Consider the following 144,179-nt stretch of genomic DNA (forward strand, 5'->3'; position numbering starts at 1 on the left):
CAGGCTATATGCCTTTCTTTCTTTTGCATGGCAGAGAAGCTCGAACGCCTACTGACCTTCTATTTTCATCAGGTTCAACAACCACTACAATTGCTTCCGGGACCCCTGTGGACTATGTCAACCAACTGAGAAATAAATTCCAAGTGGCTTTCCAGACTGTTGCTAGGAATAACCAGCTGGCTCACAAACAACAGAAATATTTTTATGATCGCCTTGTCAGACTCCCCAGGAGATCTTGTTTGGCTGCAAGACCCGCCTTCTACACGTCAGAAACTGTCCCCTCACTGGAAAGGACCACTTGAAATTGTGGAGAGCATGGGTTCTTCTGGGGATGCCTCGGGTGTAACTTATCGTATAAGGTGCCCTTTTTAACCTACCAAGTTACAAGTTGTCCATTATAATAGTCTGAAGAGATATACTTCTCCAATCCCAACTGCCTCTCCAACTATGCCACTCATTCCAAGACCTCCTCATGGAAAGTTACCTAAACTGACTGCACTATCTGGCTCGCACCCCTTTGTACCAGCTACTCAGAGGCAACAGGAAACTGTGATTCAGTTGGGTAAAGAGAACTTGACTCAGTTTGGACACAACACAAACACTAATCCTGCTGTTCACCTGGAATCTGGGACAAATCAGGAAGCACTTTCTCCTGTTGAAGATGTTCCACATGAGTCAACTCAGCAATGACTTTGTCACCCTACCATCCTACCAAAATATTTTAAAGACTTTGTAATGGGTCAAAATATTACATTGTTAACTTCCAGCCATCCATCCATTATCCAACCTGCAACATCCTAACTACAGGGTCACGGGGGTCTGCTGGAGCCAATCCCAGCCAACACAGGGCACAAGGCAGGAAACAAACCCGGGCAGAGCAGCAGCCCACCACAACATTATTAACTTGTTGATGTATTTTCTAAGTTGTAGATTTACAAGGCTAGAAATGTGGATGTTTCTTTCCAGAGGGAGGGAGTAATGTAAAGTTATGTTGTCACTTAAGCATTAAATTAGAGAAGTAAATGTTCATTATATTAGAATGAGAATATGAATATACCTACATTTAGATCTGCAATGTTAATTTCTCTGTTAAGCTGTAATGTGTTAGAAAGTAGTGTTTATAAAGTTAAGCATTCAAGATCTGGGAGGATATGTGAGAGGAAGTAAGATTGTTCTGTTTTTTGTTTTGGCCTGACCATGTGCTAGCAGATGCAGAGAATACAGCTTGTATTTGGAACAGAAATCTGCCTCCATCCAGTTCTTTTTGTTCCCAAAAAGGATTCCATCCACCTTAGAAGACAAAACTTGTTACACTAACAAGAATATGTTTTTTTACATTTTAGCTGTAAACGTCATTTGACAACAAAATTATTAATCTGGTCATTTCTTTCCTTATATTTATTTTGATGCATGCACACATTTTCATCATATAATTGAAACATTTAAAAGTCGTTTTAACAGTTGGTCTTGTCACGTCCGGACTACTGCAACTCACTTCTGGCAGGAGTTCTCGCATGTCCTATCAACCCACTGCTTTTGATCCGGAATGCAGCGACACGTCTTGTATTTCACCAGCTGAGACGTGCGCTGCATTGTCTCCCTGTAGCAGCACACCTTAAGTTCAAATCCCTGACCCTTGCCTATAGTTCAGCACCTGAATATGTGGAGACACTTGAGAAGTCCTATACTATTCACCCACAGTGGCGTAGCTAGGGGCGGGTGGAGGGGGCGGTCCACCCGGCAGCACAATTGGCCAAAAGGCTCAGTACAATTCGTGTGTAAGCAGCAGGGTTCGGAAAAACATCACTCATGAATGAAAAAAGTAAAATTCTCTGATTTTTTTTATCCACAACTACTTCAAAAATAATTTTCATATTGTCATTCTGTGACGACATCAGACACAGTAGTTAAAACTTATGAGGCAATAACAAAATAAACATAAACATTACACTGATAATAATTTCTAAGAAGATAAAGAATTAATTTACAATTTATCATTTCGTTTCGTTATCAATCCGAATGCGTTCTTGCTCTGCGCAGAAAACATCCCCACCTATCACTTGTACACTATCCGGTTCTGGTTTTCGCAGCGTTATTATATTAAACTATAGAACACGGCTTATCAGTGCGTCTATACTATATACTTGCCTAGCCGATGCTAATAAATAATTATATGTGAAAATTATTACTGTTTCTCTATATATGAATAAATCTATGCAAACTGTATCTTCGTTTTTCTCTATACAGTACGTCATTTAAATTTTCTATTTAAACAGGTTAACATATTCAGATATGTTGGAGGGCGGCAAAGTGAAGCTCAGCCGTGGCACAAGCGGCACGAACTCTAACTACGCCACTGCTCGCCCTTTCAGGTCTGCCAGGTAATAGCGTCTGGTGATGCTGTGGTATCAAGTCTCAATCCAAACTGTTTTCGTAGTTCGTAGTTGGTGGAACGAGTTGCCAACCTCCATCCGCACTCTTGACTCCCTCAGTGTCCGCGTATTTAAGAGGAAATTGAAAACCTACCTGTTCTGTGAAATTAAGTAAATGTATTAGTTATTACTTCTACCCGCTTATGGCAATCCACTTTTAGCTGTCCTATTGCACTTGCTGAACAAAAAGGCCCTACCCTAATATTACTCGATTATGTTTACTCTTGTGTAAGTCGCTTTGGATAAATGCGTCTGCCCAGCAAATAAATGTAAATGTTAACAATATTCATGAAAGTAAAACTTACCAGAGAAGCAGCTTTGGATACACTGGATGATAACGAATGCAAACTTAAACGTAAATGCCATTGTTTGTAAACTATGCAAAAGGTATATACAAGAAACTTTACGATTGCATGGTAACTGACCTAAATAACAATATCTAAGACGAGACTGTGGCAGAGGATCGCTTCTAAACTGATCGGCACCCTGTCTGGCTGGAAGGCGTATCTTAATGTGTGGCAAACCCCTGAAATCTGGACGAGCGAGTTTAAGGTAGTCGGATTATTTACAGCATCAGTTTACATTTTGCAAGTTACTTTTGTGTACCGTCGCCGCTTCGCCTTGATCTTCCTGCTATTTTGAATTTACACATTCTCACCGTGTGTTCCTGGATCATTTTATTGAGGTTTCCCTCAAAAATTCAAAGACTGATGAAACGATCACTTTTATTGGTCCCAATATGCCTAAAGTGTGTACTACAATGGACAAGCGCCCAGACCTGATGCGTATGGTTCGGGTGTACTCCATAACGTATTTTTTTAATGAATCCTCATTGTGTAAATAAAGAGACACTTAATAAACCTTCATATTATCTAAAGATGTAGATACACAAATAACAAGGACTGCTTACTCGGTTACTCGTGCTCAAAACCGGCTCTAAATACTTTTCAGGTCTTACACAAAATTAAATGCCTCTGTTGTCGTTTAAGCCTACTCAACTCATCATGTAAAATACAAACTTCATTCAGCTTGTATTCATGTAGATTACAAACTGGGTAAAGGTGGTTTGGAAGAGAATCACTAATTGATGGTGACAGACGGTTTATGTTCATCTCTATATTTTATTTTGTTTTATTTTATTGTACCCTACTGTCGGATATCTACAGCTTGCACCGTTCAATAGACTGACGTGTCAGGGAGACGAGGTGTAAAAACAAGCTTTTGCATTGCGTTTAAACTATGATGTGTCTGTGGAATGTTATCCAACTGCAGTATCAGAACATACTCTTGTAGACAAATGATACTTATAAATGATTGTGTCCAAAACTGTCAAAAGGAACAGTGATAGAAAACGCATTTCAATTTCTATTTCTCCTTCAATTTCTCAATTTCAATTTCTGTTTCAACATGGTGATCTGCGGAAAAACAGGTGTTCGGAAGGGAGGTGCATTCTCGATTAAAGCTGAAGAAAAAACAACCGTCTGTACTATATATATATATATATATATATATATATATATATATATATATATATATATATATATATATATATATATACACACATATATTAATTATTTAGCTCAACGCAGCAGCAGCAGCAAAGACCTCTTTACTGTTTATAATAAAATTAATACAACAAACCATTAAAATGGTTACTTTAAACCTCATTAAAGACCAGAATATTGTTAAACTGATAGTATGTTTTAACTATTCAACTAAATATGAAATATCAATTAATTAATTAATATTTTACAAATATATCAGACTGTTTGGTGTTAGGATTGTTCATTTTTTAATGAAACATGAGAAAAGAATTAAATGAGGTGGATCTGACATTTTAGATAAAATGTTGTTTCTCTACAATATTATCATAATATATACAATAGTTTTACAATCATTCTATGACAATACAATAATTATCCATTAAATAATCTTGCATATTGAAACAATTGATATTGGCAGGGAAAGACTGCTTATTGTAAATTTGCCTACATTTATGTTTAAAAACATTAACAATTAATGGTATTACATTTTTACTGTCAAACTATACAGTTAATTTAATGTATTTGTATGGAAATTTTTACAATTTGTGTTCTACATAATGAGTCGAGTAGGCTTAAAAGACAACAGAGGCATTTCATTTTGTGTAAGACCTGCAAAGTAATATAAGGGATACTTAATTTTGAAAAAAAAGTATTTGAGTAAGCAGTCCCTGTTATGTGTGTGACAATATGATTATTAATTAAGTGTCTCTTTATTTACATAATGAGCATTCATTAAAAAAAAAAAACACCATCCCAGTACTACATTTAAAATTTAGCATTCAAATATCAACACTGACAGGTACTCAAACATACAAGACACTAGTCCCCATTATTTAAAAATAAGTAGAAACTTCAAACACTAAAATATACAATTAAGTTAAAAAGGCAAGGAACTGTAATGAAACATTTAACAAATACACTAGCATACAATAACATCTAGAATGATTAATATTGTCCCTGAATAGACTGAGTATAAAATTGCTACTAATAAAAACAACATAAACAAATTAAATTCTGAGAGGGTCTATCTTCTTTGCTATGGAATACACAAGGGGAACAGTCTCATTTTATAGTCAATACAATATTTGCATGAGATATTTTATGTTATGAAGTATAGAGTACCCAAGCCCAGAAGTCCCAAAAATACTCAAAATGCATACTAGAGCAGGAATAACCATCAAACCCTGGTTAGTCACACAAAGGGAAATAAAAATATATACAGTATATATATTTGAAAAGGCTCTGTTTAATAAAAAATAGCTTCAAGGAGTGCAAGGGCACAGGTAGGAAAGCCTTAAAAATAGGCAATCACAATTGCAAACACAGTTCCAATACACAAAATTCCAGAGTGGTGAAATGGCAGAGTGAGAGGTCACAGAAATCAGTAATTTACAATAATGAACAAGAGCAAGAAAAACACAGGAAAACTCATCACACATGCATTTGGAGTGAACTGCAAAAGAGTGTGGGTTTTTCTTTAGCTTTTGTAGGGCTGAAGGCAGTCTCTGGCAGCCATGGGCATGTCTCCTGGCCGCTTGATGTAGATGCTTTTACAAATAACATGACAACTACGGGTACATTGAGTTCTCTCTTTGTCAATGGCTTTCCTTTTCTTCTTGAAATTTAGATGATACTTTTTTAGGTTAGTTTAATTTTTTAGCTCTAGGATCTTTATCTTTCTTTTTTATTTTATTTTATTGTAATCATTCCATACAAATAAATACATTTTACAAAAACTTAACCCCACCCCTAATAAAGAGAGCATGGCCAACGGAGTAAAACTTAAAGCTTGTAAACATACCTAAATTGATTAGTTTAAAAAGGCAATAGAGATGAATGGAGAAGAAAAAGAAATGCAGAAAGAATTGCTTCCTTGGTGCTTTAAGAGCTTATTCTAAAATATTATTGATTAGATCCTGCCAGGTTTTGAAAAAATTCTGTACCGATCCTCTACCTGAGAATTAGATTTTTACAATTTCAAAGAGTATAAAACATCAGTTTCCACTGACTTAAAAAAGGAGAGTTAGGATTCTTCCAGTTTAGCAAAATAAGTCTGCGTGCCAATAATGTAGTGAATACAATCACAGTTTGTTTGTCCTTCTCCACTTTAAGCCCATCTGGAAGAACCCCAAACACAGCTGTTAATGGGTTAGGAGGGATTGTGAGTCAAGGCTGTCTGAAAGGCACTAACCCTAACCCTAAAGATTTTGGTCCAAAATGATGTTAATTTGCTGCAGGCCCAAAACATGTGACCCAGTGAGGCTGGGACTTGATTGCAGCGTTCGTAGGTTGGATCTTGACCTGGGAACATTTTGGACAGTTTTAAGCAAGACAGATGTGCTCGATATATAATTTTGAGTTGAATAATTGTATGCTTTGTACATATGGAGCTCGAGTGAATTCTTTGCTACCTTCCACTCCTTTTCTGATACAGTATATTAATTGAGAGATCTTTTTCCCATTGTTCTCTTGGATCTTTAAAAGGGAGGGACTGTAAAATAATTTTATATATTGCAGAGATGGTGTCTAAGTACTCAAAACTGATCAATATTTTTTCCAGCGTGGAGGAGGTGCAAGATGAAGAAAATCGGCGGGTTCTGTTTAACAAAGTTCCTAATTTGAAGATAGTGAAAGAAATGTGTAGCTGGAAAGTTAAATTTGGATTGTAATTGTTCATAGGATGCAAAGATGTTATCTATATAAAGATCTCTAAGCAATCTAATCCCAAATCTTTTCCAGATATTAAAACTGCTTATGTTTGCAAGGGTTGAAAGACGTGGTTCTCTTGCAGAGGTGCCACAGATAAAAGATTCTCCATCCTAAAATGCTTTCTGCATTGGTTCCATATTCTGAGTGAGTGAAGCACTAATGAATTATTAGTAAAATGGCGATAACTTACATTTTTGGGGCACAGAGCAGAGAATATAAAGAAGCACTGCAGGGTTTTATTTCTAATGTGGACGAAGCCTGTGTATGTTCATTTATTTGTGTCCCTGTTTTATAGCTTGTATGTTTGCTGTCCAGTAATAAAACTAAAAGTTAGGTAGAGCCATGCCACCTTCTGCCTTAGGTCTTTGTAGGGTTACTCTTTGGATGCGTGGATGTTTTGAGTTCCAAATCAATGAGGTTATTGTTGAATCTAATTGCTTAAAAAATGATTTATTAATGTATACTGGAATGTTTTGAAATAAAAAGAAGCTTAGGAAGAATACTCATCTTAACAGTGTTAATTCTTCCAGCTAGAGTGAGATGAAGGGTTGACCATCTATGCAAGTCTTGCTTAATTTTTCCATTCAGATGGAAAAATTTTATTGAGTTGTGTTTACTTGTGATGTTAACCCTAGGTATTTAAACTGTTCTGTAATGATAAAAGGTAGGGTATCTAATCTAATATTATATGCTTGAGAATTCACTGGAAAGAGTACACTTTTATTCAGATTAATTCTGAGACCAGAGATCTTTTAAAATTCTGTGAGTGCTGTTAAGACTGTGGGTCTGATATATACAGTACCATATCATCTGCATATAGAGAAATTTTCTGTTCCAGTCCCTCTCTGATAATCCCCTTTATCTGATAAGTGTTTCGACAGTGAACCGCCAGTGGTTCAATGGCGATTGCAAATAGCAGTGGTAACAAGGGGCATCCTTGTCTGGTACCACGTTCTAGTTTAAAGTAGTCTGAGCCAATGTTGTTAATACAGACTGAAGCTTCTGGATTGGAATACAGTAGTTTGATCCATGCACAAATGTTCAGGCCAAACCCAAATTTCTCTAATGTAGTGAAAAGGTATTTCCATTAAATCATGTCAAATGCTTCTTCTGCAATCAATGGTAATAATATTTCTGGTGTGTTTGACTTTACTGGTGAGCATATTACATTAAACAGGCATTGAAGATTTGAAGATAAGTGTCAACCCTTGTTAATCCAGTTTGATCTTGTGATATTATCGAAGGCAGTACTTTCTCCATCCTTCTAGCTATGATTTTTGAGAGTATTTTAACATCATTATTCAAAAGTGAAATTGGTCTGTATGATGCACATTGTAATAAGTCCTTATTTTGTTTAGGAAAGACGGTGATTAATGCTTGGCGAAAAGTTTGAGGTAAAATTTGATTGTCTCTAGCTTCTGTAAATGTTGCTAATAAAAGGGGAGCTAGCTGAGTGGAGAATTTCTTATAAAATTCTACAGGGTAGCCATCAGGGCCTGCTGCTTTCCCGCCTTGAAGTGACTTTATAGCGTCTAGTATTTCTGATAGCGCCAAAGGTTTATCGAGTTCCTCCGCACTAAAAGTGTCTATTTGTGGTATCTGTAATGTATCCAGAAATGCATTAGATTGTGTGTTGTCTTCTTTAAACTTCTTACTTAAAGATTTGTTGAGCTAAAAGCTTATTAGCTTTCTCTCCGTGTTCACAGCAGTGATGTCTTGATTTATAAATTAGTTGTTCAGTTTCTTTAGTTGTCAGGAGGTTGAGTTCTGAATGCAGAGTCTGCCTTTTCCTATGTAGTGCCTCACTTGGACGCCTGGCATGTTCTTCATCTATTTTAGTAATTTAAGCCTCTTAGCACGATACTTTCTTGGTTTCTAACTTATTCCTGTGGGAAAGATATGAAATAATCTGTCCTCTTAAGAAGGCCTTGAGAGTTTTCAGAGTATTCCTGTAGACACCACTGAGCATATATTTGTCTCTAGGAAAAAATTGATTTGTTTGGATATAAATGCTGTACAATTCTTGTCTGCTAATAGAAGCGGTTAAGATGCCATCTGCGAGGTGAGAGTGTTGGGCATAATGACTTTAGCTCCAAGATCAGAGGTGCATGGTTGGAGGTAACAATAGTGTTGTATTTGCAAGATTTAATCATAGGCAAAGAAATTATTATCTATAAAGAAATAATTAATTCTTGAGTAGCAATGATGTACTGGTGAGTAGAACGAATATGTTCTTGAGTTTGGGTTTAGAAACCTCCAGGGGTCTGATAAGTTGTGGTCAGTTGCAAACTGTGTAATTGTCTTAGCTGTGTTAGATGTCATCCCTCCTGTGACAGGAGTCCTATCTAAAAGGGGGTTTAAAACACAATTAAAGTACCCAGCCATTATAATTTTATGAGTGTTCACATTGAGAATGGATGCAAATACATTTTGCATTAATTCCTTATCATCAATATTAGGTGCATAAACATTTATCAAGATCATTTTACAGTTAGATAAGTCTCCATGACCATTACATATCTCCCTTCAGGATCAGATACTACATATGATGCTACAAATGAGATTGTTCTATGTATGAAAATTCCCACACCTCTAGTTTTCTTTGTAAAGCTAGAATGGAACATTTAGCCAGTCCAGTCTTTTTGCAGGGGAACTGATCCTTGCTTAGTAAGTGGGTCTCCTACTATTTTAGCTTTTAAACCTGTTAGGTGAGAGAGTACTTTCTTTCTCTTTAATTTGTGATTCAGACCTTTAACATTTCAGCTCACAAAGTTAACTGTCCATCATGGAGACATTGATTCTGAATTTTTGATGTCATTTTATAGTCTTAACTGGAAGTGAGACAGCTTTAACCTTAGTTTCCTATTTCCCCCACGAGCTATCGCCATGTAGCCTATTGTTACGTTGATAGTCATAATTATAAGGGTTAAAAGGATAGATTAGGTATAGCCTGCTCTCTTTCTCTTCCTCCTTTAGCCTACCCCCATTTTGCCTCCCCACGTGAGGCTGGACCCCACTTCACAAAATCCCAGTCCTCTGTGACATACCTAGAGACAGAGTACGTCCAAAGCAAAACAAGCCCCCGCAGCAGCATTTTAGGATTGAAAAGTATAGATATATATTGCCAATATAGTCTAAATACTATATGCCTAAATATAATCATTAACAAACTATAAGCATAAAATATAATCTTCAGCAATCTTAAAGTATTAAGATAATAAAAACCCAGGGAATGGTGTTAGAAAGTGGCCCAGTATAAGCATTGTAAATCCAAATGCAATAATAACAGTAACAATAAACCAAGGGTATGATGTTAAACAGTATTCTTTAGGGCAGTAAAAAAAAAAAAACAGATTATTAATTTCTTCCACACACTGTCTATAACTGTAAGTAAAACATAAACCGAAAGCGTCTGAGTAATGAAAAGAATGTATAATTATAATATCTGTATCATTACAAGTGGATCAGACAGCAGGTGATATCTACAGTACTTGCCATGCGACAACAGGATGTGACTCACTATTGTATTTCAAATAAGTGTCGGGATCAGCTTCCTTAATTCCTTTTCTGTTTCTTCTTTGCGGAAGACATAGAATTGACCTTGCAATACCACTTTCAGTTTGGCAGGATACAAGAGGCTGTATTTGATATCGGCTTGACATAACCGCTGTTTAATGTTGTAGAAGGCTGTATGCTTTAGTAGCTGTTGCCAGAGAGAAATCCGGGAAGATACGAATGTGGTTATTTTCAAATATAATCTCTTGCTTGTGTTTGAGACGTGCTATCACATCTATCTTAAATAATAATCTCTCGAAGCGGACAATAAAAAGACATAGGTCTAAAGGTATTAGATCCCGTATGTGATAAGCTGCTGCTATCTCGGTATCTGATTTAAGTTCTTCTCCAATTATTTTAGAGAAAAGTTCAACTGCGAATTTCACTGGGTTTGGACCTTCGATTCTAATATTATTCCTTCTGCATCCATCTTCCAGAGCAGCAAGTCTGTCTCAGAGTTTCTTGCATTCAGAATTCGCAGCTGTAGCTTTTCCATCGCCATTAGATGCCAGTTGTTCTGCTGTTTGAATTCGGGCTATGAATGACTGCTTAACGTCATCCAACTGATCAGCAAGTTTCTTCAATGTATACGTATTTTCTTGGATGTGATCCTCCATACCTTTAAAGGTCGTGTCAAAATAGATTGTATAGACGCATTTCCAGTTCTTTAATATCTTTCTTCATATTTTTCTGAATGTCTTTCTTAAGCTCACTTATGGCCGTGGCTGATGTTGTGATCATTTCCTACAGTTCGGAGAAATTGTTTCAGCTTTAGTGCTCCACAGGTGGAGTGGCAACCTCGGTTATAGCCTATGTTTCAGGCTCGCGAGGAATGAATGAAAGCACGGACAGCAAGGCCATTTCTGGCTTCATGTGATCTACTGGAATCGGCAAGCTCTCGTGACCTGCATCACTTTCACCTTCGCTCCCATTTTCGCTCTCGACTGGAGAATTTGCAGTGGAGCGGGGTCCTGGGAAATCTGTGCATTCGCCTGCCAGTTCCAGGTCAGTCTTTGAAAGGCCGTACCTCACACTTAGGCTTGGGCTTGATGTCTGTCTCTTAGATGTAGCTTTAAGTTGCTTGTCCAGTTCCTTCTGACCCCCTTTCTTGTTACTCATGTTTATATATTGTAGTGGAAACCCCGGTCGGGTAAATACAAAATACCTCAAAAATTAAGAAATAAGTGAAAAAATAAAGCTGCTGCTAACGGAGCTCCGCTTCAGACGTCTATCTCCCGTAACGGACGAGACCAACTCCGGATCTTTATCTTTCATATTGCATGGCCCTTAAGTATTGTTTGGTCAATAGAATTTTGGCCTTAAGTCTTTCTTGGCCCTTTTATATTACTTTGTTTTTGTATGTACTGTATTTAGTCTGGCTTTTCTTCATTAGAGTATTTTGACCTTTTGCATTTTTTTATTAGGCCTTTTTATCATTATAGTATTTTTGGTAATTTATCTTTTGTATTTCTTGGACTTTTCTTCATTGTCATACTTTTGCATTTTGGCTTTTTGTTTAGCTTTGACTTAATTCATTAGTACAGTATACAGTAGTGTATTATATAACTTAAGCATAAACTCCCTTGATTTGTGCTCGACGCATTGTAATATATAACCTAACATCCTATTAGCCTTCATCACTTCTATAAACTGTCTATATATGGATACTGACAAATTCAATACTACTCCCAGGGCCTTCTCATTAGGTGTACCTTCAAGTTTCAGACCTCCTATTTTGTATTCAAATATAGGACCTTTACTTACTACATGTAATACTTTACATTTACTTACATTAAATTTCATCTGCCACAAATCTGCTAAGCCTGCATGCTATACATATACATCTATGTTGTTAAAAATACAACATAAACACAAAACAGAGAAGCCTCCTACTAGAAATGAATTCACACTAGTCTCTGTCAAGTTTGTTTATGGTTGTGACTCTTACTGATACCTACTGCAATTGATTTCTAATCTAGTTATATAAAATCAGTTCAGTGCTAACCTGAATAGTGTCATTTTAAACTACATGATAAATAATACATTCAAAGTGTCTGTTTATAATGTATTCATTACCTATGAATTTCAGCTTTAACAATATTTTGTCCAAATTAACATTTATTTTACATTGAAGCAGACTGTTTTTTCTTTTTCCTTTTAATTTTTGCAACCAATATATATATATAAAAACATTTAAGATTTAAGACACTGTTTGTAAGTATTATGTGTGTTGCACTTATAAAGCAACATTTTCAGTGCTAAGATGGGAGAGAGGAAGAGAAAAGCCGATTACATCCCATGCACAAAGAAGTATGTTTCACACATGCCTAAAATGAAATTAATGTATTGCATTATTATCATTGAATTCTCAAATCAACAAACAATCTTTGACTACATTTGAAATTGTGATTTTCATTATCTCATTTTTAGGAATAGCATATGTTCATAAAATTGCCAGAAAAGATCACATGCAGGGATTCTTAGATTTCGAATGAAAATGAGAGACCTTTGTCATTTCTGTTATGTAAGCCATATTGTTTTAGAATTATGACAGTTAATCAGTTGCTAAATTATTTAACACATACATTTTAACACTTGTATAAACATTTTAATTAAATATGTTTTAGATAAATTGATTTATTTATTGACATAACAAGCAGTTCAATTAATGCACTCTGTGTTGCACAAACACCCAGTGTTTCTGGCAAAATATATTTAAAACTCTGTTAAGGAAGTATATGTACTACTAATATACCTGGAACTGCTGAGTGAGGGTACTGCACCATATACTGCTTGATTGTGAGCACCAATATAGTGTTTATTAAACAAGAGGCTGGCATGCTGCTTTTTAACATTTCACTCTTTCCTTTCTTTAAAAATCATGACTGGTGAGTTAAACCAGCTTTTATGAATGAAACAACTTTTTATTAATGAAAATTACAACTTATGGTTCAAAGAATTCTTATTTATAAGCTGAACAACAGATCTAGCAGGAGAAACGTTTGAATACAATTATAGCAGTATTTAAGGCAAAGATTGCTTAATGTGCTGCTTAATTTTCACATTGTACCAGGAAACAGCATAACAAGAAAAGCCTGGACTTTAAGGTCTCACAATTACGCATAAAACATAAATAACAATTCCATTTTTGGCACTTAATCAAGACTGAATCATCGGATAAAAAGTATAACTGGTATATTAAAATAACTGGTTTAACCTGCTGTAAAACAGAAAATGGTGAGGACTGGGTGTTAACTCCTGCTTAAGGATAAAATTAAAAATCAATTCCAAAACATCTTCAGTTGTTAAATTAAACTGCTAAATATTTAAAGAAATCTTATTTTCATTTTGCCTTTCTAATACTATTTAGCACTATAATATGAATCAAATGTGCTTTCAGAATATTTTAAATATTATCAAATAAAAAGTATATCTTTACTTTATAGAGTATGATGTGCAATATACAATCGAAAACATGAACTGTAAAGCACACCACTGTGTCTATCCTAAAAGCATAACTTAATCTACTGCTGCTCCAACTATTAAACAATTACCCTTGTTACACTGGTGAAACATCATGGTGTTTATTTTATAAAGACTATAAAATTGTTTGTGATGTTAAAGTAAAGTTAAAGTATGAACTTTGATTTTCACAAACATTAACATCTTCTAAAATGGAAAATCTACCGTATATACATGTCTAGTTAGAGTATGTATCTTTTGTAAGCAATGGCATTTTTGCCATTAAAATTCTGGAGTCACACTTGAAAGAGAGATGCTGAGAGAAGAGGAGAAGCCATCCTGTGTGTGTGTGCCATCCTGTGTGTGCGTGTGTGTGAGAGAGAGAAAGGCACAGAAAGAGAGATAATGAATCAGTTAAAGAACAGCACTTACAAAACCTGCTCCAGTGCTTAAATCCATTAGCCTGGCCTGCATGGTCAGAGGAAGTCAGGGTCATGGAGTTGTGGCAAATAAGTACAAAAGGGGCTGCCTCTGACTCAAAGTAAGCATTTTGAGACACAGCCAATGCCATGGAGGTGATGTGGCTGTGACAGAGAAAGCATTATTGGAGCTGCATGGAAGGAGCCATAGAAGCTGGGAGTGGTGACAGCAGTGGGGGGAGGTGGGATTGTCCAAACAATGAGAAGACCTCCAGTAAAGCTTGTGTTAGAGAGTAAGGGAGCAACTGCCTTTCACAATGTATTCATCTACCAGCACCAGTGATAATAAAATGCTAGCCAAATAATGGCATAAAATATTATACAAAATAAATATCGAGCACCGTTTTTTTTTTCATGAAGTACAACCATAAAGAGCAGTGATAAATTATATCTCAACATCACATAATTATCACCAAAAGTAGAAATGCAAATGAAATACATTTCTGATTTGTTTCAATGGGCAATGTGCTCAATCATATTGTATATAAGAAATCAATGTGATTTATGATAGATATGAAGACTACTACAAAATATCAGGATGTACAAACTCATGCATTATTTAAATTGTATCATAAAACCATTTAATAGTTCACTTATAAGGTCTAAGTAGAACTGAAAAGGTCAGGCTGCACATAGATGAGCAAAGGAGACCTACAACAATTCACAGTCAAAGCATCTGCCCAGATATGCTATAAAAATTTTTTGCCCCACCTGCTAGTAACACAGAGACATAACTGGTAGTGAGAGGTTGCCCAGTTAGGAAGAGGGTATGTGGGGCACAAATCAGAGCCTAGGTTCCACATGAAGTACAGCAGCTGCTAGCAGATGATATTCCCAGTAATGTGTGCTGCATATCCTGGAAAGATGTTAGACATGTGTGCCAGCACAAGATGGAGGAAAAATGGCCTGCTGACCAAAAAAAGAACAAGGATGTCTTGCTGTCTAACCAAACATATTAAGGCCAGGGAGACATCACAACAATACTATATATGAAACAATGTTGTTCCTCTGATACAGAAGACAGTGGGGAGCTGCTTTGGACACTGCCCCAGAGACAAGCCGTGCCCACCCTGCGAAATGCTCTGTCTGTTCATTGAAAATTCTGAAGAAGAATAACATTTAATTTTCAAAACTTAGTTGCTTTCGATTAGACAGGCACCGTGCTGCTCACAGTTTACTTCAGCGGCACATTTTGCAGCACGTTTGAACCTGTTGACGCATTCTTTAATTAAAACAGCGTATACGTTCCATTCTTCTTTTATTTTCTGGTTGGTAACACCAAAGGCTATGCATAGGTGGCTTATTACAAAGCAGACACGCAGCACAGCGCACCCACGTCGGTAACTGAAACTCCAAAAGATGTAGATAAGCCTACACAATCCTCCAGCTCTGCGCCCGTGTCGGGTACTCCAAACCTCTGCCTTCAACAAAATATGCAGTCGGACTTAATATGGACTTAAATATGGATAGCCCATCCTAGCTCATTTTAATTAATTATCCCAAGCGGCGCATTCAGAAAGACACTCGGATGTTTTAGTGCAAGCTGGTATCAGTCTCGACCATGGCTTGAATATTCTGTTGTCCGTGATGCCAGCTTTTGCTTTGCCTGCCGCAAATTTAGTGTTTCCAGTTCGGACCGCGAGGACATATTCACCAAACACTACACTAATTGGAAAAAGCTCTAGAAAAGGCGGTGGCGGCTAGACACGCGTCTAGTATCCCGCACGTCAGATCCCTGAAGAACAAATGATTGGCTTAATTGAACTGAATTAGCTTGATGCTGAATATATTTGTAACCAAATTCTGTCACATCTGTCTGAGCTAGGTTACAACCCAGACAATTTAGTGTGTCAGTGTTTTGATGGTGCTTCTGTCATGTCTGGGGCAAGGTGTGGTGTCCAGGCCTTGTTACAAGTACATTCCATATTGTAGCGACCGGCAGCAGCGCTGGCGGCGTGTTATTTTGGGTAATTTATGTAAATAGCATTGTGGGTAATTTATGTAAAAGCTGATTGTTGCGTTAAATTAACCAAGTAATATAATTGTGTTTCCTGTTGTAATTATTGTATGTGTCTGTGCTCAACTGGTGGGGTGGGTTGGGATGTTGCCGTCCGGGTTATTTGAATGTAAATAGTCACCATCGATAAGAAAGATGGATTCATTAATGACCTTGGCAATGGCTAAGCAAATGAGTTGAGCTTTGGTTTTGCTGACTATCTGCTCTAATAAAGAGATACAACAGGACAGAGCTGTGTATTGCTAAGATTTCTATCGAAGCAATTATTACAGAGACACTTCGAGTCGTGTGGTGTATGGGACACGAGTGCTCGCTACCTAAAGAGCTGGGTGCAGCTGCGTGCATAACGCTGGCAGTCCACTAGCCTACGGCTTGGGAGAGGTGCACGGCAGAGTACGGCTCTAAAACTTTAAGACTCAACCACGGGTCGCTACAATATGTACCCTGCTACAACCACCAGCTCCATTTAGCAGTGATACATGCAATGGAATCAGAACCTCTGGCTAAGAAGTTCTTTGACTGGTCAAATTCATTGAACACATTTTGTCACAGACATTATGTTTCACACACATACAATACACCCACACTGAAAAGACTTCTAGAAATACGATGGACCAGTCATTATGATGTCACAAAGTCAACAATGAGGAAGCTATAAGGGGGCTTCTCTCAGAGGTAGCAGAGGCTGGCACTGCCCCTTTTGACATTTGCATAGAGGCATGTGGTCTTTTGACCCAATTAAAAAGCAGAATTTCTTCAATACAGGAAAATTCCTCTTCATGTGCTTGGTGTGTTGAAACCAGCCAATGCAATTCTACAGGCACATGCAGTGGACTTGTGTACGGCTGGGAGGTGGTGACAGCTTCACTGGCCACACTGATGGAGATGAGATGCGACTCATTCTGGGAGGAGCATTTCTCTCAGTGTGAAAGTAGGCCTACCAATTCGCTCAAAAGAAATGGAAAGTTAATTCAGAGCTTGATGATAGTATTGTCGTGTCTACGCTTGGGCATGGTGACTCTGATGAACAAATTGCTCGTAATCAGACTTTTAAAAGGGCTATGTTCAGCATTCTTAATAGAGCTCTTGTGGAAATGGAGACAAGATTCTGTCAGAGAAATGTTGAATTATTAAGGGGCCACATCGCTTCTCCTGCCAAAATCAGATTTGTTTCTTGATCATTCTCTCCTGAAACCACTTCAGGTACTTGCAGGCACAGAGCAAAACAGCATGAGCTTGCAAAATGAAATTGCTGTGGCAAAAGCAATGTTGATCAATAAACTGCCAGCTGATGCTAATCTCTCTGAAGCATGCAAATGCATTCAGCAGTACAAAGAGACCTTCCCTATGTTGCATTCGCTATATGTCACAGCACTCATCATTGGTGTGTCTTCAGCGCATGCGAAAGCTCTTTCTCTACTTTGAACCACATTCTCACTCCACTCCACCCGAACAATGCTGCATTCAAGGAAGAGAAATTAAGTCATTCTGGCACATGAGAAAAACGTCACAGAAAATCGACATGAATGAATTTATTTCAGAGTTTGCCAAGAGTAACCGTAGACTCGTCCTGTAGATAATATCCAGGTTAAATACTGGAAACTGATATCCTATAGCCTCCCTAATGACTACAATGAGCCACGTTTCTGTTCTTGCCCTCATATGTTGTATACATTTGACTTGATATTTACCTTGTAGATGTAGTTTCTGTATTTGTTCACAAAAGATAATAATTCAAGTTCCATTGCCTCTGTTAATTTTATTGAACAATAGGTTATGATTTATGCCACAATTTTTACTTTTATATGTTATATAAAACTATGTTGTTATTATTATTTGACCCCTACAAAATGGGGATGGATGGATATTTTTGCCCCCACCCCTGACAAGCCAAATGCCCACCCACACATGATGCTCTAGTCACATCTCTGTCCGTCCGTGAGAATCCTAAATACAAAGAGGACTGTTTCATTTATGTTAGGTAGAATGCCCAGAGGGAACCCCTGCAGGTTTATTTTTTCTCTCCAGCCGTCTGTAGTTTTTTTTTTGTTTTTTCTGTCCTTCCTGGCCATCAGACCTTACTCTTATTCTATGTTAATTAATGTTGTCTTATTTTAATTTCTTATTTTGTCTTTTATTTTTCTTCATTATGTAAAGCACTTTGAGCTACTTTTTTGTATGAAAATGTGCTATATAAATAAATGTTGTTGTTGTTTAAACAGGGGCCTAAACATTACCATAAGACCCAACAGGACAGCTAGAGATTTGACCTCTTTATGCAAAATGTTAATGGCCTTCTACTAAATCAACCCTTCTCTTGACTTTATTATTATTAATATTATTTTAATTATCATTAACTACTTGGCTCAAATTTTCCACCTCTCAATAAAAGTCATACAGTTCAAATTTTAAATAAAAATAAATCCACTATGTACAAATTAGAATTACAAAAAATCCAATTTAGATTTTTAAGTAAATTAAATGCAACTTTAATCATTGTTCAGGTAGAGCTTAGATAATTCACATAGAATCTTTACTAAATTATATCCGTATTATATAAGCCACTTGGGCTTAGGATGTGCCTTAAGTGTATGGGAATGGTCAACATGTGGGGAAGAATTTGAATGTAACACCTGCTCTAACTTGACTTCCATTTGCCTTAGAGTGGAGTAGGACTAATTTGACAGATGCTGATGTCTCTCCTGTCTATCATCCTGCCTCTTCCACCTCCGCTTCTATAAAACCCTTCTGACCCTGGAGGAGGACCTCAGTCAATACCTTAAGTTCAAACAGGATGGAAGTCTATAAAGAGCTGCTTTTCTCTCATTGGAAACAACACCAAATAATAATAATTTTAAAAAACACATTTTTCCTCTCAACTATCTTTTTTTCCCAGACATAAAATGAGGATTACTTTGGTGCCCCGATGCTTTGTGCATTGTTTACAGTACATCATTTACAACAACAACAACAACATTTATTTATATAGCACATTTTCATACAAAAAATGTAGCTCAAAGTGCTTTACAAAATGAAGAATAGAAAAATAGAAGACACAATAAAAATAAAATAAGTCAACATTAATTAACATAGAATAAGTAAGGTCCGATGGCCAGGGTGGACAGAAAAAAAAAAACTCCAGGCGGCTGGAGAAAAAATAAAATCTGTAGGGATTCCAGACCATGAGACCCCCAGTCCCTCTGGGCATTCTACCTAATATAAATGAAATAGTCCTCTTTGGATTTAGGGTTCTCATGGAAGGACTCGATGATGATGGTCACGTAGACTTCTGGCTTTCAGTCCATCAATGTTGGAGCATCATGATGCTTTGAGTAGGTGGTGGTGGTGCAGGCGCCACCACAAAGAAACCGGAAAAAGAAACAGAAGAGAGAGTGGGGTCAGTACAGATTTTAGAGCCACCATGAATAGTTATTATGATGAATTGAACATACAGAGTATCAGTATTAAGTTAAAGTGAAGTTATAAAAGGCCATGTTAAAGTAATGTGTTTTCAGCAGTGTTTTAAAGTGTTCCACTATATCAACCTGGCGAATTCCTATTGGCAGGCTATTCCAGATTTTAGGTGCATAACAGCAGAAGGCCGCCTCACCACTTCTTTTAAGTTTAGCTTTTGGAATTATAAGGAGACACTCATTTGAGGATCTAAGGTTACGATTTGGAATATAACGTGTCAGGCATTCCGATATATAAGATGGAGCGAGATTATTTAAGGCTTTATAAACCATAAGCAGAGTTAAAGTCAATTCTGAATGACACAGGCAACCAGTGTAGTGACATCAAAACTGGAGAAATGTGTTCGGATTTTCTTTTCCCAGTTAGGATTCTAGCAGCTGCATTCTGCACTCGTTGCAAATGATTTATGTCTTTTTGGGTAGTCCTGAGAGGAGTGCGTTACAGTAATCTAGTCTACTGAAAACAAAAGCGTGAATTAATTTCTCAGCATCTTTCAATGATATAAGAGGTCTAACTTTAGCTATGTTTCTTAAGTGAAAAAATGCTGTCCTAGTGGTCTGATGAATATGTGATTTAAAATTCAGATTACAGTCAACGGTTACCCCTAAATTTTTTACTTCCGTCTTAACTTTTAATCCTAATGCATCAAGTTTATTTCTGATAACCTCATTGAATCCATTATTGCCAATTACTAAAATTTCAGTTTTCTCTTTATTTAGTTTGAGAAAATTACTATTCATCCATTCAGAAATACCAGTAAGACATTGTGTTAGTGTATCGAAAGAGTCGGAGTCATCAGGTGCTATTGATAAGTACAGCTGTGTGTCATCAGCATAGCTGTGGTAACTCACGTTGTAACCTGAGATAATCTGACCTAACGGAAGCATGTAGATTGAGAATAACAGCGACCCAGGATAGAGCCTTGTGGAACACCATATGGATATCATGTGTCTTTGAGATTTGATTACCACAACTCACAAAGAATTTTCTCCCTGTCAGGTAGGATTCAAACCAATTTAAGACACTGCCAGAGAGGCCCACCCATTGACTAAGGCGATTTCTAAGAATATTGATCAATGGTGTCAAATGCAGCACTCAGATCTAAGAGGATGAGAACAGATAAATGGCCTCTGTCTGCATTTACCCGCAAGTCATTTACTACTTTAACAAGTGCAGTTTCTGTACTGTGATTTGTTCTGAAACCTGACTGAAATTTATCAAGAATAGCATGTTTATTTAGGTGGTCATTTAACTGCATAATGACTGCCTTCTCTAGAATTTTACTTAAGAAGGGCAGGTTAGAGATGGGTCTAAAATTTTCAAAGGCAGAGGGGTCAAGATTATGTTTCTTAAGAAGGGGTTTAACTACAGCAGTCTTAAGACAGTCTGGAAAGACCCCCGTATCTAATGATGAATTTACTATGTCCAGAATATTGTCAATTAGCACGCCTGATACTTCTTTGAAAAACCTGGTTGGTATTGGGTCAAGGACGCAGGTGGAGGGTTTCAGTTGAGAGATTATACTATGTAATTCAGGTAAATCTATCCTGGTGAAAGCATTTAATTTGTTTATAATGGAGTACCGGGGCTTTGGAGGTTCTGCAGTGTTGGGGAGATATACTATGTTATCTCTAATATCATTAATTTTTTGATTGAAAAATACAGCAATGTTCTCACAGGTTTCACTGGAAGTATTCTGGGGCATTCCTTTGTGTTACCTGGGTTTAGGAGACGATCAATTGTAGAAAATAAGACTCTGGGATTACTAGCATTGTTATTTATAATATTAGAGAAATAGCAGCGCCTCTCAAGGCGGACTGTGTTATTGTATTCTGTTATTTTAACCTTCAATATCTCATAATGGATAGTTAGTTTAGTTTTCCTCCATTTACACTCAGCTCTACGACATGTTCTTTTTAAATCAGACACTCTTTGGGTCTTCCATGGAATAACAATACTAGAGGATTTTTTAACTGTCTTTTCAGGTGCAACTATGTCAACAGCAGCTCTCACTTTGGAATTAAATCTTTCCACTTTACTATTTACATTATCCTCGCTATTATAGTTGGCACTATAAATGGACTGATTGCTTAGAATGTTTGTAAGTTTTAAAGCTGCTGATGAGTCAAAGAAGCGTTTTTTAACAATATGCTTCTCATGAGTGTTTTCTATCATTATTTCTATATTAAATAGTAGAAGAAAATGGTCTGATAGACCGATATCAGTGACCTGCTTTATATCAACTTTAAGTCCTTTAGTAATCACTAAGTCTAACGTATGACCTGCTTTATGTGTAGGCTGATTTACGAGCTGTCTCAAATCAAAAGAGTCCAGGAGGTTCATGAATTCTTTTACTTTTGGTCACACTGATTATCGATATGAAAGTTAAACTCGCCGACTATTAAGAGTGTGTCATAGTTCGTAGTTAAAATTAGTATCATCTTATTTTGGATCTTAACAATAAGAAGCATTCATAATTAGGTTTTAAGTAGAAAAAACTAGAAGATTTGTATGGCAACCACATTTATCCTTATGTAAACATACACTTTAATGTAGGAGCTTTGAAAAAAAAATTTGCAACATGAAACAATACAGTCATTTCAGTATAAATCACCCAAAAAAACAGTGATAGAACAGAGGAAAAAACCCAAGGGGATTACTATACCGGTCATATCACAGTTCCACTATTTTCTGGCAATTTATACAAAAACGGCTGCATCATTTCAAGCTGCAATCTTTTTAATTCTCTCATATGAATGACTGCTTTAAGAGAGAAAAATGGGGCCGTCCCTCTTGAACATTCATGGGACAGAATTGAGTTTGATAATGTGGCAGGGATACAACTTTAGATTAGCCCTAGACTCACTATGTGCTTATGATGTCAGTACTCTATCACACATACGTAAAGGCACAGTGTCCCAGGGTTTCATTATACACTTGAATATGCAGAAGCATAACCAGTTTGAACTGCACAGAGGTCTGTCAATACTTGTTTAACAGGTTTGGAGAATCCCAGTGTAAGTTCAGTTTTGTAGACTAAATCAGTATATGAAAAGCATTCACCTGGTGGAAGTACTACTTCTTCTATTGACCCCCCCTTTTTTTTGTAAAAGGAAAAAATAACTGCAGTGAAGCAAGTGAGAGGATAATATGTGATGTTTATTTAGGAATAAAAGCATTTCAAAATATATAAGACTGGTAACAAAACAAAATCTATAGTATTTTAATTATACTACTTCTTGGCAAAATATCACTAGACAAATGAATCAAAGGGTCTGTATTCTGTGCAGTTCTGGTCACCACAGTACAAGAAAGACATAGCAAAACTTGAAGCTATGCAGAGGAGAGCAATCAAGGGAATCCCAGGACTTAAGGACATGTCCTACTTTAACAGAATCAAAAAATTAAATCTGTTTAGTCTCTAGCAGAGGAAACTGTGTGGAGAACTAATGCAGGTATTTTAAATCCTCCTATGCATTGATAAACTAGATCTAGCAACATTCTTTCAACTTAAAGGTGAATCACGTACGCAAGGACATCAGTGGAAATTAAGAGGAAGTGCATTTAAAACTGAATCTGTAAAACACTTCTTTACACAAAGAGTTGTGGGATTCTGGAGCAAAGCAGAAACCTTGACAACCTTAAAAAAGAATCTGGATGAGTTATTGGGAAAGTTTAGATATTAGCTAAACAAACAGGCTTGATGGACTGAATGGTCTCCTCTCATTCATCACATTTCTTATGGTCCTATGTTGGACAAGGTCTCTTTGAAGGTAAACTATGTGAAAAAATAACCAATATAATTTCAAGTGCTGCCAGATTAGATGTCTTCATGTCCATTGTATTATTTCAAAGAATCAGTAGAAATAACACAAATATTTGATGATGTCTCTCCAGGACCTGTTTGAAAAAACACAAAAGAGAACTAAAAGAATCTATACAAGTAAACATATGAAACTGACCAAGACTGAATTTAAAATTACATGAATTCTTCATCTAATCATTTTGAAAATAATACATCATTTCTGCTGTCAGTTCTTACCTGTTCTTTAACTGTATGGTGGATGAAGCAGTGATCTCACAATTAGATATTGTGGATGTTAAATTAAATGTCCACTAAAAGCAGGTAGTTTACAAACTGTAAGTCTCTTTTATAAGAAGTGCCATATGGTCCTGAATAGTACAATGTGAAGCTTCCCAGCTTTAGCAAAACCTCCCCATGAAATCTGACATCTTACAATTTTATCTTTTGAAACATAATGATGAACTCAAAATGTAATGATAGATAGATAGATAGATAGATAGATAGATAGATAGATAGATTATCATCCTATGGACTAAATATTTGTACTGGCAATGAAAACAGAAGATAAAACAAATGAAAATTGTGTTAATTATATTATTTGATGTACTGTATGGAGTATACAGAAAACTGTTACATTTGCTTTAATCAAAGCTAGATAAACAGCAACTGCACTGCTGAACTACACTTAGTGGTATCAGCACATATTAGGAGTATATTTGGTCAACATTTTTGTGAAGGAACCATTACACATGAACAAGCTTTCTGGACTATAACCAAATGTATTGACCTTCCCTATCTGATTAATGGAAATGATGATGCCGAGGATAATCATTGGAGATGGTGCAGTACTAATTCTCTAGTGCTTTCTTGTTTCTAGTCAGGTTTTGTTCATTCATTTAGCTACAAATACTGAAGGCAGTTTAGATTGTTGGTTCACATTGTTGTAGGGAAAGGGGGCAAAGCGGTCTGTGGTCTGACAGAACAGACTGATGATTCCCATTTTTATAAATGATAACTAAAGGTTGTATAACAAGGTGATGGAGAATAGGTGTTGTTCAATGCTCAAGCCACAGATCCAGAGGCAAAGCAATTTCAACCCTGACTGTAGAACAATTAAAAAATTTTAATCCTTTCTGGATTCATCAGGGTTTGACAGTTCTGCCAAAAAATTAAATTAATATTAAAATAATATTGTGAAGTAACTACAGCTAAATTATCAATGTTAGAATAAAGTCAGGCTGGCAAAATTTGGAATGGGGCTTGCAACGGAGTTTCTTGGTTGTGATTTTCATTAATGTGGGTTGGTTCTGCTTTTTGTTCCAACCAATTTCATAATCAGTGAGCTATTCTCTCTCTCATTGATTTTATTTAATTAGCTGTTTTTTTTATCTTTTCTTATTCTGCTTTCATAAAAGTAGAGCAGTGATTTTTACAGTTGTGAGACATTTAGAAATATTTGTACTTTTGCAATACCTTTAAATGCTTAAATCCCTTTTTGTTTCAATATTTGTCTTTTTTTCTATGTAGTTCACTCCCTTAATTGTGTCTAATAATGGCAACTGACAATGGGCTGAGCAGACACCAAGGTAAATGACACTGGATGCTGCAAGGTAGGAACTATTTCAGCATGAGACCCACTGATGTCCTTATTAGTAAGGAATGGATTAACTAACCAGAACACTAGGAAAAGCAGAATGAAAATCAGGGTGATGAAAATCTTAAAAATCAAGTTAAAAAACACACATTCACTCAGTGGTTCTCAATCTGTGGGTGGGCCTCCCTAGGGGGCAAAGTAACAAAAAGGGAATGCAAAGATGTGAAAAAAGAAAACAAGAATCAAAAATATGAAAAATACATCTATTGAAACCAAAACAAATTAACTACATTCTGATACTAGAAAAATAAATATAGAGTTAGAAAAATGTAGATAAAAGTTAAGTAAGTATAATAAAATATGCATCTATGATATATCATTAATTAAAAAAGAATAAATTGGTATTAGTGGGCTCCTTTCAAAAAACATTAAGGGGCACGATTAAAACTGTTATGAAAACTCGGGTCGCAAATATGTAAAGGTTGAGAAACGCTGCATTAACTTATCCTCAAGTAAGATACATACATTTTTTTAATGTGCCAAGCATTTACCAAATGTAGTTTTGTTTTTTCTACCTTGACTCCAAAACAGAAACTGTGCAAAGGCAGCTTGTTTAATTAGGCTGGGAGTCCAATTAAACAGGGAAGTTAGTTGGAATAAAAATCTGCTGTCACATGGGTCCCCGGGACTGAATTTGAAATCCACTGGCCTAAGAGTTACTGGATTACTAGACCCAATCATTTCTGTCACATGAAGTGGACTCCAAAATGTTTTGAATGACATCAGATGTAACAGTTCAGACAATGCTGCAGCTATCAGCAATGGCAACAATCTCTGCCATCCTCTACAGTTATGTATAGCCCAAGCCATGCCATACCACTACTCCTCTACCCATCTTCTGGCACACTGATTTAATCCCAACAAATTCTTTTCTTTTTACATAACTCCATCCAGAAACAATCTGGCACTTAGAGGGAGGTATCCAGCAATGAATGCATAAGTGAGAGTAATATCTGCATCAACTTTACACACTACTTACCCTGCACCCTCCAATTTCTCTTACTGCTTGAACTTTATAAAATAAATAATAATGTGCTCTAGAGCTACTGTTCCTGTTACAACAGCATGTTAATTAATTACATTTCTTCTGATTATAGTTTTTGATTTTTCATTAAGGGGTACATACTTAGACACTAATTGACATTTCCATCTTTCTGTAAGTATATTTACCTTCTTGATTTTGAAAGCTTCTTGAGGGAAATAAATTAGGAAGCCTGCAAGGTAAGTTCCTTATATATGTTACAGTGTCTTCTTCAACTGAAAAGACATTAAGCAATTTATTAGGTTTAATTTATTTAGTAGTTTAAGAGCCAATCATAATCTAATATATGATGTGTTAATAAAAAATATTAGCATGCCTTTAAATGCAAGTTGTGATGCATAACCAAAAGCATTTATTTCAGTCCTCATATATTTTAAGTTTTGCCACTGAAGATGTGTTTAGTTAATTTTTTGGATACAAGAGGACTTAGCCACAAAGTGATATGTGTACTAAAAGAATACAGTGCTACAAGAACTATTAAATGCAAAACCACATTAATAATGAATACACATGCACATTGAAGATCTGAAATACACATTCATAGATATCAATAGACACATCTAGACTTGTAAACCTATATATTCAATTGGCATGCCTTTAAATTATAAGAGGTAACACTTTGTGGAATTAGTCATCAGCATAAGAGAACAGATACTGTCCACTTTTAAAACTCATATATAGAATTTTGGAATCTGACCTAACCAAGATATAAAAACAGTATTCAATTGTTAATGCACTATAGAGCTAATATCAGATTAGATTATTTTCAGAAATAAATCTGAAGCTAAAGATAAATTGTCAAAGTGAGTGAACAAACAAATAGATTTAAAGTACTAAGGAAACCAGAAAAAAAAATCACAAATAACTTCAAAAATGGCTAAAGACAGAACATTGAGGTAATTAAAAAACAGACAGTTCTAAATAAAGTGATAAAAAGTTACTGAAGTGCTTATCATGACATGAGATAATCTGTGAGAGTCAAAGAAAAGGAGATTTTAGAAGGCAGCAGTATAAGTTCCTAACTAAACAGTTTTGAACGCGACATGGACACAGACAGACGGACAATGGTTCATCACCCAACACACACATTTATTCTGTACAATATTTACAGTTTATATAAATCCGTTCATTGCACTACCCAGTGCCTCCAGCACTGATCCCCAAAGTCCAGGCCTCTTTTCACAGTGCCTTCCTTCCGCCGCCTTCACTCCTGTCTTTCTCATCTCTCATCCTCTTCCACCCGACTCTTGACCCCGAATGAAGAGAGGCGGCCCCTTTATACCAGCCCAGATGGGCTCCAGCTTCTTCCGCACTCCACCACGGACCTGCCCCTGTGTGGCGGAAGTGCCGGCTGCACACCCGAAGCCCTCCGGTGCCCCCAGTCTTCTTCCACCCAGGACTTCCTGGTGTGGCGGATGTGCTGAGGTCCAGGGTTCTTCAGGCACCGGGCGCCCTGGCGGTGGCCACAGGCCCCTACAGGGTTGGGATTCCAAGCCCTCTACCTGTGGCCCCAACACAACCAGGGCGGTCGCCCTTGTGGTCTGGAGGAGGCGCAAGCCCTCCTCCGTCTTCCTGGCGTCCCGACTGGGTACCACTCCCAGCCCGCCACAACAGTTTCGAACTGGTGACCGATATATATATATATATATATATATATATATATATATATATATATATATATATATATATATATATATATATATATATATATATATAAAAATCAATATAAAAGAAAGAATCAAATATTGCTCTCAATTCTGAAAATATTCTGATTCAGAGATGTATGTATGATGCTGTGCTGGCTAGCTCTGATAAACAGCACAATAAGTAAATAGTGGAACGGGCTAACTCTGGCGTCCGGGAATGGTTGTGACTTCGGTACGGCAGCACCGGGACCAGAGTTAGTAGGGTGTGTATGGGGAGTGTGAATGGGTGTCTGGCGTACATCCTTGTAAGTCTTGGGTTGTATGTGTATGTGAGAGCATGAGGGAGGGAGTGTATGACTGTGTTTGTGTGTGACTGTATATGTCAGGTGGGGTTTTGGACTCCTCCCCTCTCCTGGGACATCTGGCAATGCTACAACATCTTCGCCTACCCTCCCCACCACATTTTTTTTTAAGCATCTGTCTGGTCGCTCCTGGTGGCTGCCTGGTGGGATCTGGGTCCCTGGGCTCTGTTGGGTCCTCGGCGGGTGGGTCGCCTTGGGTCCCGGGCTGCTGGGTTCGGCCCGGCCGACTCGGGGTGGCGGCTGTGGGCGGGCCTGAGGGCTTGCCGTTGATATCTCCGGGACTCTGCCGGCTGCTGGTTGTGGCCCCCGGGTGATCCTCTGCACCTCTCGAGGGGGTTGGGGCTTCTCTGGTGAAGGTCTCCGAGGGTCTCCGCCTGGGGTGACCTCTGGATCTCTGGGCTTGGAACTCCCTCCATCTTCCGCACGTTTTGGGAGCAGGTCTGTGGCCCTTCACACTCACTATTGGGCGCTCCTATAGAGAAACCTTACACATACAAGCGTGCGTGCACACAGGTGCTCACATGGTGCTTTCATAAGTATGACTTGGATATCTTCAGCACATGACCTAAGGTTGTGGTTGGCCCTAAATGCCTTAGTAATTATTACTGTGTGATTTTGTTTTGTTTTTGTCTTGTGGTTTTTTTCCCCTCTCTTTCTGCAGGTCGAGAAGCGGACTCTGGTTCATTTATTGTTTATTCTATACGAACCCCCCCCCTTCCCCCTTTACCTCCATCTCCTCCTTTTCTCTCTTCTTTTTCTTTCACTTTTGTCTCCGTGTCGGTTTGAATCTTAAAAACATCTAAAATATTTCTAATAAAGTTTTGGTATCAGGCGTGACGTTAGCAGAAGCTGTAACACTCCACCTGAGAGAAAACTGTAAGGCTAGTCGCCAGCATTCAGACATCAATTCTGATTGCTTCACAGCCAAACAGGACACGGTAAAAAGAAAAAAAAGAAAAAGGAAAGCATCAGGAGCTAGGACGATCAGAATTTAATTAAAGTCTCATGTATCTGAAACCAGGATGTTCCCATTCAAATGTATTTGTGATACACTCATAAAATCTGATCATCATTTTCTAATATATAAATTGATATTTAAATACTATTTATCTCTGGATGCAATCATAAATAATGATTATTTTTAATATTTTTACCTGTCTTTAAATGCCAATTATTTGCCAATCACTGTTAGACATATATATTTAAATATTTAATATAACTTTTTTCTGCTTTTTAGTATTCCACTTTTGTTCAAGGCCTATTAAATAACATTCCATATTTATAAAATGCTGAGAACTGTTAATTTTAGGCATGTTAACAATGCATTCAAATAAGAGATGAGAGATGAGAGATTTTCTTCATTTTTCACTCTTGTAAGAGATTATTTTAGCACGCACTACATCTAATGTATAGTGCATTTAAATGACCGATGCATTTCTTTAAAGCATCTACATCATTCTAGAAAATCTTTATTAAATAAAAAAAATCACCACAACATTGAAAATCACAGATGTGATGTGAAATAGTCAGCCTCTTAAGTTTACAAAAAGAGACATTTGTGTGCATTCTGTGCACTTATTAAGAATGCAGAAATTTAAGTAAGCACTCAGCTTGTTATCTAAAACAATTTTAAAACTGATTAGAAGCAACTGAGCTTCCTGGTTAAAGGACTAGGACTTTCTTATTAAACCTCTTCTTGTTTAAACAAATGTTAAAATGTCCCTGAACACTCATTTTGTGAGGTAGAATGCACATTAGAAAAACAATGTTTATATTATTTAAAATACTGACTATCTTTGTTGGTGTACTAGTCTCCAAAATTATAAATGAAATATGGCACAAAGCTAATGTTGAATAAAGACCCTCACCTCCTTGGCTCTTCTTCCAAATGACAAGTCCGGCAATCACAAGAGCTATTAAAACCAGCACAGCAATGATGACTCCTACGATGATTCCAGCTTTAGATCTGGACTCCAGACCTGTAACATGCACAAGACAAAAATGTTCCTATTTATAGGTATCTTAAAATAGATGTTACAGGCGACCAGTACTAGTTATTAATGAGACAAGGCTAGGTACCGTAAGATGCAATTCCTTATATTGGTAATTCATTTTCTATGTAAGACATTTTTGACTTGTATGAAATAATAATACATTTTATTTATACAAGGCGCCTTTCAGAGAACTCAAGGACACCGAACAAACAATAAATAAATAAATAAAAACACAATTATAAACAACTTAAAACATCAGAAAATCTAAAACTTAAAACCAAACAAAACCACTATAATTAGGAGGAAGAAGAAAAAGCCATTTTAAACAAATGTGTTTTAAGTTTACATTTGAAAGATGAATATGATTTGATATTTCGGAGATCCGCAGGTAATGAGTTCCAGTGCTTGGGAGCAGAACGGCTGAAAGCTCTGCTCCCCATGGTGGTTAGACGGGCGGGAGGGACGGTCAGATGGGTGGAAGAAGAGGATCTAAGGTTACGGGATGGAATGGCAACATGTAGAAGGTCAGACAGATATGGAGGTGCGAAGTTATGGATGGCCTTAAAAGTTAGTAGCAGAATCTTAAAATCAATACGAAACTTGATCGGGAGCCAATGAAGCTGCTGCAAGACTGAGTAATATGGTGAAAAGATGGGATTCCAATGATGATACGTGCTGCAGAATTCTGGACTAACTGAAGCTTGTGAAGAGATTTATTAGGGAGACCAAAGAGGAGTGAATTGCAGTAGTCCAGCCGAGAAGTGACAAGACTATGAACAAGAATGGCAGGGTATGAGGAGGGAGGGAGGGCGAATGCGATTAATATTACGTAAGTGGAAGTAAGCAGACCGGGTGATGTTATTAATGTGACATTGGAAAGATAGAGTACTGTCAAGGATGACACCCAGACTCTTGACCTGAGATGATGGGGAAACAACAGAGTTATCAATAATAAAAGAAAGATTATTGGTTTTGGATAATGATGATTTTGAACCAATGAGGAGAACCTCAGTTTTGTCACTGTTTAATTTAAAAAATTTGAAGAGAACCAGGATTTAATTTCAGAAATGCAGTCAATAAGTGAGGGTGGTGGAAAAGAGGAGGTGGGTTTACCAGCAAGGTAGAGCTGGGTGTCATCAGCATAACAGTGAAAATTAATGTTATATTTGTGAAAAATATTGCCAAGGGGAAGAAGGTAAATAATAAAAAGAAGAGGCCCCAGGACAGAGCCTTGGGGCACACCAGAAGTAACAGCGGTGGGTTGGGATGTGAAAGTTTTAAGCTGTATGAACTGAGTGCGGCCTGAGAGGTAAGATCTACACCAATCAAATTCACGTGATCACAATTCATAGTTGTGTTACCTCTGCTTTTAATTCTGATTTTGAGTCCTACAATGTATGTGCTAGTTAAAGTGCATAGTTAGGCTTGTTCAACACAATAAAAAAGGCATATAAAAGTAAAGAATGAGAATGGGACATAATTAAATACTGCATTTTAAAAAAACATAACTATCTCTCTGTGAAATCTGCTGTATTTACACTTGTGATTTTTCTAATCCACCTTTATTTTTGTTTTAGCTTAGCAATAGTCTTATTCATTCTTTACAAAAATATTCTAATTTGAATCTTATTGTTTTCTGTCTGGCGGCACGGTGGCGCAGTGGGTAGCACTGCTGCCTCAGAGTAAGGAGACCTGGGTTCGCTTCCGGGTCCTCCCTGCGTGGAGTTTGCATGTTCTCCCATGTCTGCGTGGGTGTACTCCAGGTACTCTGGTTTCCTTCCACAGTCTAAAGACATGCAGGTTAGGTGCATCGGCGGTCCTAAATTGTCCCTAGTGTGTGCTTGGTGTGTGTGTGTGCCCTGCGGTGGGCTGGTGCCCCACCCGGGTTTGTTTCCTGCCTTGCCCTGTGTTGGCTGGGATGGGCCCCAGGATATAGTGGGTTGGATAATGGATGGATGTTTTCTGTCCCATTACCTCATTCTGGATTCATCATTCTTAATAGTATCATGTCAAAACAATTCATGCAAAGTGTTCCACAAAGATTTGTTCTGATATTTTTTTTTTCTCTTTTTTAATAAATGTGTTTTGAACAAGTTATATTTCATTGTGCACTTTACATTCCAGAGTTTAAATACCTTTGTAATTCCAGAAGACGATTTGTTTCTCTGAAAAGCTGACATGTTCAACTTGGCAGGAGTAGGTGTATTGGTCCTTATCTGGAAGACTCACTGTCAGACTCTTTCTGACTTGATAGGTGTCATCATTATTAGGCACAATGTCTCCATTGTTTGCTTCCAGCAGCTGCCCCCCATCTCTGACCCAGGTTACTGCAATATCTTGTGGGAAGAACCCAGTCACAAGACAGGTGACTTCAGTATCTAGTGAGCCTTGAAGTTCCCTCTGGGTCAGAAAGATTTTAGGCTGAACTTCAGGAATAGGGAAAATTGTCAGAAACTTGCACTAAGAATAAAGACAAACTGAAAACAGAGCTTAAATCTCCAGTACCACCCATTAAATTGCAAGAAATATTACTAAACAAAAGAATTCAGTGTAAGATAAATAATTACACAACATTGTAAATATTTCAGCTATTACAGCTGAAAAATGTGTTTGTTGCCCTCAGAACATGGAACATAGGTTGTGTTTAAGGTACAAATATACTTTAACATAACAGAGTATATACATCAGTAAGCTTGTGCTTTGTTAAATCAGTTCACCATGAGGAAACCCACAGCATGAAGCCAAATAAATGCAGGTTCAGATTAATTTTTCAATTAACTTTTATTTTGCCTTCTTAAAATTGCAGATGTTGAGAAAAGTACATGCAAAGTTGAATTATTACTTTAAAAGTATAAATGAATCCCTCTGCCAAAGATCAGAAAAGTTATTTCTACAAGTAGTTCAATTGCATAGCAGGTGCCAACAAATGAAGGAAATAACAGGAGACTGGCCCAAAAAAAAAGGTGTAATGGAATAAGAGAAGAAGGAAAAGATGGCACAAACAATTACAAAAAGAGAAAAAAGGTCTTAAAAAGATTCATACACAAACATCTTGGTTTAGAAAAATATACAAACTTGACTGCCTTTTTATTCATTACAAAGAATTAACAAATCATGACACTACTTTCAAAAATTAAAACAGATTACAAAATTATAAAATGTTACAAGTAGTTAGGAGGTTTGAGAGTGGGAAAGCTCATCCATTCCTTTTCAGTCCCACTTTATACATTACAGGCCAAAGTGAAGCCAGAGCCTATCATGGCAGTCAATTAGCCTTTGTGGTATATGGCCAGGTCATCCCGCCAATACACCCAAGCCACCAGATGGAGCCCTTTCTGCAACATGGAGGTGCCCCAAATTCCAGCAGGGCATCCTTGGCCTTTAGAGTTTTACTTCACAGCCCTGCTAGATACCGTGGGGTTGCCAGGGGACGCTGCAGGAGGCTCAGGGACTTATATTTTTCCATATAGCCCGGAAGTACTTCCCAGTCATGAAGATGGAAGAAATGACGTACTTCTGGGCTGAAGAAAAGAAGGAGTTTTCACCTGACTCGAGATGAAGCAGTTCCGGGTCATGGACTATAAAAGGACAATGGGAAACCCAGCAGGGAGATCCGAGTTGGGAAAAGAAGGGTGACTGAGCTGCTGAGAGTGGAGGATTAGTGTATTGATTGTGATTATTGCATTGTTTATTATTGAAAGTATTGTGGAGGTGGAGGTGCTTTGTGCACAATTTATGAAATTAAAATATTTCTGACTTTTATCTGGTGTTTGACGTGTGGTCTGAGGGTTCAAGGGGACAACAGCGCCTCCTATCTGTCACACCTTGTATAAGGTGCCAGTTTGTCAAAGAGCACACCCACTTTCACACACTTACTTATATCAGCCAACACTAATCAACCTAAACTGCGCCACCACCAACCTACTCAAAGCACCATGATGCCCCAGCATTGATGGACTAAAAGCCAGAAGTCCACGTGATCATCATCATCATCAAATCCTTCTGTGAAAACCTTAAATACAAAGAGGACTGTTTCATTTATGTTAGGTAGATTGCCCAGAGGGACTGGGCGGTCTCATGGCCTGGAATCCCTGCAGATTTTATTTTTTCTCAGGCCGTCTGGAGTTTTTTTTTTTCTGTCCCCTGGCCATTGGACCCTACTCTTATTCTATGTTAATTAATGTTGACTTATTTTATTTTCTTACTGTGTCTCTTATTTTTCTATTCTTCATTATGTAAAGCACTTTGAGCTACATTTTTTGTATGAAAATGTGCTATATAAATAAATGTTGTTGTTGTTGTTGTTGTAAACTATATGTTTTTGGGCAATAACAGCAAACTGGAGTACACAGAGAAACGTAATTCACATTGAGGGATTGTGCAGACTCCTTATAGGCAGTAACAGATCTGGAATAGTAACAGATCTGGAATCCTAATCCAGGTGCCTGTATTGACAATTGCGTCAACATGATACCCAAAAGGGAGATTTAGAAAAATAAAATCACTCATACTCTTCATTCATGAACCTACTTACTTTAATGCGAGGTTAATAGGAGGCCAAAGCCTATTCCAGAATGACTATGTGCAAGATGAGAGTAAACCCTGAAAAGGACAGTAGTCCATCACATGGCACATTCCTTCAAACACCCACATTTCACTCATAACTGGCCTGTTTGCACTCGTTGATCAATCTGATAAACACATCAATAGAATGAGAAGCCAATGTACAGTATATGGGGAAAACCTAGGCAGCTATGGGTACACCATACAAATTACACACAAAGTCTGCACTTACAACAGAGCTTTGAAATACCAGTACTAAACACTGAGATATTTTACCCAATTTATGAGTTGTACATATTAATGGTAATACAAAAACACTACTAAAAACAAGAAATCAGGTGGAACTTTGTTTTAAGTATTCAGTAAATGATTCATACAAAATTAATATTTATTCATTTATTTTCAGACAGAATGAAGATATATTAATAGCCATACCTTTTCTGTTTAGGGTTGCTTTTCCATACATACTGAATCCATTCAACCAGGCATCACAAATAACTTCAAAATAATCAACCGAGCTTTTTGAAAAATTACAGTATTGTTCAAGAGGAATTGCTGGATTCTTTGCTGCAGTACATTTCAACGTACTTGAATTAAAACTCATTAAGTCCTCTCCATCATAACCAATGATACCAAAGGAACTTCCATTCAAATCACATCCAGCTATTCCTTGCAGTGTATGAACCCCTGCAGATACACAATGACAAAGCTTTCAGTTCATATTTGTATTAGATAGTCTTATTTTATTTTAACACTTTACTGAAAAAGTTTTATTTGGTTTAGTGTTCAAGTACATTCATGGTGCCAAAGTCTAACCTCACTGCATCAGGTTCATATGATGACACAACAGTGCGATGCAGGGCATACTTACATAAATACCAAAACTTTGATCATATGAGCCATTAATTAAAACACGTCTTTGGGGTATGAAAGGGAATCAGAGTGTCCACAGAAAACCCATATAAAAAAAGAAAGTTCATGCAAACCTCATACAAAATGAGGCTGGACCAGGACTTGAACCCAGGTTGGTACTGATGCACTAACTGATGCACTACACTGCCAGCTGTGCACAACACAGATATTGATTGATGTGTGGATTGCCAAATCAATATTAACAAAGCAGTCCAATATATAATAATCTACTTTCTAATGGGGACATAGAGTTTTTACAAGAAAAATAGTATATTCATTTTTACTGATTTTTATTAATTTTTTATGTCACGAGACATTGATTAGAAGAAAACAAAGAGAAATAATTTTAGTATAGAATGTTTCCTTCATTTTATTCCCTTTACAGTTATTCTTAACACATTATTTCATCTGCATCTCCACCAGATCCTTGTCACTGTTATTTTTTTTTTTGCAGTTTTATTAATTTTATTGCAATCATTCCATACAAATCAATTTTACAAAAAGTAAAATTAAGAACAAGTTGACCCCCACCCCTAAAAGAGAGAGCAAGGCAAACAACATAAAATTTAAGGCTTGTAAACATATCTAAATTAATACATTTGATAAGCCAATAGAGATGAATGGAGAAGACAAAGAAATACAGAAATAATTGCTTCCTCTATGCTTTATAAACTTATTTTAAAATATTACTGATTAGATCCTGCCATGTTTTGAAAAAATCTGTACCGATGCTTTAACTGAGTATTTGATTTTTCCAAGTTATAAACTTAGACCTCAGAGTTTTCAGAACTTAAAATGTATTCAAGCATATGGGGCACGGTGACGTGGTGGTTGCACTGCAGCTTCGCAGCAAGGTGGTCCCGGTGTTCCCTGCCTTGAGTTTGCATGTTTTTCTGGTTTGTCTATTCGCGTGCTTCAGTTTCCTTTCAAAGACATGTAGGATGTGGAGTTTTGTTATGTATTATTGACCCTGCTACTTTATGCGTTGCTCATATTCACCCTGCGATGTGTTGGCGCCTCATTCAGGATTTACTCCTGCCTCGCACAAGATCAGGGCCGGATTTTCCTATAGGCTAACTAGGCTTCAGCCTAGGGCCTCAAGATCAAGAGGGCCTACATTCAAATTGTTAGCAATTTGAACAAACTTAAAATGGGAGGTGAAAGGGCCTCATAAGTGGAATAGCCTAGGGCCTCTTTTCATCTAAATCCGCCCTGCACAAGATGCTTGCTGGGATGAGCGCAACCCTGAATGGATGGCATAATTAAACATGTATAATGAAGATTTTTTAAATCTCTGAAATCTCCATCCCAGCAAGCACCGTGCCCCACATGCTTTAATAATTTAAAGTTCTGAAAATTCTGAGGTCTAAATTTATAACTTGTTTTAATTTCACAAAAACGTTTATCTTGTGGTGATTGGTTATGTGCAGAAAGAAAAAGCCAGGATAGGAACTGAAGGTTTAGTACGTCAGATAGAGACAGCACGCATGCAATAAAGAAAGCCTGCTCAGAAGAACATCCATTTAATTCTGCGTCGTGTCTCCGATCCCCACATCACGAACCCAACATTTACACAATATTTAAGTTAAACCTATGCGATACCCATTCATATATCCAGTTTTTGGAGCCTCATCACACCTGCCATAAAGTTCACTACACTGAACATACACCTGGGGACCCCTTAATGCAAGGGGCAGCTCTACAGCCACGCCACCGTGCCCCGCCACCCATGTTTAATACATGCTGTAATGCATTTCATCGTGAAGAAGATATCAAGTTATTTATCTTAGTATTCTAAATGTTCTTAGAGCAGGAATATCATGAGGTCGATGTGCGATCGCGGTCTCGCCTCTCAGTGCAAGAGGAAGTCAGTTTAGGAAACGCATAGAGATTAACTGGGTCGAGGAACATTTAATATAAAGCATTTAATGTGCTACATTAATTAATGACGGGGTTTGATAAAATCTAGTAAATTAAACATTCATTTTAAGATGAAGTTTAGTTTGCGACATTCTATTGACAAAATAAACTATTAGAAAAAGTCAACATGTCGACTTTAATCTCGACGTAAATGTCGAGAATAAAGTGGAAATGTCGAGAATAAAGTCAACATGTCGACTTTAATGTCGACATTTCGATTTTTTCTTCACTGTTTCCGTATTTTTTTCCATTGTGGCCCTAATACGCTTCCGCATAAAAGTGTAGTGAATGCAATCACAATTTGTTTGTCTTTCTCTACCTTAAACCCATCTGGAAGAACCCCAAACACAGCTGTTAATGGGTTAGGAGGGATTGTGAGTCCAAGGCTGTCTGAGAGGTAATTAAAAAATTTTGTCCAGAATAATGTTAATTTGGTGCAGGCCCAGAACATGTGACCTAGTGAGGCTGGGGCTTGGTTGCAACGTTCGCAGGTTGGATCTTGCCCTGGAAACATTTTGGAGAGTTTTAGTCAAGACAGATGTGTTCGATATATAATTTTAAGTTGTATAATTGTATGCTTTGCATATGGAGCTTGAGTGAGTTCTCTGCATTGCTACTTTCCATTCCTTTTCTGATATATTAATTGAGAGATCTTTTCCCAGTGTCCTCTTGGATCTTTGAAAGGAATGGATTGTAAAATGACTTTATATATTGCAGAGATGGTGTCTGAGTCCCTGAGATTGAGCAATATTTTTCCAGCATGGATGAGGGTGCAAGATGAGGAAAATCTGGATCTTTGTCACTGTTATAATATTCGCACTTACACATATTATATTTCAGTCAACAGACATGAGTAATACAATTATATTCACAAGGATAAAACATTTTAAATCACAAAGAGGAAATTAAAAATTCTGGCATCAATCACAGAAAAAAAATAAGTGGAGAAAGACAATGATGGCTATGATGCAAATAAATTTACAAGGTAAAAGTACTGGACAATATCATCATAAACAGTTCAGATTAGCAAATGTTGTCTAAACTGACCACTGCACCAACCCACCTCACACTCTATTTAGTTTCAGTTCTTTTTGTTTTCCATAATCCTATGAATAAGGCAGCAGCTCTCCCATTTAAACAGAAAAGCATATTCAGTGTCCAACTGACCTTTTTCTTTAGATGGTTCCAGCACCTGCAACATTTTCAAGTGAATTCCTTCTTTTGAACCCAGGACAGTTGTGTGGCCTCCTTATCAGAATCTTTGAACTCCAGTAAGCTCTCATCAACCCCTCCTCAGATCTGTTTAGTTATATTTTGACCATTTTTGTGAAGCCATGTACACCAGGCAATTTTTGTATTTTGAATAAGCTCAACTTTAGTTAGTTCTACATTTACAAAACCGAAAACCTGGGAACTGCACACAACACAAAGTGAAATAAAAATGTTAAGAGTCACACTTATTTAAGTTTTTTTTTTGTTTTTTTTTTTGGTGTGTTTTAAAGATTTTCTACTTCCATCCCAAACCTCTTATTTGGGCCATGATAATGTTGTAAAGTGCATAAGTCAAGGGTGTCTATTGTGGGAAGAACATATAGGGCACACTTGGAGAAGGGTTTGGCAGTTGCAACATTAGTTTTTATTATTGTCCCTTTTTCCCCACAACCAAGAATAATGACAGCAAGAAGAAATCACTTAACTTCTCTGTCTTCCTCTCTTCTGGTTAGAATACAATAAAAATGAACTGTCAAAAAGAATAAGTCAGATAGTGACCAGCCACTCAAAGGTAGACATGTCAGCTTTTTTACTGCTATTGTTTTATTTCTAGCTTACTTAATAAATTTTTTCTCATCATTCTTTTATGGCATTTTGAGAGTTTTAAACTACTTGGAATTTATTGGAATTAATATTTTATAGATGGTCTATGTCTAAAAAATAGTTAATTTTGTTTAAAAATATGTTTCATGTTTACCATGACGCCATTTAGATTTTAGACATAATTTATTTATTTACTGGATCTTTTACTGTGTTGGTTGGTTGCTAGAGGGCATATCCCCAGACGTCACTGTTGTTACATCACAGGTTCAATGCTTTTTAAGGCTGCACTGCATGCAGTTGGTATCCATGTTGTTTGCTTAGTAATTAGCAAAGTTATTTTCAAATACAATTTTGGTTTACACTTTGGACCTTGGTTAATAGATTTAAAATTACTCAAGATGCTTTTGACCATGATTCTTGCCTTGTCCATCTCGTGATCATTTTTTCTTTTGCTTGTCTTACCTCATTCCAACAACGCATAACATTAGCTCTACTATAGCTTTTTAAATGAAGTTTTTGTCATTGGAATCTTAATCCTTTATCTTTGTTATTAGTTTCCTTTTAAAGTGTGCAGAATTTAATCTAAAGACAAAACATGTTCTGAAGACTATAGGAAATATGTACCATATAACTTGTCATTTATCCAAGCTGTGTAACTGTTGATGTGCCACATATTTCTACAAATACTTTCTGTTGTAGACATCTATTTCAATCATCTCCCCACTTTTACTCCCATACTGTATTACACTTTTTTAATAGTTAAAGACCAATTTTCGATTAATGTCTTTGATTATTGTTTATTGACTGTTTCACATTTATTTAAATACCTAATAGTTACAATTATAAATTTGCTTAAATATCTACTAAACTTAAACTTGGATTATTTTCCAAAATGGACTTACTTTTGTCTAAAATTAGCCTGAGGTTTCAAAATTATTAGCATAAGTCACTAATTTAAAATCCTGTAAATATAAATAGATAGAAATACTGGACCTATCTGTATCTACATTTATTTACAGTATATAATAAAAGATCAAAGTACTCTTCAAGCAAATACATTTTTTCTCCCTTCTTTGGATATACCTCTGTAGTTAGTAGCAAAGAAGAGAATTAAAATCAATCTGCCATTATGAACAATGCTGCACATCCTCTCTCTGACACACTAACACTGAGGACTTTCAGCTAATGAATCATTCAGCAGAAGTGTGTCAAGAAACACTACTGGGGCTCCTTTATAAATATAGTAATATATGTGCATAAAGCCTCACTGTACCAAGTTAGAACTTTCTTTTTAATTTAATTTCTTCTTAGTCATATTGCTGTGTGTTCAGAACATAGTTTATCTATCTATCTATCTATCTATCTATCTACAATATTTAATATTTGGGAAGTTCACAGCAGTGAGATCATTTGCAATCAAGGCAATCATAATTTACTGTTGTCATGCGCGCACAAAGCTGAAGGACTCTTGTGACTGTAAGTCTAGCATCACACTAGGGGTTGGCACTGTGTCTTAATACCTTTCTCTCTTCTGGAAGCTACGCCATCTTTCCCAGTTCTGACCTGAACTCATGTCTGAAAAGACCTCTCAACAATTATTTGCTTATTGTTTCCATTTTGCTTGTGACCCAGTTATATAGGGTTACTGGGTTGGTACCCTAACTTTTTATTGTTGTCCTTTGATTCTCTTACACTGTATATACTGGTATATCTTGACTGGCTTTGCTACAAATATAATTTACTATCAAAATGTTTTTTGAATTATGTATATGTTAATAGATGACACAAAAAACATGTTTACCCACTTTCTTTATCTTCTTCCTTTAAGGAGTAGAAAAGCCTTACTGTTTTATTAGTTATTGTTATTATTATTATTATTATTATTATTATTATTATTATTGTTATTATTATTAGCTGTATATATGGGTCTAAAGACTATAGAAGAATATCTACAATATAATACATCTGTGGAATTGAGACATTCTTAAATAATTAATGTTAGTCACCAATTTTTCACTACAATATTCCACAATCTGCATGATACATGATCTAACAAAACTGCACATCACATACATTTCCCCCAATGTAACACTGTCAAAAACAAACCTTCTTGTCAAAGAGGCTATCCGAGCACATACTGGACCTTTCTTAACAATATGTTTTGGCTGCTTCTTCTACTTGAGCTCTACTAGTCTACAATTTTCACTTCCTTATTAGTCAGCCACCTGGTCATCATAAACCTCACTCCTTAACAATCTTTCTGCTGTAAGTCACGAAAACCTATAATTCACCTTGTGCTCTTCTTATTATTATGTTCAACTGAAAGAACCCTAACCTTCCTTGGTTAGGCAGGTAGGTAAATATGTTATCTTGCTTACATCTATAAAATATTTACATTCTGAGAAACAAATAAAAAAATCAATATATAGCAACTTATCACTGATTTCACTCTCAGCCAATACTTTTTATTATCACTGAATAAACAAAATTGTTGTAATCTTTCTAGTCGCTTTAAATTGTATTAAATTGACATTTACTATTCTGTCTTCCATTCTTGCTCTCTTCCACTGCTTTAGAAAAGGGCTTTAATTTAAACTTTTAGAAGAACTTAAAGAGTAAGTATAAGTATATTGGCTTGCTGAATGTAAATGGCACTAGTGTTTGTGTATTGTAGTAACACTTTAAAATGAAATCAAATTACAATTGTTCACACATATTTGCATGAGACACTTAATACTGTGACTCACATTTTATCATATATTTCAGTAGTGACTGCTTTATATACTAAGATAAAATTATATTAATTATTAGTATCCTCCTCCTTCACTTTTTTTGTCTTTCCTTTTTGAACTACAAACAGTGACTCTCCACATTACACTGAAGAGCATATTGCTTGGTTTACTCTAAATATATTGAAATGTAATGTGTTAAATTCACTTACCCCTCTGTACTCACCATGTGTTTGGTTTAAAAGATTCATTGAAGTTATTAAAATGTTGAATGAAATCTGATTTAAGTAAGAGATAAACGTCTCCTGTAAAGTGTAAAAATTACTGTCCTCAACTTTTTTTGACCAATCATATTTACGAATTAGTGTCATGTTTTTGCTATCATAATAGTATATTTCTTCTTCATCCACCACTTCGATAAGAGTGAAGTTTGGGAAACTGCTGTCTTGTAAACCAGTTATGTAAGTCAATCTGCCAGAGAGTGTAGCTGAAAATCAAGACATTAGAAATATTTATTGGATTGTTTTCAATTCCATCACTACTGTATAGCTTAAGCTAAACAAGCAGACTGCAAGCATAATTTTTAACTAAATCATATTATACTCAAATTGTATAGTGATAAGATAGATCAAAAGGAAAAGAAATATCTTACGGTTACAGTAAAACACACATTGTTTTTTAAAAGAAGTTTTAAAAAAATACATCTTTAAAAAAGCAGTGTACTTCGCTTCATAAAAGGGAATAAGTTAAGCCCCGATCAGCTAAATTTCCCTTTCCCCATATGTAGTATTATAAAGGCACTGAAATTTTGACTGGGGAGTTGTTCATAGATTAGCATAATTTGACCATTTCCAGGAAATGCCATGCATATGTGTTTGTTCATGTATTTGCAAAACTAGCGAACAGACTGACCAATTATTCTGTAATCTGGCACTCTTGAAATTCTGAAACACTAGAAGTTACTTGTTACTTTTGATTAACATCTGTTACATTTTACTGAATAACACTTCTGTTTTAATACCCAAATAGCTTTAAAAGTTTGATTTTCAGAACATTTCAAGTAAAATTTGTAGAAAATGAAAAAGTCAACAAACTGAATTTGAAGAATTTCCTAATTTTTCCAACTGTCTTTCATCTGTCTTCATTTTATGTTTAACATAAGGAATAGCATTTTGAATGAAGCTACTTTATTTTGGCATAAAATATCTACAACAGTATTTTTAATAATTCATAATCATTTACAAACAATTGACTCCCAGGACCTTAAAAGTCCAGCTGACCAGAAGGAGGTGTAACTCGTTGACCGGAGAGCAGAGCTCCTGCAAACCCAGAAAAAGCACCTGAAAGAAGCCTTGATAGAACTCCAGAGGGTCATAGTTTTGTTTGTAGTCATGCCATCAAGTACTGTTTATTTTTAATTTCACAAATAATTGGGGAAAAGCCGTTTTGGCACCCCAACATTTGTCTTATCTTTTGACCCATCATTACCTCAGACAACCTGAGGGAATTTATAACTGTATCTATATTTATTTGTATATATACACAGTATATAATGTAACCCTTTACTTTCTCTCCAGCTCTCCCTGTCTTGATGACATCACCAATAACTTGGGTCCAAATGCTCACCCTGTCAATGTGTGTGTGTGTGGAGACTGCACTTTCTTCTCATCTTCAGGTAGCTTGGACTTTACTGTTCAAAGAAAGATGTCTACATACAGTTTTCTTTAATGAACAAATGTTAAAATGGATCACATTAGGGAATAAAGGTTAGGAGATGCTGTCTAATTAAATTCATTTTATACTGGCTAAGCCTTCCGGTGTAAGTGCTACACATTATTTCTTCATCTTGGAGAACCTTTGGTGTACAGTATGTGGTTGTCACTCTTCAAGTTACTTAACAGAGCTATACACAGTGTTTTTCACCTATCATGATTCATTTTCAAAGATATGCTCCCAGCTTTTTGCATGAATCCATATTTGAGCACCTTGTCAGAACATTTCATTTTTGGGGCATTTTCTGAATTTTCTATTTTTAGCACTTGGATGACTTTTCATGTCTTTTTGCCACAATTTGCTGGTATGTCTTGATGGCCGTATTTTTGGTAATGACAATGTCCTTTGCTACCCTCTTGTAATCATGGCACATGATAGAATCGCTCCTTTCTGTTTAAGATGGCAGTGTACAGTATTTTGTTATCTGAGTACTGAATTCTTTTCTGCAGAAACAATGAATGTTAGTGACAGTTCTAACTACTGTATAACATTGGTTTGTGTGTTTTGGTTTGATGATGAGTTTTTGATTTGATACTTTCTGAACCAAGCTCATTTTGGTCAACAAATTTGCCAGCTCTGGATACTTCCTCAATTTCCTAGTCATTTTCTTCTCTTCAGAAATTATATATTTCACTTATAACCATTAGGAGATAATAAATGCTGCTTTTTATTTTTCTTGAAGGTTGTTTTTATTTTTTATGTCCCACTGGTAAATGTGTTCAGTACTTTAAGCCCCAAAATGAAAAGTGCACAATAAATAAATAAACTGCCAACCAGCCTATAAACACAATGTCCCTCTATAACTGTTTGATTTACTGATTCAGTGTTAATGACCATTCTTTAGCTGATTTACTATTATTGTCATGTGTTTTCTTCAGGTTTATTTATTTTTAAATTGTTAGTGTTGCAAACATATTGATATATATTGCTTTTTTATCTTTGCTTTTAGTCACTACTCACTATTACCACGTTATTGTGCTTTATTCTTGACATTTCTGGAATTGACAATAAACTCTTTAATATATGCTTAGGTATAATGACAATAAGTTGAACTGAACTGAATTGATTCTCCCAAAGTAGTTTAATCTACAGATTTATTAATAAATTATTTCTTGCTGTAATTAAAATATTTAATATTATTCATTATACTTGTATTAATCTTATTCTATATTGTTTCAAAAACACTTTAGATTTAAAATCTAATGATTAATGTCACCATATCATATATTCATTTACATAGCTGAAATCTTAGCTATTAGTTAAAATGTATACTGTATAAGTTCAATTTGAAGTTCTAAATCAAATTCTGATTTTTCCTTATTAAAGAGGATCAGTTTATTACCAACATTATGTAATGCCATTTTCTAACCTGTTTAATCTAGACAAGGGTCATGGGGGTGCTGGAGTCTATTCCTAGTTAGCATAGGGCTCAAGGCAGGAAGAAACCCTGGACAGGGCGCCAGCCCATCAAAGGGCAAACAAACACACACACACACCAAAGCCAATTTAGTTTAGCAATTCCACCAAACCTACATGTCTTTGGACTGTTGTAGGAAACCAGAACATCTAGAGGAAATCCACACAGATATGGGATGATGTAAACTCCACCATGGTATCCATGCTGCAAGGAAGCAGCGCTACCACTGTGCCACCCTTTACCAACATTTTCCTTTATATGTTTACATTTTAAGGATATTTTATTATCTATATGCATTGTAAATTTTCATTTTAAAGATAAGCTAAACCAGTAAATCAGACATTAGTGCTTCTAGATTTTCAAGAAATTGTTGAAAAAGTTATATGTCGTACTCTTATATTAGAAATCATGTTGAATCTGTTTCTGAAGCAAAATGTATTTAATGATAGTCTAATAACCATAACAAGAGTTACCTTTGCACAATTATTAATAATACTGGATTGTGATTTACTAATAATAGTATAGGTTTTAGACTAGTCAAAGTTATGAATGAATGAAAAACTTACCAGCAAAACAGGAATGAACAAGGCACAATAGTCCAGCTAATGTAAGCCAAAACATGTTAAAAAAGTTTAAATAAACCACTTCAGAGGATATGAAGAGCTCATACAATTAATGCAACTACTTAATGGAATGTTTTAGTGCATAAGTTGCCTCTTAAAATTCTCACCAAGCCTGACTGATCGGTTAAGGATCAGTTCTCAACCAATCTGAAGAGCTGTGCCAGAAATCTGAGTTGCAGGTGTTGTTTGTACTTTGGGAACAAAAAAATAGGCGTGAAATGGGGAATTCCTTTCAACTATTACCAGACACCAGGAAATACTGACATAAATTTTATTACTTTTTTAAATACACCCAGTAATCTGGCATCTCTCTTCTTCCAGTCCAGCCCCATTCCACTGTTAGCTCTAAGGTTATCGAGGCTTTGGGTATGCAGTGACTTTAAACTCTATTTTGGAGACACTTCCATTACTGTTAAGAACTTTTGTAGGATGGACACCAGGCTAGAGTCCCCCTTTAGTAGAGCATCATCTTTCTGTATCTTTGAGCCATCCCTTAAGATAAACATGTCTCAAAGCTTTCCAGCAACCCAACCTCAAAAAAGGGGCAATGTAGCCCTCTTCTGTTGCCGTAAGACTGAATTCTATCCTTTATTATTCTTGAGCCCTTTTGAAATTCTTCTAGCCAAACCTGTTTGAGGGTGTGATTTTCTAATGTATTGCACTGCTAATTTCCTCCCAGACCAATTTTTCTCTCTCTTGGTATTGTGTGCCCCAGCTACTAGCCTTTCTGTGCTATCTAGCATAAACAGAAGGCATAATGCCCCTTACTGGTGCCCATCCCTCCTCATGGCACAAAGACACGCATATCACTTTGGCAAATTCATACTCGGCCTCCTAGGTCTTTGCTGTGTCTTGCATTTGCCCTGTGTCTCCATTTTCTACACTCAGTTCCTATCTTCAACAGGCATCCTACCTCAAGCCTTTACCACAAATTAATTCAAAACTATTAGAATATTCATATCCATTCATAGGGAGTGAGTTATGACATTGTGTAGCCTGTGAATTATTCCTACTTTGCTATGTACAGTTCCTATGACTTTGGAATTTATGTTTTAGTTTGTATCAACCCTCTCTGCTGATATGTTCTATCAAACTATTAAAAATTATAACCAGCATCACATACTAACATATAGCACTAAAATTATGTACCCTTAGAAACACTTACCTAGAGGTAGTCTAACCAAATCTTTTATAATCAAACATTCAAAACTGAATCAGCAGTGAAATGCATCACTGAATTTACTGAAACTCACTGGCTGAACCAGTTGACCAGGAAACTGAGGTTCCGAAAAATCAATTAGATGATGACTCCTGTTTCTCTATGCAGGGATCAAAATTGGTACAGTTAATTGTTACAGTATGTCATTTCATTCTGGGCACAACCTAAAGCAGATCTTCCTCTTTCTTTGGCTCCCGTAACTAACCCTCCATTGGCATTTTATATATGTGGAAATGTTAGTAAATTGTGCAAGGGCTAAAGCAGTGTGCCCGGTGGACAAACCAGAGCACAAATTGTACTCTGTTTTGTTAATTTCTTGGATCTCGCAAGGGAGTCCTTTCAGTCTCATCTCCTGGTCATGAAGCAGTTGCTACCTTCCTAGGCCATCTGGTTTTATGGTGTCCTAACCAGAAGGGACAGAAACAACTCTGGGCATCATGGCCAGGCTTGGCTGGGGCTTCTCTTTTCATCTTCAAGAGGCTCTGTGTGGAAGAGAAGTTACCAATAGTGACAGTGCTTCATCTTGTGCCAGAGTGGTATCACTTATCTCAATCAAGCCAGGAAGATGACCCCCAGTGGCACATGCATGACAGCAGCATGAATAAAGAAATATGCTCAGAATCAGAAACAAGTCAAAACATCACTAAACAAATCAGCTAAAACAGGCATTGAAGAGCTCACAACGTGAAGAGGAAAGGGGAATGCTAGAAGTCTAGTTAAATAAATTTGCAAATAGTGAAAACAGATTTAGGGGACTTCGAAAATACTGCAGTTGCCAAGAATGTATAACTGAAACTTTTGCTCATATAAAAACTGTTTGTGGAAATGACCAAGGTGATGATAATGACTATGCCCGATGTCAATGACTCCAGTGACACAAATTCCAGAATAAATCTTGCTGTGTGAATTGCCAGACATTCAAGGTATGCTTATGTAGTATAATTCTTTAATATTAGGAAAACAATGTTTACTGATGGAGAATTGATGCCTTCTGGTCAAGCTATTCAAATCATTCACTTATTTTCTGCAGTTAATTCAAAAAGCCATAGCAGGGCTTATAGGTAGAACTAAGATGAATGGCTCAATAAAATCCTGAAATCCCTTCACTAGCTTCCAAGTAGTAACAGATTTCAAAATCCTGCTTGTCAAGAATAAAGTCATAAAGAATTACCGTGTTACTTTGAGAAACGTACTGGTGCCTGTAGTTCAAGGCATGCATTGAAATGTCTAGATAACAGTCTACTTAAATTCCAAAAATAAATCAATTTAGTATAAGAGGTAGAAGCTTTATTCATAGGACAAGCAAATTCGGAAAAGTTCTACCTACTGATATTACAAAAGGACCATTGATCTTAGCACTTAATTAATGGATGGAGGGTAGCAGCCTCCCAAAGTCATGTTCCTTCTTCGTGTGATAGGTGTAGGTTGTAGCATCCCTCTGGTGGATGTCCAATGAGCACAACTGCAGGCCTGCATGAGAGTTGCAGTTCTAATGGGCGGCCCTATTGGGTTTCTTAGCTCCCACTAGGGGGACTGTGGGAAGGAGTATTCCTTGTTTTAGGAAGGTTTCGCCTGACACGGAAGTACTTCTGGGTGCAATGTGCTAGTGCCTGAAGTACTCCCAGGTCCAGTATAAAGGAAGACTCTCCACCTCACCCAGGTGAGTTGGAGTCAAAAGTGAAGAAGGATGGTGCTCACCTGGGAATGAGAAAATGAAAAGGAAAAGAAAGAAAGGAAGAGAACTGTTACTGGTAAAAAGAAGCCATTTCATACACTCTAAACAATCAGGAAGAAAACAGCTAACAAAGGTAGTAATTGCCTGGAGGACTTGCAAGGAAACTGGCTCTTGCTTAAAACAATTGAAGATGGCCAATACAAAATAGGGGGAAGGGTAAGTCTTTTTAGGAGTATTCAATCCTTGAGCTCCTTGAGGACTGTGTTAGAGATGAAAATGATGCCAAGGTAATTCTCCTCATGGGTTTTAAACAGCCGGCAAAGCATTCAATGGGAATTTTGTGTTCTTTGCAACAGCGTATCTGTGACTTACCAGTTTCTACATTCTTCTAGCCTTAGTCAAGATGGTCACAGTACACCGAAGGTTTAGAGCAACAGTTACATTTTTGGTACCCAATTTACATTTACATTTATTTGTTTAGCAGATGCTTTTATCCAAAGCAACTTACAAAAGAGGTAAACAATCGAGTAACGTTAGGTAGGCTAGGGCCTGTTTTTTTAGCAAGTGCAGTAGACAGGTAACAAAAGTGGATTGCCACAAGTGAAAAGGTGTAATAACTAATATATTAACAGTCATATATTGCAATCAATAAAGCAATTAAACAAACAAATTAACTAAGAATATAAAGTATTGCAGCACAGTTTTGGTAGGCTGATACCGATCGTCCAATTCCAATACCAATTCCAATTTTTCTTCCTTTATCCCTTTCAAAATCTTTTTACACTAAATTGAAGCTTTTTGTCCTATATTAAAGGGTATTTTTATAATTAAGCTATTGACCACAGATGTTAACTGTTTGTTTTTTATTAAGAAAATTAAATTCTGTAAGCTTATTATTCACTGACCATAAAATACTAAAATAAATTAAAGTTTCCTAAATTAATACTTTAACTAATACAATATGTACAAAAATATTTATCTATAATACATATGGCATAAATAAAAATAAAATGTTTCTCATAATTATAAGCTGTCAAATTAGTTTTATTTTTTCCCTAATGTACCTTTCTTAAACTAGGCTTAATTTATAAAAGTAGTTTTCACCATTTCTCTAATAATGAAAAAAAAATTATATGTATGTATATATATTCAGACACAATCAATTAATTGATATTGTCAATTAAACACTACTTAAATGTTAATATAGAAGCACTAATATGTTTTTATCATTTTAAATCATTAATTGCACTACAGCTTTTTTGTTGTTAAAATATACATTTACTATCTTGTAAGGTTTCTAAACTCTTTTGGGACTCCACCAATGAGACAACATGCCGAACAGCGTCCCGAAGCAAGATCGTTGTGTCTGTGGAAGGCAGCCCATCCATTGCCAGGGCAACCGCAGTCTTCCAGCGCTACAGCAGCTCACCGTGAAAGCAAATCCAAGCCGACTGTGGTCGCACTAGAAGCACTTGTCATTGGTGGGTGATGCGAGGAACATTATAAATGCAAGGAACAGTATTACTTGCCCACTAACCTGGCCACCACCCTGCATGACTGCTGTGTCTGTGTATAGGAGAGTGGTAGATCCCACTACAATAAATAACCCTGCTGTTCCCGTTTCAAGTTGAATAAAGCTGGTATTGCTAAAGTACTGAGACTCATCCTTGTGTTTTAGGGTGCAAGACAGGGACTCACACATCACAATATTTATACAGGTGTTTTTTTCTCTTCAGTGTACCGCTAGACATTCATAAATCTTGAGGTGTAATTATAAATATGGATTACCATTTTAATTATGTAGTACTGCCAGCCTAACTACAGAGCTACGGGAGTCTGCTGGAGCCAATCCCAGCCAACACAGGGCACAAGGTAGGAAACAAACCCCGGGCAGGGCGCCAGCCCACCGCAGATTATGTAGTACTGTGTTTGTCTTATCTTTTTCTAATTAAAAGTGTAAACTGCTGCATTTTAATCAAGCTCGCTGTCCAAACTCATCTGGTGTCTTTTTTAATTTAAAAGACAAAATAAAAAGGTCTGAGTTCCTTAAAAAAACGTTTCTTGCCATTTATCCAATTGCACAGCATGTATTAAAGTAATACACCAATCACCTCTATATCACTGATAAAACGCACCTCCATTTGCTGCTATTTATTTACACTGCAGGAAGTTTGAAGCAAAAGAAAAAAAAACTCAACTACCATAATACCTTGCGTAAAGAAGCATTGAAACTAAATTACTGTAAAGCTTAGAAAAGCAGGGGCTGAAAACAGCAGTGTTTGTATTTTTTTAGTAAAAATCTGCTGATTTAGATCTGCGGCCAATTGATCAGAGTATCTTTACCAATGGCCAGGAACAATAACATGCTGGCTCACCAGGCATCTCCAGAAAAGCAAGATGGTGACCTGGCATCGCAATCCGTAAGCATCATCTCATTAACAAAGATGCAAGAAATATACTGATGAGTGGTACTCTCTGTTCTCACACAGACAGTGAAGTGAGCCAGAAACAATGTCTGGATTTGAGAACTAAATTGATACTGCCAGACCAGACTGACCATTATGATGATCACCTGGGGCCTCATGCATAACACCATGTGTAGAATTCACACTAAAACATGGTGCATGGACAAAAGCGTAAATGTGTGTACACACAAAAAAATCCAGATGCATAAATCTGTGCATAGGTCAACTTCCATGTTCTTCCGCTTCATACATCCTGGTCAGCGTGAAAAGTAACGCACATGCATGCGCCTGCCACCAGTCCCCAACTCCTCCCAGAATTACACCTCTTTGAATATGCAAATCAATATAAACAGCCCTTAAGTTCAGTGTTCAGTGAAAAGACAATGGCAAAAGCACAGGGGAAAATAGAAGAATTTCAGCGAATACCAAGTAGAAGCAAGGAAAAAAGGAAGATGATCGAGTGACATAGAGTGTCAGAGAATCTTAAAAGTTCAAGTTCACAAAGTTGCACAGTGCCCAAAATAATAAAGCAGTTGTCAGATATCAAAGTCGCCGTGAAAAGGCGAGTCGTAGCCCACCGCCTGAGTGTCATATGAAAGTTTATTAGGGCACTGAGAAAAAATTAGGCACACAGTGGGAAAAAAGCACAAAATGTTAAATTTACTCTCAAAATTTCCACTTTAATCACATAGCATCATTAAAGTGGAACATCATAAACTTCATCTTTAAATCGTTTAATTTACTAGTTTCTCTAATCCCATCATAACTAAAGTAGCACGTTAAATGTTTTGTTTTGTATGTGTTCTTCTATGTGCTCTATGTGTGTGAATCACTACGTACTTCTTAAACGGGCTTTCTCTTCCTCCGACAGGACACAGACTTCATTACATTCATGATATTACAGCTCTCTGAATAATTTAAATACTGAGATATATACTTGATATCATTTTCATGATTATAGGAATTAAAGCATGTTATTAAATATGGGAACACGGTGGCGCAGTGATAGTGATGAGCTGGCAAGAGATTGTTCCTGCCTCATGCAAGATGCTTGCTGCGCTGTGTGCACCTTCGATGAAATAATTTATTGCAGCAGTACTGTCTCTTTCAAACGTCGTAATAACCCCCAATTCCTGTCCTTCCTTTTCTTTCTCCAAATACCCAATCACCACAAAATCAGCTCTGTAATAGATGTAAAGCCATCTGTAAGCACCAATTCTTCAAAACTTTTAAGGAACATTGAAATATCTTCATAACACATGTTTAATTATTCTATCCATCTATCCTTCCAGTGTCGCGTCAGCACCTGCAAGAATACAGCGCGAGGCAGGAACAATCCATGAACTAACTAGTGCTGTAACACCGTGTCCTCACATATTTAACTATTAACAATACAGATTATTTAAATGAAGTTAAAGTTTTATCTGTATAATATAATCAACATATTTTGCCGCATTTCATCTTAAAATGATATTGTCATCATATGTAAATACGCTTTACAAAGTGGCGGGTTGTGCAACATTATAACTGTATTGCAAATTTACTTTATAAGTACAAACAGTTCTACAAGGAGCAGTTGATGGACTCATTGAGTGCATTTAGAGTTCTTGGGATGAAACTGTTTCTGAACCGCAAGGTCCATTCAATCCAAAACACTGCAGAAAAAATTCTAAGTCTTGCAGGAGACATTTTATTCTATTAATATTCCAACAGATGTTATTAATGATATTAATTTCAATGTATTTACCTTGTCAAGATTTCCACTTTCTATCTAAGAACCATAAGCAGTAACTGTAGATGTCTATTTAAGTAAAAAAAAAAACCTTACAAGAGTAGCAACTTTCACCTTTTGAGACACCATGGTAATTTTTGCCACAATATCAGTCATTAAGCATGAATTCGGTGAAGCATAGAGTAAACATCAAATAAGAACCACATGTGGGGATCCTAAGATTGAGTTGATGCATTAAGAGACAGTTGCTTATTCGAACTATGGATATGATTCAATTATAGATTCACTTTCAATTTACCGTATGCAATTTAGGATGCCAATCCAAAGTCAATTATGATACTGATAGTAATTTGTCAAGAAAGGTGTAAATATCATATATGAAGAAATACATGCATATCATGCAGAGACGTCCTCCCCAAAATGTTTAAAGAATTTCAGCTAAATGCATGTGAAAGGCACAATGCAAACTAAACATCATATAAAGAGAAAATGTTCTTTCTCAAAACAACCATTGGTAAATGATGAAAAGGGCTACCTCTTTTTTTATTCTTGTCCCAAGCCTCATTATTCCAAAACAAGATAATAGTTGGAGTTCTTAGTAGCACAGAGCACAAGACAGAAACCACTCACAGACACAGGTCACACACACCAAACCCCCATTTCAGTTCACATTCACTCAAACATCCAAGCTTTCTCAAATAAGGACAATTTACAATATAAGTTCAAACCTACATGCACATCTTTGAGATGTGAGAAAAAACTGAAGTACCTGCAGAAATTCAAAAGCAAACTGTAACAAGATGAGATTTCAGACATCATCTAAGACAGGTTGTATTAAATAAAGATAAATCCCAAAATATCAACTTGTATATATATTAAGTATCTAATCTGAGTTTACAGTTACATTTTCATTTACTTACTTAGTAGACACTTTTATCCAAAATGAATTACAAAACAGGTCAACATAATCAAGTAAGCGCCAGTCTGAAGCACTATTTAGGAACAAGCTTACAAAAGTCGTCAACACAAATGAAGAGCTTTAAACCAAACAACGCAAAACTAACCCATCTTTCATTAGTTACAAGAATGTTTCAAAGCCATTATCAATAAGACAGATATTCAATAAACAGGAGAATCTTCAAACATGTCTTAAATATATCAAGTGGAGAGGTAAAAGTTTGGATGGAGAAGGGAAGCTCACTCCACAAGCTAGGAGCTACCCGTGAAAAGAGCCTGCATTGAGATTTGATGCCACATGGAGGTGACTTACCAGACTCCGTTTACTAGTAGACCCATGTGTGCAAGAAGGAGCACAGGACCTCACAAGTGTCACCATATACATAGATGCTGACCCACTGACTACTCTGCAGGCAAGCATCAATGATTTGACCTTAATATGTGCTGTGACCTGAAAGAAGAGTGGCACGTGTCAGTCTTCACTGGCTGAACACAAGATGTGTTGCTGCATTTTGAATTAATGATTTGACACTAATTGAGAGCTGAAAGTAAAATAAATCACAGTAACTAATTAAACAAAAAGGAATTCCCAAAGCAGATAAACCTCAAGGACTTTAATTTGAATGTTTCAATAATTAAAGTAATCAATTTAACAACAATGAAAAAATAAACAGAATGTCTTTTATTTAATCTGAAGAGTGATGAAAGAAAAAAATGGCAAAAAAATAAAGAAGAGGAAGAAGAAACTAGACTAAAACTAATGCAACAAGAACTAAAAACCTCCATCCATCCATTATCCAACCCGCTACATCCTAACTACAGGGTCAGGGGGGTCTGCTGGAGCCAATCCCAGCCAACACAGGGCGCAAAGCAGGAAACAAACCCTGGGCAGGGCGCCAACCCACCACAGACTAAAAACCTGATAAACAAAAAAAAAAAAAAGAAAGGAAACCTCTAATAGTAAATTCCTGTTCTACTTTAAACAAGAATAGAATAAAACTTAATTTGAAAAACCAGAGTTAAACAAGTAGATATTTTTTCCAAGGATAAAACATTGGGCAAATAAAAGACTTACTAAAAGTCATAAATGCTGCACACAAAGTGAGTGCTATAAGAATGCACCAATGCATAACTCCACCATATTTAAAACTCTCTGCCTTCTATATAATAGTGTCAACACTGCTAATGAAGCTAAACTTGTAAAGGCCATGGCTAGTGGCCTATGAATCACTAAATGGTTTAATCCAATATGTTAGTCATTAATGAAAATATGCAAAGCCCAAGCTAATTAGTAAAAGATAAAATCAAAAAGGCCATATGACAGCTCCACTGGCCAAACCATAAGACACTGACATTGCCTGGCCGGCAATTGTACCCTGAACTCTGAAATGGTGAGATAGCAGTGTTAAGTTCTGTAAATAGTGAACAGTATTTCTTCAGAGTGATTTTAAAATTATATCCTTCTACCTTTTGGAAGTTTATTGTGTCATTTTTTGCTGCTCTGTCAGCAACTTCTCTTATTACAATGTTAGTAGAAGCTTTTGATTTAATGCTACGTATCATTATTAATTATTTTTTTCAGAATAGAAGTTATCACACCATTGTCACTCAAGTGTGAAATGGAAGCTTAAGATAAAATGAATGTTGGCATCCTTAAAGATGAACAAGCAATATGGGCTTGGCTTAAATAAAAAAATCTTGCTGAATGTTCAATGAAGAAGTTACCTCATTTGCTACCAGTCAGTTGAAAGTGAAACAGTTATATTCTATTAGTTTTAAATTTGTTTATCCATGACCTGGCATAACAAAATGTAATGCTACTCCTTTATTCAAAATAGATTATAAGATTGTTAAGCCATTTTGTCCCAGATTTACACATTCAAATCTATGCCACATAAGCAAACACAACAAAGGACAATCTCAAAAAACGTTAACACACAGTAAAATGAACTTACCGCAAGACCATCCTTAAGACACAGTAAGGCCACACTTTATAAACATGCAGCAACTAAGCCTTCAACTTATTTTGAGAATTTCACATAGCATATCTCAGTCACTGATTCACTTTTCATTTTGATGCTTCCACATGTAATACACAGGCAGATTTAGTTTACAAGAGCACAAATGTGTGTGATTTAATTTTATGGTTCAGATTCCATAGACACTATTACATTTAGCTGTTAGTTCAATTTAAGAATATAAAAAATGCTTTGGTGAGAAAAAGCTATTCATTCCAAAAAGCCTGTCTTAAAGTAGATAGTCATTTATTGATGACCCTCATGACTACAGTATTTTGTCTTAAGTATTTTATTATTCATTCTCTCTTAAGAAATCATTGTGGTACCCTTAACTCACAAAGCTGGTAACACAGAATGTGACTCCAGCAAAGCCTGCTATCTCTGAATAGGAGAACATCACATATTCCAGATGAAAGGAGGGCACTGGTACAACACAGTAAGCACAAAAACAGATGTGAGCAGCTGTTTGTCTTTATTATACATGATATGTCCAGTTCATTAGTCTCCTAGGCCAAAACATCCTCATTGAATTATATATATATAAAATTATATTAAGAATCTGAAGAACAGCTTGATTATGAAAGGAACACCAAGGTCACATTCCCTTCAAGCAATTGCTACAATATGGATGTATGTATCCTCCATAATAAAAGGATAAGTGTCTGTGTGGCCATTTCTGTGTCCATCCAGTTGATATGTCTCTGTCATTCCAAATGATGGCACGTGACAAACATTTTTATTAATAAAATGCATTGTTTTTGTCATTCCAATAGACATTGCATCATACACATTAACACTGTTTTATTAATCCCAAGCCAAATGGCACATAACAGAGATATATGCATTGCATGGTGCAGATATTAAAAGTCCGCGCACAGGAGAAAACAAGGAAAAAACTTTCAAGAAATCTTCAACATTTCATTTATACAGTGCATTTCTTCCCTATTTATGTCGGTTTCTTCTACAGCTGAAACCAGTTCTCTGTTTGATAGGTAAATTTAAATTTTCTATGTGTAAGTGAGTAAGTTGATCAGGTTCCTCATAATGTTGTACTGAAAGCACAGATTTAGAAAGTGCTTAGATAAAACATTACATCACAATTATGACAGTAAATAAATAATGAAGGTTGCGTGATAGATTTTCTGGACCTAAAATGCAACTTCTACCATATAACTGTTTGGAAATACAAATACTTTATTTAGATTTGCTTTAAATAAATTAAAATACATTTCTTCCTTTTCCCACATTTTACTATCAGCAGGAGTATTGCATTTCCTTCCCCAGCCCGAGGCCCTGACAATTTGTGATATGAACACTGGCTGCTGTGCCACTGCATCACACTGTTTTAAAATATCTACAACAATTAACTGGATTAAAACTAAACTGATGCTTTATTTATAGGTTTCTGTTACCAGACTGCATATAGCACACTTTTTTGTGACTGGCTCTGTGACTGAGCCCTGAAAAGGACCGCCATGTTTTCTTCTTGCCTTACACTCAGTGAGCTGTAACAATCACCAACACCCTATGACCCTAAACTGGGCTAATTAAATTTACCTCTCAGCACATGCAGGATTAAATTTATATGAATATAACATCAGTTCAGCTTTTATCACTTGATTGCATGCTATGCATATGCTTAACCTCTTCCTCACTTGCTGTGAGGCAGGCAGTATGTTTGCGAAATAATTCAATAAATGAGCATTTTTTTTTGAGTGGCAAGAATAAGTTTCTGTAAATGTCACAAAGGCACAACCACATATCACATACCACAGAGAATCCAGAATTGACCTCCCAAGACCCTTTGCTGTAAAAGAGAGGAATCCAATGTTTGTGCTGACAACATTGACTAAGCCTTCTTGTCGGTACTTTGATCCCCTTGCAATCATCTCTCAGCACAAAAATACTGACAGGAAGCAAAGTCAATCATCTTTTCCCTGCAAAATACTTTTTTTGAAAATGCTTGGAAATGCCTGAAAACGTCCCAAAAAATGCAAGAGAAATGCTTAAAAACCTTTGCAAAATGCAATTAAAATGCTTGAAAAATGACAAATGCTGAAAATGTACAATGCTCTACTGTGAATGTGTCCTAAAGACAGAGTAAACTAAAATGAAAATGGCGTTATTTTCCATGCTGACAACTACTCACCACGAGCCAGTGGAGCTCGGAAAAGACCAAAAGGTAACGATCACCTCAATGATCGCCACCATAACCAAAGTAATAACTTCCACACTCGGAGAGGACATAAATGAGATAAAATGTAATATAAAGAAAATCACAAATGATATAAGGAAAGATATAAAGGACATAAATATGACAAATGTGAAGCTGTTTCAGAATATTAAAGACTGAGAGAAACCTTTGAGTAATCGCTTTGATTACTTACATCCTTTGGCTAGGACGTTAGATATCTCTGGGTCCATGGTCCTTGGGGCTGATCCTCCAATTAGCTGTGAACCACCCAATCTCACTGAGTTTGCACAGGTGGTGAACCAGCTGAAGGGGGCTGCAGGGATCTGTGGTAAACTGCTGATATCCCAGTGTCTGATTTGAAATCCTATCCAATTATTTGAGAGAATAGTTCAGCAATGAATTTCACTGGGTTTGGACTTTCACGGTTTTCAGGGAGACCTTCAATTCTGATATTATTTCTTCTATATCCATCGTCCAGCACCATTAGTCTGTTTTCAAACACTTTTCATTTGGATTTAGAAGCCAATTGTTCAACTATTTCAACATGAATCGTGAGCATTTGCTTAACATCTTCAAGCTGACCATCAACTGCTCCAAATTCATTAGTAACATCATTAGTTACAAGAATGTTTCAAAGCCATTATCAATAAGACAGATATTCAATAAACAGGAGAATCTTCAAACACGTCTTAAATATATCAAGTGGAGAGGTAAAAGTTTGAATGGAGAAGGGAAGCTCACTCCACAAGCTAGGAGCTACCCGTGAAAAGAGCCTGGGGTGAACTTCTCCAGGCTAATGGTAAGGCTGTCCTCCTGGCATTGCAAGCAATCTTTGCTTCCATTTGGGAGACTGGCATCATCCCAACTGACTGGAAAACGGGACTTGTTGTCCCTATCTGAAAAGGGAAGGGTGATCACCTGGATTGCAGCAACTACAGGGGGATAACACTGCTCTTGGTGCCGGGTAAGGTCCTTGCTAGGGTCGTCCTCAATAGGATCCGTGATCACCTGCTCACATTCCAGCAACAGGAACAGTCTGGTTTTACGCCTAAGATGTCTACCATTGACCGCATCCTGGCACTAAGGGTTCTCATGGAGTGCAAACGCGAATATTGGCAGAGTTTCTTTGCAGCCTTTGTCAATTTTCACAAAGCGTTTGACTCAGTTGATCAAGCTGCCCTATGGGACATCCTGAGAGTTTGCGGGATCCTCTTGAGGCTGCTGGATATCATGGCCGGCCTGTACACTGGTACTGTGAGTGCTGTGCAGAGTGGAGGCAGAACCACTGCATTTTTCCAAGTTGATTCTGGGGTTCGTCAGGGGTGTGTTCTGCTCCTACTCTGTTCAATGTTTGTATGGACTGGGTGTTGGGCAAGGTCGTGGGGTACAGCGGCTGTGGGGCATCTGTTGGTGAAGAAAGATTCACAGATCTTGACTTTGCTGATGATGCTGTGATCTTCGTGGAGTCAATGGAGGCTCTGATCGGGGCGCTCGAGAGACTGAATGAGGAGTCTGAGTGTGTGGGCTTACGAGTGTCCTGGATAAAAACCAAGATCCAGGCCTTTAATGACCTCTTGGGCACAGCCATCAGCAGTGTGTCTGTTTGCGGAGAGAGTGTCGACCTTGTCAAGAGGTTTACTTACCTTGGCAGTGACATTCATGTCTCAGGTGACTCTTCCCGTGAAGTCAGTTGACGGATTGGGAGAGCATGGGGGTGTCATGAGCTCGCTGGAAAGGGTTGTGTGGCGCTCCTGATATCTATGCAAAAGGATGAGGGTCCAAGTCTTTAGAATCCTGGTGCTTCCTGTCTTGCTATATGGGTGTGAGACATGGACGCTATCCAGTGAGCTGAGATGAAGACTGGACTTCTTTGGTACTGTGTCTCTCTGGAAAATCCTTGGGTACCATTGGTTTGACTTTGTGTTGAATGAGCGGTTGCTCATGGAGTCCCGAATGAGGCACATTACCTGCATTGTGAGGGAGCATCAGTTACGGCACTACGGCCATGTGGTGCATTTCCCCGAGGGTGAACCGGCTCGTAAGATCCTCATTGTTGGGGCCCCAAGTGGGTGGACCAGGCCAAGGGGTCTCCCACATAACACCTGGCTGCGGCAGATAGAGGGTCATTTCTGGAGGGTGGGACTGGACCACGTGTCTGCCTTGGGGTTTGCCAACCAGGATACCGAGTTGTTTCGTTGTGTAGTGGGTGCAGCAACGCACTGTACCAGTGCATGCTCCCCAACTGGACTTGACTTTGAGGTAACCTTTAAAAGTCTACTAAAAAAAATTGAGAAAAAAATTACAGGAAAAGGCAAGCAAGTTTCAAAATAAATTTGGAGCAGTTGATGGTCAGCTTGAAGATGTTAAGCAAATGTTCACGATTCATATTGAAATAGTTGAACAACTGGCTTCTAAATCCAAATGAAAAGTGCTTGAAAACAGACTAATGGTGCTGGACAATGGATATAGAAGAAATAATATCAGAATTGAAGGTCCTGAAAACCGTGAAAGTCCAAGCCCAGTGAAATTCATTGCTGAACTATTCTCTCAGATAATTGGAGAGGATTTCAAATCAGACACTGGGATATCAGCAGCTTACCGCATACGTGGATTGAATGCCTCAAAACCTAGAAGCCTTGTTGTGCGCTTTGACAAATTACAATCTAAGTTAAATATAATGTTACTTCTCAGAAAGAAACAAGGGATTATTTTTCCTGATTTTTCACCTTTAACAGCTGCTAAACATGCCGCATTTTACAGCATCAAACAGTGCTTATGCAAAGCTGAATTTTGATACAGCCTCTTGTATCCTGTTAAAATAAGAGTGGAGATTCAAGGCAAGTTCTACATTTTTGTTCTCCCAATGAAGCAGAAAAACAGCTAAAAAAATTTATCCAGACTCTTTTTTAAATATGATTGTGAGTCACATCATGTCCTGGAAAGGCAAAGAAGACTATACCTGCAATTTGGCCTATTTGCAGCAACATTTTTGTCGTAATTACACATTTTATTTCATTCCCTGCTACTTTAATGCTTTAATTACAATTTTAATTCTATTTGTGTGTGCGTGTGTATATATATATATATTCGTCTCTGAAGCTGACATCCGAGGTTCGACAGTAAACTATGCAACATATATATATATGTATATTGTGAGACGCCTGAAGTTGCTGGTGCCTTTAGCCCCAACAGACAGACACTCTGGGCACAAAGTAAAAGCACTAAGAAGTATTTTCTTCTTAAAAACAGTGCCCAAAGTACCACAGCCACAATAAACAGGCAGTTAAATACAATAAACAAGACAATTCTCTCTCTTTCTATCTCCTCCATACCTCCCAGCAAGTATTGCTACCTCCAGACTCTGGCTCACTTGCTGGGTCTCCAGCAGTCCCGTATAGAGCCCTTGACGTGGAAGTGCTTCTCCTCTTCCATTCACGTGACTTGCCAGCACTTCTGGGTCAGATGGAGAACTTGCTTTTTTCTGGGCTATACGGAACGTAAAGATCCCCAGTTCTTCCTGCAGCGTCTCCTAGCAGCACCCAGGGTAACCAGCTGGGCTGTGAAGGCGAACTCCAGGTGCCATGATGCCCTGCAGGAATCCGGGGCACAGCTATTGAGTGCCACCGCTGGTTGAGCTGCCAGCCGTTTACCACTATATATATATATATATATATATATATATATATATATATATATATATATTTCTTTATTTACATGTATGTACATATACATGTTTACATGTATATGTGTGTATGTATGTGTATGTACATATTTTATATATATGTATACATTTTTTTTCCAAAAGGAACTGTTTAACATCACACCCCTGCTTTATTGTACAGTGGAACCTCTGTTCACGACCATAATTCGTTCCAAAACTCTGGTCGTAAACCGATTTGGTTGTGAACCGAAGTAATTTCCCCCATAGGATTGTATGTAAATACAATGAATCAGTTCCAGACCATACGAACTGTATGTAAATATATTTTTTTAAAGATGTTTAAGCACAAATATAGTTAATTATACCATAGAATGCACAATGTAATAGTAACCTAAATGTAAAAACATTTAATAACACTGAGAAAACCTTGAACAACAAAGAAAACTAACACTGTAAGATTAAGCGTTATAGCGCTACGAAACACTCACTAAAAACACTTTTTTTTAAATGAGTTTTAAGCACAAGGAAAAAAATGAACATTTGTAAAATCCATAATTTAATAAACCACCAAGAAAAGTAACATTGCAACAATGCATGCTACGAACCGATCGCTGTAAACAGAAGCGAAGTGGAGGTTAAAATCCAACAGAAAAAAGTCTTCATTAAATACAACGAGGTTAAAACAATGCTCGGATCTGTCTCTTTAAAAACAAGCCTGGCGCATTCTTTAACTGCCTTCTCGGCCTTATGCCGCCAGCCCTCTCTCTCGCATGTGCGTGTGTGTGTGTGTGTGTGTGTGTGTGTGCACGTGTGTGTGAGTGAGTGTGTCTGTCTGTCTCTCTCTCTCTCTCTCTCTCTCTTGCTCGCTGCACAGGGAATGCACAAAGAGAGACTGAACACGTGTGGAAATCACAAACCGAAAGGGAAACTGGCTTGTGCGTATACAGAGTCTGTGGTCGTGAACAGATGCAAAAGTTTGGCAAACGTTTTTGGTCATAAACCGATTTCCGAGACATTTGTGAACCGAGATTCCACTGTATTAGGATTGCACTATCATACATTATCTGCATCTCCATGGGTAATGTTTAATATCATACCCTGGGTTTATTCTTTTGAGCCTGTTCAAGATTATATTCTTGGTTTATAGTATTTGGACTGTAATTTCAATAGATATCTCTACTCCATTCCTTCTATACTGTTGCTTGGGGGCTTGTTTTGTTCTGGACGTGCTCTGGGTATGTCAGAAGACTGGGACTTCATGAAGTGTGGTCTAGCCTCACTTGAGGAGGCAAAATGGAGGGGTGGGTCTGGGGAGGAGAGAAAAAGAGCGAGCTATTTCTGATCTAACTTTTTCATCCCCACAATTGTAAGTGCCAACACAACAATAGGCTTCATAGCCATAACTCCTGGAAATATTGGAAATTAAAGTTAAAGCTATCATAAATAATAATGTACAACCTTAATTCCTGATTATAAAATTACAAGAAAAGTCCAGAAGCAATGTTTCTATGACCAAACAGTGAACTTTGTGAGTTGGAATATCAAAGGACACATAGCTCACATCGCTATGCCACACATACTTAACTCGCAGCTGGCGTCTTAAACCCCCGTTATTAGCTAACAAGAATTGTACAGAGTTTATATCCAAGAAAATGTATTTTTTTAGAGACACGGAAACTCTGAAGGCATTTTTAAGAAGACTTAAAAGAAGATTATCTCATATCTCTCCCACAAAAATAAATCAGAAACCAAGAAGGCCTCACAGTAAATCAATGAAATTCAAAATAGATCAAGAACATGCCAGGTCTCCAAATGAGGTACTTTTTAGGAAAAGACAGGCATTGCAATCAGAATACTACCTTTTGACAACAAAAGAAACAGAACAACTAATTTTTAAATTAAGACATCATTACTATGAACACAGAGAAAAGGCTAATAACATCTTAGCTCAACAAATCCACAAGCTGGAAGTTCGCAATGCAATATCAGCAACACAAACAAATGTAGAATCATTGACCATAAAAATATAATGCACACATTTACAGACTACTATAAGACCTTGTATTCTACTCAGTTTAAAAAACACAGAATACAGTCTAATGTGTTTTTTCTTACATTACGGATACCACAGCTAGATACTCTCAGTGCAGAGGAATTGGATAAACCTCTGACATTATCAAAATTACTAGACACTATAAACTCACTTCAGAGTGGGAAAGCACCAGGTCCTGATGTCTACCCTGCTGAGTTTTATAAAAAAAAAATTGAATCAAGTTAGCTTCCCTTTTATTATCAACATTTACAGAAGCCGTAGACCATTAAATTCTACCTCAAATTTTTCGCCAAGCATTAATGATAATTATTCCTAAGAAAAATAAGGACTTACTACAATGTGCATCATACAGACCAATCTCACTTCTGAATAATGATGTTAAGATACTCTCTAAAGCCCCAACTAGAAGGAATGAGAAAGTGCTCCCTTCAGTAATATCACAAGACCAAACAGGATTTATTAAAGGTAGACATTTGGCTTCCAATCTTCAACGTCTATTTAATGTAATATATTCACCCATAAAGTCCAACACTCCAGAGATCTTATTATCTTTGGATGCAGAAAAAGCATTTGATATGGTTGAATGGGATTACCTGTTCATCACTTTGCATAAATTTGGGTTTGGCCCTAACATATGTGCATGGATCAAAGTACTATATACCAGTCCAGAAGATTCAATTTGCATTAACAATACTATCTCAGACTACTAGAACACGGTACTAGACAAGGATTCCCCCTGTCACCACTATTATTTGCAATCATCATTGAGCCACTGGCTGTTCACTTTCGAAATGCATCAGAGATAAAAGGGATTTTTATCGCTATATGCAGATGATATTGTACTGCATATGTCAGATCCACAAAGTTCAGTTCCTGCAGCCCTAATTGTACTAGCAGAATTTCAAAAGGTATCTGGACTCAAAATTAATTTGAGAAAAAGTGTGTTTTTTCCAGTGAATTCTCTATCAAACAGTATTAGATTAGACACCTTTCCTTTTATCATTGCAGATCAGTTTAAATATCTAGGTGTAAACATCACAAGTAAATATAAAGCGCTTTTTCAACAAAATTGTGCTGTTTGCATGGACAAAATTAAACAAGATGTGCATAGATGGTCTACCCTCCATCTTACTTTAGCAGGAAGAATTAACACGATCAAGATGAATATCCTCCCTAGGCTTCTATTTATATCTCAAAACATCCCCTTATATACTAACAAATCATTTTTTAAGAAATTAGATTTAATCATAACCTCATTTATTTATCTTCCAGCACTAATGAAAAAGCAACGGCTACTAAATCCAAATGCAATTATTTATTTCGAAATATCCACATATCCAAAGGGCGACCCTACAATGACCAGAAGGCGGCAAGTCTCTACCTAATTTTCAGTTTTATTACTGGGTGGCAAATATACAAGCTGTAAAAATCTGGACAGTGACACAAGTAAATGAACATACACAGGCTTGGTCCACAATAGAAATGAAATCCTGCAGTACTTCTTTATATTCCTTGCTTTGTACCCCAGTAAATACGAGTTATCGTCAATATACTAACAACCCAATTGTGCTTCATTCACTGAGAATATGGAACCAATGTAGGAAGTACCTCAAGACAGAGAAGCTTTTATCTGTGATAATCACCTTTTTCCTCCCTCTGAAACTTACACAGTTTTTAATGTTTGGAAAATGTATGGGATTAAATAATTTAGAGATTTGTCTTATATATAAACATTTATGCGTGGAAGTGTGTGAGTCTGTCTGTCTGGCCTGGAAGTGTGAGGCTACAGCATGAAGCTCAAAGGAAGCGACTTTGTCACCAAAGTGAAACAGCTGAGAAAATAGAAACTTGCTGAGCCGCTAATACACAAGTGAGGTGAGCACATCGGCTAAAGAGATACTCGCTTAGCCACTGAGAGACAAAGGAGGTGAGCACGTCCGCAAAACGAAACCTCCAAGGAGAAAGAAACTTGCTTAGCTGCTGACAGACAATGGAGGCAAGCATGTTGGCAAAATGAAACCACCAGAAAAGAGAACTACTAGAACCTATGGTTTCTAAGCGCCTGGGCTTTTTACAACGCGGGCTAACACAGCTAGTATATAAATAATGTCTTTGAATCCTATGAACAATTACACTCTAAATTTAGTTTCCTATCAACACATTTTTTCCACTATCTCCAAATTATTCTTTCTTGAAGACTCAGATAGAATTTCTATAATATATAAAGACATTTTAAAGTCCCTTCTTTTCAAAGATCCCAGAGTACAGTGAGAAAAGGGTTTCTTACTCAACATTTTAGAAAAGGAGTGGAAGGCAGCCATGTACAGAATTCACTCGAGCTACATACATGTAAAACATTCAATTATTCAACTTTAAATTTTTTATCAAGCACATCTACATCGATTAAAATTGTCCAAAATGTTTCCAGGGCAAGATCCAGCCTGCAAACGTTGCAATTGAGCTCCAGCCTCACTGGACCATATGTTTTGGGCCTGCACCAAATTAACACAATTTTGGACCAAAACCTTCAAAAGCCTATCAGTCAGCTTTGGTGTCACAATCCCTCCTAATCCACTAACATCTGTGTTTGGTGTATCCCAGAAGGGCTTAAAGTGGAGAAGGACAAACAAACTTTAATTGCCTTTACTACACTATTAGCACTTAGACTTAGCTCAACTGGAAGAATCCTAACTCACCTATTCTCAGTCAAAGGGTGACTGAAGTTAGAGTATATATCATCTGAAATTGGGAAAAATCTAATTCTCATTTAGAAGATCTGTTCAAAACTTTTTAAAAATATGTCAGGATCTAATCAATAACATATTAGAATAAGCTTCCATTTTGGGGAAAAGGATACCCTTCTTTTGTTGCTCCTTTTATGGAGTGGCTTCGTTTGCTGGTTTGTCTCTCTTTCTCTTGGGGTAGGGATTGAATTTAGCTTTGATTTGTTCAGTTTTACTTGACTGTATTGAATGTTGTTTGTTTCTAATTTAAATAAGTAAATAAACTGGACTATACATGACCTAGCATAACAAAATTTAATGCTACTACTTTATTCAAAATAAATTAGAATATTGTTAAGTCATCTTGGCTCAGATTTACACAAACTAATCTATGCCACATAAGCAAACACAACAAAGAACAATCATAAAAAACATTTTTCTGCCTCACTCCGTACTGTCCGTGCAACGCGCAGAGAGCCTAAACAACTCGGCACATCTACATAAAAACGAGAAGGGGCGAGCTTTCTTGAACGCTTTTACTGGACGTACCTCATTGTAAACTGAAATATACACAAAAAAACATACAGGTATATACAAGTGTAAAACCAAAGACAATAAAGAATGATTTGCAAAGCAATACATAGCAGAGAGTATACGTTAAACAGTGAAGCTTTAAAAGACACTTACAAGTTGAATCAAGACGAAGAGAAGCGCGTAGACAGAGGTTCAAATTGCTGCGTACCACAACTAACCAGACCCAGGAGTTTATATACCTTAAAGATATGCTTTGGACGTGACCGAAACACGGGTGCCTACGTGAGACACATGGGGTGTATTGTATTCAAATGTTTATTATGGGACCTACGTGCTTTACATAGACATTTCATAGACATTTATGGCACCACTGTGAGTGTGGGACGTGACTGACATGTGTGTTAATAAATGACAAGATGAAGGGGGAGCACAGTTCAACAAATAACAGCTAACAACATGTGGGGCAAAACAAACATTAACACACATTAAAGTCCATCCATCCATTTTCTAACCCGCTGAATCCGAATAGGGTCACGGGGGTCTGCTGGAGCCAATCCCAGGGCACAAGGCAGGAACCAATCCTGGGCAGGGTGCCAACCCACCGCAGGACACACACAAACACACCCACACACCAAGCACAATTTAGAATCGCCAATCCACCTAACCTGCATGTCTTTGGATTGTGGGAGGAAACCGGAGCGCCCGGAGGAAACCCACGCAGACTCCACGCAGGGACAACCCGGGAAGTGAACCCGGGTCTCCTAACTGCGAGGCAGCAGCGCTACCACTGCGCCACCGTGCCGCCCCCACATTAAAGTCCATAAACTAATTCAGAACATACTTCCATTCTTTAGGCACAGTAAGGCTTCACTTTCTAAACACGCAGCAACTCAGACATCAACATATTTTGAAATATTCACAAAGTATGTCTCAGACATTAATTCTATGTTCACTTTGATGCTACCCTATGTAGCACAGGCCAGATTTAGTTTACTAGAGCAAGAATATGTGATTTAATTTTATGGTCCAGGTTCCATAGATAATATTACATTTAGCTGTTAATTCAATTTAAGAATATAAAAAATGGTTTGGTGAGAAAAAGCTATTCATTCCAAAAAGCTTGTCTTAAAGTAGATAGTCATTTACTGATGTCCCACATGACTACAGTATCTGGTCTTAAGTATTTTATTACCAACTCCCTCTTTAAAATTCTTTGTGGTACCCTTAACTCACAAAGCTGACAGAACAGAATGTGACGGAAGCAAAGCCTGCCGTCTCTAAACAGGAGAACATCACATATTCTCGATGAAAGGAGGGCACTGGTATAACACAGTAAGCACAAAAACAGATGTGAACAGCTGTTTGTCTTTATTATACATGATATGTCCAGTTTATTGGTCTCCTAGGCCACAATATTCTCATTAATCTTTATTATGGCTGGGAATCAAATTTAAAAAAAATTATAATAATGTGTTTAATCGCATCTAATAGTAAAACATGTAATTACAAAATTAATACATAAATAATCAAGTAAATAGACACTGCACCATAAGTTTAATGTATAATGAACACAAAGGAATTAAAAAAAATTAATGGCCTAATTTAAACTTAAACAATGACCTTGACAATGAACTTTTAACAAAATACTATTTGAGCAAGTACAGCCTGAATTTAAATGCCTTCCTAAAAGGCAAGTTGAAAAGAAGACAATAAGAGAATGATGCCAATGTATTAATTATGAAATTGGCATAGCATATGAGACACAGACGTGTCAAATTTAAAAATGAACTGATTGAAATGACTGTTGACTTTGAATGCACTGCTAAAAACTGATTTAATTGTCCCACCCCTTGGGACACTTTAGCATTTCTAAGAGATTTAATGCTTTTTTTGGTTGGTAGAATCATGGTGTGCCTTGGGATTTTTTGGGTTAGAAGGAGTGTGCTACCACAGAAAAATGGTTGGAAAAAACTTCTCTACCTATGCATTTTCTCCTGGCATGTGAAAATAGATCTCCGTATCTGCAATCTCACTTAAGAACTGACACTGTGCATTGTGTGGATGGTTATGTTGCGCTCTTTGCATAAATTAGAGAAAATACTGCAAACCTGAATCATGTTTAAGTAAAATCATTACACATATATTTCTTATTTCGTGTCATTATATTGGGCCAGTCAGCACTGTAAGGTACCTGACAGACTGTGAAGTTAAACACAGAGATACTAGAGACTTATTTTGGTTTTAGTGCATATTATGTATCAAACTTAGTTTTCATGCAGATGGATATCCTGACTCCAAAAAATACATAAAACAATACAAACATAACAAAAAAGAAAAAACCTAAGGAAATTAGACATGAAAACAAACAGCATTCTTTTAGTCAATATATCACATTCCTCCACGCTAGATAACATGATGCTTTAGATAGGCTGGCTGACGAGTTATTCTTTTAGGACACTCCAGTTCAACGTCTGACAGGCCCTCGATTGGAGTAACTTCAGTGGGCTCCTCCTGAATCTGATCAGGTGTCACGGGATTATCGTCAGCTGATTATGGGGGCGTAGCTGGCTGTGTGTTATTGCGCTCCTCATGATTTTCCAGGCTGGTCTCAGTCTCCTGAGGCATTGAGTTATTTACTTGACCTACAGTATAAGCTGGTCGGTGTGTCTCATAATTATTCGGCCATCATCTGTTTTAACCTCGTAAGATACTGACCCCATATCTCTCACTACCATTGCTGGCATCCACTTGTCATCCACTGAGGCCCTGTTGCATAATTTCTTGCATACACACTATCCCCTGCTTTAAACTGCCTTATTGGACTGTGTGTTACATTACAAAACTGAGAATACTTTCTTTGCAAATCTGACGCTAGATCTGGGTGGAGACAATCTAAGCATGTTTTAAGCTTCCTGTTCATCAATAGTTCTGCTGGACTGTATCCCGTACTGAAACAAGGAGTTACATGCTGTTGTAGCAGGAACTTTAACAGTCTAAGATGCCAGTCTCCTACCACAGTTCTTTTAAGTGTGTCTTTAGTAGTTTGCGATGAGTGAAATGGAGCTGTCTTGATATGATGAATGAGATTACGTCCCAAGAATGACTGGAACTCATCCATTTTCAGACACAATTGTATCTGAAAGTCCATGTGTGGCAAACAACTTTCTTAATATTTCAATGACAGTGGCTGATATTGCTGACCTCTAACCACTTTGAGAAGGAATCAACAACAAGAAAATTAGGTTCGCCCTTGGTAAGGTCCAGCGAATTCAATGTGCTGTTGTGACCATGGGTTGTTGGTTACCTCTGTTGGGTGACTAATTGTTTTGGTCAAGCATGCCATTGTTTGACATGAGGCACAGCTAGCTACCCATCATTCTATTTGTTTAACCATTTTAGGCCACCACATATAACTCCTGGCAAGAGCCTTCATATTTACCATACCAGGGTGACCTTCATGTAGAGCAGTGAGCACTAATGTCTGTGCCTTCTGTGGAATTATGACTCTGTTTCCCCATTGAAGACATCCCCTGTATGAAGACAGCTCATGCTGACACCTTTCAAATGGCTTGAAGTCTGCCCCTAATTTTTCCTTTGGCTATCCCTTCCATACCCAGTTTAGCACACAGGCTAACATTGGATCTGCTGTTGTCATGGATGCAAAATCTGATGCCACCAAGGGGGGTCTGGAGATAAATTCTAGCATTACAACTTCCGATACTGGAGGAATTTCAAATTCTGGGGTCCTGAGGGAAAAACGGCTTAATGCATCCATATTAGTAGTTTCTTTTCCTGAGTGATATTGAAGTTCATAGTCATATGCATTTAACAGTATTTTTTTTACTCTTGCAACGATAGCCAATTCTTCTTTATCAATTTGTGCATAATTTCACTCTGTGTTGGTCATAGTCCTCAAGTAATATGTAATTTTTAACAATGTTACAAGTTCCTGATCTGACCTATCACTGGGTTTAGCAGGGGAGATGAGCGGCCTAACAATTTCAAACGTTTTACTTCCATTTACACTCAGCAGCACTGCATGCCTCTGGTCAGTGATGATCTGAAAGAAGTTTAGTCCCTCTGCATACAAATCACATGAGACCAGATATAAAATATATATTGTGAAAGACGCTATATAAGTGCCCGACCCGGCACAGACTAACGCAGAGGCACGTACAAAGTGATAACAAAGTTTTTTATTAATTCTTCAGCTGTGGGACACGTCTTCCCTGTGCCACACAGCCCAACACAGTCCCAAAGCACCAATACCACCAAAACACTCTTTCTCCTGTTCCACCACTCCTCCTCAAGCTTAGTCCTCCTCCTCTTTGAGTGGTGGTGGCTGGCCCTTTTTATAACCCACCCGGAAGTGTTCCAGGTGCTTGACCACCTGGTCCTGATTGCACCTCCGGGTGGGGCTGAAGAATCGTCCAGCCAGGCTGCTGAGTCCATGCAGCTCCCCCAGCGGCCATCCGAGCCCCCAACCAGGCTGTGGAGGACTCCATCTCCCATGGAGCCCTGCAGGTGGTTGGGGAATCGCCTGGCCAGGAGGCTGCCACCAAGCGTCCCAGGGGAGGTACTGGACTACCCATGGTGGCTTCCCCGGAACATAAGCAGCAGGGGTGGCTGTCCTTCACAATATATATATATATATATATATATATATATATATATATATATATATATATATATATATATATATTTGTGTATGTGTGTGTTTATTCTCCGAATTTAAAGTTATGATTCTTTTGTAGCAGCATGCCATATTACTTACTGAGATGTCCTCCTCATCACCACTATTATGTTTTGAACTGAGTTTTCACTCAGATGAATATCCTGAAAAAGACTCTGGTTTACTTTCTGAACTTTGTGTATCACAAATGCACCAAAAAATACATAAAACAACAAGAATGTAAGTCATGAGAAAAAAAAAACTATGGGAATAATACATGAAAACAAACAGCACCATCTACTGGAATGAACTAATACCAGCCAATACAGTATATCACAGTGCCACTCAAAGATAAACTTATTTAGCACTAATGTGAAATGACATTGATTTGATCTTCTTACAGAAACATGAAGTGAAAATGAGAGAGCGTCATTTTTACTTTCACAACTTTTCTCTAGCATTGCAGCAGGACTGCTATAAACCCACCCCCTTTCTGACACTCCCCGGCACCTGTGTCAGTAGGTATAAATATATAATCATACTATGAATTTGAAGTACAAGCTGATAACGCAAGTGATACCAAGGTCACACTCCTTTCAAGCAATTCCTACAATTTGGACCTATCCACCGTAATAAAAGGATAAGTGTCTGTGTGTCTGTCTGTTTGTCCATGCAGTTACTATGTCTCTGTCATTCCAAATGTTGGCACATCACAAACATTTTTATTCATAAAATGCATTGTGTTTGTCATTTCAACAGAAAATGCATCACAAACATTAACACTGTTTTTTTTATGAATCCCAAGCCAAATGGTACATAACAGAGATATATGTATTGAATGGTGCAGATATTAAAAGTCCAAGCACAGGAGAATACAAGGAAAAAACTTTCAAGAAGTCTTCAACATTTCATTTTTACAGTGTATTATCTCCATATTTATGTGGGTTTCTTCTACAGACAAAACCAATTCTCTAAGTTTGATTGGTGACTTTAAACTTTCTATGTTGTAACAAAGGCGCTATATAGAGTGACACCGGAGGCATGTATAAAACCCAAATAACCTTTTACTTTTCTTCACCTGTGGGCACGTCTTCCCAGTGTCTCACAGGAAGTACACAGTCGCAAAAACACCTCAAACACTACACAAAACACACTGGTCTCCTCCACCACCACCACCACTCCTCCCGGAAAGTGTTGTCCTCCTCCTCCCAACTCAGGCTCTTGGAGTGGTGGCTGCTGGCCCTTTTATAGTTCACCTGGATGTGCAAGTTCTGGCTGCACTTCTGTGTGTGGTGAAAACACTGCCCATAAGGGCTCAGGAGTCCCAGCTGCAGCACCCCCTGGCGGCCACCCCAACAGGGCTCTGGAGAACTCCATCTCCCATGGAGCCCTGCAGGTATCTGAGGCACCACAGTAACCCAGGGGGCTGCCACCAAGTGGTCTGAGGGAGGTACTGTTCAGCCCATTCTTGCTCCCCTGGCACATACACAGAAGGGGCATCCCAGCCGGGAATGGGCCCTGGCCGACCATCACAATGTACATAAGTTGATCAGGTTCCTCATAATCTTGTACTGAAAACACAGATTTTGAAAATGCTTAGATAAAACATTACATCACAATTATAACAATAACTAAACAATTAAAGTTATGTAATAGTTTTTTCTGGACCTAAGATGCAACTTTTACAGTGTAACTGTTTGGAAATACAAAGGCTTTAGATTTGCTTTAAATGAATTAAAATAAATTTCCTCCTTTTCCAACATTTTACTGTCAGCAGGAGTATTGCATTTCCATCCCCAACCCAAGCACCAAAGAATTTGTAATACGAACACTGGCGTTTGTGCCACACATTACAAATTTTAAAAATATATTCAGCAAATAACTGGATTAAAAATTTAATTATTTCTAGGTTTCAGCTATTAGAACGCATGCAGCACACTCTTTTGTGATTGGCTGTGCAATTGAGCCCTGCAAAGGACCGGCATGTTTTCTTCTTGCTTTACACTCAATGAGCTGTGACAATCACCAGCCTCCTGTGACCCTAAACTGGGCTAATTAAATTTATCTCTCAGCACATACAGGATTAAATGTACATGAATATAACGTCTGTTCAGTTTTTTGTCACTTGATTGTATGCTATGCTTGTGCTTAACCTCTTCCTCACTAGCTGTCACTAAACAACCAGAGCACAATGTTGCACCAACAGCAGCAGGTAGTATCTTTGTGAAATAATGCAATAAATATCAATATTTTTTTTACATGACAGGAATAAGTTATGTAAATGTCACAAGGGCACAACCACTAGCACTGTTACATATTTGCTTATTGACATCCTGAAATTTTTCAGGATGCTGCATGAGTTCTCCATAGAGAGTCCAGAAATGACCCCCTGACTCCCTTTGCTGCCAAACAGAGGAATCAAATATTTGTTCTCACAATGATGACTAAACTTTTGTGTTGCTACTGTGATCACATTGATTAAAAGCATTAAAGTGACAGAATCGGTGGCTTTGAGGCTAGGGATCTGCACTGGTAATCGGAAGGTTGCTGGTTTGACAGTTTCAATCCGTAAATGCCAATAGGGACTCTGCTCTCTTGGGCCCTTGAGCAAGGCCCTTAACCTGCAATTGCTAAGCGCTTTGAGTAGTGAGAAAAGCGCTATATAAATGCAAAGAATTATTATTATATTATTATTATTAAAGTCATACAAGAAATTCTGGAGAGACAACAATCCCCTACAACACCTCACAACACACAAAATAGTGACAGGAAATGAAGTCAATCGTCTTTTTTCCTGAAAAACACATTTTATAAAATGCTTGGAAATGTCAGAAAAAAGCCCCAAAAAACACAAAAGAAATGTTTAAAAACCCTTGCAAAATAAAATTAAAATTCCTGAAAAAATGCCAAATGCTGGAGATTTGCAATACTCTATTGCGAATGTGTCCTAAAGAAAGAGTGTACTGTTTTCCCATCACATACTGTATAAAACCAAAATAAACAACATAAAGACATGAGAAATAATAATCTAAAATCAACAAAAACAATAGTAAAATATAAAGTAGACATAACTTCAATCTGATACATGATAGAGAACCAAGATTACATTTATGCATTATTTTTAGGTTAGTTATTCGGCTCTATCCCTTGCTCCATTTTGCAAATGCAGGCAAAAAACATTGGGAAAAAAACAGTGCATGCAGGTGTGCACACATTGGTTTAAAGATCCCTACAGTACCACCTGTTGGAGTGCTGTTGAAATGCATTGTGACAAACAATAAACTAAGGGTTTCTACAATATTATTTCTTGGAACGTTTGGCAGTGTGGTGTGATATGCATTTTCAGAAGTAGGGGGCACCACACCTTCAACCTGAAGAAAGAGGGAGAGTTGCTCCCCATGGCTGTGTTCTGAGTCCACGGCTGTACTCCCTCTACACATGGAAGAGAATGGATGCACGTGACTCTAACATCATTGTCAAGTTTGCTGATGACTCAGCTCTGGTAGGCCTGATATCTAATAACAATGAACAGGCTACCTGGATGAAGTGTTTATTACACACTAGTATCGCCTCACCTTGAGTACTGTGTTTAATTTTGGTTTCCATATTACCAAACAGTCATATTAGTGTTAGAGAAAGTTCGGAGGAAAGTGACTAGGCTGAATCCAGAATTAAGAGGTATGAGGTATAAGGAGATGTTGAAAGAGTTGAACCTTTTCTGTGGTGATTAAAGCCGCTTTTCCACTGCATAGTACGGCATGACACGGTTCAGTTCAGCTCACTTTTGGGGGGTTTCCACTGGGAACAGTACCTGGTACCTGGTCCTTTTCTAGTACCACCTCAGCCTAGGTTCCAAGCGCGCGAGCCGTTACCAAAACGTGACGTGTAAACTCTGCTGGTCACTGATTGGCCGGAGAAAATCGTCATTACTGCGTCACTGAACTTGCGACACGAGACACAACAGACCCGCGTGTCGTCGAGCTGAAGTGTTGTCGTTGTCTGCTTGTTGTTGTTGTAGTTGTTCCACTCTCTTGTTTTTTTTAGCTGTGTTTTCTTTGGCTGCCATCAGCCTCTTTTGAAACAAACTCCTTCGTCTTGCTGTTAAAAACATCCACATGCCGAGAATGAAGAACACCATTCCGTCGATATGCTCCATTGTTGTGTGTTTGTTGTGGCGCGTTTACGATGATGTCACGGCAGTAGAGGCGGCGCAACTATAACGACACGTGAATAATCCGCCCACTCTAAAGCGGTACTAAACTGCAGTTGAAACGCAAACTGAGCCGAACTGAGCCGAACCAAGGTGAGCTGTACTGAACCGTGTCGTGCCGTACTATGCAGTGGAAAAGCGGCTTAAGAGAACAAATGACTGTACTATTTAAAACTATGAAAAAAAATTAGTACAGTAGATCCCAGCTGTTAAATTAAAATAAACTCTGCATCAAGAACACTGGAACATGGTTGGAAACTTATTAAGGGCAGAGTTCACACAAATGTTAGATGATTTTTCTTCACACAAAAAAACTATAGAAACATTGAGAAAACGACTAAGAATTGTGGTAGAGAGTAGGACTTTAAGGACCTTCAAATCTTGACTTGAAGTTATTTTGGTCATTCTAGGTAAATAGGAAGCACAAGCTTCTTGGGCTCAGTGGCCTGTTCACATCACATTTTTCTAATTCTATAATGTTCTCTCTGACACGTAGCTGTCACCTTATGTAACAATCCAGTTTTTAGCCTTGTAGTTCAATGCAGAAATCTAATGGGTGAAAAATAGATTGTTACATCCCTTGTAAGTTAAACACTCTGAACACAAACTTCATACAATAAGTAAGTGGAATCTTCAGTGCAAAAACTAAACCCCAGAAAGCTAAATGAAAATGAAATAACTGAAACCATATTTTTATATATTAAAAAGATTATTACATTTCAAGTTTATTGTCATATGTACACAGTGCAACATTTCAAAACAAACAACATCAAACCACAAACATTGAATACATACATAAATAAAACACTAGGGAATATGTTATACGTAAGTAACAGACATTAGGGTCCATACAAGCAGCTGTTGAGTAACCTTATGACCTGTGGGCATAAACTACCTCTGAATCTACTGGTGTGAGTGCTGTTTATCCTGTACTGGTTGTCAGAAGAAAGGATGGAGTAAAGTGACTGTGATGGATGGCTGACATATTTCATAATACTGCTAACTTTTCTTCGGTAATGTGTGTCAATATATGTTCTAAATGTGAGGGAGATACGTGCCAGTGATAGTCTGTGCAGTCTTCAAATCCCTATAGAATATTTTGCAGTCCTGAGTTGAGTAGGTGCTGTACTGGGATGTTATATAACTAGTTACGTCAGTTTCCACTGAAAACCTATACCTGAAAGTCAGTGAGCACAGGTGTAAACACCTGAACATTCCTCAAATTCTGGGGGCAGAAAAGTATTCATGAAACTTTGATTCCTCACATTTTTGAATTAAGCACCCCCAAATAAACTCAAATCTGTAGAAATTTTTATGCTAAACATACAGGCTTTACAGGTTAAACCAATATGTTCATCTTTACATATACATTCATTTTCAGCTTTCAAAGCTTTATTTCTTCTTGGATGGCAAGGTGGTGAGGGGGTCTGTACTGATTCATCACAAATCAAATGTAATGGGCTTGAATACCTTCCTGGTCACTGTCTTTACAGAACTAGCACATTCTCCCATTGTGTTTGTTTTTCCTCAAGGGACGTAGAATGATGCCTGGCTGGTTGCTGCCTTATACCACATATTGCCAAAAAGAGCTACTTTACTTCAATTCTAAACTGGAGTGGGCTTGATAATAGATGGAAGTATGAATATTTTTACATATATGTTGTAACAGTAGGGGCACTATCGCTCCCTTGAACCCTCAGGTACCACGTCAAACACCAGGTAAAAGTGCAATAATTCTTTATTATAATTATTATGTGCACTAAGCACCCTCCACTCCACACTATACTCACAAATAAATACAATAATAAATCAATAATCAATCCTTCCACTCCCAGACGCGTTGCCCTCCTACCACCCAGCTCAGCTCATTGTCTGAGAGTTCCCATGGTCCTTTTATATCTCCTGACCCAGAAGTGAATCCACCATACAGTCAATGAGATTCCCTATCACTTCTGGGTCAGCTACAAAGTCTTTTCTTCACCCCAGAAGCATGTCATTCCTACTGATCAGGTGTCCAGGACGTACTTCCGGGTATAGGGCACATAGCTCTCCCAAGCCTCCCTATAGCGGCTTCTGGTGGCCCCATGGTATCCAGCAGGGCTGTTTATAAAAACTACAAGGTCCATGAGGCTCTGCTGGAATTGGGAACCTCTATGCCACTGGGAGGGCTCCATCTGGCGGCTTGGAGGTGTGGTCCGAATATGTGGCCGGCCATCCTTCACAATGTATATTAATTAAACATAAAATAAATGTGTAGATTTTATTTATGGGTTGACATGATGACTAGTGTCACTGCTTCTCAGCTCTACAACCCTGGATTCAGTTTCAGTGCCAGTCAAAATCCATGCAAGGTCTGCATTGTCTCTCGCTATGTTTGTGTTTTTTTTTCCTCTCAAGTACTCCAGCTTTCCTCTAATATTAAAATAAGGTTTCCATGTTAGGTTAATTAGTGAATCTAAATTGTTCCAGTGTGACTGGATGGTTGTGGATGTATAACCCAGGATGGCCTGGCATCCTATCCAAGGCTGGTTCTTGTCTTGACCAGGGCTACCAGGCTAAATACAGACTCTCTACAATCTTGAGTTGCATTAGCAGATGAGAAAGATTTGGAAGACAGTGGAATATTAAGCCATGCAGCTGAAAAATATGAAGCTTTGTATAAATTTAAAATCTACTAACAGTTAAAACAATACCTTAAAAACAAATTAACCTAATGTAATTTTAATGACATAATGTATGTATCTCACCTATTTATTGTTGTCATTTAGTGCAAAATTAAAAGTAAAGGTGCACAAATTCCCCCTAATTTACTCTTATAAAAGAGAGACAGCGATATCAGTCTCATATTAGTGAGCAAAAACAAATTTAACACACAATGAAAAAACAAACATTTAATCCATGTTCAGCATAGAAAAGTTCACAATTAATATTGGCAAACAGACATCTTAGAACAGCAGCAGTTCAAACAGGTTCAAGCTTTTGAATTGAAGACAGGACCCTTAAGCAGTGAATGAGCACGAGGGTGGCTCTCCAGTTCAAACGTTTAATCCCATTTAAACATGCTTCCTGTTCATGCACTACTTTGACTTTCAAGAAGTATTTATTTAACAGTATTTTAGTACACATTTTGCACATTGTGAGCATATGACTGGATAACTGACATGTGATTTAATGTGATATGATTAACCTGAGGTTTTTATAGATGTTTCAATGTTGTTTAGTGTTTTGTAGTATTGGCCCCTGAAAGCCCCTTTCGAAGCCTTTGGTAACATAAGCTTTGTAATCTCCACTCTTCATGAAAACTAGAGATTGAAAATTTACTGAGCAATAACTACAACCAGCATTAACAGATTTTCATTTATGGGTGCAGTACTCCTTTAAAGCATCTCGAGCCGGGTGCCCCTCAGTTCTTCTGCCATACTGTTGTTCCCATTATATTTAGCATTCATTTTGTCCTCTGGCTATGTGCATTCTTGCATTCAGTAGTGCTTCACATTTTATGAAGTTTTTGCAATTCATTTGTCTGCAACCTTTATTAAGTGTGAGCCTAAACATGGTAAAGTTCAAGTGTGACTGAGTCTACAGGTAAAAGTGATCACTTGTGCATGTGATAAAAGCAGATGATCACTTTGAACCCGTGGTCAATAGATATAGCATCAACAGGTTGTTACTTTTAAAAGAAAGAAAATATTTTGCAAAGGTTTTGCTGCTGGTAAATCAAAACTGCAATGATGAACTTTCGAGTGCATGATACATTTCAAGCAAAATGAAAGAAACCCTCCAACTTTTAGTTTAAAGATCTAATAAGAAAACAAAGCAGGCATAAAATAATATGAACCCCTACCACTTTTTCAAACCTGCTTAATCCTGTCATGGGGAACTGCGGCATGTACCAATGGCACTGGACCCAAATCCAAAACCACCCTGGATGGGACACCAATTCCCAGTTCACCTTACGGGTATCTCTTTGGGCACATGGGTACTTGGAGAAAACCCTGGCAGACCCAAAGGAAACATGCAAATTCCTCACAGACACCCGACCTGAGACTTAAACAACACTACTGCCTTTAATGACAATGCTAACTGGTGTGCAGAAGTGCAGACTGCAGGTAAGATGTTGGATTGATATTTAAGGAGACTTTTATTGGGCATGCATAAGACTTAATAAGTTGTATGCCTGAAGCTTATTTTTATTTTTTATTAAGTAATAGCAGGGTACTCCGCACTGCCCAAGGTGGAATAAACTGCAGGAGAAGTTACTAAATAAATTCCCCAGGGAGAAATTTTGCCCCAAATCAAAACTTTACTTAGCAAGCCTGTCATGAGAATCAACTTTGTATACCTTTACCAAATTTCAAATATGAAACCTAAGGGCATTTCACAAAAACAAGCGCAGCTGCAGTCACTAAATAAAGTTCACCAAAGGTAAATTTTGGAACAAAACATAGCCCATGGTCTTTCCCTGTTTGAATGGGGAATCTGCAAAATTTGGTAGAGGAAGGATAAAAGGTGTACATTTGCATACTGAACAAATACAGAAACACACATTCAGCTTTACATCCTAGAAGACATGTGAAGATCTGTATTTCTCACTGTTTCTGTTTCTGAAATTGTGTATTTTTACTTACTTATCTACCTAATTATTATTCATTTATTTAAATGGGTCATGTTAAAAGCCACATTTTCCCCTGGGACAAATAAAGTTCTATCTATCTTTAAGTCAAAACAAAACAATAATCAATTAATTGGTTGATTACCTTCAATCAATCCATTGTTCTTCATTACAGTTTAATGAGCAGTCCTTTTGATAAAACTGATAGTGTGTTACTTGGAAAGTGTATTTCATCTATCTATCTTTTAAATTGATCTTATCAGTGTACAGATCATGATGAAGTAATGATGAGGTTTATGCACTTGTGATTAACAAATTTGCCAGTGGTGCAGCATGCATCCTGCTGTACACTTAATTATTTGTGGCTACATTTCAAATTTTAACATTACTTTATGTTACATTACTAACGTTACTTGATTCAAAAAGAAAATACTCATTATGTAGACATACACTATGCAGAAAGATTCAACAAATACGGTTTCTCATGCTGAACAACAGTAAAATAATGTTTTCTACAGCAAAGTAAGTCAATGTTAATTTAATTACAGTAGTTATTTGAGAATTTCCCTGGTAACTCAAACATTATCATTTTCATGTATTAGCCATAGCTTCCTATACTGGCCAGACAGAGGGATGGAAGTTTTGAAGATTAGATGTAATAAGGTAAATGTATTTAAAAAATGACCATAGATTCTGTGTAATATTGTAAATGGGCATCCACCCAACCCCAGACATCCAACCCTCCCCAAAGACCCAGCTCCTTTCCATTCCACAGACTGAAGCAAATGGTACTTGTCAAAGGCAGTGGTGTGGCATTGAAACTAGTGCCAATGATAAAAGTGGACATTGTGTTTGCCCACGCGCACAGTGTCGCTTACTCCACCATGACTGCACACTCAGTGACTCAAATGCACAGATTAGAACAGGGATCTTCTAACGAGACATTCTTTAAAATGAGGCTCTGCACTGTGTGAATAAGCAGACTGGCAATTGAAATTCAAATGGAAAACTATGTGGTATGGGAGGAGACATGCTTAAAAATAAACCAAGAAAGAGAGAAAGAGACAGGAAAAAGAAAAAGCTTATCCTTCGCATTGATGGTGCTGACAGAATATCCCATTGAATGATTTACAAGTGCGCATGATTTGATATCAGCTTGAGCTTACAGAGTGGCTCTTAGTTCAGCTGCTGATGCATGCTCAAGCAGATACTGTAGGAATTAGTCAGTCAGTCAGTCATCGTCCAACCCACTATATCCTAATACAGGGTCACGGGGTCAGCTGGAGTCAATCCCAGCCAACACAGGGCACGAGGCAGGAAAAAACCCGGCAGGGCACCAGCCCACAACAGAGGAATTAGATGATTAATAATCAATAAAATGTCCACCCAGGAAGATGCCATAATAATGTGAAATTTGAAAAGAAATTTTAGGTTGGTTAATTATCAGTTTTGCCTTTAGAAATACTGGTAATTAATCACATAATTCAACAAGATTCCTACTTTATTTACTTTACCTTCCTCTGTTGTAGAAGGGGTCTACGGCCTTTAGACTTATATCAACCTAACTGAAGTACACTTGGTTTAAGAAACAGAATAATACAACTTATTGATAAAAACAAGGATTAGAAAAATATGATAACTGCATATATACAGTATTTTGATATATAAGAATTGATGCAGACAGACTAGACAGACAACATATAACACAGTATTTAGAGTTCTACTTTATCTTGGCACAGATAAATAGCTCTATAATACCAAGTCTTTAAAGATGATGTCCGATGTTGTGTGGAGTTGTTGCTTGATGTTGGTCCAGGTTCAAGTGGAGGATTCTTCATGCTTTGGCGTGGACTCGTTCTCTTTGCTGCATTGATCTTTGTCAGTGCTGTGCTGCTGCTGCTGCTTCCTCAGTTTGCCTTCTGTTATTCTTTGCCACTTCATAGGGAAAAGCCATTGCACATTCTGGGCCAAGAGTTTAAATGTTGAAGTCCCTCCTTGAAGTGCTGTCTTCTTAGCCTCATCAGACTACTGGCACACAGCTTTGGCTTAACACACTGGGCCTCAGCATCAGGTTCACAAAGAGATGAGTTTGTCAGATACTGTTCTCCAATGAAGAGCAGCTCATAACTTTTAGGTTTCAGAGACCAGGTTTCTGAAAGTTATTTTGCATATTTCTCCCTCATAAATTCCAAATTCCAAGATATAATGACGCTCTAGTGTTGAGACATAGGAAAGATGACATAGCATGTACTGTAAGACAAAAAAACTAAAGCATATACATATTTATGATGGTGTTACTGTTTCAAGCACATCAAATAAAAACACTCATTGAGTGTATAAAGTCTACATATCTTTGGAAAAATAATTACTTTTATTTAAAGAGATGAAATACTTCTCTCTTTCAGAGCTTTCACTCATTTCTTGACGTTTATTACCTAAAAGTAAGAAACACGTGTTATTACAGCAGCAATGTTGGAATTGGTGACCTTTCTTCTAAACACAAAATAGGAAACCTACACTATACAAAGCACCATAGGCTTGTAGCAGAAAGATTTCTTAATGTTAATATGCAGTTAAGTGCAATTATTTACCCACCAATTCACCAAAATAGAATAGAGAATAACAACAAAGTATTTCATAATCATTATAGTGTATTGGAAAGCAACATATAGTTGACTACTTTTCTTTCCCTTATCCCGAATTGAATCAATGATAGCATGGAAAGTGAAAAATATACTGCTCCAACACAGCTCTACTTTTGCTTTTAATGCATATTTACCTTAGGCGTTATTTGAAGAACTAGTGGAAGAATTCCCTCCTGCTACAATAAGTGAACAACACATGTCAGCTTGAGAAGAAAAACAACAAATTATGTGCTTAAAACAATTTATTTCTTCAAGTACTGGCAAAAGGGATAATTAATGTGACATAACTATTCACCTGATGTAAATGAAATGCATGGCTGTAGCTAAATAAAACTTTACTGAAACAACTTATTTATTGTATTACACTTAATGGTTGGTAATTTTATAGTATCTTGGAAGTGTGGTGATGCTCTGATACTTCTGCCCAGATTTGAATTTTATTTGCTTGCATATTTTATTAATTTTAGTTAAATCTGCAACTATCTTATGTACTGTTTGCCAACTTATGACAATCAGGAGGGTAATCATCTCATTTGTGCACCCACCGTCCATATTTATTCACATTTAACATTTATTTAACATTCACTTACATTAAATTTCATCTGCTACAAATCTGCCCGAGCCTGTATGCTGTCCAAGTTCCTGTGTAATGATTCAACAGATTTTAGATTATCTGCTAATCCACCTATCTTGGTATCATCTGCAAACTTAACCAGCTTGTTACTTATATTCCTATCTAAATCATTTTTATATTAAAAATAGCAGTGGCCCTGGCACTGACCCCTGTGGAACACCACTCTTAACATCGGCCAGTTCTGATGAGGTTCCTCGCACCATCACCCTCTGCTTCCTGTGTCTGAGCCAATTCTGCACCCATCTAAAAACATCACCCTGAACTCCCACTTTGTTTAGTTTGATGCCCAACCTCTCATGTGGCGCCTTATCAAATGCTTTCTGAAAGTCCAGATAAATAATATCATAAGCTCCACTTTGATTGTATCCTTTTGTTGCCTCCTCATAGAATTCCAGCATGTTAGTAAAACACGACCTCCCTCTTCTGAACTCATGCTGATTGTTCACTAAAACATGTGTGCTGCTCAATCTTATCCTTAATAATTCCATCCATTAATTTACCCTTCAATGCACTTTAAACTTACTGGTCTATAGTTGCTTGAATCTGTCCAGTGACCATTTTTATATAATGGGATAATATTTGCCGTTTTCCAGTCCTTTGGAATTTTCTCAGTATGACTTCCTAAAAATATACGTCAAGGGTTTATATACGTATTCACTAATCTACTTAAGAACTTGTGGGTGAATACTATCTTGTCCTGGTAATTTGTTTGACTTCTGCCCATTTAATCTAACCAGCACTTCTCCCTCTGCAATTTGAAATCATGAAGAACCTATATATCAGTCCCTTTCGCCATTGGCAGGTTGTCCACTTCCTCACATGCAAAGACCTCGGAAAATGCGAATTTAGAGCATTTGCTATTTCCTTTACTATTCCTGATGTACTTCACCTGCTCTTTGACTGATCTTTATAAATATAAATAAATAGTATTATTGTTATTATTATTAAAATACTGGAAGAATCTCTTTGGGTCGCCTTATCTGCTATTTTCCCTCTAGCTGCCTTTTAACATCCCCTAATATCCTCCTTAATGCTTGCCCTCATGTTCTCATACACCCTACGATTCACAGTGAAAGTATTAGTCTTATATGACGTGACATATACAGCTCTTTTTCTTTGCAGCTTCTTTTTGAACTCTTTATTAACCCACTGCAGAGTTTTTCTTAAATTTTCCAAATTTAGGTATGTAATTGTCCTGCATTATAAATAAAACATTTTTAAACTTGTTCCACTGCTCCTCGACTGTCACTTAAAATCTTATCCCAGTTTGTCTTCCTTAGACTTTGACACAGGTCTCATCAGGTTGGACAGTATGCACAGACACAATGCATTGCCACCCCTACCACATAACGAAACAGCTCAGGATCCCGGTTGGCAACCCCTGAGGTAGACACAAGGTCCAGTCCCACCCTACGGAAATGATCATCTATCTGCCTTAGCCAAGCATTACATGGGCGTCCCCTTGGCCTGATCTATCCGCTCAGGTCCTCGACAATGAGGATCCTGTGAGCTGGATCACCCTCGGGAGTTGCATCACATATTCCATAGTGTTGTAACTTTTGCTTTCTCAAAATGCAAGTAATTTTCCTTATTTGGGACTCTGTGAGCAACTGCTCATTCGACACAGAGTCAAACCAAAAGGTACCCAAAGATTCTCTGAAGAAACACAGTACTGAAAAAGTCCAGTCTTCATCTCAGTTTACTGGATATCATCCATGTCTCGAAACCATATAGCAAAACAGGAACCACCAGGAGTCTAAAGACTTGAACCTTCACCCTTTTGTATAGATATCGGAACACCACACACCCCTTTCCAGCAACCTCATGACCACCCATGCTCTATGTTCCATTACATAGACCTCCAACTTAGTTACAGTAATTTATTTTGAAACTTCTAGCATTAAGACAAGCTATTTTAAATGGGTTACTCATTTTGCCTTTTCATTTATTTAAACACTAGCAAAATACCCGCGCTTTGCAGCGGAGAAGTAGTGTGTTAAAGAAGTTATGAAAAAGAAAAGGAAACATTTTAAAAATAACGTAACATGATTGTCAATGTAACTGTTTTGTCACTGTTATGAGTGTTGCTGTCATCAAGGATTTGATTATCATTATTTCTTTCAATCAGGTTCGTATTTGGAGGATGTGTTGTGTTCAAGTTATATTCCGTGTTTGTCAACTGTTGTAAAGATAACAGGTTTCATTCATCGAAGTGTTCACTACCCAATTTGGTACTCGTGAATCTAAGATGTTTAACAGGCATTCGGTATTAAGTTATGTATTTGCCTGCGAATATTTAGCGGTAGCGTGTCTATGAACTTAATTTTACCTCTCCCAGTCCTGCAAAGTCAGTTCACGTGAGCCACTCGGAGTATATGCATTGAAGCTTCTTAGCTGTACTTGTGCAATCTCGCGATGTCCACGGCTTTATTTAATATTAGCTCAGACCTGGCATACCAGCAATTTAAACTCTGTTACAGCAATTTTAACTCTGTTACAAAGTGATCAAAACTCTCGTTTAAACCCTCGTCTTCTCATTAAACTTGTATCTCGCGAATATCGTATTCGTCGTAGGCATGACAAACGCCAGCGCGCCTGTCTATGAACTTAATTTAAACTTAAGGTTTACACCGTGCTTTGTTTCTGAAGTAGCTGCACTTATGAATATGCTTGTATGTGTCACTCCTTCATATTCTTTTGCTGCCTTCTCAATTGTGTAATTCGTTTTTGAACAGGTTTCATTCATCAAGTGATCACTACCCAAATCGGTACTCGTGAATCTAAGATGTTTAACAGGCATTCCCGGTATTAAGTTGTGGATTTGCCTGTGAATATTTAGCGTAGTGTGTCTATAAACGTAATTTAAACTTAAGCTTTACACCTTGTTTCCTATTGATATGTGTACAAAGGCTTGTTCAGCGTCAGAGGATTCCGCAGTAGCTGTACTTATGAATATGCTAAGCACAGTCCTTCACCCGCGAATATTTACCTTATATGGGCAGGCACTCAATTACGTGGGAGGCGTGATGATGCGGGACGCAACTCCACCTCATATGGCAACTGAGCTGCAGGCTATGGCTATGGCTGTATATATGGACGAAATTAGGTTCCAGTTATGACTGTTATGTGTAGAATTTTTAAATGAAACCTGCCTAACTTTTGTAAGTAAGCTGTAAGGAATAAGCCTTCCAAATTTCAGCCTTCCACCTACACGGGAAGTTGGAGAATTAGTGATGAGTCAGTCAGTGAGGGCTTTGCCTTTTATTAGTATAGATTAGGTTAGAATTTACATTACTATGCATTTTCAGTTTTACACTGTTTTTGTTCCTGCATGTACAGTTCTAACCCTGGCATATCCTAAACTCCCTGCCCAAGTATACCCTACTTTAAACAATCCTTGACTAACCTATTCATATGCCTCCAAAACATGTTGGTGCCCTCCAGTTCATATGTAACCCACTGCAGAGGAACAGGCCCCATCTGTTCCAAAAGGAGTTCCAGTGCCCCATAAGCCTGTGCCAACGGACACTGACTTCTTCCTGTGTGAAAGGACTTCTGGGTTGTGGGCTACTTTCACTTTACCGAAGGAATCGATTTAACATCATTTTAGAAAAAATGTAAGCATTTTGTACATTTGGAGTATACGACTTGACGTGAATTATGTTACAGGAGTGACATTTTTTCATGGATGTTTTGGTACAGTTTGTTGGTGTGCGGTGTTGGTCACTGCCTGCTTCCATTACAGCTCCATACTGCATGGAAAGATGAGATTTTTTTTTCTTGTAGCATCATTACAAACCAAACTGAATAAGTAATAATTAGAAAAATATCATTTTTGGTTGTATTATTCCTTTAAATAACACTGATAACCTGAAAATAATATTACGGAAATATAAACAGGCAAATGAACCAGTAGGTCAGTGAATGGAAGGAAAGATACTACAACATTTATTTATGTAACACATTTTCATGCCAATTATGTAGCTCAAAGTGCTTTACAGGATGATGAAAGAGAACAAAGACAAAATATATTAAAAAATAAAATTAGGCAATATTAATTAACATAGAATAAAAATAAGGTCTGATGGCCATGGAGGTCAGAAAAACAAAACAAAAAAAAACAACTCCAGACAGCTGGAGAAAAATAAATAAAAAAATCTGCAAGGGGTTATGAGGCCACATGACCGCCCAGTCCCCTAGGCATTCTACCTAACATAAATGACCTCAATCAGTCCTCAAATACTGTATATATGATATTCATTATTGTTTAATGTATTATTAATGGTTTGGTCACAGAAAACTTAATCATGTTAGAGTCATTTATGAATTTATAAAAGCTTTTAATGTTATTTGTAAAATGTCTGGCAGTGGCTGTTCTCTGCACTGTCATTGCAGCTGACAAGTGAGTAATGCAGTCTACTACAAACCTACTGACAATTTCTAGCAGATTCAGGTGAGCAAAGGATATAGAGTATGATGGAACCGCGTGTCAGCGAGCCCCAAACCCAACATGAAGACACTATACAAAGTCTCAGGTTCAAATAATGGAGGATTCATTATCCACAGTACCACAGTATAAGCACAGGTTTTCTCTCTCTTCACAATCACTACACAATTTCTCTCCTACCACTGCACTGCACTCCTCCTATCCTCCCAGCTCTGACTCGCCTGGAGTGCAGCCCCTTTTATTGAGGATCCAGGAGTATGCCAATGCCAGAGCTACTGCCAATTGGAAGTACTTCTGGGTTATCCGGAAGTCAGATATAGTGAGGAGTGCATTTCCTGCAGCGCCACCTTGTGGCACAGACGGACCTTAGCAGGGCTGTGCTGCTGGACTACAACTCCCAGCATTCCCTTCGATTCCTGAATGGGCACTGATGTGGAGGGCTGCTGCCATCTAGTACCTGGGGGAATAAACATGTCCTTCCCTATCCTCCTCTTTTCTCGCTTCCAAGGAAGGTACTGGAACCACATCTGGTTGGGACGCCTGTCCATTTGCCAAGGGCTTCCCATCCAGGTAAGAAATCTTCTTCTCTGTCTGTCCATCAACTTGGGAGTCTCTAATGTGTCTGGCACCTTCCCTTTCTTGGGTGGGATGCCTTTATGCCCTCTCGGAGCCTCCCATCCAGGTAAGAAATCTTCTTCTCTCCCAGTTGGGATGCCAGTCCATCCTCTATGCCACCTACACCTGTAAGCAGATAAACAGAGTTGGGTATTCATATGTGCGTTAAAGTGGTTTGACTGCATTTACTGTAAAGGAATAAAAAGTGCTGGAATAAAAACAAATTAACATTATTTTGGAGTAACTACGTTTATATTGCATATTAGCAATAACTTTTGAATCATGTTAATATGTATATGCTTTCAGTCATCACTGAGAAATTTTCCAATTCTGTTTTTGCTTGCAAGTTAAATTAATTCCCATTACACTAACACAGAAACATCTTAATAGAACTTACTTTGAGCTTGAATGTATTTAACATTTTTAGCACCTAGAAACAAACAAAACATTTTTTACTAACAAATTTTACACTTGGTTAAGTGCATCTATTAGGCATAAGTCACAGGAAAGTAAACAGAAGAACAGCTTTTATAGACATTTTGTAAGAAGAAAAAGAAGAACATAGAGAAATTCCAAATATTTGTGAAGTGTCATAAGAATTCTTTCAAATGACGTAGTATCATAAAAGACCTTTTACAGAACAAAGATACAACAGTATAATTTTGAAAGCATATTTTGTGCTTTTTGATGTACTTTAAGTTCAGGATCACAGAAATATATAATGTATTTGTGGAAGTTTATTGGTATATGAAAACTAATACTGTATATCATTCTTTAGTGTTCCAAAACAAATGCATTCCAATGTATTGTAGCTAAGGCACTAAGACTACTTTTAAGTTACTTGTTTAAAAATCAGCAGAAGCAAAGTATAAGAAAAAGTATGTAATTGATTTTCTTCTATCCTAAGTTTGCTTTTAAAGATAAACAGAAAATGTATGGTTAATCAAGTAAGCTACTGTATAATAAACTGTATTTGAAAAGTAATTTTAAAGTGTAGTTCAACTTCATATATATATAGAGAACTGGATAATGAAAGCTATATCAGTACTTCATAGTGCATTTGAAATAAAATCAAGACAAAGGTTACAGTGCTGTAAATCAGAGATGCCCCTTCTGCCTATTACCTGATGTTTTCAGCTTCCATATCAACATTCCAGTCCCTATGGCAACAGCAAACAACATCCAAACGACAACACCAATTATAAAATTTGGGAAAACTGAAAAATGCCCAATAGGCTCTGGGAAAATAAGAAGATGCAAAAGACACAATGAAAAATAAAGAAATATACTAAGGACAGCATACAATTGGATGTATATCCAAAACATCAAAAATTGAAGATACTTGCTCAACCCCAAGTTAAAGAGCAATTTTCATGTAACAAATTTGAATAAAAGCAGTTAATTTTGCCCAGAATACCAATACTAGATACAACATACTGTATTCTACCTTAATTTGACAAACAGTTGTTATAACACGTTATGAGTTAAAAAGCCTACTTCTATTTTTCCAAAATGTTTATCAAAAGCTTTGTGTGAAATGTGTGCGTTCTTTTGTAATGGTTAAATAATTGACTGCATATAATAGTTGTGATACAATGAAAATGACTAATTTACTTTCAAATTGTTCTAAAACTAAAGCACTTGGAAACAACTAAAGGATTTTCAGGTTTTTCTGACACAAATATAAATACTTATATATTATGCCAAAATATGCAACTTCTCAAATATGATAGATACACTGACATCTTTAGGCAATAAAGAACTAAAGTAAATATATAACGGTTAGGCACTATTATAGTACAAAGGAAATAGCTTACTAAAACCAGAAATTATGTAATTTTCTCCTTAATCTTTCCAATAAATGATTTCATGAACAGTGGACCATCAGATGTGTCAATGTATCCATACGAAGCTAAAGGGTAAAATATCATTATAAATCTCTTAACACTTGAATCAAAGAATATAAGACACATTGTGATGGCAATAACCAAAAACTGTGCTACTGTATATAAACACTGATACAAAATTTCTCTTTGCCAGAAGTTTTTAAATATCTAAATTATGTGAGCACAGTAAAGACGTACTGGATGGGAAAAGGCTTTACTGTGGTGGTACGCTGGTAAAGAAGATTCTTCTTGTTATATTGAAGCCACCCACTTTTCTAGAGAAAAATTAAGAAAACTAAATGGTTTGGCCTGTATCTATGGAGGATTCCAGGTCAATCCTTGTGATGATTGGCTGCAGACTACTTGTTTTTTATTGGATTATTCCACTTCTGTAGCTAGTCTGTCAAATGTAATCATAACTGGTATTGCACTAACTATTAAAATAAAAAATTGATTCAAAAGGTATATAAAGTGGTTTTATTTGGCAAAATAATTACGTCAGAATTTCGAGATTTAGACAATTCCATGATGCACAAATTTGGCAAGAACCCTATTTATACATTACATTTAAGAAAAAGTATGACATGTGGTTTCTTTCCAGCCATTCATGTGTTATGTGAATTGGGACTTGACTGCTTGTTCCTGGCAAGTACAACACATGCTGAATGGCCTTATTATGCTTATGTAAATCAAGTGAATTTCTTATGTAATTCAGCAAAAAATTGAAAAAGCAGAAATGGATGCTCCGGCAGTCTTCTTGAATTTTGGGGAAAAGACACTGAATGTATTAAAAGAGGGTTCTGTTCTTTTATTTCTGGGAAAGGAAAGGTACCACTTTTAGTTACACTTAAACTAAAACAGAAATATGTCATTTCTATTAGTTTCTCTTTAACCTTCTTTTTACTCCTTTGTAATATTTTCTAAATATTTCTACTTGTTTCTAAGTAAATTGTATATTTTGCCATTTACCATTCAGATTCTTCATTGCAGGGGAAACTCAATTATTCCCTCAGGAAGGCTACTGTGGGCCACATGGCAAGAGTAGTCTCCTTTCTTTAGTTCTTCTGGCTTTTTCTCAATTTTAAGGTCTTTTTCACTTGGTAGGTTCCATCCTCATTGGGCAGCAATTCTCCACTTTCAACATCCAGATCACGAGGTCCACCATCTTGCCACATCACTTCTATGTCCCTTGGGAAGAATCCCGTTACATGACAAGTAACCTCCGTTCCTGAATTTGTTCTTTTGTGAGTCAGGAACACCTCTGGGCGAACTGCACACAGTGAACAAAAAGAATAAACAATTGGGAAAAAAATCAGAAATGCTAGAACATTTCATAAAGTTAAAACTTTATATGTAGAACTAATTATCTATCCATTGTCGAACTGACATATCCTTCTCTGGGACATTGACAGCTGATGTATATCCTTGGAACTGGATAATAAACAAGAACCAGTCTTAGATTAGGCACCAGTCCATGGCAGGGCACCAACACTATATTGCCAATTTATAGTAACCGATTTTCTTAACATACTGTATGTTAAATTTGCTCTGTGGGAAAAAGTTGTAATTCCCTGAGGAAAATACACACATACATGAGAAAAACATGCAAACTCTAAATAGTTCATTCTCAAGCTAAGATCTGAACTCTGATCTTTCATGCTATAAGGCAGCAGCACTATAACCTGGAGGAGAATATGGCATCCATCCAAAGAAAATTAATGAATAATTTTCTAAATACATTAAGGGTCTGGAAACACAGTGCCTTTGTGACTGCAAAGCATAACATAACTGTATCACATGATAAGAATTCAATGTTAATCTAAAATCATTTTATCTATGTAGAACTGAGAGATAGTGGGTCTGTGGCACATGCATTTTAAATAAATCAATAATGTGCTCGCGTTTTCAGGTGGGGAATAGGTAGCGTGGTGGACCGCCTACAGAGACAGATGCATTGGTGGGCAGTCAAGCTTCCACGTGTACATCTGTGAGATTGAACTGTTCCTGTTTATCGCAGGAACAACTACTGCTGCACCTCGTCCTACGGGATTTTAAAAGTTGACCAAAATGCTAAAGAGAAAAAAACAATGAGAGAGCGCAGTATTGGGTGTCTGAGCCGAGTCAGTTTTAGAAGAGGAGGCAGAGCAGTCGGTAGCCCTTGAAGGAGCAAACGATTGATGCTCTATGGGGTTTATTGTTCCCGTTGAATATTTTGAGGAGTGGGTATGATGGTGGTAGAGCCGTCCTCAGGGATTCAGATGATTCCAGGAGAGCATTTTATATTTGTATTTAATTTACTCACAGTCTGCACTGATCTTATGGATTATTTATTGAAGATTTTCTTTGCACTGCATCTTTGTACCAGTGTTAATTTTTTGATTAAAACTTGAAAGTTTTAAAGTTTTTAAGTTTAAAAGTTGAAAAATACTCATTAATGACATTTCTTCTGTGAAAAAATGGTACAAAACTAAATAAAAATGCGCCGTTAATGATAAAAAATGAAGAGGAATGCTTTAAAAATCACTGCTGGTGAAAAATAAAATGAAAATGTTACAAAACTTTGGACAATGAGAGATGTGAAGCTCTTTGCACATCTCTATTAAACATGACGTGGTCCACCAACAAAGAACGACCATGAATACAGTGTTGTAATTTTAAAACTTTTAAAACTGTAATTGGATAACACTAGTTTAGGTCAGATGCATCAGATAATCATTACATCAGCCAAAATCTTCCTCCACTCCGCTCCTCTATGTTGGCTAACATGATTCTCGGCAAAAAAGTGGTCATATATATGGACCAACTTTAATCACAATGCTGACAAAAATAAAACCCAGTTTAAACCACGTGGAATGAAGTTCACAGGAAAGAACACCAAAAACCTGAAGAGGGGTCTATAGGCATTCCATCCTGAGATTCGTGCCCACCCACAGGCTTTTGTTATTGCCAGTTTTATCCCTTTACAAGTTACTTAAGAAATGGATTTATGCAGCTTTGAAAGTGCAATCAGATGTGTTCAGCCTTAGATGCGAGTTGTAACCATTTAGCTTGTAGTGTCACTCATTTGTTACAGCAGATAAAATGATGGGGGGATTAATCATTTTTAATACAGTGTCCTATACAGTCCTGACAAAGGAACAGATTCGTTCCTTGATTGTAATGAGCACATTTACACGTTTGTCCGTGCATCCATCCATTTTGTAGCTGGTGGATAGTTCAGGTTTGTGGGTGAAACCACCTCACACACATCCACTTACACATAATGGGCACAGTGGTAGTGATGACAACAGTCCTAGCAATTAAAATCGAGGAAAGTTTCAAACAAAGTGGCTATTTGGCTTGTCTACATCATTGAGAAATGAGCTGCTCCATTTGTTAATACTAACATAAAATGTATTTAGGATTTCAGTGCGTTAAGCGCATCTCCCAATTAATACTTTATGTACATGTGTAGTATGGAAAAACAGTAATGCTTCATTGCTGACTATGACTATGCAAACACTAAATTTGGGTTATTCATTTGATTTTTGAGGGCAAACTAATGTAGCAGTAAAAGCACTTATGTCATATACATTTTTGGTAAAATCTTTTAACAACATAACTAAGGCATGTTGAGGGCCAGAAAACTCTGACGACAGGACAGAGCTGCCATTATCTGTCCAAGATCTTTTTGAGTAAATCCTTTGTACACCTACTCTTCATTTTGTGTTCAATAATCACTTCATGTGGTTTGACTCATTAATGTGCATGTTAGTATAATAGTTTAGAGGTACAGTATGTTCTGTGCATATTCATATGTAAAATAAGATGGCCATCTATTTTGACTATTTGACTAATTAACTTTTACTTTCTGTCGACTAAAACTAAAAATAATTAAATGAATAAAATGAGACTAAAACTAAAAATGCAATTTCGTCAGAAGACTAAGACCAAAAATAAATCAAAATGTATCGTCAAAATTAACACTGTTTTGGACACAATTGCTTAGTTTTAATAAAGGCACCCATCATTTTGCAAAAACCATGACTTGTGTCCTCTTTTGCCCAGTTTATCCTCAGGTACGTTATGGGCAGTTCTGGGTTCAAGAGGCTCCTTAAAGCAACCAAGGTCATGGAGCTATCCCACACTGTCACAAGAACCCTTATTAATTAAAACACAAGTACAATATACAAAATATGACTTTTCTTTCTAATAGATTTCATGAAAGTTCAAAATACGTACAATGGCTAAGGGTAATACAAAAATATAGTACTGGCTGTCCTACAGTTGAGCCAAGGCAATAAAACAAGTGTTTAATCTTGAATCTTGTATTTAAGGAAAATAAAAACACTACAGTTTATTAACATGTATTTCTCACTAATTTTTATTTTCTAAATTACAAAATGTTTTATGTAAATAATAAGTGCCTGATCCAATATGAACAATAGTAACTTCTCAGTTATAAAGTGAGAATAGTGAAATTAAAATGCTCCATTATAGTTGGATAATCTAGGTTTTCTGTTTTGAAAAAGCTGATCAGTCAGTACAGTATAAAATCTGCTGTGATAAATTTCAAGTGAACAAAAGCAAAACTTACATGTAAAAGTCAATGGTGGGGAGTGTGATGGTTGAATATGACTACTGAATTGTACATAACAATATGTTCAGTAACTGTGACTTATTTAACTTTAAGGTATTATTGCTTCGTACCTCTAAAATCAATGACATTTGTATTATTAAAATGGGGACGAATCCTTTACAAACTTAAAGTATTTTAATAATTCAATGGATGTTGCTTTCACAATGTAAAGTTAAATTGATTTAAGTCCTTGGTAACACTTGATAAGTGTTTATAAGTGTTTTGTTTTGATATTTTGTGCATAGTGTTTTCTCAATTTACAGGACAATTTTTTAATTAGTTCACAGAACAATATGTTTAGCTAATGCTGGGGATTCATGCTTTTGTCAGAATTACATATTTCTTTATAGCTGAGTGTTCCACGTTCTTGGATCACAGTTTATTTCTAGGGTGTCCTACTTAATGCGATCACATGGAACCCAGTTTCCTTTCATGTACCTGACACTGTCAAATTCTCTTAGCTCTTAAAAATCTAACACAATAGATTAAGAGTTTCTTCCTGAAAAATATTTAGTTAGATTCTTTAATTAAAATTAAATTAAGGTTGTAAAAGTAATTATTTCATTAACAAAGCTCCAAGCAGCTCCTGACCTATTACAATTATAATTTTTGTGAGGCTTTGCCAAATATTTGTTGCAACTGGTTTCACTTGCTTTTTGTCTCTTTTCAATAACTGAAGTATATTCCTTTAATGGATTTAAGTCAGTAGAGTGCTAAACTAATTACTACTTTCTGCCTTTTTCTGTAAAGAATTTGTTTAGTTAAATTGACAGGTTAATTATTTATTTATTGCTTCATATCTTTTCCTTTAGGATTAGAAAAATGTGTAATATTTAACCTTAACATTATGTTTGCCACAGGCATACAGAGCTAAAAGTGTAGATTTTTTTAAACAACAAAAATGCGATTTTGTGTAACACAAACATATAAATACCAAAACATCAATATAATGCATTAATGCATTCACGCAACTGAGTCACCAGGCATATTATGGCAGTCTGGACAAACAGTGCCATATGCATACTCCTTTAAAGAAAAATCTCAAGCAGGTTAGGTGAGAAACTGTCCATCATTATACAGTAACCTTGGTCAAGCAAAGGGTTTACTTGTGGCAACACAGATCATGTAGCAACACTGTATTGACTGTACTTGCCATCCCACCTGGTCCCTGTAAAGTTCCAGAAGTATCCAGAGCTTACTTTGCACAGCAAGTAGAATTTGATACCAAATCATGCGCATTTGGATGCAATGCACTGTTGCACTGTATCAATCACAACCTTCCCTTGTACCCCATGAAACTTTCATCAACATTTTTATCACAATTGGGAACATACTTATTCTGTATATTTTTGATGATTACCTGACACACATACCACAGTTTCTACAGCTTCAGTTCTGGGTGATAGGCTTTAACATATTCATTGTTATTAGTGAAATGCAGGTAGTTAAAAATTAGAAAAATGACACTCACTCATAAACATACTGAAAATGGGTATAGGGTTTAAGGACCAGTGCCGTCTGTGTACTGGTTTACCCAGTAAGCTCTTCATTATGAGAAAAATGAAAACACCCACATATTGTCTGCATTGGCAGGCTGCCAGTGACTACAGCAAGCAAATGGTTTACTGTGACTTTTCCAACACTGCTCAGCATTGTGTTTTATTTCAACCACGATTTTCTCCACCAGACTATCACTGACAAATTATAAAAGTTCACATAACAATGAGCAACAAACATGTATAGACCAGAGTTACTCATAAATGGGTAATGAGAGGATGCAGGATTGTCAGCAGTAATATGAAGCTGACACCAAACATTAACTTCACTGGAACTTGGCAGGTTGGAATCTAGTCAGTTTCACTTTTGACTGATAACTGATTCACATCGTCATCAATAGCACTCAAACTGAGCAATGGTTTTGTTTCAGTTTGTTCAAAAACTGACTTTGAATATTGAAGAGTTAGCATAGTGTTTCCATAAAGTGGAAGAATGCAACATGATGTTATTTTATCCATTAGATGGCAGCAGAATACTGTCCTGTGGGTTATTTGGGCTTAACATTGTAACGGAGATCATTACAAGTCACCCTGAATCTGACGGGCTTTACAATATTTACATTCTGAGCTTGAGTTAAGCTTGAGGTTAATACCTTGGGGTTATTTGCGTAAATATTAATGTACTGTACTTTAGATTCCCTGTAGTTGTGATGTGAGATTTTTTCCTTATTGGTCACCTAAGCCATATTTGCGCTTTTTCTAATGAAGTGCAGGAACTATAAATTTTCTTTAATATGAAACTGAGCAGTTCTAATTTTGTAGGTGTAAGATGTACAATAAACATTTCAGTCAGTGTGAATGTGGCAGAATACTGCACGCCATGTATGCACTTTTCATATATTAAGTTTTATACTCTAAATCTGTCCATAGAACCAACCAATCCATTTTCAGTCAAATCACATTTAGAGCTCCATATGAATGCTTTATACTACAAAGGGCATTTACAAAAATGTATCTAGGAAATAGAAGAATGTACAGATAATTACAAAAGCCAAGCATGTGTAGCTATACTAATGGTATCACATGCTTACAAAAATTTCAAACGAAGTGTGAACACTTTGGGTGTTGGTAACCTGCAAACAAAGGTTTACTTTTATTACAAAAGTGTTGCAATGAAACAGTATTTTATACTATAGAATCAAAAATATATATATTGTAAACAGCATCATTTATTGGCAAGACACATTTATTTTAGTTATAAAAAGGAAGATTGTTACATAAAACACCTGTCAAAAAAGTCAAAATAACTAGAAGACAAAAACATCTGAAAGCTATATCTTCTAAATATTTATAATATAATGAATGCAAGTGTTTTGATGCTACCTAAACTAAATGACCCAAGTATACTTTGGACACATGATACATATATAACAGAAAACATAAAATTAGACATACAAGTTTATTTTTACCAACCTTTCCTCTCTAGAGTATTTGCCCCATACTGTACATATTTCTTCATCCATTCAATGCAGGTTCCTTCCAAATAGCCCTTTTTGTACTCATTAAATGCTTTATTAAGATCCCATCTCGCCTTAGTCATTTGTCCATGCTGGCTAACTGCAGTCCAGGTCAGAGTTTGTTTGTCAAAACTAATAAGATCATCCCCATCAAAACCATACCTCCAAAACCTTGAGTGGTACCATCATCATTCAACTCACATCCAGACATCATCTGCAATGTGTGAATTCCTAAAGAGACATGAAATAAGAGAAGAAATATTAGAGTCCACACTTATAAAGATTTAACAGTCAGGGTGAGCAGGTTCAGTTTTGAGGGCCGCAGTGGCTGCAGGTTTTGTTCCAACCCAGTTGCTTAATAAGAAGCACTTATTGTTCACGTAACACTTCTGCTTCACTTTAGTTGTCTCACTAATTAAGATTTTGAACACTTATTTCTTATTTTAGTCTTAAAACCTGTATTATTGGTTTTAAATTGCTCCTGATTAGCAATAACATGCAAATGACTAAAGAAACCAGCATGTTACCATTTCCACCTCTGTGCATTTATCATGCACTATTGTGTTTAATTAAATACTTGGAAGAAAAGTGAACAGAAAAAGTGAAGCACTGAGAATAACTCAACTGTTTTACATTTCAAATCATTTGGATGATATCCTTAGAAAGGACAAAAGTCTAGGATATGAGAATGACTTGACATGGCAGAGTTAAAGCACTAACAAGCCATGAAATTAAATAATTGACAAGGACTGGATTTTAATTATAAGAAACTGGGTTGGAACAAAACCTGCAACCACTGTGGCTCTCCAGGACTGAATCTGCCCACTTATGATTTAACCTAAAATTCAAATAGCACATAAAATTTGAAATACTCAATGAAATTCAGAAATAATAAAATCAATTACATTTTATTTAAAATAGACTAACAATACCTTTAATTATATTTTATGTATTATGATCTGTACAAGCCCAAAGTGTTGGAACTCAAAGGCCTCCCACCAATCTCACTGCCCCTACCAGGATCAAGTATATACAGTACTTGTTCATTATAGGGTCGGCACCAGAACAAATTTAGCAGGTGGGCATTCAGAGGTGATGAGACTACACTACATGTAAAGCCCACAGTAGTTCTGATTCACAACAAATATGGCTGAAAGTGCATAAGCAACAGAGACAAGAGCAAATGCAAACTTGTCATGCAGAATGCAACTGCAGGTTCACATGGTAATAAGACAAAGCCAGGTTCTGTCGATCAAACATGTGGCACTGGCAAACATACAGAAAGCCAACACAAAGCACTTGATATACAGCACTGTACAATGGGAGATCATAAAATAAAACAAAAATCAATAAAAGAAAAAACATAAAAACAATATAGTGCATGCCACTGTAATAGTTTGTTAATGCAGTGCCACCTTAATACTTAGCTATCTAAAATAATACTGCACCAAGGTTTATGCATGGTATTCCTTAGTGTAAAGACAGTTTGTTAAACCACCAAACTTACCATTTAAAGGCATAAACCTGACAAGTCCATAAACTGAACTTTAGCTGAAGTTTTATGCTCAAAATTACAGCATTCAGACAAAAGAACACAGGATACATGTTCTCAATATTGTTTAAACATTTAAGGTAACTGCTATAATAATTTGCATATTTCATATAAACCAACCATACACCAAATAATAAATTATAGCCAAATAATAAGTAATAATAATCCCATGAGTCAACACTTTCATTACATGATCAAACAGGTAAGGGCTTAAGGAAGATCCCTGATGCAGTCCAGCTCTAACTGGGATCTTTTCTGTTACCCCAACACTGGGTTCTCACTTGCTCTTAAATATCCTGGACAATCTTCACATACTTCTCTGGTACTCCTTTCTCCATCACACTCCTCAGCGAAAAACACATCAGAGAAAAAATTATTTGTATTAAATGGAAAGAGAGGAGAATGGAAGTGACAGAATCCTTGATGTCGAATTCAATAACACATACTACTTGACTAGACGAGTGTGAAAAGGATACCAGGAAGGCACAGATTTAACAGGCACTTCTGTAATTTTATTACTGGTCAGAACAGAAACTGAAGAAGCTTGAGCTTCTATTTCATTTCATTTTAGCAACATTTTTTTTAAACTAGACATATGTAGTTTAACAGGAAAGGCCAACCGAAGCAGAAAAACAAATCTATAGAATGTGAACAGCAATGTCTGTCATCATACAAAGGCTTATGTTCTACAGCTCTTGTAATCTCAGCAAAATGGAAGAAAATGACTTTAAGACAACAGTGAAATCAGATTAATGCAGTGGCTTCTGTGGTCACCAGAGCTCAATGTAGCGAAGCATCTGTGAGATAAGATGAAACAACAGTGGAAAGTACAAATCCAGCATCAGCTAAGTTTGTAAAACTACAGGCCACACTGGAGTCGCCATGTACCAGTACTTCTACAAACCATTCAATTTGTCTTATTCTCTGATTTATTGAGTAATCAACTCTCTGAAAAGGAGGTTTGTATTGAATAAGGTGACCTCTGGCAGAAAAATACAGATATGCATGAAGTGCAAGCTGCAAATTAAAAATTAAAAAAAAATGTCTAATCTGTCTCCATGAATTTTTGGAGCTTCTCATGTAGTTTTTGTTTTAGGAGTGCAGCACTACTGACAATCCTCCTCTTTTATTTCCACAGCAGTGCAGTAAAGCCAACAGAATGAAATGCAGAGTGGCAGGCATGAACTTAATTTACATAAAACTCTTCTTTATTACTTTTTTACAGTTAACAGATACATTCTCTGGGTAAAACAGCCGGTGTATCACCTTTTTCTTAACTGATGCATTTATTCACAGTTTTACTTTCTATTAAAACTGGCTGGAGAAATTGTAAATAAAATTAATTTACTTCATTACTGAACATTTCATGCAAAATGGGGTGCTTCATAGCAATCTTTTAATTTGATGGTAGAGTAAAATGTAGCCTGAGTGCATCAGATTGCACCAGAATTCAGCAGACCACTAACCACTTTCTTTACTTTCATCCTATGAAATTTCTTCTTTCTCAAAAACCTAATTGATTTCTTTCACAATAAATTTGATCTTTGCACTGACAAGTTGCTTGTGAGTACTTAAATCTATTTGATTGATTTTTATTCTGGAGAAATGCTTAATCAGTGTTCCCAGCTTGGACTTTATAAATCACACAGAAATTTGTATGTTTTTTCTGTTTAAAAACAACTTTTTAAACATCTGTCTCTTGCAATACTCAGTGTATTATAATAATGACTAGATGAATCTTATTTTCGGTTGACTTTGTGTGGAAGTTGGGATGATGGCTAGTTTTTGCTTACATTGCTTGACAATTGTATATTTTATTACCTTATGAACAAATCCCCAACTTTTTGCAAAAAAAAAATAATAATAATTTTCATTGACATTTCCACATGCCACGTTATTATTATGAAGTTTTGAGTATTACACAACATTAATTACACATTAAATAATACAAAACTCAAGCTGCTTTTGAAGAAAGTAAGAATATAATGAATGTGTTCCACAAGCAGTTTTTCTTATAGAAGAATATTCCTTTTGAGTTACTGCCAATAAATTCATATCATATGGTAGTTTAATCGTAACAGCCTTAGAATTTGAAGTATTATGTGCATCCAGAAATCTCAACATAACAGAGAAAACTAAGAAAAATAACAGTAAATTTTAAAGATAGTATAACGTATCTTCCTTTGTCTCTTCAGTGTCATTTACAGTAAATGTAGTACACAAATTGCTTTACAATTACAAGTCGTGATGGCTATGGTGCAATAATGACTGGTAGGGCTTTGTGTTTACAGTATATCTTTCCATCCATCCAAAGTTATTATAGTTAACGAAAACTAAAATCAAAACTGAAACTATTATTAAAAAAACATTTTTGTAAACTGAAATAAAATTAACAAAACCAAAACGAAAAACTAAAACTAAACAACACTATTAAAGTAGATGGAAAAACTAACTAAAATAAAATACTGTAATCATTTAATAAAAATATTTTTAGTTTTCGTATTTAAATGAATATTCTTGTCATTGGTCTTTAACCCTTGTAACTTTTAACTCTAAAACTGAATGTCATCCACCACGAACCGCCTGCATATATTCATCCAGTGAGCGGCTGGTGACTGAGGGCGGTGTTTACGCAGCATTTGCGGTGACAGAGCAAGTTGAGTGCGGGTGCTTAAAGCGTAAGAAATAGAAAGCAAGTACTTTGCCGCCTTTCTTTGCACTTTTATATCTCAAGATGTAAATCAAACGCCTGAAATCGGAATGTGCTGGTAAACAAAACCTTCACCGTATGAATAGAAAAATCACAAATGAATAACCTTTTAGTTTATTTCTCAGGTTCCTGTATTTCGTTTACAATAATTCACCTGCCACTTCGCAGGAGAAATCGTTTTAACTTTCTCGTAAGCGAAGTATAGAGAGAATATAGTAATCATGAATCCGACGTTTTAGCCTCCCCATGTCCAAAATACTATTATCCAACCCGCTATATCCTAACCACAGAGTCACGGTGGTCTGCTGGAGCCAACACAGAGCGCAAGACAGGAAATAAACCCTAGGCAGGGTGCCAACCCACCGCAGGGCATGCGTGCACACACACACAACACACTAGGGACAATTTAGGGCCGCCAATGAACCTAACGTGCATGTCTTTGGACTATGGGAGGAAACCGAGCATCGCAGACATGGGGAGAACGTGAAAACTGTGGTTGTTATACCAAAATTGTAGATCTTTATTAACTTTTGGGTCAAATCCATCAACCGGAAGTGGTATTTTATCTGACTACATTCTTGAATTTTTTTTTATTCATGCAGCTGCAGAGGCCGATTTATTCAACTCTTATAATAGTTGTTCAATATATTAATTTGATTTGTTGTTAATGGTTCTTTAATGTACATAATATAAAAATAACCATTGTCATGTGGTTTACTTCTCAAATATCCATCCCCATATCTGAGTACATGAGAAAGTCGAGGTGAGACCACTCCCGATTTTTGAAAATAAAACGACACTGATTGAGAGACTGACTAGGTCATCATACAAGATCAGCATATTGTTACTGACCAATCACTTTTGTAAACCATATAGTGTAGTAAGCTTCCACTAACATTAAACTCATATCCATATCCATTAAATGTACAGTTCTGTCTGACACAAAACGAAACTCTCTAGGAGCTCCATGCCATAATTACTAAAACTAAAACTAATAGATATAAAAATAAAATAGAAATATCTTTGTGAAATAAAAACTAAATTAAAACTAAAAATACATGATGAAGGAAAACTAAAACTAAACTGAATTTCTGAGTAAGGTCAGAAAAAATATAGAAATAAAATCTAATATAAAAGGCAAAACCATAATAACCTTGCATTCATCTTAACAACTAGTGAACAGATGACTAAATCTGGTATGACAAGAAAATGAACACCCACCATACATATCCACATCCAGCATAGGAAACAGGAGAAAGAATATGCTAAAATTGCAATAGTTAAATTTGTGTTTGTATTGTAATTAAAAAGCATGTCTTTGTTAAAGACTGTCAACCACTCTATTAAAATACCTGCCTTTGCTTCAAATGTTTTTGTTGTTACCTGTGTTCACAGAGATTAAGAGATGTAATTTCGAGATTATTTTATGTATTTTTACATATTCTAAGTTTCTGTTAGACATCCATCCATCCATCCATTATCCAACCGCTATATCCTAACACAGGGTCACGGGGTCTGCTGGAGCCAATCCCAGCCAACACAGGACACAAGGCAGGAAACAAACCCTGGGCAGTGCGTCAGCCCACCATAGTTTCTGTTAGACATTTCTTGAATTTCTTACATTTCAGCATTATCTAATTGTGTGCAGTTATTTTATACTGCCTTAATACTGCCTATGATGAAAATATGTTTTAAAAATAATAACAAAATGTATGATTCAGTGTGCTGAGTACTGAGGAAAATTAGTGTTCAATTTTTACTTTTATAACCTACAATACATTTATAGTCTTCAGAAGAATAAATCTTATTTTATCAACAATTAAAGACCCCATTGATTTCATACTCACCTTTTGACTGATTAAAACGATTCATTAAAATGTCAATGTTTGCTTTGAAATTTTTCTGTACTCCTGTAACAATGCCTTCATTTCCTCTATACAAGTTAAGCTCTTCTTCTTCATTCAGTATATGTTCTTCAGGGATTGGTGCTTTTCTAATGCTATCATAATAATATACTTTGAAATCATCAACCATTCCAACTCCAATAAACTCAGGAAACCTTCAGCCCCGAGACTCCAGTGTACATATACCAATAAGAATGACTACCTGAAAAACAAAAATGTGAAAATCAAGAAGATTCATATGAGTATACTGTAAACTATACCTATAAAAAGTAATGAATGAATACAATGGGTAAGCTTCACCCACCAAAAGACATGAAAAATGTAATATAGGAATGCACATTTTAGATGTTTAAATATTTTAATTTTAAATACGAAAGTGATTCCAGAATTTTTCTAATTGATTAATTGCATTGGCATGGGTATCAGTACTGCTATTGAAGAGCTCCTTAAACAAACATGATTCTGAACTTAAATGTTTTTCCTAGTTTGAAAATTACACAAAGCCTAAATAATGTTACCATGCTTTTTTTTCCATAAATCCAATCGCATGAAAATATTGTTTTAATATTGTCATAAGTTTTATGAATGTTTAAAAATCATACTTCTGTACTTTTCTATATGATGAATAAAAGAAGAGACAAAAGAGTAGCTAATTAAAATTAGATTCATTTGAGGTAAAACCTTCAACCACTGGGGATCCACAGAACTGTGGTTGAGAACCACTGTAGTATAGCATAGTAATGTAACCTGCCTATGCTTCAACTAAATAAATAAAAAAATAATTAAGACACTTGACAACTGTACATGTAGAAAACTATACAAAACTACTCACATCATAATATAGTATTTAACAGAAAAGTACCATAAAAATCCATCAAGTTTACAATATCTCTTTACTACTAATGCAACAAGTAAAACCATTCAGGCAATAAATAAATGCTTCATTATGTTATAAAGAGTAATCAGTCAGAAAGGATATTAGCCTTTTGATTTCTTTCAGGCTAAAAATGATGAGCTTACATTTGTGACTCCACTATGACAATGTAGCACAATGGCAAAGATCAGAGTGAAATACAGAACATTCTGTGCATGTCAAAACAGCTATGTTACAAAATGAATGATATTTAATATGTTAATGATTTATTGAAAATGTTGTCCAGCCATCCATTATTCAACCTACTATATCCTAACTACAGGGCCACAGGGGTCTGCTGGAGCCAATCCCAACTAACACAGGGCGCCAGGCAGGAAACAAACCCTGGGTAGGGCGCCAGCCCACCGCAGGAAAATGTTGTATTCAACTAAAAAAGCTTACCAACTATTCTTTAGTTTGCAATTATGGGTATTCATTAGCCCATTAAAAGTTGTATCTTTAGAAGTATTACTTTTTAATGTTTTTATTATTTTACAGCAACTGCAAAATTTCTAGATACTTGATGGCTGTACACACCTGCTGCACTGCAGAACACCTCAAGTTGACTAAACTCGTTCACTGATGATTCTACATTGCTTCTTCCAATGGTACACTATACAAAATGGATGATACAAAAAGTAAAAAAGTAGGAAGGACTTTGGGGAGTGGGGAGTTGCATTGGCAGAGCATCAGGCAAAAACTGGTTGTATTAGCAAAAACATTAAGAATTATTAATTTGCCAGAATACAACAAAACAAACATGGTCCTTAATACTTTACAAATAAATACAGAATTAAAAGTGTTTTACATTACATCATTATATTACTGGAAATTGATATATCCACAGTACTGGAATTATAATTGGATATTAACGCAGCAGGCTTCAAATACATACTGTATATTAAAGTGATAAAATGTGCAGAGCTCAGTTTTAAAGCTGGGATTTTTCAACTAGAAATGTGGAAATATTCATACTTTGTGAAGTATCACACACAATCTCACAGTACACAGGATACAGAACTTTATACTCATACTGTACATAACAAAATTAGAAAGTATTTCAAAGTAAGGTAAATATGTTGGTGGCCAAAGACTGACTTGTTTTGAAATCTAGCTCCTTAGCAAGGACTTCCAGATAGTTGGTAGATATAATGTGTCTTGAATTTTCCTAGTAGTGTGACTGTGGACACACTTTCCATGAGAGGTGAAGAGTAGGAAACTCGCTATATATTAAAATCACTCTAATGAGCTTAGTTTGATTTCTGCATAAGCAACTTGCTCCATGTGAAGAGTCTCAGTTCCTTGGTGCTTAGTTTGTGAATAAGGGTAAAGCCACTGATGAGCTTGATTAGTATATCAGTGAAATGGTGACAGTTCTTCAGGAGTATTACCAGTCAAGGCTTTTACTCTGTTAGTTTGATGTCTCTTCTCTCATGTAGTCCTTTGTATGTTTGCAGTTTAAGAGGTGCTAGTTCTCATCCCAACAGTGTAACACTCACTGGAAGAATATGCTATTCCAGGCTACAAATTCCAGTGTGATAAAGCCAACAGGACAACATGATTAACACATAGCAAATTGGAACCCTGTTATTTACTCTGTATTGCATATTGTCCAAGGCTCCCTTTGAGATGCTGTGAGTGAAGATTACAAAAAGGAAATAAGACAAAAACACTGTAGTAAAAATCTTTTATGACAATGTAAAATAGATCTGCCTTAAAGCCAAGTATGCAAACAATTCCTACTGAATAAATCAAAGAGCTAAATGGTGTAGAGCAGAGGCCACAGAACCCATCCCATTCTAACACCTTCAAGAAGACACTTGAGGGTACACAATTAAAAACTTTCCTCAAGTCCACAACAATTGCATAGACAGCACAAACAAACTCCTACAAACCTTCAAATATCCAAGTGCAGATAAACAGCTGTTTCAAAAGATCCAGAGCCAAAGCAGAATTCAGATAATTACTCCCAGATTTGAGATTCACCTTACAGCCAAAGTCTCTGGTTCAAACTGATCTTCCTTAACTGAAACATAGCTTGTCTCCTTTTTAAATATAGAGCCAAAACCCTCTCACTAATCTCAAAGCTCTGTCACTGTTTTGAACTTAAGACTAAAAATAATCCAATATACTGAATGTGTTCATATTTTCTGTTTTATCCACCCCTCTAGCCTTTCAAACTAGTAAGATTTTTAAAAATCCAGCCACAGAAGTAGTCTTGGAAGCAAAAGATGCATTCTGTGATGGCAAGACCACTGAATACAGCATTCAGCTTGATTTACAAATTGAATTTATTACTATAACAGCTGTATTTACTGTATTATGTATAATTATATTTTTCCTTGTAAAAGTGCATCTTAGTGTATTCTGCTATTTATCCAAAATATATGATATGATTATCTGAAAGTAGAGCCTAAAAACTGAATATTACAAATAGACTTCCTATAGTGGCAATAGGAAATGTAAATTTGTTTATCATTAAAACTGACATTTTAAATTTTTAATATGTTATCAATTGTTTTATTTTTTAATCCTAAATTCACTGTTCGAGTCAAACGTATATATTGATAGACACGTTCATTAACAAACTTATCATAAAATAAAGAACAATAAATACATTTAAAAACACTAGGATTTGTGCCCACTACAGAGCATTAACGCCTGCTCGTTTTCCAGTATAATAACATTATATAAATTTCACCATTAGTTTATTTCACTGGTTGCTCTGAATACCAGGCCAGACCAAGCAGCAGGCCACCGGTGAAGCTCCCGCTGATTGTAAACAAAAGTCCGGCTCTCCGTACTATCAATATACCCTAGTGTGTGTCCCATGAGCTAGGCAGCAATGTGAATAAAGCAGGGCTATTTTATGACTATATTATATCCATTAATTAATTGTTAAATTCGCTTCTAAAGTTAATACTACTTGAGCTTACCTGCACGAGTACCATGGAAAGCAAATAAGAAAAATACAAGCTTAACTGGCAGCATTTCAAAATCGATGTAAGAACTAAAACAATCAAACATTGTGAACAGACGTGAGGACTTCAAAATTCAACTGTTCTCTCAAGGGATCGCTGGGACGCAGGATGGGGCAGGGACACAGACTTCTTGGAAGTATGTGAGCTTTTGCTTCTTTTTTACATATTCATTGCCACCTCCTGATTGGTTGGCTTAAATTACTAACGAATCAAATTTGTGGTGTAAGCAGAATCCAGGTGAAAATTGAGGAAGATAGTTTTCTTACACTAAACGAAAGAGGATATTGTCTTATGTTGAAGCCAGTTTATGTGATTTAAAAGTTACTTTGGGTAAAACATGGTAAGGCGTTCATTGACGCCTGGAGAAATTTTCGACAGCAAAGTCTCGTTTCAACCACACAGCTCGAAAGAGTTTCAGCCCGCTATAAACGATGATGATAAATAATAGTACATACAGTACTTATCAAAACAATGAACAAAATTCATATTCACAAAGGTCACATACATAACATAACTAAATATAGATTTTCCCGTAAGTAGTGAATGTTGTATATATCAAAGTTATTTAAATATTTACTTATATATAAGATATTAGAATATATATATATTAAAAAGAAAAGACAAAAAGTGAAAATAGCAACATTAATAACTTCTTTAATAATAAGTATGTTGAAAAATTTGTGTCAAAACTTATTCTTCCATACTCAGGCTCAGTGGGTAGTGCTGCTGCCTCATAGTTAGGAGAACTGTGTTTGCTTCGGGTCCTCCTGCGTGGAATTTGCGTGTTCTCCCGTGTCTGCATGGGTTTTCTCAGAGTACTCGGTTTCCTCCCACAATCCAAAGACATGCAGGTTAGGTGCATTGGCGAGCCTAAGTTTTCCCTAGTGTGTGCTTGGTGTGTGTGTGTGTGTGTGTGTGCGCCTGTGTTGGCTGGCGCCCTGCCCAGGGTTTATTTCCTGCCTTGCGCCCTGTGTTGGCTGGGACTGGCTTCAACAGACCCCCATGACCCTGTAGTTAGGATACAGTGGGTTGGATAATGGATGAATGATTCTTCTTCTTCTTCTTACAGCTGCTCCTGTTGCCACAGCGGATCATCTTTTTCCATATCTTCCTGACCTGTTTTCTCCAGGTCCACAAAGACGCGATACAACTCCTTCTGGCCTTCTCTATACTTCTCCTTCAACACCCTCAGAGCAAACATCACTTCTGTGGTGCTTTTTCTTGGCATGAAACCATACTGCTGCTCACTAATCATCACCTCACTTCTTAACTGAGCTTCCACTACTCTTTCCCATAACTTCATGCTGTGGCTCATCAATTTTATCCCCTGTAGTTATTACAGTCCTGCAAATCCCCTTATTCTTAAATATCGGCACCAGTAGACTTCTCCACTCCTCATGCATCCTCTCACTTTCCAAGATTCCATTAAACAATCTGATTAAAAACTTCACTACCATCTCTCCTAAAACCTCCATTCTTCCATAGGTATGTCATCTGGACCAACGGCCCTTCCATTTTTCATCCTCTTCATAGGTGTCCTTACTTCCTCCTTGATAATCCGTTGCACTTCCTGATTCACTATCTCCACATCATCTAACCTTCTCTGTCTCTCATTCTCTTCATTCATCAGTATCTCTAAGTACTCTTTTCATTTGCTCAACACACTCTCCTTGTTTGTGAGTATGTTTCCATATTTATCCTTTACCACCCTAACCTGCTGCACTCTTTCCCAGCTTGGTCCCTCTGTCTAGCCAATCGGCACAGGTCCTTTTCTCCCTCCTTAGTGTCCAACCTCTCATACAACTCATCATATGCCTTTTCTTTAGCCTTCGCCACCTCTCTCTTCACCTTGCAACTTATCTCCTTGTACTCTTGTCTGCTTTCCGTATCTCTCTGACTATCCCACTTCTTCTTTGCCATCCTCTTCTTCTGTATACTCTCCTGTACTTCCCCATTCCATCACCAGGTTTCCTTTTCCTCCTTCCTCTGTCCAGATGTCATGCCAGACACCCTTCTTGCTGTCACCCTTACTACATCTGCTGTAGTTCCCCGACTGTCTGGTAACTTTTCACTGCCACCCAATGCCTGTCTCACCTATTCCCTAAACTCAACCTTGCAGTCTTCCTTTTCAACTTCCACCATTTGATCCTTGGCTCTGCCCTCACTTTCTTCCTCTTCTTGATCACCAAAGTCACCCTACAGACCACCATCCTATGCTGCTTAACTACACCTTTCCCTGCCATCACTTTGCAGTCTTCAATCTCCTTCAGGTTGACTCTTCTGCATAAGATATAATCTACCTGTGTGTATCTGCTTCCACTCTTGTACATCACTCTATGTTCCTCCCTATGTTCCCATCCTTTTGGCAAAATCCACTATCCTCTGACCTTCTTCACTCCTCTCCTTGACACCATACCTACCCATCACCTTCTCATCTCCACTGTTCCTTCACCAACATGTCCATTGAAATCCACTCCAATCACCACTTTCTGTCCCTTGGGTACACTGTTCATCAGTTCATCCAACTCACTCCAAAAATCTTCTTTCTCATCCATTGTTCACCCAATTGTGCACTAACAACATTCATCATCACATCTCCAATTTCCAGCTTCATAATCCTTACTCTGTCTGACACTCTTTTCACTTCCAAGACACTCTTGACATACTGTTCCTTCAGAATAACTCCTACCCCATTTCTCCTCCCATCCACACCATGATAGAACAATTTGAATACACATCTAATCCACCTCGCCTTACTCCCCTTCCATTTAGTCTCTTGCATGCACAATATATCAGCCTTCCTTCTCTCCATCATATCTGTTAACTCTCCCTTTACCAGTCATACTGCCACCATTCAAAGTTCCTACCCTCTGTTCCACTCTCTTTACCTTCCTACCTGGCTAACAGTACTGCTGGCGGTTGTTGTTAACCCGGTATCAACCAGTCTGGTATGGAAATTCGTATTCTTGTCCGCATATTGATCTGGCAAAATTTTACACTACATGCCCTTCCTGACGTAACCTTCCCCATTTATCCAGGCTTGGGACCGCACGAAGAAACACACTGGTTCATACATCCCCTGTAGCTGAGCTTAGCTTCTATAAACGTTGCTAATAATAGTGGAGCTAACTTATTTGAGAATATTTTATAAAATTCTGCTGGGTAGGAATCAGGGCCGTCTGCTTTCCCACTTTGAAGTGAGTTTATAGCATCTAGTAATTCTTAAAGTGTCAGTGGTTTATCCAATTACGCAGCATTAAAATGATCTAGCTGTGTTATCTCTAATGAATCAAGTAACTCATTAAATTGTGTCTTATCTTCTTTAAATTGAGTAGAAGATAAGGACTTATAATATCTCTAAATATGTGAGTGATATATTTATGGTTAATAAGTTTATCTCCATCTGTGTTGTTAATTGCTGTTATTGCATTATAGACTTCCTGGTTGTAGATTTGTTGGGCTAAGATCTTATTGGCCTTTTCTCTGTGATCATAATAATGATCTTGTGATTTAAAGATAAGCTGTTCAGTTTCTTTAGTAGTCAAGAGGTTAAATAGTGATTGTAAAACCTGTCTTTCCCTATAGAGTGCCTCATCTGGAGACCTGGCGTATTCTAGATCTATTCTGGTAATTTCGCTGATTAAATCGGATGCCCTGTTGGTTTCCAGTTTATTTTAGTGAGAAAGATATGAAATAATCTGTCTTCTTAAAAATGTCTTCAGTTTCCCAGAGTATACACGCTGACACCTCTGAGGATGAATTTGTCTCAAAAAATAATCAATTTGATTGAATATGAATTCAGTACAGTTCTCATCAGCTAATGATGAGGTTAAGACAGCAGCTACAAGATGACTGTATAGTAATTTAAGCTCCATGATCAGAGGGCATGGTCAGAGATAACAATAGCATCATTTCATAGTAGGCAAAAATAATTATTTATGAGGAAGTAATCAGTTCTTGAGTAACAATGTTGAATGGGTGAGAAGAAGGAGTATGCTCTTATGTCAGGATTTAAGAACCTCCATGAGTAAGATAAGTTATGATCTGTTACAAACTGTATAATTATCTTTTGCAGTATTAGATGTTATTGCCATTGTATCTGAGGATCTGTCCTGGGGCCTCATATATAAACAGTGCGTACGCACAAAATTGTTGCATATGCCTATTTCCATGCTAACATTGCAATGCATAAAAACTAAACTTGGCGAAAAGTTATGCATATTCTCACGCAAGCTCAATACATTGTGTACGCAAGTTTCTGGTTTTGTAAACTGGCAGCACCATCATCAAAGCAGTGCTACTGTTCCTGTGTGGTTTCCCTTTATTTTTAGATTCACATCCCTGATGCAGCTTTATTAAATACACTGAAATTAATCAGATATCATTTATTACTAATCGTTTATTACTATCGCTTATAATTACAATTACCTCACTGTAAACTTGAACTACAGTTGTAATATTGCACAACCTGAGCTACTTATGCTTTCATATTGTACATTTTCATTGTTTTTATCATATTATTATTATTGTTGTTGCTGTTTCATCATTTTATAGGAAGATAAGTTTATCAAGGATTTGCATATTGAAACTCATTGTACCATACAAAAACAATAAAGAAATTCTGTTCAATTCAATAGTAGAGAGTGTATATTCACAGATGATGACAACTGCTTTCTAATTCGATTTTGATTTCCAGGCACTATCTTCTTGGAGCTCTTGATATCATTTTCAAGACAGATTGCGAACGTTTGCTTAACATATTCGAGTTGAGCAGCAATTATTTTAATTTTACTCTCTATCTTACTTGTATTTTCTTGTATTTTTTCATTCATTTTTTATAGAATTTCTGGAAAGGTCACAGTAAACTTGGTACTTCAACGTTTCTCCAGGTCTTTCTTATCTTGATGGATGCAGTTAAGGACCTTTATTTAATTTATTTCATTCTTTATTTCTTTGTTTATTTCTCTGTTGCATCTCGCCTTATATCATTTATGTTCCCCTCTGAATGCAGTGATCATTACCTTCAGCTCGGAGAATGCATTTCGATTTTCCCCAATCTCTGTAGGCGGATTTCAAATTCAGTAGGAGATGGCGTGACTTGTGCGAGGAATTAGCTGAAGTTGACATTAGGGATGAATGGGCCATGCTCAGCTCAAAGATTGTCCAGGAGTTGATGAATACTTCTTGTCATCCTCACTTACAGTTTCGCCCTCACTAACACTCTCGGCTGAAGCCGATACTGCTGTGTCAGGTCCTGGCAAGTCTGTACCTTCACCCATCTGGTCCAAATGATTCTCTGAGAGGCCGTACCATAAACTTGAGGCTGGTTTAGACTTTGATAGATATTTTGCTGCCTTATCCTTTCCCATTTCCTTCTGAGCCTTTTGTTTGCTACTCATGTTCATTTATACTTGTATGTAGTATTATTAAATCCCCTTAAGATGAATACATACAAGATATCTCAAAATTATATAAAAAGTTTAAAATAACACCACTGCTAATAAAATTTTGCTATATGCAAAAACAAGACGTGACTAGAAGGACTACCCTCTACTTTACATTAACAAGGAGAATCAACATTGTTAAGAAGACCATCCTTCCCAAGTTCCTTTCCTATATCAATGAATCCCCATAGTACGATAAGTAATCATTTCTTAAGTAATTAGACTCAATCATAACTTAATTTATTTAGAATTCAAAACATCTACACATCCAAAGGGCGACTCTACAACAATCTAAAGCGGGCGGGGAGGGGGTTTAGGGTGCATGGCCCTACCAACTTTCAATTTTATTACTGGGACACAAATATACATGCTATAAAAGCCTGGACATTGACACAATTGATGAATACTCACAAGCTTTATCTGCAATAAAAATAAAATCCAGCAGTACTTCTTTATATTCTGTGCTTTGTGCCCCAGTTAATATAAACTACCGTCATTACACTAAAAATCCAATTACCCTTCATTCTCTTAGAATATGAAACCAATGTAGATAGCACTTTGAAACAGAAAAACTTTTATCTGTTGCACCTCTACATAACAGCCACCTTTTCTACCTCTCAAACATATACAATATTCAATGTCTCTCTATTATAAAAGAAAATATTGAGACGAGATGAGACTATTGCCAAGAGATTTTTCAAGTGGGTCCCGCCTTCCTCCCAACCATTTCCGGTTACTAGCCCATGGCCATGGTTCTTTCACATCTCATTTGTGTGAATGCTTTTGTCAGACACAGTTCCTGAGCTCTCAGCTCTTATAAATTTTACGTTTCTCACTTTAAGTTCCCAAAACTGCGGTGGGCTGGCGCCCTGCCGGGTTTATTTCCTGCCTTGCGCCCTGTGTTGGCTGGGATTGGCTCCAGCAGACTCCCGTGACCCTGTAGTTAGGATATAGAGGGTTGGATAATGGATGGATGGATGGAAGTTCCCAATAAAAGAAGACTGATTATGTCCAAATCTTACTGAAGAATTTTATCCCGAAAGGTTGTCAACAGAAGAAATGAGTACACGGGCAATCCTCGCACGGAAATGATGAAGTCAAAAGAATTAACGTGAAAATTGTCAATCGTTTACACGGCAACTTGGTTAAATGCATATCAATAAACTATGCTGAAAAATGGGCTATGCAGTTAGACACGATTAGTTGCATTGAAAATATATCAAACAATTCTAACATGTAAAATTTTAACAGGCCACAAGAAAGATAATGTAGTACATATTCCGCAGATAACATTAGACACCAAAAGAGATCTTGATATGCCATTCGTATTAAAATGTTTACAGTTTCCTGTTAGAATAGCTTTTGCTATGACAATTAACAAATCACTTAGACAAACATTCGAAAAAGTCAGTTTATTAATTAAAGAGAAAAAAATTCACTCACGGGCAGTTATACTTTGTGTTGTCATGATGAAAGTCCAAACACAGAATCAAAATTCAATGTGATATTGAAGAAAAGTTAATTCCAACTACTGTTTTTACAGAAGTTTTACAGTAAAAGTGTAAGTATTTGTGTGTTAATTTCAAAGCTAAACAGAACAAAACGTATAATGCAATGAATACCTCTAACGCAACATGAAACATAATTTTCTTTTAATGTATTACGTTTTACTATTTTTACTATTTTTTACTATAGTTAATTACTTACTGTAATGTAAAATAGTCAGTTCTGTTATGCATATGTAACAATTCCCAAGAAAATAACAATCTGTTTAAATTGTACATCCGCTTGCCCATACACGAGTGGCACAGCTGCTGAAGTGGCTAGCGCATAGCACCTGCCTAAAGGTTGGTGAGCGAAGCAAGCAGGGGCAGACCCCTAGTTTTGAAAATGTCCAGGATTAAAACACTTAGAGACCTGAACATAATTAATGTCTTTGCATCCTATGAACAATTCCTCTACTACTTGCAAGGTAGAAACTTTGCTAAACAGAACCTGCTCAATTTTCCTCACCTTCCACCTTGTTCAATTCCAGAAGAATTATTGATCAACGTCTTGAAGACTCAGATAACATTTCTACAATTTAGAAAAATATTTTAAAGTCTCTTCCTTTCAAAGACCCCAGAGTACATCGTGGAAAGGATCTGTCACTCAGTTTTCAGAAAAGGAGTGGAGGGCAGCCATGCACAGAATACAGCTGAAATACTAGAGACTTATTTTTGTTTAGTTTGGTGAATTTTTACCCAGATGAATATCCTGAAAAGACTCTGGTTTGTTTTCTGAATTCAGTGTATCACAAATGCTCCGAAAAATACATAAAACAACAAGAACATAGCTCAATAAAAAAACCTATCGGAATTATACATGAAAACAAACAGCACCATTTATTGGCATGAACTAATACTAGGCAATATATTACACTCCTCCCCTAGATAACATAATCCTTAAGATAGGCTAGCTGGTGAGTTATTAATTTAAGAAACTCCAGTTCAACATCTGACAGGCCCTCGATAGAAGTAACTTCAGTGGGCTCCTCCTGAATCTGATCAGGTATCATGGGACTATCCCCAGTTGATTGTTGGGGTATAGCTGGCAGTATGTTATAGCGCTCCTGATGATTTTTCAGGCTGTGTAAGTTGACCAGGTTCCTCATAATCTTGTACTGAAAACACAGATTTAGAAAATGCTTAGATCAGGGGTGCCCACACTTTTCGGCAACAACATATATTTTATGTATAAAGTATACTCGGTGTGTATATATGTATGTATATATATATATAGATATATAGATATATAGATATAGATATATATATATATATATATATATATATATATATATATATACACACTGAGTATACTTTATACATAAAATATATGTTGTTGTACCTACATAAGTGAATAACCTTTATGGCACAATAACAATTCAATACATTTGTGGTCACTACAGTATTTGGATTTAATAGTCTTCATGTGGGAAAAGGCTGACTCGCATAAACAAGCAGAGCGAATAATGCAGACAAAGGGCTTTTGAATTCAGCCAAGTGAAAATGATGGCTGTCCGATTAACTGCGATTTTAGTTCCCTCTCCTTTCTCTTTCTCAGATCGCTTTTGGAAGGAAGTCAGTTTGGTAGTTTTATGAACAGTTCGAAAGTGCCTTTCCATTTTCCTTCTTTGAAATAGCAATGATAGATTGACAAATCAGACAAACGCACTTCGATTGTGACATTGTGAGAAAAAAATCCTCTTCTAATTCCACATCCAGCCCATAACCAACATGTTTTTAAATTTCTTCTTTAGTCGATATAAATTGGAAGGTTAACTAGATCACTTAGATAGACAGAGTTTTGCAGTAGCTCGCGCATTTGATCGTGCATGCAGGATGACCAGTGTGTTAGAAGAGAAGAGATCTCAGACTCGCCGCCTGTATGTCAATCAAGTTGCAAGTGTCATAGGGAAGATATATGATAGACTAATGTTTAAAAAAGTTTTTGGAATGCCACGCGATCTACCTGCACTACCTTTGCAATCTACCAGTCGATCGCGATTGACGATTGGGCACCCCAGGCTTAGATAAAACATTACATCACAATTATAATAATATCTAAAATTTGAAGGTTAAGTAATAGTTTTTCTGGACCTAAGATGCAATTTTACAGTATAACTGTTTGGAAATACAAAGGCTTTAGATTTATTTTAAATGAATTAAAATACATTTCCTTCTTTTCCAACATTTTACTGTCAGTAGAGTATTGCATTTCCATCCCCAACCTGAGCCCCCAAGAATTTGTAATATGAACACTGGCAGCTGTGCCACACATCACAGTTTTTAAAAATATATACAGCAAATAATGTGATGAAAACTAAATTGATGCTTTATTTATCGGTTTCTGTTACTGGACTGAATGCAGCACACTCTTTTCTGATTGGCTGTGCCATTGAGCCCTGCAAAGGACCGGCATGTTTTCTTCTTGCCTTACAATCAATGAGCTGTGACAATCACCAGCTCCCTGTGACCCTTATCTGCTCTAATTAAATTTAACCCTCAGCACATGCAGGATTAAATGTATAAATATAACGTCTGTTCAGTTGTTTGTCACTTGACTGCATGCTATTCATGTGCTTAACCTCTTCCTCACTAGCTGTCACTGGACAACCAGAGCACAATGTTGCACCAACAGCAGCAGGCAGTATATCGGTGAAATAATGCAATACATATCAATATTTTTACGTGACAGGAGTAATGCTTCTGTAAATGTCACAAGGGCACACTCACTATCACTGTTACATATTTGCTTAATGACATCCTGAAAGTTTTCAGGATGCTGCATGAGTTCTCTATAGAGAGTCCAGAATTGACCTCCTGACTCCCTTTGCTGCAAAATGGAGGAATTAAATATTTGTGCTCCCAACGCCGACTAAACCTTATTGTTAATGTGACCACCTTGATTAAAAGCATTAAAGTCATATAAAAATTCTGGAGACACAACAATCCCACAACACCCACAACACACAAAATAGTGACAGGAAATGAAGTCAACTGTCTGCAAAACATATTTTATAAAATGCTTGGAAATGTCAAAAAGACCAAGGGTGCATCACACTTTTAACCTGAAGAAAGAGGAGAGGTGCTCCCCATGGCTGAGTTCTGAGTCCATGGCTGTACTCCCTCTACACATGAGAAGAGCATGGCTGCACGTGATTCTAACATCATTGTCAAGTTTGCTGATGACTCAGCTCTGGTAGGCCTGATATCTAATAACAATGAACAGGCTACCTGGATGAAGTGTTTATTACACACTAGTAGGGCCTTTCCTGAAGTACTGTGTTTAGTTTTGGATTCCATATTACAAAACAGACATACTAGCATTAGTAAAGAAAGAAAGTTCAGAAGAGAGTGATTAGGCTGAATCCAGATTAAGAGGTATGAGGTATAAGGAGATGTTGAAAGAGTTGAACCTTTTCTGTGGTGATTAAGAGAACAAATGACTGTACTATTTAAAACTATGAAAAAAATTAATACAATAGATCCCGGTTGTTACTTTAAAATAAACTCTGCATACAAGAACACTGGATCATGGTTGGAAACTTGTTAAGGGCAGAGTTCACACAAATGTTAGATAATTAAAAAATAAACAAAAACTATAGAAACATTGAGAAAACGACTAAGAATTGTGGTAGAGAGTAGGACTTTAAGGACCTTCAAATCTTGACTTGAAGTTATTTTGGTCATTCTAGGTAAATAGGAAGCACAAGCTTCTTGGGCTCAGTGGCCTGTTCACATCACATTTTTTCTAATTCTATAATGTTCTCTCTGACACGTAGCTGTCACCTTATGTAACAATCCAGTTTTTAGCCTTGTAGTTCAATGCAGAAATCTAATGGGTGAAAAATAGATTGTTACATCCCTTGTAAGTTAAACACTTTGAGCACAAAACTCATGCAACAAGTAAGTGGAATCTTCAGTGCAAAAACTAAACCCCAGAAAGCTAAATGAAAATGAAATAACTGAAACCCATATTTTTATATATTAAACAGATTATTAAAGTTCAAATTTATTGTCATATCTACACAGTGCAGCATTTCAAGACAAGCAACAACAAACCACGTACATTGAATACATACATAAATAAAACACTAGGGAATATGTTATACGTAAGTAACATACATTAGGGTCCATACAAGCAGCTGTTGAGTAACCTTATGACCTGTGGGCATAAACTACCTCTGAATCTACTGGTGTGAGTGCTGTTTATCCTGTACTGGTTGTCAGAAGAAAGGATGGAGTAAAGTGACTGTGATGGATGGCTGACATATTTCATAATACTGCTAACTTTTCTTCGGCAATGTGTGTCAATATATGTTCTAAATGTGAGGGAGATACGTGCCAGTGATAGTCTGTGCAGTCTTCAAATCCCTATAGAATATTTTGCAGTCCTGAGTTGAGTAGGTGCTGTACTGGGATGTTATATAACTAGTTACGTCAGTTTCCACTGAAAACCTATACCTGAAAGTCAGTGAGCACAGGTGTAAACACCTGAACATTCCTCAAATTCTGGGGGCAGAAAAGTATTCATGAAACTTTGATTCCTCACATTTTTGAATTAAGCACCCCCAAATAAACTCAAATCTGTAGGGAGTTTTTATGCTAAACATACAGGCTTTACAGGTTAAACCAATATGTTCATCTTTACATATACATTCATTTTCAGCTTTCAAAGCTTTATTTGGCAATGTAGTGAGGTGGTCTGTACTGATTCATCACAAATCAAATGTAATGGGCTTGAATACCATCCTGGTCACTGTCTTTACAGAACTAGCACATTCTCCCATTGTGTTTGTTTTTCCTCAAGGGACTTCAAGTTTCTCACAACACCACAAAGATGTGTTCATGTCAGATGAATTGGCAACCTCTAAGGTGGCCATGTCCAAATGAGTGTGGCTGTGTATGTGAATGCACCTTGGGGTAGAATGATGCCTGGCTGGTTGCTGCCTTATACCACATATTGCCAAAAAAAGAGCTACTTTACTTCAATTCTAAACTGGAGTGGGCTTGATAATAGATGGAAGTATGAATATTTTTACATATATGTATATTAATTAAACATAAAATAAATGTGTAGATTTTATTTATGGGTGACATGGTTGCATGGATTCAGTTCCAGAGCCAGTCAAAATCCATGCAAGGTCTGCATTGTCTCTCGCTATGTTTGTGTTTTTTTTTCCTCTCAAGTACTCCAGCTTTCCTCTAATATTAAAATAAGGTTTCCATGTTAGGTTAATTAGTGAATCTAAATTGTTCCAGTGTGACTGGATGGTTGTGGATGTATAACCCAGGATGGCCTGGCATCCTATCCAAGGCTGGTTCTTGTCTTGACCAGGGCTACCAGGCTAAATACAGACTCTCTACAATCTTGAGTTGCATTAGCAGATGAGAAAGATTTGGAAGACAGTGGAATATTAAGCCATGCAGCTGAAAAATATGAAGCTTTGTATAAATTTAAAATCTACTAACAGTTAAAACAATACCTTAAAAACAAATTAACCATAATTTTAATGACATAATGTATGTATCTCACCTATTTATTGTTGTCATTTAGTGCAAAATTAAAAGTAAAGGTGCACAAATTCCCCCTAATTTACTCTTATAAAAGAGAGACAGCTACATCAGTCTCATATTAGTAAGCAAAACAAATCAGCACACAGTATAATAACAAACATTTAATCCATGTTCAGCATAGAAAAGCAGACGCACAGGAGCAGCTTCTTCAGTTCTCTTCTCATTGGTTTTAATGTAAAGGTTCAATGTGCTGTTCACATTTCACTACTGAAACAAAATCAAAATAATAATTGAACACATTCTGTTGAAAAGTAAAAAGTGATACAGTCAGATTAGCACCCATGGTATTCAGTTTATCACTGGCATTGAAATCTGTTGTACTGTCACTTAAAGCATTCAATAAATTCATTTAATGTGTTAAACAGATAAATCACATTAGATATTTGAAAAGATAAATAATACAAAGAAATGCTGTTAACTCCACAAACTTTGGAAATCTAATTGCCTTCTATTAGTATTACTTATGAAAGTATAGTTCCATTTTCTAGTTTTAAAAAATGCAATTTCTTTTCTAAAATATTTGTCCCAGACACAGTGCTAGTGAATCAATGGGTTGTTTTTTTTTCAGATCAAAATGGAATAAATCTGACATAATATAATAAATTCAGCTTTTGTTTTTCTGCTAAGGGGGTGGAAATTAAGAATTCTTTTAACCAAATCAGATTAATGTAGATTATCAGGATTGTTGTGCTTCTCATGTTATGTAGTATGTTAGAGGACTAGGACTCTCTGTCAGTGAAATTTTCAAGGTGGAAGGTGGGACTGTAAAGTGTTTCTTTCTCTCACATATCATCCCAGATCCCATACTACTTAACTTTACAGACACTATTTTTGACACGGTACAACAAAACAGTTTTATCAACATTAGTACCTTCATCATTCTAGAATCCAATGCACACTTGCCTCTCCATATTGAATCCTTAAGTTAAAAAACTGTTTTGCATAAATACTCTCCACACAGCAATGGAAACCTTGAGTGTATGTCATCCTTGGTAGTTATTTCTGTGTGAACATCTATATGTGGAAAATACACTAAACTTCAAAGGCAGATGTACAGAACTTACATGTGCTCATTCATGCAAATAGTCTGCTCCACCAGACAGCCAATTGTGTGACCGCATCTCAATAAATCCAAGTATGCTGACTAAATCAAAAGGTTTACTTGTTATTAAACTACACTTTAGAACTGCGAGACTGTGATATGGCCATTGGTTTAGTGGTTACAGTACCTCAGAAACAACTTCCCTAATGGAATTTTCATAAACTAACCTCTCACTTTACAGAAAATGGTGTAATAAATGAAAACACTTAATGATCAGCAGTTAAAGAATGCAGCTTGCTTATCTTGAAAGATTAATAATGGGATGCTTGAGAAACATTTCAACAAAAATGATACGGTGTGCAAGTTGGGCTAAGTTTTGGAAAATTATATAAATGTACAAAGTTAGATACGTTTCACTTTGCTTTCATTAAATATGATTACCATCCTGATTCTGGAAAGCAATAATTTACATACCTGTTCATTTGTCTTAATTCTTCTGTGTTTGTTGTTATCTCTGTGTCCCTTGCAGATGCTAATAAAAATAAATATATTTTTTTCAATCTATATATCAATACATTTGCAAAGCAAATTAAAAACATAAAACAAGAGTCACAATCCACAATTCTCTAATTATACTGTACATCAAAGTAGATATACAACTGAATTATAACACTTAAAGACACCAAAGTAATAAGATGACATACACTCAAGACAGAATTCAGCAGGAAAATCTTCAGACAATGGGTTATTGAAATCTGGGAAAAACTACTAAGTCATGCAGAACCGAGCCATCTCTCTTCCTAGCATCTGGAAGGATCAGGCTGATTTATACTGGTGACCATGACTATTATCCTTCTAGAGTAACCAGCACACATACGTAGAACATGTAGTTTAGTGAATAAAGAAACAGGAACCACGTGACTGGATACTTGTTTATGTGGTCACTCATTCTCAATGTAACCTTCACAATCATGATACTGTTCTGTGAGAATAGTAATGACTTGCCATTCCTGAAATACTCATGCTGTCATATATGGTTTCTATTACCATGACAATGTTAAAGACTGCTTAATTCTTATTTTTCACCATTGCCACTCTGAATAGAAAAGACATAACCCATACCTGCTTTAAATACCATTTTGGACACATTTCTTAGAAAAATTAAGAGGAAAACACACTGTAGCTGCATTTTCCCAGAATTACCAAAGTTCAGCAGCTTCAACTCAAAAAATGGGATTCAACAAAAGCCTGACACGCAGAAATGATTCCACAGACAAAATATCTTCGTTTTTAAAAGTTTAGTTAAGTTTCAAAATAAAACAGTTCACACAAAAAGGAAAATTAAAAACAGCAAAAACAAAGAAAAATTAGTTAAGAAAAGTTCAGTTCAAAGCTTAAATCTTGTTACATCTCAAATTGTTACTATTTACTTAAGATTTCTGAACCATCTCAAAACGGTCAGAAAACTGTATGCTTATCTCATCTCTGAGTAGAAAATGGGTCTTTCCAGTCCCTCTTTACTGGGATCTGTTCTTACCACAACTAAGCATATTATCACACTGTTTCTCATTTATAGCAAGAAGGTTCTATCTCTTACTAACTTATAGGGGAATGGACTATACTATAGGTTATGTCTATGAAAGAAATTTAAATTCTATTCAAATTAAGAAAACATTAATATGAGTTTAACTCAAAACTTCTGCTTTAACTCAAACACATCTGCTTAACAAATTCACCCACAATAAGGTAAAATGAGTTAATGGTAGACATCTTAAATTAATGTTCTAACATTCAAATCTGCCTGCTTTAATTTGGCTCCTAGTATAAACTTTTCAGAATGGTTGGCTTTCTTGGGAGACTAGATGAAAGATGGAATATAATTTGCTTTAGAAAATTTTGAATTTGTTTTTGAATATTACTTCAAAAGTCTTAAAATGTATTCAATATATGGAGCTTTGTAGATTTATATCTGCTAAGCAGTATTGATAAATATTCTTGAAAGTAGTTACGCAAATGTTGTAGGTGACTAACATAGCGTAGACATGTTTCTAAACCGTACTGTAAGTCAGAATGTTTGAGCCAATCAATACATCTAATGTTTTTTCTAAGTTCTCTATGCACAGTCATATGCATTACAGTACTCAATTATTATGGAACATTGTTCTTGGTGGCTATATATGTTGTGGTTATACTTATTAGTAACAATTTTATATGAAAACTGGATATCTCCTAATTATATCACTTACGGATATTGCAATAACAAAATAAAGCAACAGTCTTAATTGTATTACAAGAAATTGCATTGTCACTTTAAAGTACAGTACTTAAGGGCCACATTCATATCAGGTGTTGGTTTCCTTTAGTAAAAGTGACAATACTCCATGTCACTATGAGTTTACATTGTTTCAGATGGATTTGTCCCAATGGCAGTGGAACTACACAAGTGATTCTCCAAACAGTTTAATGAAATTTTGTGCAAGCTGGTAACTGTTAGGTCAACAGACCCTAGGATGATGTAATGGGGTTTGTTGGGAAAAAAGTTAGGAATAATCAAAAAACCAGTAAGGCTTGGATGACTAAAAGACAATTGATAAGGGACAACATCCCATGGGGACTGCCAGAAGATTTAGAATGCTTTGCCAAAGAATAGTAATAAGGAACAAGCAAGTTAGGCGAAACTCAAAGAAGATGTGTTATCAAGTGGTCTCCTTAGGTACACACAGTAGTCCCTATTCTTCTTTCTCCCTACAGAGCTACAGTATATAAAATACCTAGATATTCAGGTTGGATTGGATTGCTAAGTACTCTTATATACACAAACTTCAAAGAACGGGGGCTTTGGGGAAGTGTCATGGTGGTAACATACACTGGGTTGTTAATCTTAAAGTGAACTGGGGTGTTAATGTTAAGGTGCAAAAGAAGACCAAACTAATAAGGGACATAGTTAAGTTTCACAAATCCCTCGGTAATATAAAGTGCATTTGGATTTTTTGCTGAAAAATAGCCTTTGACCACATTTGAACAACAGACAGAGAAAGTGATGTTAATTAATATAGGCTTTCACCAATAAATGAAACATATTTCTTCATAATTATGGTGTCCTGGCTGGACCATGAAAGAAACAGATCTCTTACACCATACACATATATTGTATTTTACCACTTAAATAATTAAGTGTGACAGCGTTGAACATTTACAGGCTAGCCAATAATACCAATGTAATCTTTACACCTATTAAACACCTCGGAGAAAAATATTACAATTATTATACACACCTCCTCGTTTTTTCCTTCTAATGAGAACTCCGCTACTGATCACTATTGCAATTAGTACTACTGCAGCAATGGCAACTGTGATTTCCATGACAGGTCCCATTTCTACAACAAAGCATAAAATATAACTCACTATAAGTTACAAGATAAAGCAATATCTGCCATTAGGTGACTCCCATTTGATGTAAATCACACCATTCTTTAACAGGACAGGCCCTTTCATGTGTTTTCTCCAACCACAGGTCTAGTTATGCGATTCCCTCACATATTTTCATAAATGGTTTTGTCAGAATTTTAAATCATGCATAATCTGGCCATAAGTACTGAATTGTTATTACATGATTTCTTTTAAAAATGTGCTGTAGCTGTGTCCAAATCATTTTAAATATGTTGAATTAAACAACTGTTTATGTATCACCTTTGTATTTCCAAGCGACAGTTAGTTTCTTGGTGAGACTGCTGTGGTCCACATGGCACGAGTAGCTGTGTCTTCCAAGGTCCATACGATTTACAATGATTGTTTTCCTAACCTGGTAAGTTTTATCATTGTTTGGCAGAATATCCCCACTTTCTGAAGGTAAATCATCCAGTTCATTTCTAACCCAGGTCACCTGAATGTCTCGAGGGAAGAATCCAGTTACATGACACACAACTTTAATCTCAGAAGTTGTTTGATTTATTTTCTCAAACACTGAGATCTTGGGTTGAGCTGTAGGAAGAAATAACATCTGTAAAGGACATGCAATTCTTTAGTCCTTAACATAAATAAAAATGGTAATGATGAATGAGTACTTAGCCCAAATGAACATGAAGCAAGATAAAAAGGAAATGTGATGGACTGTGCAGAGTAAGGCTGTTGAAAGGAGCAACCAGTGTGGTTGACACACCATAATGGTAAGTTCTGTAAATTCGTAATATGTGCTACTATGCCTTAACATATTCCTCCTCCATGTGCTTTGTTATCATATTTTCAGAAAATAACAACATCTAGGCTGCCTTTAAACAACGTTAAATACATCTCAAACACACATCACATGATTAAGAATCAAAACGGTGCATGTATTCTACAACTTAATCTGCATTCTCCCTTCAAATGCTGATGGCCTTTAACGTCCATTGTCACACATTTACTACAATTCTTTGCTTTTCAGAACAACTGTGAAAAAACTTAGTGATTATGTCCACAGAATTTAATCTGATTTGTTTGAGACATTTTCCAAATTGATTAAACCTGTTTGTGGTCCGCAGTATAGAAAACACACTTTCCAAGAGTCCAATGATGTTAAATTGAACATCATTTGTTAACGTCACTGCTCTTTCTGAATTCTTGTTACTACTTCTGCATGTGTGTGATAACATAATTCATTTGCCACAATTGATATTCCTGCTTCAAGATATAACCTTTCCAATAGATGATCATTATTCAGGTTGTCTAATCAGAGCACAACTAGCAACCTGTCCCACATACTTATCTACATCTATATATATTGTACATATACAGTATATTTAACTTTAGATATATCAGAGAGGAGATTCATGCTGCTCTACATTCAGTAATTGTTTCATAACTGAAAACACCCACATTTTTATTACAAGAAGAATAGGGTATACAGTATTACATTCTATGCCAGTTTTAGGAAAGAGAAAAAATGGGAAATATTTATAAAGTTAACTGTGCTCTGTCAAAGACAAAGAATAAGTCTGAGAGATTGGGGAAGCCAACAGGAATCAACAACACACTACACTATAGTCAGAATACTGAATGTGTTCTTACACACACACGGATGTGGACGGCAAAACAAAATGAATAGAAGTCTGTCCACAAGAATAAGTAGGAGGGAAAAATGAATGAGGACAAATTTAATTTGGCTGTAAGAAGTAGCAATATAGTAAAACAACAGCTAGACAGGGGTTGCCAGTAAAGAAAACTAAAATGTTGTGATCAGGCCAAAAGTAGATTCTTGCCTAGAATGTCAAACAGGGCTGATGCTAGGAATCCATGTGGTAAAACAGTAACAGTAGTCAAATATTTAACAGCAATACTGTACTAGAAAGGCTCAAACAGCACACAGATAATGATGAATTTAAAAAGGTCTGGAGTTTTAAATATACTGTCACATATAAAGAAAATTCCAATCTGCTATTCATGCTGTTTAAATGGTGAGTTTTGCAATGGTCATCCTGTTCACATTATGGTTTATCATTTAGTTAAATTTGCTTTACAAATTAAGTATTAAATGTTTACCACACAACCTTTTCTCTCAAGGGTTTTATTCCCATAACGCAAGAATTCCTTTAACCACAGGGTGCAAACCTCTCTGAAGATGACAATGAAATGGGAGTTCTGCTTTAGCGAAGTAATGCACTCATCTTCCATATGCTTTGCTTCTTTCAGTAACACAGTGCAGGTTAACTTGTCCAGGTTTGCATCAACTAAAGCCACTCCATTAAATCCAAAATGAATAAAAAAATTGCCAGTCTGATCTTCTTGGTCTATGTCACAGCCTAAAATCAGCTGCCCAATCTGAATTTCTGTTGAGACATTACATTTAATTTAATGCGTTTAGTGATTTATTCATCTCTGTAATTAAAAACATGATGGGAATCAAACAACATTAAGTATATATAAATGACATGATAAATTGTAAATTGAAACAAATAATAACAAACTTAATAATTGAAAAAATATCAAAATAATAATTTATTTACTTTTTACTACTATTTTACATTTTAAAAACTTGATCTATGAATCCATATATCATCTCAATCTATATTCAAATTATGTAATTTAGGAGTAACTGGAATTTTAAAACCTCAAAATGTAAAATATATAATTCAGATATATACTGTAACATTCCAAGTGTAAATTCAACAAATATACTATACAACAGGAACTGCAGCATTGTGCTAATGCAAGGAACTTACAACACTATCTTAAGATGAGGATATTTATGCTGTAATGAAAAGATAGGAACACTTCATGCAAACACCATCACAGAAGACCCAATTAAAACAGGAGGAATTTCATTAACATACAATTAAGATTATGGCATTCAACAATATGAATGAAGTTTATCATGGGAGAGTGATGGTGCGTTGCATGCTGATTAAACACAAAACCAGCGTGTTCACTGTACTCAGTCCACAAGACAGTACTGCTACTCAGTACTACCATTTTAAAATTAGTTCTTCAAGAAGAATGCGCAGATGCTGATTGAAAGTTGTTAAGGGTTGATTTTGCACAAACATTTAAGGAATAAGTTACCAAGTAGCATGTGTCATGCATGCGTGTCAAAGGGTCATCTTTCAGGGTCATCAGAAGTAAGCACTACCACTCCAGGACATGAGGGGGAGATGTTGCTGATGGTATTGTCTCTTTTTCCACCCACAGCTGAAAGAAAATACCCAATAAGGATATCTGACTTCATCCCTTCCGGTCCAGGGTCTATAAAGCCAGGAGGTGCCCAGAAAGAGGCATCTCACTTTGAGAAGAACAGACTTCCGGACTTTAGCCTGCTTGTGTTTTTGTTTCTGTTTCTACTCCACTGTGTGCCTGTTCATTTTGCCAGACACCTCAGTTATTAAAGTGGCAACCAGATTGGCACCCCAAAATTTCTTTTCTGGACTTGTGTCTTCCCTTGGTCAATAACGGCAGAATTGTGCCTCACGAGATGCCAGAAACAGCCAACCTAGCAGAACTGGTGCAGCAATTAGCTGACCAGGGAAATCAGTTACAAGTCCAAGTAGCCACACAGTAAGAAGACCTTGCAGTGAGATTCTAGAGGTACACCAGGTGGGAAGAGGCCAGAGATAATCCCAACTGCTTGTTCTATTTTTGTTTTGTCAGGGGAGGCACAGCAGTAGGAGAACCCCACTGTGGACTACCCCACTCTGAAATGTGAGATTCTGGTCCTCTACAGACTCAAACTCATCTGCTAAGCACAATGCACTCAGGCTTTTGGCTTATGGGGCAAGCTGCCCTGCGGCGCAGTGAATGAGTCATAGAATTGATGACCTCTGACTTTTTGTTCATGTGCTCCTCAAAACATCGTCTAACTGGTGCATTAATAGTTTTGGGTGGACATGGAGGGGCTGACTAAGATTGCCGAGCGCCACCACCAAGCAATCCAGACAGAAAATCTCAAAAGAAAGATGGTGCAGCCACACAGTGAGAGTCCAGATAAATGATGCAAACCCTGTGGAACTGGTCCCAGGGAAGAGGGTCCAGTTAAATGCAACCGCGCCTAGTCACATTTCCCTTTTTTGGCTCAGCTTGAATCAATGGAGAACCCTGTTCATGTCTCATATTACTCCAGCAGCAACATCACCATTGTTGCAGGTCACTATATCCAGTTGCAACAATATGACAGTAAGCAAGGCAGTCTAACCTGCATACGCAGCAAGATCTGGCGATACCCCACCACTGTCTTCTGGTTACTCGTACAAGGCCAGCTACAATGACTACAAATGGCAGACATGCCGCCACCTCCTTATGTTGTGATGCTGGGCCAAGACTGACCAGAAAACAAAAGTGACTTGGAGCAGTCGAGCCTGAGCACCTGCGTGAAGGTGAAACCCAGCCATGCAAATGTGCAGGTAAGGGAGAGACTACATAGTATGGCGCAGAAAACTGGGGAAACAAACGCTGGCATGTCATCAGAGTTGGCGATGTTCCCAACCCTTAACCCGACATTTTCCTGGGAAGCCACAACTCATCCCACTGTCTCCCTGCAACTTAAGCCCAGTTCAGCTTGAAGTGATTTGGGAAAACAGATTGCCAACCTTCTGGGTCTTGTATTGGCTACCATTGGATACCATGCATGGTCAACTAGATAAAAATACAGGAGACAGTAGAGTGTCTTTAAGTATATAAGTTGATAGGGTCATTACTGCCAGTTGTACAGAGTATAGTCAAATGTTTACTTGCATGTGCATGTGATCAGTGATAATAGCTACCTTACTTCAAAACTTTTCTCTCCCTTATCTGAAATAACTATGTCATCTTGAAACTTTTGTCTTTCCTCACGTGAAAAATCTCAGAACACATTTGTAACGCACTCCTCTCAGGACTACCCAAAAAAGACATCAATTGATTGCAACAAGGGCAGAATGGAGCTGCCAGAATCCTAACTAGGAAAAGAAAATCCGAGCACATTTCTCTAGTTTTGATGTCACTACATCGGTTACCTGTATCATTTAGAATTTAGTTTAAAATACTACTTATGGTTAACAAAGCCTTAAATAATCTTGTTCCATCTTATATTTCAGAATGTCTTACACCTTACACTTCAAATCGTAACCTTAGATCTTCAAATGAGGGTCTGCTTAGAATTCCAAGAGCTAAACTTAAAAGAAGTGGTGAGGTGGCCTTCTGCTGTTATGCACCTAAAATCTGGAATAGCTTGCCAATAGGAATTCGCCAGGCTAAAGCACTTTAAAAACTGTTAAAATCACATTACTTTAACATGGCTTTCTCATAGCTTCATCTTAGTTAAATCCTGATGCTCTGTATATTCAATTAATTATCATTATTATTCATGGTGGCTCCAAAATCTGTACTAACCCCTACTTTCTCTTCTGTTCTTTTTCCGGTTTTCTGTGGTGGCGAAGCACCGTGATGTCCCTGCATTGATGGATTAAAGGCCAGAAGTCCACATGACTGTCATCATCAGGTTCTTTCATGTGAACCCTGAATACAATGAGGACCGATTGAGGTCATTTATGTTAGGTAGAATGCCTACAGGGGCTGGGAGGTCTCATGGCCTGGAACCCCTGCAGGTTTTGTTTTTTTCTCAATCCATCTGGAGTTTTTTTTTTTTGTGTGTTTTTCTGTCCTCCTGGCCATCAGACCTTACTTTTATTCTATGTTAATTAGTGTTCTCTTATTTTAATTCTTATTTATTTTGTCTTTTTCTTTCTAACTTTCAGCTACACCATTTGTATGAAAATGTGCTATATCCGGAAAATATTCACAGCAGTTTTCCACATTTTGTTATGTTACAGCCTTCGATTAAAATCATTTTTCCTCAGAATTCTACACACAACACCCCATAATGACAACGTGAAAAAGTTTACTTGAGGTTTCTGCAAATTTATTAAAAATAAAAACTGAGAAATCACATGTACATAAGCATTCACAGCCTTTCCTTAATACTTTGTCAATGCACCTTTGGCAGCAATTACAGCCTCAAGTCTTTTGAATATGATGCCACAAGCTTGGCACACCTATCCTTGGCCAGTTTCGCCCATTCCTCTTCGCAGCACCTCTCAAGCTCCATCAGGTTGGATGGGAAGTGTCGGTGCACAGCCATTTTAAGATCTCTCCAGAGATGTTCAATCAGATTCATGTCTTGGCTCTGGCTAGGCCACTCAAGGACATTCACAGAGTTGTCCTGAAGTCACTCCTTTGATATCTTGGCTGTGTGCTTAGGGCTGTTGTCCTGCTGAAAGATGAACCGTCGCCCCAGTCTGAGGTCAAGAGCGCTCTGGAGCAGGTTTTCATCCAGGATGTCTCTGTACATTGCTGCACTCATCTTTCCCTTTATCCTGACTAGTCTCCCAGTTCCTGCAGCTGAAAAACATCCCCACAGCATGATGCTACCACCACCATGCTTCACTGAAGGGATGGTATTGGCCTGGTGATGAGTGGTGCCTGGTTTCCTCCAAACGTGACACCTGGCATTCACACCAAAGAGTTCAATCTTTGTCTCATCAGACCAGAGAATTTTGTTTCTCATGGTCTGAGAGTCCTTCAGGTGCCTTTTAGCAAACTGCAGGAGGGCTGCCATGTGCCTTTTACTAAGGTGTGGCTTCCGTCTGGCCACTCTACCATACAGGCCTGATTGGTGGATTGCTGCAGAGATGGTTGTCTTTCTGGAAGGTTCTCCTCTGTCCACAGAGGACCTCTGGAGCTCTGACAGAGTGACCATCGGGTTCTTGGTCACCTCCTTGACTAAGGCCCTTCTCCCCGATCGCTCAGTTTAGATGGCGGCCAGATCTAGGAAGAGTCCTGATGGTTTTGAACTTCTTCCACTTACGGATGATGGAGGCCACTGTGCTCATTGGGACCTTCAAAGCAGGAGAAATTTTTCTGTAACCTCCCCAGATTTGTGCCTCGAGACAATCCTGTCTCGGAGGTCTACAGACAATTCCTTTGACTTCATGCTTGGTTTGTGCTCTGACATGAACTGTCAACTGTGGGACCTTATATAGACAGGTGTGTGCCTTTCCAAATCATGTCCAATCAACTGAATTTACCACAGGTGGACTCCAATTAAGCTGCAGAAACATCTCAAGGCTGATCAGGAAACAGGATGCACCTGAGCTCAATTTTGAGCATCATGGCAAAGACTGCGAATACTTATGTACATGTGCTTTCTCAAGTTTTTTTTTAATTTTTAATAAATCTGCAAAAATCTCAAGTAAACTTTTTCATGTTGTCATTATAGGGTGTTGTGTGTAGAATTCTAAGGAAAAATGAATTTAATCCATTTTGGAATATGGCTGTAACATAACAAAATGTGGAAAAAGTGATCCGCTGTGAATACTTTCGGATGAACTGTATAAATAAATGTTGTTGTTGTTGTTGTCATTAACAAATGAACAACTGGTAAATTGAAACTTACTAGTATACATTATTTAAACATGATTCAAAAGTCGGTTATCACTGGTTTGTTTTTTTACATATTTTGTAACAAAGAAAAATAGCAATGATAGTAGAATGAAATTGCATGGGTTAGTAGATTATTAGTAGATTACATTATATATATGCTTTTTAAAAACACTTTACAATATCATGTAACTAGGAATTGAGCCCAAATAAGCTTGTGGTGGCTCAGCAACCTTCATAGACACGAGAGCCCAATTCAAATGGCAAAAATGTAGTTGTGATGTGAGATTTTGCATACAAGTTGATAAATATTTTGTATGTCTTTATTTGTAATTTAAGCAAAGCAATGTAATATTAGTGTTACATTAGTGAGAAGCATTCATGTTCACACAACCCCCAAACCCCCACCTACCACCACCAGGACTGAGTTGAATTATACAACAGAGTTAGGGGAAGTGCCTTAAACAAGTTTGGCTAATGCTTCTCTGAAGTCTGGTTTGGGGATGGCTGTTTGGAACTGGCTTTTATCAGAAACCTTTAAGTACCACAACGTCCTATTGGCTTTAGGTGTTGGACAGAACATCTATAAATTTGCTTGCTTTAACCTCACTCTCTCTCTCTTACCAAACTGATGAACTGAAAAGGACAACACAATGAAGAGCACAGCTCGGCATCCATATTGAGTCAGGCATGCGGCCTGTTCTGAAGAAAGCTGACCACAAAATGATGCCTTAACTAGAGACATTTTAAGTAACTAACACATCTGTGTGTCGCCTGAAACTACACATCACCATTTATCTGGTTATATGGTTGTCAATATTCAAATGTACTTTGCATATTGTTATTATTTATGAATATGATCAATAATACATTGTTCAAATTGTAACTTAACTCCTGTTTGTCTTTTACTACACCTAATTGGTTGACGTTATAAATGTAGAAGGGAAGGTGGGGAGAAGTTATATTCTATAATACCTTAAAAATAGTGGTGAGTCTGGGAGATCTGAGGCATTCTGACAAGGCTACATATTAATAATATAAAGGGGAAAGTAGAGTAAAATATTACTCTACCAAGACAAAAAAAATGGCATCCATTGATGTGCTATTATTGGTTGTAGAGGGACTAATTGCTCAAATTACTTAAACCTAACATTTTTAAAAGACATATCAGCTGGGGAGTAAGGCGGAGTTATACTTCACGCAAAGCATGCTGCAGTGGACGCTCCTGCTACGCAAGCGGTGTAGTGTTCATACTTGCGCGTGCTTTACGGAAATCTGGAGGAATCCACCAGGTGGCAGTGCGAGATATTATCATGGTGAGAACATGTTCGGCTTCTCTGTGTTGTGGATTGCCTAGAACACTCATTAAATTCTGATGACACCTTACCGCAATATCTCTGAAAAGGATGTTTATTGATTAAATCCATCAATCCAGGGATGTGTCCATTCCAGGAAGCATTGGGCACGAGTGAGAAACAGTCCCTTGACGAGGCCTCAGCTCATCGCAAGGTGAATACAAGCACACACATACACTAGCGTCATTTTAGCGGCACCAAATCCCCAAATCTGCGTATCTTTGGAAGGAAACCGGAGCACAGTGTGGAATACAAGCAGGAAATACCAGCAACATAACTCGTGCTATCGCTCCACCACCGTCACACCCCCATGTGTGTAATTATTAACAGTATTCATTATTTAAATGAAATTATATGTAAAATGTAACATACACACTTTAATGCATTTCGTATAAATCTAAAGATTCTAAATGTGCAGAGAGTTGGAATACATTTAATTTGTTCTGTTTGGCGATCTATTGCTGCTTTCCACTGCTGTCAGGTCCAAGAAGCTCGTAGCGATTAAAAACTGGGATGACGTTCTGACGGTCTGCATTAATCATAAAGTAATCTATGAGGTTAAAGTGGACATTTTGAGATTAAAGCCGAAATTTCCACTTTAATCCCAAAATACACGTTTTCACCGTGTCCTTTATTTTTTCTCAGTGCCTCAAATATAACGCTATACATTATATTGCTGTTGTTAAGTTGCAAAAATAAAAGAATAAAAAGACGACACAAAAGATGGTTTATGAGACTTTTAAAATGTATCGTGTCATTACGTTCGGGAACTATCTACATGTGACAGAAAGCCTCTATACAGATCCTACGGGATGAATGCTTCAATGTGGTGAAGCAAAATGCCGACATACAAATGCATTTGTGGTGCTTTTTATATTCAAGCGCATATTCCCGATTGTAATGACACGATACATTTTAAAAGTCTCACATACCATCTTTTGTGCCGTCTATTTTTTTTTTTGCAACTTCACATCGGCAACATAATGTATAGCGCTGTATTTGAGCCACTGAGAAAAAAATAAAAGACACGGTGAAAACGTGTATTTTGTGATTAAAGTGGAAATTTCGGCTTTAATCTCGTAATGTCCACTTAGTTTACTTTATTATTAAAGCAGACCATCGTAAACGTCATCCCAGTTTTTAATCGCTACGAGCTTCTTGGACCTGACAGCAGGTAAAGTAAAAAATAAAAAATAGACAGCACAAAAGATGGTATGTGAGACTTTTAAAATGTATCGTGTCATTACGATCGGGAATATGCGACGCTTGAATATAAAAGCACCACGAATGCATCTGTATGTCGGCATTTTGCTTCACCACTTTGAACCATTCATCAAACAGCAAAGCGCACATCGATCCCGAAGGATCTCCATAGAGGCTTGCTGTCACCTGTAGATAGTAAACAGAGACTCTGACGTCAAGTTCCGACTTTTAGCACACTACGTCCCCGACTTTTTGCTGGTACTGCAACTCGCCACGCGTCACGTTAATTTCTGAGGACCTGCTCAGAGGACGCGTGAAATGAATGCTGGGAACGCGTGGCAGCCATGATGCGGGCGCGCGACGTGTTCTGAGTGTGAAGTATAAATCGGCCCTAACACTCTCGGGGAATTTCAAAGTAAAATTGTTCCAGAGTTTTAATGCCAGAAAAGCCCTGAATCATTATGTGAAGCAAGGTGTTTTTGTTTAAAAAAATGTAATACTGAAAGGAATCTAAAAAAGAAAAAACTACAATAACCTCCCAACAGGTATTTAGAGAATTAAATACAAACCCACCTTAATAACAACAGTGCATCACTAGTTACTCACTAAATGCCAACTCATATCAACAATAAAGTGAAATTACCAAAAGAAAAATAACCATAAATACAAAATGAGCAATATTAGCATAAAATCACTTTCAATATTACTCCACAAAGGGAGAGCAGAACTGAAATAAATTCCCTATCTAGCAAATAACATTTTATTTGAAACCTAGTAAGTAATTCAAGTTAAAACAACTAAGAACTTGGAAAGCAACTTATTTATTGTATAATGAGAATAACAAAGGTGACACTAAAGATTTTAATTTTTAGTCTCAACTTACACAGAAGCAAAAGCAGCTTTTCAAGCATGTATACACCATAAAGACAGCTCAGTGTTGGTTGCACTTATTTCTTACAGCATGAACAAACTGTCATTCTGCTCTGTCCTTGCTATTTGTGGCATAATTAAACTCTTCACACACTGCAGAAACTGCACAGCAGAGCACAGTCCTTTTGTATGCCACGTGGCTCTGAACTTTTGCCAGCACATTAACTGCAATTCCCTTTCTAAGCCCATCTCATGTTTATATCGCTTATGGGATCTGCACCTTCGTGTGGAACTGACTTGCTCAAACTCCTTTTAGTTGCAGATTGATAAACTCCACCCTTTATAATAATAAGGTGCAAATAATGCAGATATTTTGTAAAGTAAATTATGAGTACACTTATGGTTAACTTAGCCAAATCATCAGGAGACGTGAGCTTTTACATAAGTGGGTTGCGTTTGTGCCTTCTCTGGAGTTTTGGCTAACCTGCATTGGGCATTCGAGTAACAGAGTGAAATACGCATGTTGATGTAACTGCTCTCAAGGTAAAATTGAAACAGTAAACTAACTAATATAGGAGGTTGCACAGAATGTTTCCCCATTGTAAAATAAGACAACTTTGCAAATTTGCCAAAACTTTTCATTAGATTTTGAAATTTTAAAACTTTGTCCAGAGTGTTCTGTTTATATTTCAACAAAATTTGAACTGTCTCAACAAATTACCATGAAGAGTGAGTTAGCCAGATTTCAACAAAATCAGTCTATAGTGGGCCGAGTTGTCTCTTGTGGACAGACAGGTGCTTCTGGTAATGTGCAAATGCACCTAAAAAGGCTCCATGTGTTAGGTACCTTGCAAATCACTGAGGAAGGAAGACTGGAGAGTATTGTTAGGGACAGGGTTAGTGACAACTGATATCCACTACACATTTGATTTAGATCACAATAACAGTCCACTGATAAAATGTTCAGTTGTTCCTCTGTATTATAAAGTGCACAAATGTGCCACAGCTTTCAGGTAATTAAATATAAAGCTGCAAACTTGTTGTAATGTACACATGTTCAATAAACATCATGGTACCTCTGCACAACTGATAAAGTTACTTAACATTTTTGCCTTATACCAGTTTTCACACCTCTTCCAGCAATTACTTGAGGCTTTTCACAATATATAGCATTTGTAGATTAAAAATGATATTACACACTTTTGCAGCTGCCCTTGAATCTGTAACACAATTTGAAATGCTTACCACTTCTTCTCACACTTACCATTTGTTTCTTTAAAAAAAACGACAAAATCATTGGCATAGGAGTCTGCATTTGCCTCTAAGCTAAAAAGCAATTCATAATGTAAATCCAGGAAGTTAAACTTTTCCACTTCTTTTAACCAATCATATCTTCGGATCAGTGTTTTGTTGATGCTGTTATAATAATAGAGCTCATCTTCTCCCACCAGTTCAGAAAAAGTTAACTTCGGAAAGCCACTGCTTTCTAATCCTTGTGTGAGCAGGATGCTAAATGTGTGCAGAACTATAAGAGAAAAATGGTGAAAAATGGCTAAAAGCATTACAGTAATGTCACACCATTATCCCATCAGTAAACAGTATGTTTTAGAGGATTATGTCTTTAAAACACTATGACAGTAAAATTTACTTTATGAGACAAAAATGTGAAGACTGATAAACACACAGCAAATGATTATTGTATTTCTTTGCTGAAAGAGGAAATAATTATTCTTTACATCTTCATTCAGGTACTCCAGTTTTCCTTTTCTATCCCAAATTATGCAGGTTAATTTAATTGACTACTTTAAACTAGCCCAGTATAAGCAAGTGTGGGTGTGTGCAGGAGTGTGCGCTGTGGTAGACCTGCACCACATTCAGAGTTGATTGTTACATTTCACCCAATACTGTCAGTGTAGGCATCAGCTCATTGTGAACCTGGAATAAAAAGCAGGCTAGAAAATGGATGGATTGGTGGATGGATGTGTTCAAACTCTGGTGAACCTGAATCAGACACCACAAGCAGAGGGTGATGGTGCGAGGAACCTTTATTAGAATTGACTGATGTTAAGAGTGGTGATCCACAGGGGTCAGTGCTGCTATTTTTAATATATATAAATGATTTAAATAGGAATATAAATAACAAGCTGGTTAAGTTTGCAGAAGATACCAAGCTAGGTGGATTGGCAGATAATCTAGAATCTGAATCATTGAATCATTACAGAGCAGCATACAGGCTTGAGCAGATTTCTGGCAGAAGACAGTAAATGTAAAATATTACATGTAGCATGTAAAAATGTTAGGTTTGAATACACAATGGCAGATGTGAAAATCAAAAGTACACCTTATAAGGAAGGATTTAGGAGTCAGAGTGGACTCTACACTATCAAATAATAGACAGTGTTCAGAAGCCATTAAGAAGGCTAACAGAATGTTAGTTTAAAGAGCACGGTGTGTGGCGTACAAGTCCAAGGAGGTTATGCTCAAGTTTTATAACACACTGGTGAGGCCTCATCTGGAGGATTGTGTGCAGTTTTGGTCTCACAAAAAGGTCATAGGAGCTCTAGAAAAGGTCCAGAGAAGAGTGACTAAGCTGATTCCAGGATTACAGGGGGTGAATTCTGAAGAAAGATTAAAAGATCTGAGCCTTTTCAGTTAAGCAAAGGATGATTAAGGGTAGACATGCTTGGAGTGTTTAAAATGACGAAGGGAATTCGTACAGTGGATCAAGACTGTTATTAAGAACACAGTCACACAGCTGAAAATTTGTTAAGGGTAAATTTCACACAAATGTTATGAAGTTTTTCTTTATACAGAGAATTATAGACACATGGAATAAAGTACCAAGTAGTGTGGTAGACAGTAGGACTTTCAAAACTCGACTTGATGTAATTTTAGAAGAATTAAATGGATAGGACTGGTAAGCTTTGTTAGTTTGAATAGCCTGTTCTCGTCTGCAGTGTTCTAATGTTCTAAAAACGTACATACTGTACGTTTTACTGTTGGCAAAAAAAATAGTTGAAGGAAATTACATATAAAAGTACAGAAATGTCTGCAGTGGGCTAGTGCCCTACCGAGTTTGTTTCCTGCGTTGTGCCCTGTGTTGGCTGGGATTGGCTCCAGCAGACCCCGTGACCCTGTAGTTAGGATATAGCGGTTGGATACTGGATGGACGGAGTACAAAATGTCATATTATGCCTCACTGTTTATTATACTAATATACCAGATAAAATCATTTACATTTGGATTTTTTTTTTTTTGGAGTTGTTACAGGGAGGAAGCATAAAAAACTAGGAGGTGAAAGATTGACATGTTTCTGTCTTAAACATCTCTTTCTGTCAAAACATTTTTGGTTATTTGCAAAGATGGAATTGATATAATATTGATATGATCCATGTGCTCCAATGTGTTGTTAAACACCACCACACATTTATTTACACTATTATATACAATATTTACAAGTGCACACACGAACCCCAAACACAGTCCTGGCCACACAATGCCTTCTCTTGGCCGCCTCCACTCTCTCCTCTGCTTGTCCTGCCTTCACCCAAGTCCAGCCTTGAATGAAGGAGACAGTCCCTTTATATGCTTCGGATGAGCTCCAGGTGTTTCCCGGCATTCCCCTCTGGACACACCCCAGTGTGGCGGAAATGCCGGCTGTTCTCCCGGAAGCTCTCTGGGTGTCCCTCTTCTTCTTCCCCAGCACTTCCTGATGTGGCGGAAGTGCTGAGGTCCAAGGTCCCCAAGGCATTGGGCGCCCCTGGCGGTGCCACGGGTCCCTACAGGGTTGGCCTTCCAAGCCCTCTACCCGTGGCCCCCAATGCAACCAGGATGGAGGCCCACTTCCGGTCCCTGAAGGTGTCCGGCCGGGTCGTCGCCCTGGCATCCTCAACAATATATATATATATATATATATATATATATATATATATATATATATATATATATATATATATATATTATATATTGTAACAGTAGGGGCGCTATCACTCCCTTGAACCCCTCAGGAACCACGCCAAACACCAGGTTAAAGTGCTACAATAAATCTTTTTATAATAATGTGCACTAAGCACCCTCCACTCCACACTACTCATTAAACAATCACAAATACTCAATAAACCAATCCTCCAGCTCCCAGGCGTGTTGCCCTCCTACCACCCAGCTCAGCTTGCCGTCTGGGAGCTCCCTTAGTCCTTTAATATTCCCGACCGGAAGAGTTCCCAATCCAACAGTCCACAAGTCCTTATTACTTCCGGGTCAGGGTAAACAATGCTTTTCCTCATCCCGAAGCCCGTCGCTCTTCCTGTGACGAACTTCCGGGTCATAGTCAAGCGAGTCCACTGGCCTCCCGACAGCGACTCCCAGTGGCCCCAAGGTATCCAGCAGGGCTGTGCATAAAACTACATAGTCCATGAGGCCCTGCTGGAATTGGGGCCGTACATGCCTGGGGGTGAGGGCGGAATATGAAACCAGCCATCCATTAAAATATAAATTGTGGCGCACAGCTGGGGTGGTACCCAGCCGGGATGCCGAGGAGGACCAGAGGAGAGCTTGCGCCTCCTCCAGACAAAGAGGGGTGACCGCCCTGGTTGCTTTGGGGACCACGGGTAGAGAGCTTTGAAGCTCAACCCTGTAGGGGCCTGTAGTCACCGCCAGGCGCCCGATGCCTTTGGAGCCTGGACTTCAGCACTTCCGCCATACCCGGAAGTGCTGGGAGGAAGAGGAGCAGGGACACCGGAGTGCTTCAGCTTCAGAGTGGATACAGCCAGCACTCCCGCCACACGGGCGTGGCGGTTGAAGATTGCCGGAAGCACCTGGAGCACATCTGGGGAATTATAAAAGGCGCCGTCTCTCTTCATTCAGCGTTGGAGTTGGGTGGAAGAGGACAGAGCTCGGGAGGAGAGGCAAGGAGGCAGCCTGAAGAGTAAGGCAAGTAATTGATAATGTGCTTTGGACCCATGTTATGGAAAGCTACTAGTGCTTACTGTAAATGACTTTAAATATGATGGTTGTAAAAATGCTTTTGAAACACTTCATATACTACAGTGAAAATTAACAGAAAGTATCTTCAGCTTCTTCTGAGATTTACCTGATCACATGTGTAGCTGGCTCTCAAAATGGATTGATAATTGAAATTCTTGTGGTGGGGAACAGTATTGAACATTCACGGGCATTGAAAAATGTTTTTCTACCTTTTAGTGCCCTAAAAGATACTTCTAATGAAATGAGGATTCAGAGTGATGATGGACTTATTGAAGAAGTGAAGAACTGGCTGCAGGTAAAGAACTCAGACTGGCAACAGAAGAGGACACGTGTTCTTGTTTCTTGGTGATGCAAGACTACTGAAGTTCACTGTAATGATGTATAAAATACATAATACAGCAAATACATCTACATTAACTTCCTATGAGTACTAGCAACAACAAATAATGCTGCAAAACCTTCAGGACAAGCCTGGTACAATAAAAATAAGTGATTTAGAGATTGAAAAACATTCAAATATGAAAACACTTTAGATGCTAGTGAATACAGGCCTTTTATTTTATCTATACTAATAAAAGGCAAAGCCCTCACTGACTCACTGACTGACTCACTCACTCACTGACTGACTCACTCACTTATCACTAATTCTCCAACTTCCCGTGTAGGTAGAAGGCTGAAATTTGGCAGGCTCATTCCTTACAACTTACTTACAAAAGTTAAGCAGGTTTCATTTCGAAATTCTACACGTAACGGTCATAACGGTCGATAACGGTCGACAACGTCCGCCATGTTGAACTTTCTTATTTATGGCCCCATCTTCACGAAATTTGGTAGGCGGCTTCCTGCGCTAACCAAAACCGATGTACGTACTTATTTCGGTGGTATGACGCCAGTGTCGGCTGCCATATTGAATTTTCCAACGTCACCAATTTTCAAACTTCCCGTGTAGGTAGAAGGCTGACCCCATCTTCACGGAATTTGGTAGGTGGCTTCCTGCACTAACTGAAACCAATGTACGTACTTATTTTGGTGGTATGATGCCACTGTCGGCCGCCATATTGAACTTTTCAACAGTCTTTGTTACTTATGGGCCCATCTTCAAGAAATTCTATCGATCAAAGAACTGTCACTTACCGAGTGGTTTCCATGCCCGGAGATACCACCTACCTTTTCCATTATCTTTGTTACATATTGCACGGCCATATCAGGCTCACTCTTGATATCCGGAGGAACATTGTGTCTTATGTATTAGATGACTGGGATAGGTTCAAGGTGTGGACTGATGACGGTACAGGAGATAATTATACTGCACAGGAGCACTAGAAGAGTGAAATGCTTAAGCCCTTCACCTATGGTTCTGCATATGAGTTGATGGCTGCCGCTGAATTGTTCGGTTGTCGCTTTCAAGTGTACCGAAATAGCCAAATATTTTACACCTTTCGACAACTGCCAATGCCTCTTAAACATTTTAGATTCACAGGTGATGATTTCAGTAGTGGACACTTTGATGTTTATGAATGTTTAAACTCTCAAAAGCTGGATGTGATTTTATCGATGAACCTGGTTGTGTGCTTACAACGCTTGACAGATGCCAAATGTCACTTCAACACAACAAATCCTGCAAATAATGTCGTAATTGAAACAAACCATGAAACTCAAACCGATTATGACAGCAGCAATCAAAGCTATGAGATTTGAGACAAGATTACTGTTCACATGGCCAACTGTAAGTTACATGCTCAAGAGTAAGCTCAGCGCACAGCTTGGTTATATTACAACCGGAGGGCTGAACTGACAACATGGTATACAAAGAGATCCTTAACAAATAATTATAGGCATATTTTCCCTCAGTTTAAAAGGTTTAATTTTCTTCTTAATAAAATTTTAATGCAGTACTTCGCTGGCTGGTATTTTGCTAGTATAAAATAAGCTGAAGTACTAGGCTTTGTTCGCATATATTTGTAGAATGGGTTAAGGAAAGAAAGCAAAGATTTGTGTGATTTTAAATGGTGACCCAGTTGCTAGATGTCCTATCCATTATCCACACTGTTTTTCTATCAACATCTCTGACCTTGTGAGTTGAGAATTTGCTGCTTTTGGGTCCAGATGAATTTCAGAATTGAGTTGTTTCAAACCTAGTTTTGTAAAAATTGACTTGCTTGTATGGAATGTTATTTGATTTTCATAAAAATCAATAAAATGCAAAAAAAAAAAAAAAGAATTGCAGTAACTTCTTACTGGGTTCGAACCGTGAATGCTGTCATGTTGGACTCAGATACCTAGTTCAAGATGAACATTGGAGCCATTACAAATATTTTGACAAGAACGGGCCATTCAGCCCCACAACGCTTGCAATCCTATCCACCTAAATTCTCCAAAAATAACATCAAGTCGAGATGTGAGGGTACCACACTACTCTAAAATTAATTCCATTCAATTACTGTACTCATGGAAGGGGAACAGGCTTTCAGACCCCTGCGGGTACAGGCCCTGCAACAACTGATACCTTAATTTCTAACAGTGTGTCACTGCTACAATGATATAACCTTTCAGTGTTCAATGAAACAGAACTGCATTGTGAACTTATAAAGAGATATTTTAAAACATTTTAATATTCTATTGTTTAGGTACATACTAAAATAATGTTTTTGATAATTGAATACACTACTCTGTGAAAGTTAAGATTATTAGATCTCTATTCTCTATGCTGGGA

At 37.1% G+C, this 144,179-nt stretch overlaps 2 protein-coding genes and 1 pseudogene across 2 annotated transcripts in view; all 3 read right to left on the minus strand.

The window, feature by feature from the left end:
• LOC120538573 (major histocompatibility complex class I-related gene protein-like) overlaps window positions 1-2,909 on the minus strand; it is a 59,403-nt gene extending 56,494 nt beyond the window's left edge. The window contains exon 1 of the mRNA XM_039767968.1: window positions 2,738-2,909. Coding sequence (XP_039623902.1) covers window positions 2,738-2,798 — 61 coding nt within the window. The 5' untranslated portion in view covers window positions 2,799-2,909. The remainder of the gene's footprint in view (window positions 1-2,737) is intronic.
• A 19,901-nt stretch (window positions 2,910-22,810) lies between these two features.
• Window positions 22,811-108,694, minus strand: LOC120538574 (annotated as a pseudogene).
• Window positions 108,695-120,677: 11,983 nt separating this feature from the next.
• Window positions 120,678-144,179, minus strand: part of LOC120538575 — a 62,299-nt gene continuing 38,797 nt past the window's right edge. The window contains exons 8-13 of the mRNA XM_039767969.1: window positions 137,748-138,008; window positions 127,700-127,978; window positions 125,865-126,155; window positions 125,450-125,551; window positions 122,649-122,706; window positions 120,678-121,339 (exon numbers count right to left, since the gene is read on the minus strand). Coding sequence (XP_039623903.1) covers window positions 121,327-121,339; window positions 122,649-122,706; window positions 125,450-125,551; window positions 125,865-126,155; window positions 127,700-127,978; window positions 137,748-138,008 — 1,004 coding nt within the window. The 3' untranslated portion in view covers window positions 120,678-121,326. The remainder of the gene's footprint in view (window positions 121,340-122,648; window positions 122,707-125,449; window positions 125,552-125,864; window positions 126,156-127,699; window positions 127,979-137,747; window positions 138,009-144,179) is intronic.

This window comes from Polypterus senegalus, chromosome 11 (genome assembly GCF_016835505.1).
Source record: "Polypterus senegalus isolate Bchr_013 chromosome 11, ASM1683550v1, whole genome shotgun sequence".
Lineage (NCBI taxonomy): Eukaryota > Metazoa > Chordata > Cladistia > Polypteriformes > Polypteridae > Polypterus > Polypterus senegalus.